Source organism: Fundulus heteroclitus, chromosome 4 (genome assembly GCF_011125445.2).
Source record: "Fundulus heteroclitus isolate FHET01 chromosome 4, MU-UCD_Fhet_4.1, whole genome shotgun sequence".
Classification (NCBI taxonomy): Eukaryota; Metazoa; Chordata; class Actinopteri; order Cyprinodontiformes; family Fundulidae; genus Fundulus; species Fundulus heteroclitus.
The window spans coordinates 17,565,742-17,695,334 of record NC_046364.1 but is presented as its reverse complement, the minus strand read 5'-3'; the positions used below and the strand labels follow the sequence as shown (position 1 = coordinate 17,695,334).

The 129,593-nt window shown below is 39.3% G+C and overlaps 3 protein-coding genes across 7 annotated transcripts in view; 2 read left to right on the top strand and 1 right to left on the bottom strand.

The window, feature by feature from the left end:
• The first annotated feature begins 24,935 nt into the window (after positions 1-24,935).
• coro2ba (coronin, actin binding protein, 2Ba) lies at positions 24,936-73,399 on the top strand. 2 transcript variants are annotated; one of them, XM_012850848.3, is made up of 12 exons: positions 24,936-25,315; positions 53,857-54,057; positions 61,658-61,774; positions 63,139-63,288; positions 63,368-63,532; positions 64,403-64,519; positions 64,616-64,720; positions 65,860-65,956; positions 66,225-66,337; positions 67,805-67,895; positions 71,907-72,046; positions 72,281-73,399. In XM_012850848.3, exons 1-12 carry the CDS (start codon positions 25,301-25,303, stop codon positions 72,413-72,415), a joined length of 1,446 nt encoding a protein of 481 aa, XP_012706302.2. In that variant the 5' UTR covers positions 24,936-25,300; the 3' UTR covers positions 72,416-73,399. The 2 variants fall into 2 exon arrangements, with proteins under 2 accessions (XP_012706302.2, XP_012706303.2); XM_012850849.3 differs by lacking the exon at positions 24,936-25,315 and adding an exon at positions 49,195-49,346.
• A 2,545-nt stretch (positions 73,400-75,944) lies between these two features.
• anp32a (acidic (leucine-rich) nuclear phosphoprotein 32 family, member A) lies at positions 75,945-84,792 on the bottom strand. 4 transcript variants are annotated; one of them, XM_036136197.1, is made up of 8 exons: positions 84,586-84,792; positions 82,092-82,241; positions 81,885-82,007; positions 78,543-78,741; positions 78,286-78,395; positions 78,127-78,181; positions 77,368-77,379; positions 75,945-76,472 (listed from the first exon to the last, which is right to left on the bottom strand). In XM_036136197.1, the coding sequence occupies exons 1-8, from the start codon at positions 84,637-84,639 to the stop codon at positions 76,330-76,332; spliced, it is 846 nt and encodes a 281-aa protein (XP_035992090.1). In that variant the 5' UTR covers positions 84,640-84,792; the 3' UTR covers positions 75,945-76,329. The 4 variants fall into 4 exon arrangements, with proteins under 4 accessions (XP_035992090.1, XP_021165300.2, XP_035992089.1 ...); XM_021309625.2 differs by having other exon boundaries at positions 76,018-77,379; positions 84,586-84,790; XM_036136196.1 differs by lacking the exon at positions 84,586-84,792 and adding an exon at positions 83,982-84,304 and having other exon boundaries at positions 76,018-77,381; positions 78,138-78,181.
• A 42,004-nt stretch (positions 84,793-126,796) lies between these two features.
• The window catches only part of glceb (glucuronic acid epimerase b), a 59,829-nt gene continuing 57,032 nt past the window's right edge, over positions 126,797-129,593 (top strand). The window contains exon 1 of the mRNA XM_021309623.2: positions 126,797-126,978. The gene's annotated coding sequence lies outside the window, so the exon portion shown is untranslated. The remainder of the gene's footprint in view (positions 126,979-129,593) is intronic.

Here is a 129,593-nt window from a genome sequence, read left to right as displayed (position 1 = left end):
ATTGTTGTACCATTGTCAGCCTATGGTGAGCTGACCTACAGTCATATAACCGTTCTATTATAGCACTATCAAGCACGAGGGAGAGGACAGCACAAAACAATGTGATTAATTTGGTGATGATCTGTCTCTCATGACAACATGAGATATGTTGGTGAAGATTCTCATTCATCCAGGTTCTCACAATATCATGTTGTTTTTTTGGACAACATGAGATGGTCAGAACATAGATGGAGCTTTAAATTGAGAGCTTTCCCTTTTTCCTTTGCTCGTTTCTCTCCAAGAGAGACTGGAGCACTGCCCACATTGTGCCAAACTAAATCCAAATTTGATCTCTTGTTCCATCCTACCATCACTTGTGGAAAAAACCAAAGACATTTGTATCTCCTCTGCTCAAACCAAAAGACTGACCCAGTCTCTAAAAGTAATTTACATATTAATATGTCAGCCAAATTCTTAAAGCATGTATATAAAATCTAACATTTCTTCATTGATTCAATGTTTCATTCATTATATAAAACACTGTTGGCAACTGGACACAAGGAAGGTTTCAATCTGAACATTGGTGTAGAAATACGTCTTAAAAGCCTGTTTGCACTAAGTGATCAACTAAAATTAAGGCAAATATCAGTCCAACAGGGAGATTAACAAATATCTAAGTTTCATTTTCTGCAGTCCAGTTATAGAAAAACAATTTCTATGATTTAAACAGTCTTGAAAATGATACAAGCAATGAAAGCATGGCCATAAATTCACACAAAAAGTTAATGTTTGGAGAGAATGATGCTCTCTGAGCTCATATTGACAAATAACAAGCAGATCTTTTCAGTGGTATACATTTTACCCTTGGAATTGCAAATAACTTTAAGTCAATCTTTATGATAATCAGTCTCTGTGTAGGTGGATGGGGATATATTCTGCTCAGGATATCTCTCACAAAGATTTCTGGTGAAAGTACGGCCTGTCTGCGAGGACCAGTCCCTAGGAGGAAGAGCAGAAAAATAAGGCGTCGCTGTTCCTGCCCAGCAGTCCATTTCTAGCAGAATAATAAAACAGGTAACAAATACTGAATGAATAATGAATCGTTTGGTGCCTGATTGGTTGCTCTGAGATTTCAGAAACTGCTGATCTGCTGATGCTGTTTCACACACAGCAATATCTCCGATTTACTGTTTACCTGAGAAGAGGAAAAGACCCAATGAGCCGCTGTCAGGTGGACAACAGGTATTTTGACAAAATATTTTGACTGTTTTTTTTTTGTTTTTTTTGCCAGTGAAATAACTATCAAGACATACACCATATGTGTATACTGATTTGGTTCTGACATAGTTTGTGCAAATACGTTTTTGGAAGGCCTACAGCTAAAGTACATTTGCTACATGCATATTAACATTATTATTTCTGACATTTGCACTTTTTACCCCATTCAAAGACATGCAATTCCTACTGGAACCTGTATGGCCTGGTCATCCCTGCACAAAGAGGTCGAAACGAATATCCGTCAAGAGAAGGACATTCTAAGTTCATATGAGAAAAAAACATTTAAGCTGATACATCCTACTGCGATAGTCATTATGAGAGCAGGAGCTTCAGGTGGGAACTGGCCCTGCTGTTTCCATCTAATACACAGCACATGTCCTCTTCACCTTCATGAGATTACCATTCTCATTGCTATCTAGACAGGATCTTTGTCAGGGAGTCCATGATCTGTAGGACTGGCTTCTCACACTCTTGTCAAAACATCCTCCACCACAGGCAGCATGAAATCATACTCCGTAAACTCAAACTTACAAGGTCACAGTCTCCCTTATTGTGGCACCGGTTCAAGAAATTCCAAAATCAAACCAAATATTTGGAATAGATTTCCTGCCGTCGACTTTACCGCCTTGAATCATTTCACAAAGGGTCTGGGCTGAAGATTCGTTGAATTTTTCTGTCGGGTAAGTTCAAGCCTTACAGACGTAAAATGTAATGTCTTTCTTTCTGGAAATGACAAAAAATGAGTGAAAAACGTCTGACAGACGGAGAATTACCGCTGCAGTATTTTCATGGAAAAACATACAAAGATTTACCAGGCTATCTGAATTACAGTTCAGAGTGCAGTGAACTGTATCCAGAGCTCTTTGGTGCAGCACTCCAAAAATAATTACAATACGTTAAAGCTGTAGTGGATTTAATTACGTTTACTGCTTGTGGCATCTCCTATATTTGTTTATAGGACTTCTTAAATGGTTTGTCTTTGAAAGAATCTATAAATAATCTTTTCAGTTCTTTATATTAAGTGTCCATGGCTTTCTTCTTTTAACTGTATCTAGATGTGATAGTTTTGTAGGGATGGCTCTGTTAACTGAGCAGAAATCTGGCGTAGCACCTACAGTCTTACAGCACCAAGAAACTCTAATGTAGAAAATAATCAACTTTCATTTGGCAGGATGTGCACTTTTGCAGTGTGATATATGCACCTTTGTAGGTAAATTACTTCTGAGCAACTATACCTTCCAGTCAATTCGTATTTGTTTTTCCAGTGCTGACATTTGATAAAGAGTCAAGTTATGACGTGACTTATACAATAATTCATGCATAAGACATTGACAGATAAATATATGTAATATAAATAGAATACATAATCGGCCTACTTGATGTTTGCTCCTGGAAACAAAATACTAAAAACCTCAACAGCAGCACCGTAAAAGTTATTTGAAACAAGTTGAATTAGTGCACCAACTAAAAGTCAGAGCAAAGCAAAAAAGCAGATCCATAACATTTCTGAAGATGCAAAAAGTACAGAAACAAAAACAACAACAACAACAACAACAAAAATAATAAAAGATATACAAACAACTTTTACTCACCTAAATGCTGGCTGAAAATCCAGAGCAGGAGGCAGCAGTAGTACTCCATATGTTTACTGCTGCAGGCGTGGATGTGACGGTGTGTTTGAGTAATGACTGCTGTGAGGGTGTGCAGAAACCCAGTGGCAAGCACAGTTAAGATCCCTGTCTGATTGACTCAAGTCAAAGCCCAGCCTATATGAGGAGAAGGAGGTGGGGATTGTAGGAGGAGGAGGAGGAAGTCTGGTCTTCCACAGCAGGAGGAGTGCTCTGCCTTTAAAACATGTGTCCAGCTCAGTTTAACTTGCTGAATAGGGGAAAAAAATGTATATTTTAATGATATTTGTGTTTGGCTTTTTAGGGGGGGAGAGAATCTGTATTTCCATAAAGTAAACACAGCGGAACAACCAAAACAATGCTTTACCAATACAGTACGGCAAAAAATACTTTGAGGGTTCATTAAAGAGACAAGCATGTGCAAGACATTAGACATTACCGAGGTCACCAGAGTGGTAAATCTAAGAATACAGTGGATCAGTAGCACCACAGTTCTTTTTCCCATAACAAACCAATCCGCTTTCAGACTGGAGCTGAACACCAACATACAATCATCATGGCGCCTAACCACAAACTTACCAGTGTGTCAAAAGCAGAACAGAAATGTGGCATTTGTACATTACCTCATATCCCTGCAGCTCAGCCGTACGCTCCTGGGCGCAGAATCTATAATGATCCCATTTATGTAATAAGACGTAGTTTGTGTACATTAGCTCCCCTGAAATCAGTCTGTGGTGACCTGGAGGATCCCCCGTTCGCTGCTTAGCCACAGCATGTCACACAAATGGAGTTAGTTCTTCACGTTAGGCATTTTCACTTCGGTTAGAAAGTGAAGTCTTAATCACCTTTCTTGACATTTTGCTTTTTTACCTATATGTATGTATATTTTTCTTTCTTTGCACATACACTATAGTATTAATAGGCAGTCAAACGCTTAAATGACAGGCTGCTTCTAAAACTGCTTTTTAAATGTCAATGTTATTTTGTCCTCACCCAATAACTCCTAGTAAAAAGTAAGTGTAAATGTGCGGAATATAAGCTTTGCTGGTCCTGGCTCAACTATGGTGCTTTTATATTGACTGTAAACGTTTCTCATTAACTTTAACAGAATTACCTAAATACTAATGACAAAAATAGCACTATAGTTGTTCAATCATATCTCTACTGTAGGTGTTGATGGTCACACTTTTTAAAACCCAAGTTAGCTTTTTTCTGAGTGCACCAAATAGGAGAGGTGGGCAGGAGGCGAGACAGATTGTCTCCCTGACTTTTTAAGTCCCTGGAGAAACAGCTGAAATCAAAAGTGGAATATTGTTTGCACAGGCAAGACCGAAAGGTACGGAAACATGTGTTAATGTTTGTTGTTTTTCAAAAGAATCAAAGGTGTTAATAGGAATTTTTGTTAGCATGTAACACTCAGACAAGGAACCAATTATTCAATCCAGACACAGTGTTGCAGTGTCTACACGTATTGAGAAACAAAAATGTGGAGACAACAAAAAAGATGGGCAGAGTCCCAGGTGAAGCACATGCAGGCAGTCAGGCTCAGCGCAGGTGAAGCTGTTCCATTAATCAGCTGAGTGGAGCAGAGCAGAAGATGAAAAACAGCCAGCGGCACAAAAAACAACAGAAAAGAGGAAGGACACATGACATAAAGTGTATTTTTGTGTTACCTTAGACAGCCCTAGATGCAAAGTTTGTTCAACGTTCCCGTTATCAAGCCCTTTTCCATTCATCAACTCGACTTTGTTAAAGTATCACCTGTAGCGTACCTTTTTCACTACGGAGCTGCATGCTAGGTTCATGGAGGGAGGCACTACAGCAGAGAGTGGAGAGAGGTCCATCTTTTTCTGGAGCAAATGGTCTTGCTTTGTATTGCTTATATCTAGTAACGTGCTTTACACATTTTTATTTTAAATATGTCTTTATGATTACTAGAATTATAATAATGTTTCATGAGCCTGGTTATTTTTGTTTGCAGCCATGCAAACCCCTTCAATCAGCAATACAAAAATACAAAAGGAATAAAACTGACTGAAATACACTGAAATTTAACTTTTTTCAGTTTTATTAACCCACTGAGTTCTGAAAGATGCTCCTTCTGAGGCTGCAATCGCTGCCCCTGTTCTTTGTCATCACAAAACAACCACAGATCAAATAGAAAAAGAGCAAAGACTTGCTTTCATTAGGAGTGCTTAAAAGCTCATTGGGTTTATTCCTTCTTCACCACTTCTGCTCAGTCAAGTGCTGCCCCCCCCTTCATTTTACCTCAAATCAGGAAATTAAGTCCCCTGCCTACTGAGGAACTGTCTATGTGGATTATGTGTCTGCGTAGCACGTCTGATAAACATCTTGGAATGACTGCAAGGTGAGTGAAGGTACGTGATACTTCACGGTCAAACACTGAGGACAGGTCTGCGTGTGACCTTAAGGTATAGAAATATCAGCCTGACAGGAAAGTCGCGCTTCCTGCTGATTCTAAATCGTTTGACAGGAAAACAATCAAATATTGGTTACATCAAAAGTATGTCGTAGTTCTGTTTTGCTGGATACCAAGACAATACAAGAAAGGGATTTTTTAATAGGCAGCATTCCCTGCACTTCAAATGACATGGGCATAACATATTTTTCAAAATTGGAGGGGAAACCAAGAATTTATAGCGGTTTGGTAGTCATTACAACAAACAGGGTCTCCATAAACATTAAAACGTCCAAAAGCAAGAATTGCTCCCTTCAGCATTGTGGGTGCACTCTCACTGTTGAAGAATCTCCCACTGTCAGGCTGCAAGACAAATGAGGGATCTGAGAGGAACCTGCAATTAGGATTAAGCCATGATGCTCTGAGTAGGAGCAGTGTGCCAGACCTGTTTGCTGCCCAAGAGAGTGTTGAGCACTTCCTGTTCGCCACATAATGACTATGTAAACATTTTATTCACTTTCGTGAAGCAGGGATGGGGATTTGAATCAACACAGCCAAGCTAAGCAGGGTGTGAATACTTTAGTCTTGCCACAGCTTTATTCTTTCCCTCCTCTAAAGAAGGTTTTAAGCCGCACAAAGTCCCTCTGTGAATTCCAGCTTGAAATCAATACGGCACAGGAGCCGCACTTACTTCACCTTTTTCCGATTCCTCTTCAGCACAACTGCAAGTAATTACCTCAATCACCCCTGGATTACCAGTTTGACTGCGATATATGCCCGACTTCCCAGGCGAGAACTGACAAGTCACATGGGATCAGACATGAAGAATCAAAACTCTTGAGCCGTCAACTTTTCATGCTGGGGGAGTTCCTCCCGTTGGGACCTTGAATCTATCACTTATTACAACGCGGTCAGGTTTAAGACCTCCAAGATAGATTTCCCGGAGTTCTTGGCAAGTTGCTTTAAAATGCTCCTGTCTAAGACTAAATCTCTTCAGCATGATTTGAAAGAAAAAAAAAAAATCAAATGTGACATATGGTAAATTAAGATATTCCTGCTGTTTTAAAAAAAAAAGCTGATTTCGCATCTCTGAAAGCTTGAACAGAAGAGCTTTTGTGACGCTTTGGAAAATACAGATGAAAACCAGATATTTACATACATGGTTAAAGAAGACAATTAACCCTTCTTTTTCTTTCTTTTTTTTCGCACACCGTCTATTGAATGAGACTATGCTCTTTCATTATAGAAATACCATAATTATATCTACACACACACACACACACACACACACACACACACACACACACATATAATATAGATATATATAGATATATATATATATATATATATATATATATATATATATATATATATATATATATGCAATTTAATTATTCGATTTCATGAACATTTTCCACAATTATCTGCTGCATTTTGACCCATCAGGCAAGTAATGCCCATCTCCCAGCCTGGCTACTTGCAGCTCTTGTGACAAAACATTAATGCTTAAATCAGCATGTCTTGTGGCATGTTGTTTCCAAAGGGGAACAAAACTATATATATATATATATATATATATATATATATATATATATATATATATATATATATATATATATATATATATATATCATATATCATATATCATATATTTGCATATATTTACATATGTTTGCATGCATGTCTTTTTTTACTAGGACTGAAAAGCATAATTTACACCAAAAGATACCTTTGATGCAAAATCTGTCTCCTTCCAGAACAACATGATGGCTGGACAATCCCACAGTGTTTATGCTTTCCTTTAACTGTTTAAAGTCATGTATGTGGGCTCCACATTTAGCTATCTGTAAATTGTATCAAAGGATTCACGTGAAGCTCCACATTTCTCCTCCTGATATTGTGGCTGGTTTATTTTAATTTTCCCTTGATGTCACACAAAGAAGTAGAGGATTCAAGATCTTAAAACACATCCAGAGGTCTGCCACTAATTTACTTAAATGTTGGGAATTTACTTATCAGATGCTTACAAGGATATGACATCTCCCAAATAATTTAAATGTGTATTGTATGTAAACCTCTGACTTTGAAGAAAGTAAGGGAAAAAATCTCTTCTGTCATCTCCCCGGACATTTTTAGTAATTATTTTGTCTCTACTTTTACAAGAAATTAATCACATAACAAACAAGTCGGACGTGCGTGCAAATCAAACCACCTGTTACCACCCACGGCCTACGTTGGAAATTTTGTTTTTTTGGAACATAGAAGGCCGCGACATAATCCTAACTGCCTTAAAACAGGAAAAGCTTGGTGTGATTTAATGTCAGACGATGAGTACAGTTTGTGTGAATAGTTGGTTTCAGCTGTAAAACCTTTTCACTGAAACTCAAACTCATCCGTATTAGATCTGTAGCTCTTCATAACTGCATTCACTGAATTTTGAACACAAAACAAAGACAAAATGTCGATCCAAGGGGAAACATAAAACCGCTGTTACATATCTTCCTGTGGTTCTTTGGATGATGGCCTGCAAACAACGGTCTATTATTTTAAAATATACAATATAGACGTTAAAAAAAATGTCTTTGAAAAGGCTAACCCAAGTAATTAGCAAAGGCTTTGATTTTAAAGCCGCACATGTACAAAGACCTTTGCTGTGAATCAAGTATCTCTCTAAAATCTTTGTCTTTTTTTTCTCTTCGGTTCAAAGGGCAGACATTCCCAAACGAGCCGGGATGTGAAGTTAGCAGACAATGAGTGAGTGTTCACTTAGAACTGTGGACCTCCTGGGACTGAATGTCCAGATCCTCAGATCTGGGTGTGAAACCTCCTCCATCCTTGGAGAGCATATGCAATCCTACTGCCCATATCCTGTTGTCCAAACCGTCTCCTGTTCTTTCTGTTACTGAGACGTTTCCTGGTAATGGTCCTTCAGACATTTAGGACCACAAAGTGAGAGTTATTGCCCATGGAGATGAAACTTTCCGTTAATCACAGCCAAGTAAGGCAAGGGCAAGATGAAACAATGAGTGGGTTTTAGGTAATAGTACACTCACTAACAGTCCTCCAAGGAACTTTTTCAAACATGCTGCTGTTCCAAGAGCTTGTTGTTGATCTGAGTAATCTGCTGTGAGGACGGAGGGAGAAAGCGCAGCCCAGTTTCCGGCATGTACTCCTGGATAAACCATTAACCTGGAGAACGTGTTGGGGAGAGCTCCCTCCTGTCAAGCATTATGTGCTGGGGACTACAAGAACCTAACAAGATGTTGGAGGCTGACATTGCTAATCATTTTGTCTGTTTTGATACCCAGATGGCTTCCGGATTAGCTTTTTTTTTTTAAAAAAAAAGGTGATCTATTGTGCAATGTAAGACTTTTTACAATGCAAGTGTCGATCGTTGATTTCTTCCACAAGTAAACTGGACGTCAGCCTTACAAGAGCACCAACCTAATAATGGTCCTTTTATTATTTAAAAATAACTTAAATAACACGCATTCTGAAACTAAATGTCTCAAGGAATAAGAAATTACCGCTGTCCCCATCCTGACATGATGTCAGAATCGGTTTGTGTTGGACAAATAAAACAAAGTGAAAGACACAGTGTTCAGAGCTAATGCCTGGTGTGTGCTGGTGCTGATTCCTTTCACATAATCGTTCAAACAGCCTCGCTCAGGCTGGGGTCTGTAGGAAGTCTTTTCTGACATCTGCATGACAAGTTAACCGTGGCCAGGCTGCTCCATGAAGCATCTCTGCTGGTTGCTGTGCAGCATGATTCATTGCAAATATAGGTCAATGCATATGCAATTTTTTAAAAAGATGTAAACTCTTTTCTGTTGCCAAGTTAGACTACTAATGGTGTCAATAAGAATTATATTTCAAAAACGTATGATGTATGTAAAAAACAAACATGTACCAAAGCAATCTCTTTCTTCTCAGAAGAACTTGAGTGAATCCACTGATAGAAACATTTCCTTAAATTGTAAGCCTGATATATTTTCAGGGCTTAAAACTTAAAGTCAAGTGACCTTAACCTACTATAGCAGTCCCTGTTTCAGAAACGGGAAGCGGGAGCAGCGTTTAACACGAGCCCATCTGAATGAGGAGAACATTGTGCAGAGTGACAGAATGCAGACTGGAAGAAATTCTGTGGTTTTTTTGCCGGTTTGTAGAAAGCTTGTTCCTTTACAGAATGGAGACTGGTATGTGAATTAACTTCTGGTTTCATAGTTCACTCTGAAACGTCTCTAGCTGTGACTGAATGTTCTGTGCATATATGTTTCCTAGAATTATTCTTTTTAGCAAACCTTTATTGGTCTAAATTGGCACTGTGGTGGTTGGGTAATCAAACATAGCAAGAAAATCTTTTTGTATTTTTAAGCCCTCCTGTAGGCGTTTATGAAGGTAGAATTTAGTGTAATTAATCAGATTTACAATGGCTTGTAAAAGTATTCACATCTGGTTAATGTGTTCAAACATTTGCAGCATTATGACCACCAAACTTCAGAGTATTTCAGTAGGATTTTATGAGCTAGAAAAACAGCAGATCATTTTAAAGGGCAGGTAAAGGATACACGGTTTTAACAAATTTTTCCCAATGTACCAAACGATTGTTTGTTATATTGTCATATTTGGATGTTGTTTGTCGCAAAAGGAATTTAGTGAAGAAGGTCCAGAAAAAACATAGAAAAACACAAGAACAATAATAGTGATGATGATGAGCTGACCGGTTCTCTCTGAGATTTTTAGAGCTTGACATATCGTTTTATAATCTAATCCTGCTTTAAACTTCTCCACAACTTTATCCCTGATCTGTTTGGGTTTTATGCCTAAAAATTTTACAGTATGCATCATTTTTTCCCTCTTTACAATTCTGGACTTTTTTGTTGTGGTCTATCACAGAAAGTCCAATAAATGAACAGAAGGTTTCAGGGGTATGAACACTTTTGCACTTTAAACCAGCGATATCAGGTCCAGCATGAAGTGAAGAAGATTTTGTAACTGTTGGAATTTTTGCAATGTTAACTCTGAAATGCAGATATCGCAGGTATTCCCAGATAAATTACAGCGTTCTGGATTTGTGCCTCTGCATCTGGGCTATCTGGAGAATATGATCAAAAGCAGAATTTCTGCTGAGCAGAGCTCAGTCCTGAATAAATTGTTCCTGTCTTTTAGATAGGTCTGCTCATAACTTTGGGCAATAACACCATCTGTTCTGACCTCAATGTTGTTGTATAAAGTGATCTAAAAGAATGATTATTAAGAATTTGAACCAATCGTTGCCATTCAGTTAGATAATTATTTTAATGCTGAGGTTTTATTTCAAAATCCATTCAAAATATCAATTTGCTCTGGCTTATTTTCATGTTTCCTTTGATAAAAGGATGATGAGATCCCACTTTGCTTTAAAATTGGCTGTTTATTGGTATCAGTGCAATTTTAGTAGCACTAACAACAACTTGGAGTGCTTCCTTCAAGTTCAGAGCCAGTCTCTGGCTCAAGGAGAGGAATTCCAGGCTCCCTTGCCTTTACCAACGTGAAGCTTTTAAAGCTACATAATAAAAGCTTTTGTGACTGAACTAACCATAAGAGGTAGTATTGTCAACTTTGTAACAACAATAAAAATCTCTTGATAAGGAACTTTAAGATATGGCTCTGCTACAGATCATTAAAGGTTTAAGAGTGAAACATAATCAAGAATGACCACAAATTTCTTGACATCCTTTACAAGCAGTTTATATGATTTGGATTATTTTGTAAGTGATACAGCCTCATTAGTGACTGATTACGAATGGAAAAAATCACAATATATATAGTCAAAATGAACATATTAAAGGGCCTCATGCAGAGAATGAAAAAAGCAAATGCTTCTGTCTGACTTGAGTGAGTCATGCTAACTTTTCCAGATCCCTGGCAGAGCCGTGCACAGGTTTCGCTGTGCCAGTAGCAATAGTGGGTAACAGACTAATGTGGAAACTAAAGCCACACGCCACAAGATGGATGACAATGGAACGCCACAAAGCTCACACGTTCAGATTCAGAGCAAAGCCATGTCTGTCGGCATCCAGCTTAAGCAGAAAATCTCACCAGCTCATATAAAGTTACCTCCATAGATGGAATACGGCTCTATATGTTACTAAGGGTTTGGGACTTTTTTTTCCCCCACTCTGTTTTTTCATTGTGGATACAATATATTTCTAATGGACAGACAACCACCGACACGATCTCTATATCCTACAATCCTTTTTTTTTTGTAATGTGGTTGAAAAAATAATAATGACAATATCCAGTCAAGCAGGTCAAAGCTCGTAAAGAGAATAAGGTCTTGATGTTTCATTTTCATGGTTAAATATGTACATTTTCCTCCATCGTGTCTTCATCATGAGAGGGCACATACACACTCCATCTTCACGCACTTTTGCTTTATATTATATATATATATATATATATATATATATATATATATATATATATCCATCCATCCATTTTCTGACCCACTTAGTCCCTCATGGGGTTGCTGGTGCCTATCTCCAGCGTTCACTGGGCGAGAGGCGGGGTACATCCTGGACAGGTCACCAGTCTGTCGCAGGGCTATATATATATATATATATATATATATATATATATATATATATATATATATATATATATATATATATATATATATATATATATATATACATATATATATGTGTATAGATAGATAGATAGATAGATAGATAGATAGATAGATAGATAGATAGATAGATAGATAGATAGATAGATAGATAGATATAGATGTATGTGAACATTAACACGTTTTCCTGGGTTAGAGCTAATGGAAAAGCAAACCCTGTACAATTTTAAACTTGCAACTTAATTATTTGATTTCATGAACATTTTACAGAATTATCTGCTGCATTTTGACCCATCAGGCAAGTAATGCCCACCTCCCAGCCTGGCTACTTGCAGCTCTTGTGACAAAACATTAATGCTTAAATCAGCATGTCTTGTGGCATGTTGTTTCCAAAGGGGGACGAAACTGAGTGATAATATTTGTTGTTATTTTACACCCCAGTGGCTTCTGTTCTCTCCCACCAAAGCTAAAGCCGTCTCTGTTTATTATGGTTTCCAGTCTGGCAGTTCATTTAACCGGGGAATGACAGATTGAGTTTCTCTAACGATGTTTGTAATTTTGAAAGAACTGTTGGATTCGGCATGATAGACGTGCGTGCTATTAACAGACGGCAAGTAGGTTGAAGTTTCTGCTTTAGATTATGTGTCGAAGCATCGGTTTGGATGTGGATGCTTTGGGCCACCTCTGCTCCCAACCTGGGATCCTCAGGCAGCACTGAAAGGCTTGGTGTAGCTGTTACTGGTCTTGCTCAGAACCAAAGAGTATCTCACATCCATATGACACGTACTTTCAGTATATGCTTTCCCACTATAGTGGGTTCACATATAGGAGGAATTCAGACCACCTAGACTGGAAAAATGGTCTGAAATTTACAAGACCACAAACCGTCAGCGTGTTCAACCCCAGAACTCTCATTCTGGTGTTTGCATCATTCAGGAAAAACTGCTTAGGATTTATAATAAACTCGCTGCACTGTCAGACGTATACTATGTCTTGTATCTAGTGAAAGGCTTATTTAAAATGTAAATGAGGCAGAGTTTATCGGCTGGCTGCAGCTTAGGTCAGGGGAGGAGTCGGGTGTTAGAGGATGTTTCATATATAACCTAGGAGTTTTGAATTAGGGTGGCAGAATTAAATCAAACCCAAACAGAAAGCAAAGGGGGGAAATTGTCTAAACTCACCAAACAGCCTTTGAAACCCTAATAATATTGGTGTTAAAACCAGCCAAAATATATTTAGAGCCACCCATTGCCTTTGTGGATGAGTTTCAGCTCGTTGTCCAAAGAGAAAAAATAGGGAAGAATAAAACTTTGTCTTTTTCAATTGATAGTCAAGACTGTCAATTATTTTGAAGCTAACTGTTGTTGAACAAGAAAAGCAAAGTAGACATATAACCTACAATGATGCCAAGCTGTTTGTTAGATGCATGTTCCAAATGGTGAAACTTGCTTTTGAAAATATTACAATTTCTTTTTACAAATAGTGTCATTAGCTAGATAAGGTTTCGCTGTCCTTTAAAAAAACAAATTTTCTGTAGTTTTCTTTTGTATACATAATTATGTTTAATCAGAATAACAACCTGTCTAGGGTTAGTCAGACAGAGATACACAGCAAACGGGTTATTCAAGATAGTCTTTGTAATTTAAGGACCGGCTTCAAGAATAGCTGCTCACCTTCAGCTTAAAGAATAGCTGCTCACCTTACATAGTTAGCTTACTCAAATCTGCAGTCTGAGGAATAATAAAAATATTTATCTTTATCTTTCCACAATGCGTCGTCAGAGAAAGGAAGCTCGCTGTTAGAGAGCTGCAGCTTAGAGTGGCATGCAAAGATCACAAGTCTTATTTCTATGACAAGCTTTTTTGTCCCACATTTGTGAATGTGTGAGGTTTGCTAAATTTAGCTTTAACTGGAACAAAATGTGTTTTTTATGAGATGAAGCAGCATTAAACACTGAGTGGGGTCTAGCCTGAAACAAAAGGTGAATGAATGACTTAGGAGACACCAGTGGGATCATCACGCCTGCTGCTAAGCTCGGTGGAGGATCGGTCATGCTGTGGGTCTGTTTCTCTTCTGGAGTCCCTGTGGACAGTGTATAAATGCATGATATCATGAACGCTTTGAAATAACTTCTGAAGCATTTCAAATAACAATCTGGTGGCCTCTGAGAAAATGAAAGGCCAAATGTTTGGGCGTTAGGGCTTTTGGCAGAACGAAGGTCCAAAACATATGGTCAGCTCAGCACAGCCTTGTTTTGTCTGACATAAGTTAACCTTCTACCATGACTTTCTCAGTCCATGGATCTAAATCCTATTGAAAACCTTTGTGATGTTCTAAAAAAACAGAAGGACGAGGGCAGAGAACCAAGACAAATGGTCTGAAGAGTAACATTCAAAGATCCCTCCATCTCTATCCTCCTGCCCTCTGAAATGTTACAAAATACTCAGTTCTGCCCAATGGAGAGAAGGAGGTTATACAACATTTTCAGAGGAGGCTTCCTAATAAGAATAGCCCTGGTGATTTATTTTTAGACAATTTTTCTTAATGTGTACTTTTCCCCAATTTGAATAAAAATGTAAACTAAAGGTTGGATCTTTTAAAACTTTTCTGTGAAATTATACTACTGTAACATAACATTAATCTGCTTTAAGACTTTTTTATACATCTTTCCAATATTTGAGGAAAGCCATGTAGCATGTGATGAGCTCTAAAAAGCCTCACATGACCCAAAGTCTTAAAGGGGCCCAGTCACATATTTTGACCATAACAAGAAAAGACAAAAGCCATTTTATCTTCAAATAAAAAAACACAAGCCAAGCATTTGTCCTGGTAGTGCTTACTTAGTCCTTTTGAGGCTGAAATCATCAGCTGATATAAACATTGTTGTGCCATCTGTTGTGCCATTGCAGTACAAACCAGACCTACTGGCATTTCCTTTCACAGGTAAGAATAAACATATACTTATGATTGTATTTATTTATTATAACATCATTATATATCATTAAATATGTCTGTGGGCTCCAAATCTTCTACTTGTTTACTCATTGCGTGCAAGTACATCATCGTAATTCTGGTTACATGATCTTGATTTGGTAAATATAACTAAAACAATGTGTAAAGTAAAATAAATAAAGTGTAATAAGCCAACAGGATGCATCAATTTAACTGGGAAAATGTTGTATGCAAACAGAGAGAGCTACCGGCGCAGGAACTGGTAAAGTCATAATACGTGACAAGGCCCTTTTAACCCGTATGACAGACATATTTACACTACGGGTAAAATCAACATCAAATATTTGATGCAAATGTTTTTTAGAAGAAAGGCCACTGGAAAATTCCACAACACTGCTATACATTTAACACAAAGATTTGGCTTTGGTGGAGCTCCACCAAGCAGCAGGTGCTCAGGAATGACATGTTTAGCTGGAAATACCAGCAGAGACTTTTAAACTTTTTCAATGACCCCGACTGCTCGGTGATTTACCGTAAGAGGACGGCAGGGTTCCTGGAGGGCCGAAGCCATCCAGTTATTCTGAGAACGGTTCCTCTGCTAGTCACAGGTAAATATCCCTCCTTGTGTATGCCCACAGCTGGAAGCCCTACGTGCAATTACACGGTTTATGAGCTCCGAGTTCATTTTGTACCCTAAGACTTCTGGCCGCACATTTTTCTGCAGCTTCAATGCTCTTTCTGCGTGAAATCCCTGGTCACATTCTTTGAGGGTCCTGAGAGGCATTTCCTCATCAGTTATAGTTTATCGCCTCTGTCTGATCTGAGAAAGCCAACCAGCCGCTCGCACGTTTAGGCAATCGCATAAACTTTGTCTTAATTTGAGCAAAAAAAAAGAAATCCGAGGCTTTGGTGTGGTTTTACTCTCTGCCAGAGCTTCAAGTACTTGTTGACTAAACTTTTCACACAGATGTGACTTGGTAGGATCTCCCAGCTGTCACATGAGGAAACACGGTGCAGACAAGCATCGTGACAGAAGAACAATCATATTGCCAGCAGATGGTTTTAATCACCCCCCAACAACCTAACCCACACAACTGATGTTAAATAAAATGCTTGACGCTTGTAACAACAACCAAGTCTTCACATGACTTATTTTAAAGTCTATGGTATGGGCAGGAGCTTTTAAACGCAGGTATTATTTTTTTTTTTTTATTGTTTGCTCATAAATGACTTCCGGATAAAATACACAAATTCAAAGGTCCCACTGCTGGGATAAAGATTTTGATTATGTAACATCTGGGACCCTTCTCTGCCGTTTTCAGTATGATCTGAGGAAATTGCATCCAAACTGCTTCATGCGAGGGTGGATAAAGGGAAACGCTCGCATTGTACAACACAGTGTGACTTGTTCCATGTGGCAGAAACATGCCGGCGGTTGCAGGCGGCTGGCTCTCATCAGTCTCTGCATGCATACCAGCTCAATCAAAAACAATCAAGAAAGCTTGCATGCAGTCCGTCCCTTGAAGTCACAATACTAGTCTGGAATAACCAAAATTACACCACAAATAATTCTCCGGCAAGACACTTAAATGTATCATCAATGCCAAGTTTTAAGAGCATTCGAGTCATTAACCTGACTTTTTGACCCTCAGAAGGAGAGAAGCGTGATCCAAGGTTCTTTGTTTTCGCTCTGGTAGAACCGTGGAATAGATACAGACTTCAGCAGAGGGTTCAATAGCATTCCACGGCTTTTAAGATAAGCCATGGCCTGTTAGTCCTAAAGCTGCAAGTAAAGACTTCAGGCTGCCCAACAAGCTGTGTAAGCAATGATGAGAGCGTCTCTAATTGAAGAAAGAGCGTCTGACTTAGCGCTGGACTACAACTTAGCCCGTCTGTGTTTGCTACTTTGGACCACACAACCACATCAGCCCCACTTCTTGTTCTGTTGTTCCCTGTCGATCAAAATAAACGTTCAGCCTCTGTCTGTGGAGACAGGCAAATAAGTGCAGTTCATCTTTAGGCACCTGTACCAGGAAGGACAAATAACTGAACATATTTTGTTTTTTACTTGAAATAATGGCAATAAATAAATGCCTATTTTAAAAAAGTCACCATGAGAAAAGTATTATTTACACAGCAACTGGCTCATTTCTTATAGAGGATCTTAAGGAGCGTGTGTAGATTTTTAAATCGTTGCGTTACGAATTACATCCCCTCTGCTTTATGGAGGTGGCCATACACACACACACACACACACACATAGAGTCCCTATGAACGTGTCCTCCTCAGCACTTTTGTAACGGAGCAGAGCCCTGAGATTTAAAGAGTCAAGTCAGACGTTTGTGATGTGCCAACATCAAATCCCACATCTTGCCCTTGAAAAGAAACCAACAAGCCATGGAACGCATTTTAAACTCATTGGTGAGAACATTGATGACCAAAGAAATATTTATAGGGGCAACAAACCCCACCAGCTGTCGTATTCGATCAGTTACACGCATGATCCTTTGGGGATTATGAGTTTGCAACGTGCATTTTTAATGCTTGCTGGATTTTATGAGACCCAAACATATAGAGTTTCAGGATATTGTTTAAAAAAAAAAATCAATAAATAGGCAAAATGAGTTTTGAAGTTCCTGCTTCTGCTGAAGTCATTTAATGAGTGAGCATTTGTTTCATGATATGATAAAGTATATGGGGCAAAGGGTATCTCTTTTGATTGCCACATATTTGACGAGAAACTCTAAGCTGTTTCCAGCTACTTTTTCTTTCCAGGTTAGGTCTTTTGCAAAAGCCAGCTTAACTGCTACCACATGTTGGGCTTTTGTGCTGCTGTCATTGGGTTAATGTGAGTGTGCTGTTTTCCAGGCTGCGTGCGGTGAATGTGTGTCTGGGAGAGACAGATACACAGTGGCTAAGAGAGAGAGAGAGAGGAAAACGAAATAGACAAAGCAACTCCGTCATTTGACACTGGAAATATGAGTAAGAAGTCTTAATATAAAATCCTTTATTGCAGTAGCATGAACTAATTAACTAATTTACTGCCGTTAACTAACAGTAAACTTTTGATGTTATTTCAGGTACCTCGTCATCGTCCTGAATAACTTGGATGCTGCTTAAACTTTGTCAGTCACAGCTTTGTTACTGTTGTTTTAAACATTTTAATTGTTACTCTACCTAGAGATCTGGCCAGGTTTAGGCAAGAAGCTGTCCTCTAGCAAATTCCTGTCTGCTAAATATACAAACATTTACCTTACTTGAAAGGCCGCTTGTCTTTCCTTCTTGATTGTAAATAGTGGTTAAAAGAAATGGGTCTGTGTCACATATTTAAAACTCAGGGGAAACAGAAAGATGTGGCTTACCATTTAAAAATGGAAACGCTCTCTGAATGTAAATAAAACAGTATAATTAATATAAACAGTATAAGTATAATTTTTTTATACACAGTTTCATTCGTGTTTTTAGAAATATTGGGGATGCTTGTAACTGTGGCACTGGTGGGTGTGTGAAATTTTAAAAAAAGTTTCTAAATATGGAATTTGTTTGGCGTACCTCGCTGTTTAAATAATATCAAATTAAATGTAACATTTTTCAGATATTTTGATTGCACTTTTATGCTCCTGCAGTAGAAGATTTATTTATTTCAAGGCTTAAACAAAGTTTTACCAGGGGGGCCAACAGAGCAGTCTGCATAACTTGTTCCAGTTTTGTTTTGCTTTTGTTTTCCAAATGAGAGAAACACTGAGCTCTAAGCCCTGCTGTATGCCTCTAAACAATTATAAATCTAGATTTCTATAACTTTTCTGCAGGATTCCATAAAATGTCTTTGCAAAACTAAGTCAAGTCAAAGTAACTTCTCACACCCTGAGGTCTTAACAATTTGAATACAAATGATTTACATAACTTCTACACGCTGTTTTCTAATCAGTGTTTTGTCTCAATCTCTGTGAATACCTGTTAAAGTTTTTTTTAATACTCTTAATCGTATTTAACTAGTTCGGAAACAGAGAAAACCTTTAGAAATCCATGGTTAGACAGAATTTTTATATATGGATTGTTATTGTGTCGTTCCCTGAATGTGAATGCGGTCTGTAATGAAATCATTAACTGCTTCAGAAAAATAGTGATGTAGATACAACCTCAGTCGTTAGTAATAAAGTCTTAAGTAAAAGACTTTCAGAGTCAGTTAAAGAACTTCTATAAAAAAAATGTAATTCTTTTTTTCTTAGGTTGTCTAAAACAATGTAACTGTAACAATGCCCCAAGTCTAATTCTGATTGGCTTATCAGGCCCTGCTGACGTCTCCTTCCCCAGATGTGTGGGCTGTGGAGAAGCAAAGCAACATTTATAACCAGTCAGAATCTCTTGACACCATCAAGAACATTTTTCCCAACCAAGTCAGAACGATAACTGAGGGCTCGATTTTAATAAATGTTTTTGTTTGCATCTTATGCTACGTTATTCTACTCGTAAATTCTAGTTAGTACTTCATTTCCATTTGAAGTGCTGATCATTCTTAGTGTTTATTCAAAAGAAATCTTGATCCTTAGAAAATCTATAATTTTTCTTTTCGTTCTTTTACCTAATAATGATTGCTCAGTGGGGAGGTTAATAATGCATCCCTCAGATTGAAAGACTGTACTGCTATATTGCCTCTGACTGAAAAATATTTTAACATAGCTCAACCAAATTACATCCTGCAGGAGGGTTAAAACAATATGACAAGGTTATATTACATTATAATTACAGAAATTATTGTTTTAAAATACAGAAGTTTAAAAGTATCTGTTGTTGTCATGAATCATTGTCATGAACCAGTGGTGGAGAATGGCTCGGCCTGGATCCAGGAGGACTGTAAATTTGCCCCAATGGCCGGCAGGTGAAAAAAACAGAGAAAATAAGAGGCTCTAGGAAGGTGAAAACCTATAGGGAGAGTAGATTCATATGAAATCAAATCCAGTGGAAAGAGACTGAAAAAGAAGGCGAGATTTGCGCGATACATCCGTGTGCTGATTGAAGTAGCTGTGGAAATGTTTACTCATAGCTGTGGAAGGCTTTGCATAAAGACTAACTCTGGAGTTAAGGCTTCAACTGAATGCACCACAAAGATGTATTTGAACCATAATCACTCTCATTTACACTTTTTTCTCTGTGTGGACCTCTATGGGCATCTTTGCTAGTTAATTTTCAAATTTTCTTTTGGATCCTTTCCTCTACTTCTTTACGTTTTTTCCCCTGGAGGAAGTGTGTTTTTTTTTTCTTTGCAGACTATGAGTGGCTGGAACACTGATCTCTGCACCAGGGAAGCTGAAATTTGAACCCCCCACCACCCCCTATATTAAATGTTCCATGAGTGCAACAGTTTCTGTGAGGCTAAATCATGCATGCGGTTGCCTAATGTCAGGGGATTGGATGAAACTTGCCCATTCTGGTGGTTATACTGGTTAGAAAGCGCAGCATAAATTTTGTGGAAGTGCATAATCGCCCGACAATGCAAATCGTCATCTTCTTTCTCACAACTCATTTGTATCTCTCTCCCTCTGCTGTCAGCAGGCAAGCAAGGCAGATTTAGTTACACATCCACCAGTGCTATAGTACAAGTCATGTTTGAGGGAATATGCACAGACATGCAGTATCAACAGTGGATTGGATATTTTGTTTTGTGAAGCTCGGAAACAAGCTGCAACATATACTGGCTTATGCGGTATTTAAAGTGAAGCCAGTGAATGTAATGTAAGTAGTCAGTAAGTAGATATGTTTCTGACATGCTGGATGAGGCCCGTCTATTCAGATGTCCACGCTGTTCTCCTTAATGAACATGCAGATCCTCTGTCTGCACCGGTTGCCAGTGCTGAGGAAACTATGAAATGGTGGCAGCATGTTTGGGGTAATCATTAGGAGAATACCATCTGTGAGCTAGCGTGACTCTGTTGGATGTCCTGAGATCTATGCCCAGTTCAATAATCTGGGTGTTTCAAATAAAAACAGACTAAACAAAATTGTTAAGGCAGCAAATAATCGGTGTTGCCCAAGCTTTTCTGAATGAAATTTTTATTTGTCGTGCCATTCATTAAGCCAAGTTTATGTTACAGTTTCCAGACCACCCTCTCAATGTGGAGTTCCAGCTTCTCCCCTCTGGGCGAAGGTTTAGGATGAAAACCAACAGATGGAAGAACTCTTTTGTACCTACAGCAATCAGGACTCTGAGCTCCAGAAATTTTAGGATTTTTCCTTTTAAGATTTCTTCTAATGAAATTTTTATTCATTTGTATTTATGATGCTGCAGATCTGTATTGTGATATATATATATATATGTATATATATATATACATATATATATATATATATATATATATATATATATATATATATATATATATATATATATATATATATATATTTTTTTTTTTTTTTTTTTGGTATTAGTAGCAGTTCCTGTTCAGTTCCACTTTCAATTTTGGCTCCCTTCCAAATTTCTTGTCTTTTTGCCTTTTTCTCACACTTTTACATCCCTCCATCCATTGTGTGTCTATGCCCACTTGATCTTTTTGAGTTGCTGGGCGTCTGGTGCCTATTACAGGCACACACACAGATCATCAAACAAACTTTAAAACCAGAAAAACCTGATGTAATTCAAAATGAAGTTTTGAAGCCACACTTTTTGGTATGATTTTGTGTCACTAGAGCTTTTTTGTTACGTGTATAGAAAGAGAAACATGGGACACAAACAACAAAGGTCCTAAGGTCAGGAGTCGCTCCCCAGATGTATCAAGGACTTAGATTCCCCATATAAAGCTCAACACATCAAACCCTGACGTGTAGAAATAAAAAAAAAATGCAAATAAAGTTATTAACTTCGATCTGGAGAGGGTTGTTAAGCCATTTCCAAGGATTTGGGATTAAGGTGAACTACAGTGAGAGCTATGAATGGAGAAAATATGGATCAATGGGAAACCTTCCCAGTAATGCCCATATTACTACAAGAGGGCATCAATAACTCATTTAAGGGTTCACAAAATAAGCCGGAACAACATCTAAAGCGCCGCAGACCCTACTCAGCTCAGTTAAGGTCAGTGTTTACGATTAAACTATAAAAAAGGCCAAAACCACTTTTTGACCAAACCAGTGCAGAAGACAAAGGTCCACATCGTATTTTCTGAAAACCATCCCGAAAATCCTTGAGACTAAAAGGAAAATAAAAGGAATGACATGGCTGAGTATAACCTATATTTCATTCAGCTGTAAAACACATGATCAAATAGCAAATAATGGTATAGGAGAATAATTGATATAACCGCCCCTGTAGCTAAATAAGCATATATCAGTAATCATTATTATTATTATTATTATTATTATTATTAGTAGTAGTAGTAGTAGTAGTAGTAGTAGTAGTAGTAGTAGTAGTAGTAGTAGTAGTATAAAATGAATAGCCTGTTAAAAGACGTAAGGCTAATTAGATATTTCCAATAAAATATACTCTAAATGGAAACCCATGAAAACTATTTTAAACTTTATAGTGAGGTGTTAAATATTTTATGTGTTCCTAACTGTTGCACAACTTGAACATGGTTTAAGCGTAATTGTTATAAAAATATTCCTACTTGATATGAAAAGTCACGCTCAAGATAAAAATTAATTATTTTTTAATTCACTTTTATACAAATGTATATTTTCCTTTTTTTGTATTGATATTTGACATTCATTTTTGTATCTATTTTTTATTTATTTTTTTACATTGAAAGAGATCAACTTCCAAACAGCCACAAAACTAAACCACTAGATGGCAGCAAAGTCTTAAATATGGCCTGAATTTGATCCAAAACATACCGGATGGTCACAAACAGTAAGAAAGGAAATGAAAATCTAAATTTGAAACAGACAAAGTACAAATTGCTCAGCAAGTAAACAGTCATGCCAGAGCACAACTGGATGTATTACCGCTGTGCTTCGTTTTGAAAGCAGATGTATCCATTTATTTATTTTCTTTGAACAGTAGCTTTCATGTCATGGAACAAGTGAGACATGCTGCCTTCTGTAGCTGTGCAGGTCTGCAAGTTTTCCACCTCCTCCCTGCAGATGATGTATTTTCCTTCCACACCTTTTTACGTGGTGTGAACTGGAACTGTGGTGCTTTTCCAAGATCCCGAAGAATCAGGGAGAATTGTTTCACCACAATGGCACTTTAAATGGGTTCACAGCACATTTCTTAAAAGTTCATTTAAATGACTGGAAACGTCAAACGATCTGAGAGTTGAGATAAAGTAAGAAATTACTTTTTGTAAATTCTTTATTTCAGCTTAGAAAAAAGGTCAGTTTCTACCTCATTCTGCCTACATCATGTATATTTTCTCTAGATTGTCTTAAAGTCCCTCCGCCTTCATCCACAAATTGCACACAGACACAGGAAATTCTATTGTTCCCAACAGGAAATGCTGTGACTGGGGCCTCAAACGACAGCGAGAAGGAAGAAAGACATCACCAATGACAATTTAAGAGTATGCGATAGAACTAGAGAAGAAGAAAACATCCAATAGCTACTAACTGGAACGAGCACATGTCTCGTTATGTTGTTGAACTTGTTCTTTCAGCATTTAGACATTTACACACGCAGTCGTAAGAACTTTTATAGATTCACAAAAACAAAGCCAGTATTGTGGGCTGCAGGCACAATAAAGAGCTGTGGGAGGATGAGCCATGGAAACGGAGTAGGAATCTTGGCTTGTCTCTAGTGCCCTTTTTAAGACAGTATGATAAAGATGTGTTACACTGTGCGAGTAGGTGTTTGCGTTTTCTTTACAACTCTCATTTCTTATTAGACACATAAAACTCCTGTCCACAAAGGAACCTCGGGAGTAAAATTCACATTCTGTCTTAACAACGTAGTCGATATAAGCATTTGTTTAACGCTTATATCGGCTTGAGTTGTTGGAATAACAAGTCCAACAGGGAAACCCGGACATTCGTCTCATCAGCAACCATCTCCCTACATCTGGGGGATTGCAACACAGACCAGAATGAAGACAGAGCCTCTCTAAGGTCTCGATAAGCTGCCATCCTGCAAGTTTTAGATGCTCCAACACATCTGTATGAAATGAAACACTTGTTAGCAAGTGACTGAGGTTGAGGAAGTGATTCAAACATTTGATGCAGCTTTTTGAGCACCAATGCATCTGAATGTTGCAGGACAACAAGGACTGCTGTTGGAAATCCTACCAGAGGGTCTGGAGACCCCTGTTTCTGGGGTGCCTGTAACCTTCTCTAGTTGGGATGTGCTTTGAAACCTCAAAAAGGACACATGAAGCAGGAATCTGAAAGATACGTGATCTGCAAAGACAAGCATCAGTACATAGACGCACAGTTACATTTTTAGTTTGCCTTTCTTTGCCTCAGCTGTTTCTTTACCATGGCAGACAGAAAGACAGACAGATGAGGACCCAAACCATCTATGCCATCATCCGCTCCATTTAATCATCATTCCTTGAAAAAGAACCTAGATTGGCCAGGATTTGGCCAAAAACTAATCTCCAAAAAAAAAAAAAACAGAGGGACAGGTTTACCAATCTGTACTTGAGGACCATGATCTCAGACATAGATGTGCTGACCTTCAACCACGCTGCTAAACCTTCCATTTTACACTGAAGGTCATACATCAAAGTAAAAAGCAAATATGGGACCCAGAGTTTTCCAAACCAGACACCCTCCTCTCTGACCCTTGATGTCCCATCCATGAACACCCAAGGAGGACCCTCGACTAAATAAAATGCCCAGATGTGTTTGTTGACATGTATTACGGGTGTAACTTCCTCATTCTTAAGTGTGCTACTGCCTGATTCGGATGCAAAGGTGAAAAGGTGCTTTTTTTTTGGATCTTCTCCTTGCTTGTGACATCCGCTTACACCATTTGACATGCCTGAGTAGCAGACTGCGACACAGCATCCAATTCCCTCCCTCCTTCTCTGCTTCTGCAGTCTGCTCCCTCCGTCCCAGGCAGCCCCGCTCCCACCTCCTGCTGCAGCCCTTCCCCACTGCTCATCGATAAGCTGTATTAGGCCATCACTGAACATAACGCGAGCGGTGGAGCGCGAGGGAGCAGCAGGCAGGCAGACTTTGCGTGCATCATCTCTGTGTGGGTGTGTGTGTGCGAGTGAGCAGTTGGCGAGGGAGGAGGGGTGTATCCTAGCTGGGAGCTTTTCCCTCCTGTAGTAACCAGCCGCGCGCCGACTGCCAGCCATTACTTCACTGCAGCAGGAGTCATCAGCCCCTTCGCACTGAGGGAGGCAGACACACTAACCTGACTGTCCCCTCCTCTCTCTGCTCTCCCCTCTGCATATTCAGCAGAGCTGCCCTCCTCTCCTCCTCATCACTGTGCCACTCCTGCGGCACTGCTCTTTGCTTGAAGGGGACGTCGGCCTGCTCCTCACCCACTGATTCTGCATGACTGTCACAAAGGTAAGGAGACTTCAGGACCAGCGGGGAACTTCCGCGTTATGTTCGATCAATCGGATTTAGGGATGTGTTTTTTTTAGGTCCGTGCTTTTTTTTTTTTTTTTTTTTGCTGAAGATGACAGGGAGGATGTTTCCAAGTTGTTAAAGTTGGGCCAGGTTGCTGTTGCTGTGTTCATGATGCAATAGGTTTCGTTTTTAACATTCATTTAAATCTCAGGCTTGGCAAAGAAGAAAATAACTGGTGCTATTATGTAGATTTGAGTCCTGTTTATTTCTTTAGAAAAAAAAAACTAATAGTCAGATGATCTGTTTGCCAGCAGCTGCAGGAAGAAAGCATGTCCCTTTAACGTTTCGTTGCTCATGAAATATGACAAACTATTCAAACTTTATGGGACATGAAGTTAAATTATAGGGACTTACTTAGCATCTGGGGGTCCCATGAAGGTAAGCCTTTAAATTTCAACATAAACATCAGATTTTTTGTGAAACTTGAACGCAGAGGTTTAAATGAGTTATCAATGTGATTCATTTCATAAAGCATCCTCTGGGGATACGCGTAGTTAGTGCAGTGTCCACGCGAGTGGCAGTAAAAAATAAATGTGTTTGGGTGTGTGCGTGGTTATTAGCAGTCTGTCAGCGAGTGTGTTTGTGGTTGCAGTCTGTGCTTAATGTGTAGCAGCCAGATGAATCCTCTTAATCAATTACCAGAGAGGGAGAGATGAAGATGCACAGGGAGAGGAAACTGGCACACCTACTCCCGTGCAGAGACTTAACCTGGACCGAAATAGATGACCCAGTGCAGACGCGGGACAATGGCCTATTTAATGCACCGATGATAACAAACCTGCAATTTCCGCCCCAAAGATTTGTTAACCAAGAACGATGATGCCTGTATTTCAAGCTGGAATCTCTGACTCAAATTTAAAGACAGCTGTTTGCAAAGTTATGTTTTCCTGCCTGCATGAGAGATTGTGTGGGAGGCCTGTGTGCTGCTGTGTAGGTGGGCAATCTCCACTATGAGAACTGAAAGAGGAAAAGGTCAGGTGTTCATGGGCTGGAACGTAGCCATGACGTAAATCTCACGGTAGACAAGGCCAAAAGGCACTGAGGAGAATTTTAATGAATGCAGCCTTGCTCTTCTTCTATCTGGTCTGTTGGTTTCCTGGAAAAATGAGTATGGAAGCCAGGATCAAACAAAAAATAATAAATGAAAACGAAAGGTACAGTGGCAGATTTTACAGTGGCAGCTAAAAGAGGGTGTTTGTGTTTGTGGGAGAAGCGGTGAGAGACTCCAGTGAGCTGATTGTGTGGCTCTGCCTGCCAACAACAGAGAAGTCACCTTGGGAGGACCATGGGACATGAGCTGCTGTGCTGACGGGGCTAAACACGATCCGTCTCCTCAGCACAGAAGACACAGAGAGGAAGTTTTCAATGGGGGAAACGCATCTGCAACACAACAGACGTAGAGCTGCAGCATCCGGCCTGTGCTTTTGTCTTTGCATTAACCGTGAAGTGAGGCATTGTGCTTTTTAAACATACTGAGTCCCGACTGTCTCATTGTTGTGTCACTGTTATTATTGTGGGAGACTCAATGCTTGGGGTGGTGGCATATAGCTTTTAATTAAAAAATAGTTAAATTACAATGTATAGCAGCTAAAATTCTCGGTTCTTGACGGTCAGATCTGGGATACAGGCTAGTTTACACCCTTTCCATGTCAAACCTGTGTAGTTTTGCTACAAAAGCATCGCATGGCATTGCTTTACACCTGACTTTTCAAATAATGAACCATATGGGTGATTTGTATCGGCCATGCAACAATTCCTTCTCCCCAGAGGCACATTTTGTGCCCACTTTGACATTCAATTATTGAAAGTACTTTTTAATTATTATTTTATATTTTACTTAAACCCTGTTTGAAGATAATGGGGCTTTATGGCAGTAATAAATCATGCCTACCAGCAAGGGTCATCTCTCATGCTCCATCGGAGTCAAGTTGCCCAAACAGGGATCTTAACAAAAATAGATGGTTATACACACTTTACAGAAAAATGTCTGATTGTTATTTAATGGCATTTTTATGACCATATGTCTCCACATTTCAAGAAAATTCTTCACCACAAAGAAAACTAAACTGAGGCACAATGATTGAATTGAATCACAATGCATTGCAAATGTATCCTTATTGTAATTAATTTAATTAATTAATATTTTTTTCCCCAGTAGCTGCATATTTAATTTGTGTTCTATTTTTGTAAAAACCCAAAGCAGAAGGAGATTAACACCGTTTATTTACTCGTTTATTTATTGAAAATCATGTTGATGTTGCGACAGTAACTAACATTATCGCAAATCAGATGTTTTCCTGTTGTGAAGCAGCCGTAGCTTAAATACGGAGGTATGAAACAGTTGGCAGGTATGAAATGAAAGTAGGGAGGAGCCAAAATAGCAGCTGGCAGGAACAAAATGAAGATATGAATTACCAGGTTATGAAACAGCAGGTTTAGAAGGTTTTGACTCATTTGTTTCTAAAGTTGCAAAGATAATAAAGTGAGAGGCTTTATTTGTCATTAGTGAAACTGGATGAAACTTCCAAGAATCACAATAAAAACAGACCGATGACAAAAATAATCAATTATAAATGCCTTCAATGGATAAAATCTTGCCAGCTATTTTTATATATATGCTGTCACTAAAGACACCTTTACTAACACTTTTAGATTAGAAATACTATTATTTGACTATTAAATAAAGTCACAATAGAAAGAACAGCGACTGTAGTACATACATGGTTTTCTGTACTCTAAGTTATTAATTAGCTAACTGGCAAAAGTATCATGTTAAAACCATGTTGTGGCATCATAACTGTATAAATATATAACTGTTACTTAAGTAACAAACCCTTAATGAGTGGTAGAAATTAGCAGTAGTGGACTGCATTGGTTAATGGCATTCATGTGTAAGCTGACGGCTTCCTGCTAACCCAAAAATGCTTTTAAATGTTAAATGTGAAGGAAATCCATTTGGTTTCTTGTTAAACTTGGTAAACCAGCTGAGGGAAAAGCTGCTGTTTACTCACATGCTGACAGAGAATATAGGTCATCGTCACATCTTTACATCCATGACTGTTTGCTGCCAAACATGGCTCTGCTGATCAAGGTTTTATATAATCTACAACCAAACGATCCTTAGCTTTTTCAAACCTGACAGGTAACTCTTTTGGCAATAAGCAAGTATGAAAGGTTTATCATGTCTACTACCAAAAGTCACAGTCTAAAATAATCCCGGATGAAATGAACAGAGATGCTCTATGTGTGATTTATCCAGATGCTTGGACACTGTCATTTTTTTCCTTGTTTTCGGGTGAGTGAGATACAGAACAAATAAGAAAATAAGAGAATAAAACACCTGCCCCTAACTGAGCACGTTGTGACATATAACATATTCCTTTTTACATTTAGAATAATAGGCACAACCAGTGTTTTTGCATTTTGTATTAGTGAGCCCTTAGAGATCACACACTGTACGCAAAACCTTTAATATGCTTTTTAATTGCATCTTATCCTTAGGATTTTACTACGTCCGGACACAGAGCTGCATAGTGGTGCCGCTGTTAGCCTCGCCTTGCAAGGAATCAAAGCAAGTATGAATCCCGGGTGGGAGTTTCTCTGTGGACTTTGCATGTTGGTTTGTGCTTCCTCTGGCAAACACAGTGCAACATGCAGTGTAAACAGAATCAACCCTATTCACAACTGTAGTTAGGAACCCACGTCTAAAAAAGCCCACCATCCATGACAGTGAAACTGCCCCCCCCCCCCTTATTGTGTCCATGCTTAACCATTCTGCATTAAATCAATGTGCTTTGTAGTTTATAAGATAGAAATGGAAACGTGTCAGCAGGTTCAGACACAAATTATTATTTCATTAGTGGAAATCTGGTTAGTACAACATGCATTTATCAAGCTGTTACTAAATAATTTAAATGCTATCCCCCTTCTTCCTCAATCCCATGATGCATCACATAATTTTTGTTAACAACTTCTGGTGCAACATTTTTATGTATAAACGGTCTCTTGCAGAGCAAATACAGTACATTTAAAAAAAAACATTAGCCTAACCATTCCTTGCATCTTCCCTTGAATTTCTTCAAGGGAATGCCTTGAAGAAATTGACTCTGATTATGTGTACATAGGTAGAGAATGAGTCGACTGTGATATCAGGCTCTAATAAATTATTACCTATCGTGATACTCATTATTTATGAATTCTAAATCCTGATGTGATCTCAGCAGCTCCGCTAATACCTTTCAGAAGCCAACTTTTCTTCTCTGGTGCTCTGCCTAGTGCTAGCCCAAGCACAAAGGGGTTAAGGATTTTCCTCCTCCATGGGCTTTAAGTTTACAAGTTTGTATTCAGATTCTTCAGCCACGTTTGCCTTGTGGGTAATTTACAGATAATAATCCACTGATTAAAGGAAAAATCCAGGTTTCCTGTGGCTCCAGGTTACACACACACCAGCTGAAGCCACAGATTCAGCTTCATCGGATTAAAGGTGCCGTTGATGACAGCAGAACAAGTAGAGATGCCAGAACATTGTCCGTGAGAAGCTGGACCAAGTCTGTAGGTGTGTGTTTGTAACAACAGACAAAAAATAAATTTGTTAACTGTTGACCAGCTACTTAGAAAATACAGCAACTTGCCTTGTTGCAACTACCACTCATTCCAGAAGATGTGAACGACGCTCCAGCAGCACAACAACCAATGTATTATGTGTTTGCAGATGGGTACGCGAGCAAGAAGTTTGTGTGTTTGAAATCCCAAATTTGTCTTAACAGGCTCATGGCGGGAAGGTGGATAATAACTTCCAGTTTCAATAAACACTTTAAGAGGATTACAGACTGGATGAAATCAACTAAAGAAGAAAAGAGAGCATTCAGGGGCATTCAGTGAAATGATGAACTGATCTCTTTAGGAGATGGTCACTCTATGGTCACTCAGCCAGATGACCTCTAGTCAGAGACTCCGGGGTGAAAAACTAAAAAAGAGCTGAAGTCTGCTGGATATTCAGTGTAAATTTTAGAAGATTTTCCAAAAGTATCATAAAGGACGATAAAAACTGTTGGCCGTGAATACATAGCAGCACAGGCCTTTGGACAGCCTGGTAAATACCCTCTTGATAACAAAAGTTCCAGTTTGCAAGACAGCCTCTTAAAAGCTTCTTTGTTTTTGGTAGGACAACACAGGGAAAGCGGTGTAAAAGAGGCGGGAGGAAGGCAGGAGACAGAAGTGACATACAGTCGGTGGGAAAAAGAGCCTTTGCCACCATTTATGCTCTTTTAGACAGCAGTAAAAAGCCATTCCAGCACACACTAACAGTAGTCCGTGTGTTGATAACTGATGTTTGTTCTCACGAACACATAAATACGCATGTAACTGTCCTGCAAAGGCTTTACATCAAGCCTAATGGCGTGATTCCGATATAGTTCAAAGTAGCGTTCCAGCTGCGTTGAGTGTGTTTGCAATTATGCATCTGCAAACACCCCAGCAATGAAAGAGGGAGCCCCACGCTGCTCTGATGTCAGGCACACGTGTGGTTGTAAAGACGTCTGAAAGCCATTTTCAGGGTGTTTATGGTAAGGCATCTGCTCTTAACCGTACAGTAAACCCATCAAGACTCCCGTGGAATAAAACTAATCCCAGTCTGCCAGTTAAAAAAAAAAAATCTATCCTTTCCTTGCATCATGTTTAAGAAAATGCAACTTTCTCTCATTTTATTGCACTTTTACTTGTTTAAGTAAAACAGAGAGCTAAGATTTGCCACAGGAAAAAAACTGCCAGGACGTGCACACGTACTTAAACTGTCTGAATTCTTTACTCGGGGCACCTCGCCCACCATAAATCCTAATTGAGTCTGATTTAGACTATTGGCCATTTGTCAAGTCTGCTGTTTACCCGCACGCTCTCTCACACGCATTGGCACATGAAACTGCGAGCTAAATCGCTAACCTAGCAACCCAAAAACCTGCTTTTTCAGGGCCGAGAAAATTACACAATACTTAAGCTGATTAGGAACAGAAATTACAAAACTAAGCCTTTTCTCTATATTTGCTCCTAGCAGAACAGATGGAAGAATTACGCAAGGGACAGCAAATCGTATCTATGAAGAAACAAAGAGGGTTTTTTTTCTTTCTTTTTTAACAAAAGAAAAAGAGGAAAATTGTGAGAAAGCCACAGAAAAGCATTCACCACAGGAAGACATTCAGATCCAATGAGCTCATTGCCGGTCAGAAAGCTTCCTTACTACGCTCAGTGTGTGTCTTTGTTGCCGTGACTGTATGTAAAACTGTACTCTCTAAATCAGTGTGAAAAACCTGAAGCCCACTGGCAGGAGTGATGGGAAGCTCTTATTCCATTTTCTTACCGCATTAATCAATTCTTCATTAAAAAAAACAAATTAGCAAGACACAGGGTCACGGAGAACGGATCACAGTTTTTTTGCCAAAATATGACTTACATTTATTACGCAGCGTGCACAAGGAAAAGCTTTGTTGTGGCTTTTGTTGGATTGGAGTGTTACTTTTTTTGGATTCCCCCTAGGGGAAGTAATTCAAATAAAATAGGCCAGAATTATGTGAAATTATTTGCGAAGCTCCTCAGAGAAAATTAGGAGACGGAAGTGAATATCCGTTTCCAGCGTTCCCATCACCATTTCCCCTTCAGCTGAGATTAAGTGCACATCCCGTGTGTGCGCGTGCGTGTTTGCGTGTGCACTGCTGGTTGAGCGAGGATGCGTATCCTGCCGTTCGACTCGCAGACAAAAGCAACACGTGGATCAAGACGAAAATATTTTGCTGTCTGTGTGTTGTGATGATACCTATTCATGAAGGTAAATTTAGATAAAAAAAAACACAGATCATTTCGTATCTCACCTTTACCAGCCAGTAAAAAAGGGTTTTCCAGTTCCCCATTGCATCATCTTATCACTTTAATATTGTTACACTCCACATTGGATGTATTTGTTTGGGTGAAATTTAGATGTGGGTAATTTTTGTTCTCATTGCTTGCTTAAATATTTGTGCAGCAGCGACAAGAAACAGCTCTGACCGCGCATCACATCAAGACCTGTTTTGGATTGTATAATTGTAATTTTTACTGTTGCTGCTTTGCATGCAGTTTGTTTTCTGGTTCACCCCCATGGCCTGGGTAACTACTGAATGTACCTCTTTTTTGTTATAGTACTGTATAATAACAAAAAAAAACGCTATTCTACAACTGTACAACTTTTTGTCCTAGTAGACTTGGGGCAAATTGATACTGAGATTTGCTCGTGTTAAATCAGTTCAAACCTGAGCTTGAGCATTATTTAAATTCTGAAAACAGGAGAAATAAAACAGGCCTGCTTAAAAAAATGCCCTCATGGAGCAAAGAACGTCTCGAGGGTTAGGTTAGGGCTGGTGCAATTTGCTCATATTAAATAATGCACATTTAAGGAAAGGTCAAGGAAAGGTCCACCTTCCGGCATGTTTAAGCCACAGCAAGGGGCTTCACTCTCTCAAAGAAGAGAACTGCTTATGTTACCTAGAATACATGGAAAATGTACCGTCTGCTGAAAGCTGTTTGTATTTTGACGCAAGAGGATAAAAGCGTAAAATAGCCAACGGCTGTAGTCACAACTAGCTAGTCCATCTGACGTTACAGAAGGAAGAATTTATCCCCTATTCTTGTGCCGTCTGCCTCAAATCAATGTAAGGAATGTTAAAAAAAAATGATTTCACTGTTCGTTGTTTTTGCATAATTCCAGTAAATAATTTTTCATTCTTACACCAATGTACCCTCACACCGCAACACTTTGTAACCCAAGAAGACGTTCTATATGGAGACGATAACTTATCCGTGATTTTGATTTATTTAGTCTTGCAGTGGCTTATTATGACTTGCAGCTGTTGTAACAGGGTGCACTATCATAAGTTTTCCTTTCCTATACTATTATTTTAGTGCTGCTCCAAGATTCATAGAAGACAGCTGGCCCGATCACAGAGCATGGCAAATCACTTAAAAAAACACACGTGTGAGGTTTTGCAGGAATCAAACACTGACACGTTCCCTAGTTTGAGTTTTTTATCCTGAAAAATGATTTTTAGGGGTGTCCTTGTTTACAATAAAATGATCAGATAACTACTATAATTTAAGTTCAAATAATATATTTTAGAACCACTCTGTTCCCTTGATAGGTGTCCTGTGAATATATATATATATATATACATATATATATATATATATATATATATATATATATATATATATATATATATATATATATATAAAATCATACTAAGTACAGTATTCCCTTTTCTTAGATTTATTACTGCAGCTACTGCAAAGACCAAGGTGACCAACAATAGTGCCAGTGCAGTGACAACAACCAAGGTGCTTTATTGTCTCAGTGAGACAGCCTGCATGGAAAGCTTGGTGCAGTTTTGTATATCAGGCGTTCCAACCTGCATTCCCAAGCCAAACTGCTTACAATAGCTGGGATTTTTTTTATTTTTTTTTATTCTTATGCGATTTCAACTCACTTTTATTTGGCAGCATCGATACAGATGATTAATGTTTTCTAGTTCATCACTCGCAGATGGTATTGTGAACAGATATAACGCACTGGGATTATTTTTTTTTATATATATAGTGTAGGAGCATGATGCATGCAACGGTGGAAGGTGTATAAAACAAACGTATTCCTGGGTGCATTGTGAAGTCCAGTATGTATCCTGCGCTGGGAAGCTGAGAGAACATAGAGTCATTATTGGGGATTGGGGCAATGAGAGCCAGAACACATGGCGGATGAAACTGCCACCCACACAATCTCTCTAACACACAAAGACACTGATATCTGCAGCTGAGTTCATCAGGGTCAAGCTCAGCACTGTTGTTCCCTATGGGCCATGATCACAGTGTAAATATAGGTTTTAGTCTGTGTAGAATTGATTACCTCAGGCTTTGCATCTCTATCTCTCTCTTTGTGCTATCTTTTTTTTTTTTTTTTTTTTTTTTTTGCTCCAGGTCTTCTTATTCTTCTCCTTCTGCATGCTTGAAACACCAAACTCCTGGCTGTACTAAAGACACAGATTTACAGAAAGCTTTCAAATTTACCATGTTTTTCACAGTGGGTCTCAACTGACGGGGCAACGAGGAGATCCCGCTTACAAGGACGTAAGCCTCTTATGAAGATTAGAGTGAAAGTGTCAGAGCTTGACTGCAGATAAATCCTGCTTAGATGAGTTTTTGCCAGAGCAATCCATTTTATGGCCAAGACTTTATCAAGCTTCATTGACATTTTGTAGGGATCATGAATCCAGAGGTGAACATGGAAAAGCAATAATGGAGAAAGAAACTTTAGTTTGGTTTATTGGTCATTGAGATGTTTGTGATTTGCTGATGTGCCACATAGGAGGGAGGTAACAGCGCGTTCTTCCAACTACAGTGCTGTTGTCATATATTTGCTCTGGCTCTTTAGTGGTTAGCAGGGACTGAATGAAAAGACCAATATGTCCTTGCAGTACTTTAATTGGTGGGAATACGCTTGTTATTGAACATATTGATCACAGCAGACATGTGGTATCACAAACTCAAAACCAACTTCACATGCATGGGCTCAATGACAGATCACCTTTTTCTCAATGGCTGATGTTAAATCAAACTAAACCTTTTCTGTTTTAGATGAGCCTTTTTACCCAAATAGCACATCTTAGCTGTGGTTGCCAAGAACATTTTTGCATGCCACCATGTTAGAAAGGATTTAGACATCTTTAATGCTGTTTCACTAACCTTGAGGGCAAACCCAATGGGAAATGTGAGAATTTTTGTTTTTGTTTTTGTTTTTTTTGGTGTAGAAGTTTCCCCAAATGCACAGCGTGATCATTTTTAACATATATGTAAACACATTACAAACTTTTAGGATGAAGCATTTCATCCATTCGTTGTCTGTTACCACTGATCTCCACCAGCCGTCGGGTGAGAAGCTTGATAAACCCCGGAGAGGCACACCAGTATTTCATTTTTAGAAATTCTTCCTCTAGCTGCTTCCTTTACATCTTTTCATTGTAACTGAAAAATCAGAGCAGAAATTTCCATCGACCCCTTAAACTTGGAGCATCAATTATAATTTCCAGTTGACTGCATTTCAGCTGCTGCAGCCTCAGTATGTGTGAGTCAATTGGTCAAGCCATGGAAATAAAAATCAAAAAGACATTTGAAATGAACAGACATAAGACCAAGCTTTATTCTAGTCACACACACCTAAACTGAATTCTCTTTTGAATTTGATACATTTGCCAAGATTTCATATTGACACTTGAATTTAGCAGCAAAGCCTTTGTGCTGCACGCTGTGTCTCTGTGTCTGCAGTATCTTTCTGGCATTTTTTATATATTTACATTACCCAGTTTCTATTGATCTGGATGATTAAAAACTGCTGTAAAAGGTTTCAAAGTAATTAACACTAGTAAATGCTTTAGGCCTTTATATAAGTGCAGATGCTTCTACATTATCTGGTTTAAATCCTTGTGCAGTGCTTCGTATTTGCACTCTTCCTGTGCAACAGTTTTCTTTCCATCACTATACGTGATAGCCGTGTCCAGAGGTAACATGGGGTTCATGTCTTGCCTGAGGATACTTTTATGGCTGGAAAGAGTAAGAATCAAATCTTTAATCCACCAGCCCCTAGACAACCGTTTTAAAACAAAAATATTTCTTCAGAAGAGACATTTTTCATATCCTTGTTAGAAAGATAACTTACTGTTCTAACCCAGTTGTCTGACTGGTTAAAATTATCCCACGTTTGGTGATTTGGACTCTTTATGAAAGAATCGCATCCATGCATTCATTCCACTTGGGAAATTTGCTTTTAATATTGCGGAAGAGCTACAGTTGAAATATTCAATCCAAGTACAGATGGACCTGTGCAATTATTAATTTAAAAAAGCATTATCCCACGTATATTTACTTGAACATAGATAAAACCCATTTTAATTTTGCATTAATGTCTATAAAGTTTAATTTGGAGGATCAAATCTCTATGCTCAAAAGTTCTATAGGAATCAATCTCTTGAAGTATGATGTGCATTTTCCCTTTTTTGTTATTGCTTATGAGATGGATTCACCAGCTGAGAGCCAGTTATGTCTTTACTCCAGCTTTTACTTCCTTCACAGTGGGGATTCTGGTGTGTATGCCAAAGTGCTTTGTCATTTTCCAGGTAGATATTTTGCTGACAGATTTGAAGTAGAAAAACGAGAGAATCACACATTCCCATACACCATATTCATTTGAGCATTTTCACATTGTGGACTAGGAACTGTACTGGTAAAAAACAAACAAACATGCAGAACGTGTTTCAAGCAGCAAGTAACCAGCAAACACACTTTTTCATTCCAGTAAATGGAATGAGTTGTGACTTGTAACTACATCTTATTATAGACTGCATGCTTTTTCTTTCTAATATGTTGTCACTAGATTTGTGTGTCTCAGAAGCAACAGCCATAATGAAAAATGTAAGAAAACTTATTTTTTTATTTTTTTCTGGTTGGTTTGACAACTCAGCTGTCCACCTTGTTTAAAATAATACCACAGAAAAAATATGATGAAATGAGGATGGCACAGTTAATACAATGAGTCTGCAACTGGAAATTAGTTAATTCAGCTGGGACCAAATGGTGCCGATAGAGCCTCTGTTGTAGAGACATGGACTAAATTATATATCTGCTTCCACAGAGAATAAGGAAAATAGGTCTGAGTTTTACATCTGCCCTTTAAACTGGGGCACAAGTCTGTTGTTGCTCTATATAAATGGCAGAAATGCAATTGACAGATAAATGCAACAGACTGGTACTCTAAGCAAGAGTCATGAACAACTCTGCCCTGTTTTACGAGCTACATTGTCTTATGAAAGTTTTTTCCCCATTTTTTTATCTCTAAAAACAGCAGCTTTATTAATGATGGCAGGTTGTTGTCCTGCTGGAAGTTGAACTCCCATCCCGGTCTAAGTCTTTTGCAGTCTGTGGATTCCCCCTGTAATTAGCTCCATCCATCTTCCCATTAAGTGCTTTCCCTTCAATGCTGAAGAAAACCGTCCTCATATTATGATGTTCCCACCACGATACTATGGTGGACACCACAATACCTCAACAATACCTCAACAAATCATTGGCTCAATCCGAATACCCTTGTTGAGAACGGGCTCTTTAGCCAAAGTGGAAGTGCGTCAGCGGTCACCATGATAAGCGCTGTTCAAATAGTGCATTCAGTAAGGAAGGAGGTTGGAAAAAGAGCCTGTATGCTCTCTTCTGTGGCTAGTTTTGCCTAAGAATCCCGCGGTGTCCCTTACCAGCGCTAAGAAGCCTTAAGGCATCCCACAATCCTTTGCGTGACATAATATATAAGCACAGCCCACCTCACAGAAATTAATGAAAATGTCAGAAGAAAAGAGATGGCATTTTTTGTAGTTCAATTTCGGAAGGCTGTAGGGCCGGATTTGACTCGTATCATCCAAGTGCATTTCAGTCACGTAATGAGATCAGAGGTAAAGGATGTCCAAAATCGGCACAGCAGCCCGAAGCTCCTTTCTACCCCATGATAGAGTTCTTACTGTTGACCCCATGAAAGGTCCACGAACAGGAGCCAAGAGCAAGAGCTATTATTAAGGCTATTCAGATGGAGCCAGGCTTTCCCCATGGTGTGTTCAGGGTGAACTGCAGTTAGTTTTCAGCCACACAGCATTTGGACAAGCAAGTCTGACTTGGGTCTCATCTGATTAGAGCATCTTAGAAATAGATAAATATTTCCCTTTATAGTCCCACAGAGGGGAAATTTTGTCTCTGCGTTTAACCCATCCCTTAGGGAGCAGCGTGCTGTCAACACTGAGTGGCGGACGGCGCGTAATGTGTGGTCAAGGGTCTTGACCAAGGTAGACTTCTGGCTCTCTTTCAACAATAGCCACTTCTCGGATCAAAGTCCATGGATTTAAAGCCCCAGCCTTTTGTTTCCTAGGGTAAATGAAAGTCTGGGGCTTTTAAGATGCCGTGTTTCCCTTTGCTATGGGCCATTTCTTTAATTGGCCCAATGACGTACGGGGAAGCTGTGAGGAAAACTACAGTGCACCTCCGGTCCAGCAGGTGGCGGCAATATGACACCACAAGCCAAAGACAGACTGAGAAGCTGTATCCTACGACTCATCTGCAAAACAAGATGGAAGATGCACAACCGCTTTTGCTGACGGAGTTATACCTAATCAAGTGCTGTTTCTTAATCATTCAGTTCCATGCAAACAAAAAACATGCACTGGATCCATAAGCAGGAAAAGGTTAGTTCTAAATAGTCTGCATTATACATAGATTGTTACATTAAATTTTTTAGCAATCTGGCTAGATGTTGTAACACTATGATTTGGTACAATGGACCAAACACTGATTAACACATTTACCTTTCTTTTATTTTTATAATAATCAGGAAAACTTACATCTACAGCACAACAAAGGATTTTAATTGAAATGATTCTTAATGAGAATAATAACAACAAAAATAACAAAACAAAACAAAAAAATTATCAATATGCATGTACATGAGGGGCAGGACATGAAGAGAATCCCTGGGAGCTTTGACAAACTGCACTTAAATGTTTATCCCAGTGTTGTCAGATACAAGCGACCAGCTCCATGAAAACAAGCCCAAAAGAAGCACAATCAACCCAGCACACGACAGTGCTGTATTTCTACCCACCACAACTTAATTCGTTTTCAGTGGTGGGTGTTAGGGCGGGAGCATGTGTGTTCGCAGAGGGGCGGAGTCATGTTTCAGCTAGTTCACATGGCCTGTGCAGAGCAGCGCAAGTGGGTCTGTTTATAATTCTTGTCTAAAGTCGTTTTTTTAAGAGCCCAAATAAGCAACTTCACGTTCAGGAAGGAGCCCAAAAAATTTAAAAAACGCAACTCACTGAATTTACAAGTCACTTTAGAAAGAAACAAGTCCACAGTCGTTTAGAATAAGCGGACTTGGCAACAGTGGTATCTCCTGTAGGGCTTTCTGCATTAAAAAGGGAAAATAGAGAATAATAAACAGTTCAGACTCCACCACCTTAGGTTTACATAAAAAGTCTTAAGGAAATGTGCATCTTTTATGTACAAGGGAAATGAAAAGTTTCAGTTTGATCATTAGTACTCCATTAAAATATCGGCCTGACAGAACAGTAGCAAAAAGTTTATAATTAATTAACATGCCTAAAACATTTGGCACAAATGTTTACATGTGATATTCTGGTACTTGCAGTTATTCCAAACAAACTTACTAAATGCTTTATATTTTCTTTCGGCCACCACAAACGGATACAGTCTGCATGAAATCCCAGAATGCCTGGCCGCCTAAACTCTGCAGTAACGGGATTTTCCTACAACAGCTCCTCGGGTAGTTTGGCAACGAGACCAGCCTGTCAGCAGAGCTCTGCTGCTCAGACAACTCCAAAAGCAGATTGGTAATTGCCTCATAACTTTGATGAAGTTTGGAGGTGTTCTTTCTCACTTAAAAACATCTTAAATCTACTTTTTGTGACTTTTTGTGGTCTAAAATTGATCCATTTGTACACTTACCTCCTTACTGCAACTAACTCCTCGTAGCGGTGGTCTGTTTTGGCTTGCTGCACACAACCCCACCCCTTCAACAAAACCCCAGGCTTGTTGACAAGTACTACATAAGATCAAGACTTTTTACCCTTGAAACTAAAGCCTTGGGAGTCTGAAATTCCCTGTATAAATATATGTATCAAAAGGTGCGCTGGGCTTTTGAAAGCCCCAGGCTTTTCATATGCACTGGAAAAGAGGCGAATGTTTTGCCAGATATTCACAGTGCAAACTAATAGTTTGCAGATTCTTCCACCTGATCTGTGCATGGCAGCAGTTACTATGAGCCTCTTTGCTGTTTCTGTGATTTATGGTCTCATTTCCCAGTCTGTCAGTTTAGGAGGACAGCCATGTTTTGGTAGGTCTGCAGTTGCAGCAAACTCTGCTTTTAGACAATGGATTAAAATTGGGTTATGCAATTATCAAGACTTGGGATATTTTCTTCTAACCAGATCCTGCTTCAAACTTCTGCACACCTTGATTCCTGACCTGTCCAGAATTTTCCTTGATCTTCGTGATGCTGTTTGTTCACTAAAAATCTCTAACAAATACGCGAGGCCTTTACTTTACAGCTGTAATCATACTGACATTCAATTACACACAGGTAGACTTTATTTACCAATAAGTTGACTTCTGCAATTGGTTTGTCTTGGGTTTATTTAGAGTTATCACACTTTTCTGATTTTTGATCGTAGAAACTTTATAAAACATGAATAATTTCTCTTCCTCTGCACAATTATGCACTATTTTCTGTTGGACCTTCACATTACTCCTTTTTGTAAGGTGCTGTATAGTCAAGTTGTCTTATCTGTCTAATATACTGATGATAATGACTGTTTTTTTTCTCCATCATTTACAAACCTTAATCAGGGAAAAATAAGTAATATTGCACTTTTGGATTCTCGTCTTTTTGATTTGAGTCTTGACATATATAGTGTCTCTTTGAATTTCCACAACATAACTGGAGTTTTTGTTTTGCAGTAAAGCCAATGATTCTTTTCATTGGTGTTAAGGCAGTAACTCTCAGGAATGTGGCGCTGGAGATGGTTTGGCACTTTGCTGTCCTTTTTCATCTTCAACTCTCTTATCTTGTGAAGAGCCAAAGAGTTTGGGAAACCACAAGGGTCCTCAGTCCATCTGCTTACTGATACAGCTGAGAAAGTTCACCTGGCACACTGACATTCTACATTCTTGGACTTCAAAGCTTTGCGTCTCATCCAATTTGGACGAACAAGTCGCTTTTTCTCAAACTTGTGAAAGACTGAGGGATAAGCTTATTGCTTATTGTTTTTGGTTTTCCCATGTAGTAATGGTCCTGGGTCTGTTTTTTTAAGCGTGTTCTGCCACTGTCAGTCAGTTTAGGGGTTTTTATAGAAAATATTTGTTTGTTTGATACCAAAAACAACATGATTTCTGTTTTTAATCAAATGTCTTAACTGTCCTGTGGTATTACTCGGTAAAATATGCAATATTATGCGATATTATGCATGGATTGTTGTAAAACGCCCACAGTGGGCTCGAACTGGATATTTGGCATCAGTTGCACCTCACCATGACTGAGTCTTCTGGGTGATAGATGAGCTTTAGTGTCGTAAAGGAAATTTGTCTTGTGTACAGACTCTGGCTGCTGCATAGTCCAAACCATGGCTGTCACATTACATTCACGCATAAAAACACTACTATAAAAATTCCATTATAAGAAAAATAAATATATAAAAGAAGCATGTCACATTACATTTACAATAATAATAAAAAAAATTTACAAAAAACGCTTCTATAATAAATCCATTACAAGAAAAATGATAGCATGTCAGTTTAGTTTAGAACTGCGCTTGCACATTTCCAACCACTTCTGTAGGGAACCCAACTATCAAGGTCTTGTACGTCAGCTCAGGGTGTGGTTCCATAAGCCAACCCTAGTTTCTAAGATGATTCACATATGGCAAAAATTATCTAATCATTTTACTGGCTACAACATGAATGTGTTTTTTTTTCTGAATCTTCTCAGATCCCTTTACTTTAAGAGATATGACTAAATATATTTACGTCCCATCCAACACATCCAATGGACCACCAGAGAACAATGATTCATTATATGTTCCTGATTGTAGAAGTACAGAAAGAATTTTTTTTATTAGGGTTGTTGTTTTTGTGTCAAAATTACTGTAAATGGTACAGAGGTAATGCTCCTCTTGGATTCCTTACAACACTTTTCAGGTGTCTGACTTAAGGTTTATATTTTTCCTGCCTTGGCAAAAGGTATGGCCCTTTAAGAATGAGCTTACAGGTAGGGTCTGCAATTTTTCCGGAGGTTTCCTCAAGTCCCCTTTTGAATAACTGCACATGCGCAAGACTCTGGTCTTATTTCTTTTCACTGAGGCCCTCCTCTTCTTTTCCTAAACATGAATGTGGTTTGCTTCCTGCGACTCTCAGTCAGGTTGTGTCATAGTTTTTACTGATTTGACCCACATGCAGAACACACTCAGGAGACAGGGGAAAAGTTTAAGAAGTTTATTTGATTGGTTGAGTAATCAATTAGGAATCTGGAACCAGGAACACAGAACGGGTTTTCAATTGAGAGGTGATGGTAACCTGCAGGGAGGAATGAGTGGGGCCTGGGAGTCTGGTTCAGACGGAGAGAGGTGAATCCAATCTGAGTGAGGCTTATATGATGGATATGATGGAGAGTGAGCACGTTGGAGGGTGAGCAGGGTTCGATCACAGGTGAGTCCAAGGAAACAGGAGGCCACACCCTGCCAGCCAGGAGCTTCAACCCAAGCAAACAACTTGAATTGGTGTGAGATAACTCTGGAACCGGGAAGCGAACTGGAGCAGAATCCAGTATGGAGGGGTAACCACATTGGTTAACACTCAGGCGAAGAAGTGCTGGCAGCAGGCTCCTAAAATACTCCTCTCCTGATGAGGCTTGATGGGTAACACCAGCCGCTTCACTCAGCCACCATGCTCGCTGACACCATCTAGTGGAAGAATACTAAACTGCACCACCCAGAGGAGACAAAGTCTCCCAGACATAAACAGGTTCAAAGTATACGGTGAGAGCAGCGACGCTACAAGGAACGGCTAACACCGAAACTAGCAGCTAAGCTAGCTGGATGCATAAACACTAGAAGCGTGCATCAGCAGCCAGCAAGTGGAAACTAACAAGGAACGAGCACACACATTGGTGTTACATGAGCGCGTCAGAATGATTGGCATATGGGACAACCAAAAGAAAAAAGGTGATACCCCTGGAACTTGAGGGACAGAGGAGCGTGAGGGCAGGACCAAAACTCTGACCAGTCACTGCCCTTCAGTGCGAATGACTGAACATATACTGTGTTGACTACTGTCAGGATGGAAAGACCATTTCACCCAGTATAGTAAAAAGTGTTTCTAAACAGGATTACAAACTAGCTTTAAGTTACCCCATGAGACCTGGATGTCTTTAGAGATGTAAGCCGCTGGAAGCTTACGTTTACTTCACTTAAATGTCTCCAATATTATTTTTATTTCACCAAACCAAATCAATATGAGAGCAGCTAAGGGGGAAGGTTCTGATCTATTAACACATCCAATAACTGGTTTTCTATCTCATCTAACCACTTTAAATGTTTTCCCCCAATGTCTACTTTATTCATATTGCACTCTACAACAAGTTGCACCAAAATGCTGCACATTTTGAGCAGTAAATGTAGTAATAAAAGTTGTACAAACACAAAGACAGTGATATTGATCCAAATGGATAAAGACAAAAATGCACAGTAACAAAGACAATAATATTAAGATGTCAACCTCTGAAGCCTAAAAGTGGAGGTGTGTCTTTAAAGCAACTTTACAGACTATATTCAGCTCTAATAGAGCTCATTAAAAACCTTTTTTTTTCCAAATCATGTAGAAACATCACTGTTACCATCTCGTCATCCCAGCAAACAGATCACTGGTTGCACTCTTTACAACGGCAAGTGTTTCTGACCTCAGATCAGTATTTATGCATCACCCTGCACACTAGAGTTATTCACACATACAGTTTTCAGGGGAAAACAGAAATGACAGGTGCTCTTAGACTGCTCTGAGACACACTCACAGCAGAAAAGTCAAGCTCCCCCACCTACAGCTCTTCAATCTGCAGCGTCAGGAAGACACCTAATGACAGTTTTCCTCTATCCGCAATCCAATCACCAAATGCAATATCTGAAAAAGAAAAACTGTAATCAGAACCCAGCAACTGCTTATTCAGTCTTGAGCAGTTCCCGTTGTCTCATTTTAGCAATGGATCCATGTAATATGATCAAAGAACTCCTTCATGTGCTCACTGCCATCTTTTTTTCACACTCTGAACCAGTACTGAAGGGATTTCATGTTGGAGTTGATGGGATTTTTGAGCAGTAAATGAACCGTTTATCATGTTTTTTCCTTAAATTACTATTTTAACTTTATGTCTTTATATCTGCTTTGCTCAAACATGTTACTGTCACAAAAGCTATGACAATTATTTATGGGTTGCAGCAAATTTGTAAATGAAAGATGGTTATTTCAAACTATTGCATAATAAATTATAATAGATGAATGCAATCTTGGTGCAAAAATCTGAATGATTTTAAGGTCAGATTTAACCTTTTTAAAAGCTGGAGAAATTAATATCAATCTACCTCAGTTTTGGCAGCCGGAGTGTGCAAATGTGTATCTGCAGAGCAGCCAGGTGGTCTGACAGAGGGGGCTAATCTGTCTGCTAAGAGCGGCCTCTGCCAAGCCCCCCTCCCGCTCTCTGTCTGCCTTTTCCTTTTAAATATTTCATCAATCAACCATCCTGGCCCTCCTTCTCCTCTTTTCCATTCTTATCTCTAACCTGAAGTGGTTAGCTCTCTCTAGGTCAGCGTTTATCCGTCTTTGCCCTTTCTTCCTTGTGCCTCACAAATCCTCTTTCATGTTCCTGTCTTTCTTCTGGACATTTCCTTCACCCCGTGGCCATGACCCTCCCCTGGCCACTCTGAGTGTGGAGCCCAGCTTGCATCATTATGCTCCAAAAAGTTCAGAAGCTCCTCGGGGAAAAGAGGCAGCAAACACATGGGATATTATTAATTTAGACCATCTTCTGGTTTTTGGTTGACTGACCCTGTGATGACAGAAGACACAAGATGTGTCTCCAATTTGTCTTTAATAATATGCTATGCATTTCTGAGATGGATTCAGAAAACGACGAATACATCTACATGTAGAAATGTTATCGCTTTTATCCTATGGCAGCAGATGGATGGCTTCCAGGACACCCACTCTTCTGTACCTATGTATCCATCTACTTATAAGTGCTTTTCAGCCGTTTCTGTTTCCCATACTCTTTGCTTTGCAGCTGCTTAATGGGCCTGGCTTCATTCCTAAGAGCTGCTCTTAGTTCAGCTTCATGCAGCTATTGTCATCACTACAAAGCATCAGAACAGCATGAACATATACACCAAAAACCCACGTGAAACTGGCATCCAGAAATGTTATCAATACCTTATTAATTAACCGTGTTAATAAACGCATTTGTTTTTATCGTCTTGTCACTTTAACATGTTCTGATTAATCCAGTATTCAAAACTGGATATTTTCAAATAGCTCTAACCTGTCTTTCAAATGGATTGAATAACACGCAGGGTCAAATAAAAGATTAGCTTTCCAACATTCCTGAGAAGACCATCTGGAAAATTCCACAAAACACCAGATGGAGATATTCATTTGGTCCTGTTAGGTCAATTGTCTGACATATTCTTTTATGCATTGCTCTGTGTGTACTTTAGCACCTTTCACAAATTTGCCAACATGTAACTAAACTAAAGTATTGAATAAAACACTACCTTGACTGATTTTGATTTAGACTCACCCTAACGTAAAGGGACAATGTAGAACTCAAAGACAGGTCGCCATTTTAGTGCATTTACATCAAGATAAGAACCTTTAAGATCAAAATAAGAATAGTTATTAAAATGTAGAAGAGAAACATAACTCAACAACATGATTAAATATACTATAGTACACTACTTTAAACACTCATAAAAAACACATTATTAGCTGTGTTTCCATCCATGTTTTTATGCACATTTTGAAGTATTCTGTTAGAATAAACAGCAAATTTTCAAAATAACTTCCTCAATTTCACAAAAAAGTTTTTACGTTCGCTTGAGGTGGTTTTTGAGGAAAAACAGTTAATGCGCAAAACGTTAGATGGGCACACATTAGTCGAATAAGTTCTGACGTAACGAACATTTAGCCCACATGACTGATCAGCTGTTCTCACCGTCAGCGTTTTCCCGGATATTCCCATAACACACACAGGATTGCATTTCTTTTTCCAAGTCTCCAGACAGCAAGTATGATCGCCAGTATTAGTGTCATAAATGCTGGTCCTTGTTTGTGTTTTTGTTTTGCGCTGATAGGCTGATCCCTTTCCCTGTTCCACTCCCGTTTATCAGTATCACCTGCTGCTGCCTCATTATCATTAAGCTGCTGCACCTGGGGACTCCACCTACTTATACCTGCCTCACACAACCCCTCCCTGCCAAAATGTTTCATCTCTCTGCCTGCATAAGTTGTTCCTCAGAAGTCGATCCTGTGTTACTGCGCTTGTCCTGCCCTGACTTGACCAGCTTTCTGGTTGCTTGTGTGCACTGACTGCCTGCTTTGTTATTTCCCTGTGTGAATCCAATTCATCTGCTTTTATTCTGGTCACCTGTCTCCGCCACCATCATCATCTGATCAGGTTGCTTCAGCCATCATTACCCGTTCAGTCTGCCTTTGCCCTCATCAGCTTTTCTGTCATCATCATCTGTTCAGTCTGTCAAACGACCATCTTACAATAAATCCTTTAACATGCAAAATCTGGTCCAGACTGAATATTGGGTTTTCTAGCTCAGTTCCTCATTACAACCAGTTGACAAGACAGAACAATTACAACTACTTTTCCGATAGCAACGCATTCCTGAAATCCTCTCCTTTTTTTAGACGTGTGGTCCAGTGCTAGTTTGCAACCTCCACTTCCCGTTCACAGCCACATACAACGTCAACTTTTGATGCATTTGCGGTTTGCGTAACCTGGTTAATTTGCTCCAAACCAGTGTATGGAAACATGCCTAATTCACATTTTCTTTTTTGTGTAGAGCAAAACTGGCATGGCTCATGCTAGCAACCATCCGTTCCATATGGCATACCAGAAACACCGCAGCACATGTAAAAAAAAAAAGCAATACATAACCCTGAACATACTGTACAGCCAGAGGATTCAATTAATTAAAAAAAACTATATTTATGTCTTAAAATTATATACTTAGTTTATTTCTTATTATGAATAGAAACAATTAAGTACTGGGATTCTATGCTTTCTGTATTTTTATTTAGCTTATTCCTTTGTTTTGTTTTTATATTTCCATCTGCAATGGTTTTCTGTTCATGTACGGCACTTTGAATCGTCTTGTTACTGAAAAGTATAAATAAACTTGCCTTGCCTTAGAATGCTGTAGTGAAACTAAAGACTCATTTAAGGAAGTAATAGAAAACTAATGTTTAAACATGCTGCCAATGTGAGCTTGAGCTATTTTTTAAAGAGCAATGGGCAAATATTTAAGCCCCTGAAAGGGCAAATTCAGACTTCCCATGCAGAGACAAGATGTCAACTCTCCACATGGGAGCCTTTCATCACAAGTTAAAACTGTTGTTAATTGGTTTCTTTTAGTGTGTTTGGCCAATAATTTTAAACCTTGAAAAGAAACAATGAGGTCAGAAAATCAAGAAGTGGCTGTGCTGAAACTATATTTAAATATCTTGATATTTGCTGTAGTAATCTGTTTAATTAATCTTGTGTAGCTGAAGAAACCTCATCAGACATTACCATAGCAGTGCTGGAAAGATTGTAGCACTTTCAGCTGGGATACTTCCTGTTTGAGAAAATAATCACAGAGCTGACTTCACACTGAGGATAAATTAAGCCAAATGAGTCAATGGGATATCACTCCTTTTGTAAAATCTGCTCCTTGCAGCGATGGGAAGTCATTGAACTGACTGAGCGGTGTCAGATCCAGGGAAGAAGAACAAAGGACACAACTTGACACGCTGGCATGACAGGCCTTAACTGCGTCTGAGTGACGAGACATGAAGTCACCCTGCGGATTTCCCTTTTGTATCTGTTGAATGAGCGCTCAGATGGTTGGACTTCCTTATTTGGCACCGGCATTAAGAACATTTTTATCAGAAAACTTGGATCCTTTCAGCTGATTTGGTGCTGTGTGAATGGGCCTTTTGGGTTTCAGAATGAGTCAGTATGGCACCATTCACTGGGTACAGTCTGCTAACAAAGGGCATGCTTGACTGCTGCCAGTGTGGTTGGAAATGAGAGCCATAGAGCATATGGAAACTGATGCTGTAGAGTTATTAAAATCACTTGATGCTGGTTGTAAAAGTTAAATATGCTGTTTTACATTTTGTTTTTGTATGTTTGGGGAGGGTGGGTTACCAGAAAAAAATAGAACCAAACTGGTTTGGAAATCAGAATAAACATTTAAGAGCTTTAAGCTAACTAAGTCAAATATTCCAGCAGCAGCAACGTCTTGAGGCAACGCATAAAACACTCAATAAACACACCGCTCTCTGGAGTGCTCTGCCTTTAAGACATAACTACTGCAGAACTATATACCGCTGCAAAGAGACAACACATGGATGTAGGAACTCACCACACATGTGCAGCATGTGCATACACACCGAGGCAAAAACCTGCACGGCCAAACACGCAGACGATCATCATGGGATGCAGGGTTCACTACAACACCTGCCTCAGCATATCGACCTGACCGGGGGGCATTTTCAGAAGCTCGTTTGTGGTGAAAGAGGAGAGACTTTAAGCTCTGTGATGTAAAGAGCAGACAGTGATTCACACACCGCTGGCCCCGGTTTTTGGAGGGATCCAGTTTGGGATGTGCAAGTTATTTTTGCTTTATTTTTTGGAAAGAAGCAGACGAATGAAGGACTATTACTACAGAGCTGCAGCTGCTTGAGCTGGAGACTGAGGTGCAGTGGAGACAGAGAGAGAGATGCAGAGGGCTGACTGAGCAGCAGCACGAGAGAGAGAGAGAGAGAGAGAGAGAGAGAGAGAGCAGTGAGAGGAAGAAGGAGGGGGTGCTTGCCCTGCAGCTATCAGCAGTGGTAGGAGGAGAAGAGGGTGGGAAGAGTATATCGGAGAAGGGGGGAGAAAAACATGAGAGAGTATGAGGCAGACACAGGCCGTCTGCACACATTTGCAAGAGAAGGAAGGAAGGAAGATCCGAGCAGCCCATTAGAAAGGAGGGTGCATGTTTTTAGTCTGAGAAGGCTAAAGGGACTGAAGTGTCAGTCTCAGGACAAGGGGAAGGTAAGGTGGTCCTTTCAGAAACTTTAGATTTTTCCTTAGTTAGATGTGATGCCTGTCAAATATGAAGCATGTTTTCAAAGGAACCCCAACTGGGTGTGAAATCCAGCCTGTGGAGAAAAAGGGAGAACCGTCCACAGAGTTAAAAAGGCTTTAGGCTGAGCAAGAAGCTCACAAGCCAGAAGTCTTGTGATGAGATGGAGGCATCTTGATCTTGATGGTATTTTTTTTTTTGTGCGTGTGTGTTGCATGCCATTGCTCATGATCAGTTTTTTTGTGCTCCTGTGGTGAAAGTCCTCGTGAGCTAGGGAAGACACACTGAGACAGAACTGCTCTGTGTGCAAGTAGCTAGTGACCAATGAATGAGCATACTTGTAAACGAGCGCTCAAAGCAGGCGAGTCTGATCTGTCCGTCTCCTCCAACTGTCCCTCGGGCCACTTTCTGCTCTTCTTCTGTTCTTCATTAATTCTTTAACAAGCTGCCATTATGCTGCCCATACAGCCCTCGGTCCAGATCAGATACAATATGTCAGAACAGGACGAGGGTGAGATGTTTATGTGCTTGCAAGGCAAAAAGGAAAAGTTAATAACAATTTTAAAAGTCCTTCAACTTTATAAATGAAAACAAGAGCCACATTGGAGTTTCTGTATTTTCTAAATTTTAACATACTAAATACTAGAAATAAAACATCCCTAATTTCTGCAAATATTTATTTTCCAATAAGACAACTGTCTGGACTTTTATCAAGGTCTTTTTAGAGTTTTTTCGCTTTAGACTTTGGCTTCTTTTTTTACCTATTTTGTCTCCAGTCCATGTGTCTGGTCACACTACGTTAGCGTAAAAAGGGTAAACAGTATCGGAAAGTCTTTTAAGAAACAGGAGAAAAATCTTGCTAAAACCTGACAGTGAGCATGCAGATGCAGCATCCTTTTGCTGGCACGTTTTCAGCTGACAGCTCTTTGGGAAACATAATAATGGGGCTCATACTATTTTCTGTCTAACTCTTGGATTTGGACATTTTCTATAGATTCATCTACTAACATGGGATCAAACTGAGACGGTCTGCTGAAAAAAGTAACTGCCTTAACATCCAATCAGGATTATTTGTTATTTGTAGAAATGGGTTACATGGTTGAGTTTAAGAACGGTTTTGTGCCTGAAAGAGTCAAAGATCAAAGGCAAAGGGATGGTTCAGATTTTTGAAGTGGGGTTCTGTTAAGATGGTATAAGCAGTCATTATCTAATCCGCCGTAGATAACGCTCTTTGTGTCTTCACTTTGAAGAGTGAGAGATAAGTTCTTCAGCTAACAGCTACTTAGGTTGCAACCAAAAGCAAGGTGGGTTTTTCTCATATTTACTACAAAAAACTTCTGTTTCAAACATTTCACCACAGTTTATTTGTTATGCTGTTTCATAAAGCTTTACAGTGTTGTCTGTGCAGTATACTGTTATTGGCTGAGAAGCCATTTGCAAAAAGACCATTGTCCAAAGCTGTTTCACAAAAAGCTTAAAGCAAGGAGCTGATTCGGCATCTCCATATGATGTCTGAACAGACTGAGGCGACATGGGGTGGGTGGGGGGGGTGAAGCCAACATGACGCCGTTATGCATCTGAGCCACCAAGTGAGTTAATTACAGCTCTGCATTCACCAACTTATTTGAGACTTAGCTTGTTTCCCAGCTGAAGGCTGTGGTGAGAGACCAGTCGGCTGATGGATCTGAGGTTAAAAGGAGATGTTGCAGTGAAGTGTGCAGAGTAGAGCAGATAAACTGACTGCAGCCAAATGTACTTTCTTCAGTAGAGGTGACATTTGGAAATAGAACAAATTGATAAAGTGTCGACTGGTGGAGCGAGAAAGTCCCCACGGCAGAGAAGAGGCTGTTCTCTTACAGCAAGGAGGTCCTTGGGTAAAATCCGGGCAGCCTGGGATTAACACGCATACCCCTTCAGGGTGGAAGATGTCCGACACTCATTTAATGCCCAAGGATTTTAATTGTACCTGCTGAGTTCCACCTTACCCCTCACTTGTTTCTGTCTTGCCGTCTTGATTTTTGAACGCTTAAATTTTTCAAATCTTGATTGGTGATTTACGAATGATCAGAGGCGACTCAGAGAGGAGCTCATCTTTGCAGGTATATGATAGATCCATCCATCCATCCATCCATCCATCCATCCATCCATCCATCCATCCATCCATTTTCTGAACCGCTTAATCCCTCATGATAGATCTGTTTTGGAATTAAGATAAAAATATTTCCCTGTGAAGGATAATAGAAAGTACAGCATGTTTGCAATATCCAGTCAGGGCAAATACTGGAAGAAAAAGTAAAGAAGAAAAATTAACTGTATGAAGTAACTTTCACTTGAAAGGCTTCACATCTTTTTTTTTTTTGTCTTTTACAAATTTATTGTTCCTCAAAGTGAACAAAGACGGTTATCTACTACATGTGAAACACTGACTGCTCAAACCACTCAACGGATCCCCATGTCAAAAAGAATGAATTATACCGCAAAATAGAAAGAGGTTGAAAAAGAAAACAGAACTCCGAAAAGTTCTGAAAAGGATCAGGGAAGGTAACCATAAATGAGTAAAAAGTAATCAAAGTCTACAGAAAAAGCTGTGAAATTCCTTTAAAAAGCCTGGAGAATCACTGACCAAGATTATTTCCAACTTTAAAAAGTGAGTTTGGCTCCTCTGAAGCAAAGTGCAAATAAAAACAGGAATCACTCAAGACTTTAGCACCGTACAGCTTTATTTAGAATAACAAATCAATATTTGTGCGTAGCTGTCATTTCCAACTACTTTATCTTGCATTTATCCCACATATTTGACTTGTGTGGTCAGCTGGAGTCATTTTTTTTCTTGCTGCTCTGAGACAACAGCAGCATGGTTAAAGGATGTTTCTATTTGCATGCGTACAGCCCTCCCACCACCCCCGGTTAACCTCCTTATCTGTAGAACAATGCTGAATAGAGGATTGCCTGATGTCATCCGCCATTGCTGCTACTGATCTGACAAGAGCAATAAATCCTCTCGCCGCAGTTCCCTTGGCATTCCACTATAGCGTTGCTGGAAATGTACCAACAGACAACAAACTGGTTTAGAAAATTAATCAAAATGCCACAGAACGCACCAGCAACAATCCCAGTTTCTGAAGAGAAGGTTTGAAAGTTAGTGGGCATCGATGTCCTGCGGCTGAACCAGCTAATTCCAAACATCAAGAGCTCCACCGGTGCATTGATGTGGTAACAAATCCCAAAAAAAGTACCTCCTGAGTCAAATAAAACCAATTCTGTTGTTGTGAGCAAGTGGTAAACAATGGCTGCTTTTCTGTTCTACATGTTCCACATGAAGGCATACAACAAGACATAATGCAGTCCATTGTGCTTAATGCAACCGATAGGAGCTTCTTTTTTGTCTTGATTTCCTTGTTATTTATTTATCAGTCAGCGTAATTACTTTTCTTCTCCAGTACATTAAACAAGTATGCTAAACGTTGTCAAAGCAGTCTTTACCCTTCAAGAGTTTCACACCCATGAGAGGGTTGGACAATTTCCCAGCACTGCATGTTTGACTGCTATCATGTCTGCACAGATGGGCCAGGCCACCCTGTGCCAGTGAGTTTGGAGGATGGGAATGTGTCTGTAGAAATGGCAGATTCTATCTCTCTATAACTCATGAGTATATCAAGAGTGTCTTACTATGCACAGAACAAGTTTTAATGCAAGTTGCTTTGTATTTATGTATTTTTTTTTCTGTCTTTGAGTATTTAAAGTAACAAAAATAATCGACTTATTCAGTGAAGAAAAACTAAATTTCATGGAGTTTTTTGCAATCTAGAGCGTAACTCCAACCAACTTTTATATACATATAAAATTATGATAGACCAACGCAAAAAGTAGAGCATTATTGGGTCAGTAAGAAAATGTGATAATTGTTTTGTTTTTTTAAATTAGCACTTATTAAAACTCTGAGTATGTAGTGTGTTTGTTACTCAGCCTGTCTGAGTCCAAACTTTGTAGAACCAAGTTTTGCTGCAACAACACCCGCCGGTCTTTCTGGGTATGTTTCTACCAGCTTTGCACATCTAGAGGCTCACATTTTTGCTCATTCCTTTTTTGCACAACTGCTGATGCTCGGTCACGGTCAGATTACATAGAAAGCATTCGTGACCATCAATTTTCAATTCTTGTCACAGATTCTCAATTAGATTTAGAGCTCGACTTTGGGCTTTTCCAACACATGAATTTGCTCTAAAACATTGATAGCTTTGACTTTATTCAGTTCAATTAAATTAGGTTTATTGATTTTGCGCCAATTCACAACACACGTCATCTGAAGGCATTTTACAAATTGTCAGTTCAATCCAATCATAGAGACAGGTTGGTTAAAAAGGAAGAAAAAACAGCTTTTGTGACTCTATAAATCATTCCCAATGCTCATCAGCCTGTTCACAAATGCTATGAGGAAAACTGCAGCGTTCATTCTTGTCATTTCTTCTTCCCTTCTAGATGTCATGGCGTCCGACCTACCGAAGCTCCAAGTTTCGAAATGTTTACGGCAAAGTAGCCAACCGGGAGCACTGCTTTGACGGCATCCCCATCACCAAGAACGTCCATGACAACCACTTCTGTGCCGTCAACTCCAAGTTCCTGGGCGTCGTCACGGAAAGTGCCGGCGGCGGCTCTTTCATTGTAATTCCCCTGTCCCAGGTAACAAGCACACTTTTTAATTGTCTGCCGTTCCCACCAAAGGCTGGATGTTGTTTGGGTTGTCTTCTTTTTGACAAATATTAGATTGTCCCTCTTGTAGACCTCACTTTTTGTTATTTCATTAAATTAAATATGTCTTCAGCTATTTCATGGCCAACTCTTGGAGTGCAGAGTCATTCCCACAAACGAAGCAAAGACTGGATCCACTTTTGCAAACCGTTTCGGCTGCCCTAAGACTTGATGCCAGGCCGTGAAGCCTGTGTTTCAGCAGGGTTGTGTTGCCAGACAAACCACATAAAGGCATAGCTCTACTGCTCGTAAACTGAAGAGAAGGACCTTGTTGAACTGGGAACTTTTTTCCTTTAATAAGAAAACTGAAATGTGCAATTTTTTTAAGCTGCTGATTACAGAAGAACACACAATGACATTACACACTAGAGGAAAAAAAAATACACAATTGTGAATTAATGTCCTAACACTTACTGCTTGGTGTTGACATGGATTTCAGTACCAAAAATGCATAATAATCAGCTGGAGGAGCTTGATAAAGCAACGGGGATAGGTAGACTTGCTGGTGTCATCTTTCATGGTCCAATTCAGTTCACATTTCAATCAAGTGCTGGAGAAGCCCTTTGCTTCTTAACAGAGTTCAGAAAAGGTCTTATCAGGCAGAAGAAATTATGTCTTCTGTTTGCAGCTGACCTGTTGCCATTTTGGAACGTTTGGTATTTGGGCATCTTCAAAGTCCACGATTTTTGCATTCCTTTTTAGACCTGATGTTTCACTTTGCTGCTCCAAATCACCTAACCTTCCTACTATCACTATAACATGTCCTCTGTCAACAGAACCCCATATTCTGCTGTTATCATTCTCACAATGTCAAATCGGGAATGACGAGTTTCATCTTATAACCTAAAAGAAACCTGCTGCAAAACCGCAGTTAGTCTACCATGAAGCAATTAGGAGAAGCCACTCTTCATTTTGTCTGTCTGTCTGCTTGAGTCAGATCAAAATGGGCGAGGCTGCAGTGCAGAAAATAGTCTGAGGTCTCAAGTTAATCGAAACACCGTTGTCTTTGTTTACGAGACTCATTTTGTGTGAAGCTGTTAAATCTGAAGTGGCTTTGTGTACCACGCACTTGCCAGCATCTTGTTGACTCAAGAGACTCTGCTTCATACTGTCTAGACTCAGCTGTGACTCTGGGTTGACTGAGAAACAAACTGATGGGCCAGATAGATTATTGCTTAGGCTACTCGTTCTATAAATCTATCTTGTTTGGCCGAGTCATGAGAAGGAAATGGTTGTGAGTTCGCAAATGATTGGATAGTAAATGGCAAAAAGGAAATGTTAGATTTTTGGTGAAATTGTATCAAATTGGGTTAGACAGTAAAAGTATATATTATAAAATATCTAAATAATATGAGTCAAGAAGCTCAAAAGACAGCTATCGCAAACTATCACTGTTATTAAATATGTAAACCTTAAACTCAAAGTCTATAATCTGCCCTATTTTGCAGGCTTTCTTATCTTATTTGAGGAGATGATATTTTGGTTTGTTCAACAATCAGTTTTAAAAAATTTAATTTTCAGACCAGAGACCCTTGCATTGAGTGCCCTTAACATTTACTGGCATCCCTTTATAGATGTAATGCTTAAAATAAATGAATCTTTTATTAACTATTCAGATAAAGAGATGTTTAGAAAATCTAACCTTGAATTTACATAGTTTTATTAACAAGGGGAAAAGAAAATATCACTCCTATTATATATACACATTTGTAGAATTGTCTTTGTTTTATCAGATGAAGCTTGTTTGTCAGACTACAAGCACTTTTTATAAATCCCAAACTTTAAGCAGGCATTATACAAACATTTGAATAATCCCACATCTCTGTCTTACTGTAAAAATGCTTTTTTTATTAGCCTGATGTAATATTCAAATCTTAAAGTTGTGTTTTCATTACCTGAACATATGCGTTACACTTAGTGAATTGAATTGAAGAAATAAAGTAAATTTTCAATTATATTGTAATTTATGGAATTATCATGTGAAACAGAATTATTTTTTTTCTCTGGCCCTGGCTGCTTTATGAACTCTTTAAAACCTAGATAGATTTTTACACTCTGTCAGACGACTGAAACTTGGATCCCTCTGTCACCTACCCCAAAACAGAAGTGGTTCCCCATTAAAAAAAAAAAAAAAAAAATCTGCCTTTTTCCATGGTCAACTCAGTCTAACTCCTGGGGGGTGAGTTTAGGAGAAGAGAGCATGAGAAAGGGCCCAGGGCTCTGGACATTAGAGGAGGGAGTAAAGAGTCAAAGATCTCTCTCTGTCTGCTCCAACCTTGAGAAATGTTGCAGGGGAAGATAAAATGTTGTGCGACTTGCAAAGGGGGGTAATACTTTTGGCTTTTTTTTTAAACAAGACAAAAAACACTGAACAGTTACTTTATGTGGGGGTTTTTTCCACTAAAAAAAATATTGTTGCATTTTTCTATTTTGTGAATGTGAGATTATGCTACTACAATATAAGTTGAACTTTATACTTTTAAAGGCTTTTATGAATATTTTTTCTTTTTAAATGTTAATAATGTTGATATATTTAGATATATTCTGATCAAATTTAAAGGTGACGGCATATTTAGATTTAAATCAAAAGTCCTAATAAATGTCCCATTTATTTAGTTTTGCGTTTTTTTTGTTGTTCCTCGTTTCCAAAATACAGTTTTTGTTCTTCCACAGTTAGGCACTTCTTTGGCACCAGGTAATTAAGGCAATCTGAGCCGGGTTAGGTTCACGGTGAGGTTCAGTCCTGTCTGACATTTTCCAGTGGCAGTTGGCGAGACGGCCATATGTTCGCCCACAGTCAAAGCCATCGGAGGAGGAGGAACTGCTGCTGGCACCACCTGGAACACAGAGTGGTGCAGACAAAGACACACAAGGTCACAACGAAGACAAAGACAGACAGGGCTGTTAATGTAATGCTTTTACACCCGTTTAAAAAAGGTGCTCCATTTGGGCTTTTAATGTCCATTTCAAATTCTGAATAATTTAAATTTTCCTTCTAAGGACTATATCTATGGAAGTAGAAGGATTCCAGTAGAAAATTAAATATTTACAAGATTATCACAATGGGTGGACCAAGGCATACGTCCCCAAAATTGACTGGATTTGTTAATAATGATCTGCCTGTCGGTAAATGTGTGCGTCTGCAGGTGCGACTGGGTGAATGTGGCACTAGTGTAAAGCACTGAAAGTGGTCAAAATTACTAGAAAAGTGCAATCTAAATTCAGACTATTTATGCTAGTTATTATCCATAGTTTTATTTTCGACCAAAAAGCTAATGTATGGAAAAGTGAAGCCCATCACATCACGAACAGATCAAATATTCACAAAAAGGTTGATGTTGTACTAATTTTTTCTGGTTATTCAGTCCGTCTATAGCGCTGAGGTCAATGTAAACAAGGTTGTGTGCAGCAAAGTGAAACAGAGGACACGAGGGTCAAGACACTTGGCTGTCAGAGCAAAGTGGATCAGGCGTGTATGAAACGGCACCAGCAGCAAGAGCTATTAAAATCGAATCATGTCGAGCGGCAGAAAGCCGTATTATGTCAGTTGACATGACTCAGTGCATTTAGCTACAGCTGATTTAAATACAGCAGGGCGTAAGGGGAGCATGCAATCTTGTGAGTACAGTGTAATGTTGATCAGAGCACCTCGGCTAATAATGCCACTGTAGTCATTTTTTGCTGTTGAGCTGGATCTTCCGCAACAAATCACACTGAAGGTAATACCAATAAGAGAAGATGTGTTATTGCGATCCTCTTGTTTTGTACAGGGGAAACAAAATCCACCATAATGTGTTTTCTCAGCATTCATACTCCCAAACGTTACAATGTGCTTCATTGTATTGTATTCCCCGAGCAGCAGCGGTAATTCACATTAACAGAGATTTATTGGAAATTACAAATCTATTATAGATGGAAATTGGTTCATCACCAAGAGGGCTCATCTGTGACACAGCAGCCTCAGGAAATGAACTGAACTAGAAGCCTGACGTCTAACACAGGGCCGCGCGGTTTCCTGATCAGCAGTTAAATAAAATGTTGCCCCCCCCTTTCTTCCAAAGCAAACATAATAACAGAGCCAAAGACCCTGTGATACAGTTTGTCTGTAGGGTTCTTTTTTCTTTGCAGCTGATTACAGACATATGCTGAGGGTGTTTGGTGACACCTTTTTCCTCCCTTTGCAGAACGTTTCATTTTAAAGATTGTTTCACAAAGCAACCATCATTTTTAAAAGATTGGCTGATGTTTTACAAACCAACTGCATATTGTATGAAACTGTTTAAAATGTTCTCAACAAACTGAGATGAACATTATTTGTTTCAGAAATATTTTTAAGGAAAAAGCTATGGGACTCCTGCTTGCAGTTTCCCAGAAGCCCGTGGAGGGGGACACACATTATCCACTACTTTCTTTTGGTCCATCCCATTAAATCTCTCCCAAACACAGCATGTTACATAGAGTGACAACAATTCAAAGACGATGACTCCAAGGCACTGTATGTGACAGGAACAAAATAAATCACCTTATGTTATGGCTTTTAGTTTTAGTGAATTTCAGTGGCCTTCAAGTGGAGACCGTTTTGAGCCCTTCCTACAGTCCCCTCTGCCCTAAATCCACATTTAGGACACTATCTTCTCAAAAATCCTGATCACAACTCACAATGAACATAAACACTGAGCGTTGCAACAACCGGATAGGCAGATTAAAAGTCTCATTAAAAACGGGTAATTTGTCCAAGACATTTGATGTCTTAAAGAATTACCCAGTTGGGGGTTGGAGGTTAGCATCATTATTTGAAGAAAGTTGCCACATCCTGCTTTAAGGTGGATGCAGCAGGATTAAAAAAAAAAGACAGGAGAAAAGTGTTAGAGGGCTTTAGAGATTATTATTTTGCATTGAAAATGAGGGGAAACTCACAGGTATTTTACTACAATTTAGAACATTTTCCCAGATGAGAGATTCACAAAAACTGGCCCAAAAATGTTCAGACTCAGTACAGACACAATACATTCAATCACATGCAAGCAAAGCAAAACTTTTCATATTACATCTTGGTCAGAGTAGTTTTATAAATTTTAAGATAATTTTTTTTTCATATCTACATCTATTCGGGGGACGGGTGGCCTGGTGGACAGAGCAGTGCGCTGGCGTTCTGAGAAGACTCCACTAACCAGGTTTGATCCCTGCAGACTGCCACCATGGCTCCCTGAGCAATACCCATAGCCCCACATTGCTCCCTGGGTGCAAATCAGCGTAGCAGCCCACTGCTCCCTAAGAATCAAGAATCTTTACTGTCATTATGTGTTCCCATAATTAAGTTTTTGATGAGGCAGACACAGGCTCAGAATGCACATAAATTTCACACACAGACACAACAAGACGTAATCTTAGGGACGGGTTAAATGTAGAGACAAATTTCCCCTCCGTGGGACCATAATGGGAATTTTGTTTTATTGTAATTTTACTATATATTAGATTTACTATAAAATGTCCCTCTAGTTCTAAATATGGAATATTTCTTGATTAGTTCGACATTAATAGATTTTCCGTTAGGTCCCATACTAACAATGTTTCAAGGCTGTGGATAAAGCCTGTCTCTCATTAAACATTTGAAGAAAACGTAAATGTGTCACCAGAATCTTTTATTTACAGTAAACGCCAAATTATTAAATATACCAATTATGATATGAATAATGATTGTTTCTAATGTTTTACATTAATTGTTTGTTTTCCAGGAGGAACTGATCATAAAACAAACAACAAAATAATAATAATAAAAAAAAAACAGAATAGGATCCAAGTTTCAGTTTATTGAGGATTTTCTCCATTCCACACAGGGTTCACATTAAACAAAGAGGGTCAAATAGCTATAAATATACACCCCACTAATACTTGGACAAACGTTCCTTAGAAAGCCGTATCTGCCCCAAGCTTTCTGTAGCATTCAATGAGCCTTTTGGTGTAATACTGGTTGGATTTTTGACCCCATTTTTTGCAACATAGAGTTTTTTTTTGTTTGTTTTTTTACTGGTTGGTTTCCTGTCACAGATCCAGCTTCTAAAAGATATCTACAAATTTTCAGATTAATTGAAATTGAGGTTTTTGGAAATTCATTCCAGAAACCGCCGTCTAGCCGTCCTTATTATTCTCAAGCCATTTTTGAGATTTTGCTGGGGATTTTTGGCCCCTTGGAAAACCCAATTTTACCCAAGTTTGTTGATTTGAGGTGAGGTTTAAGATTTTGGAGGAAGTGCTCCATCTTTAATGTTCAATTCCAGCTGGCCCAATGCACACTGGGTCAGCGCCAGGCAGAATGACAGAGGCTTGATCGGGATCCAGGTAATCAGGGTAGTGCAGACCAATCTGGGCACTAGGCAAGGCTCATTGGTCACGGTGCCGAGATCAGGAGGTTGGTTGAAGACCAGCAAGGGCAAGGCAAAAGGTCATAATAAGGCAACCAAGAATAGAAGGAGTGCTGGACATCTACAGACAAAATCTTTCAATAATCTGGCAGTGTCTGGTTCTCTGTGGAGAGCTCATACGGTACAGAAGACAGGTGTACGACATGAGCGTGATTAGATGGAGACCGTAGACAGGTCCAGATCGTGAGAGGTACCTTTTAACAATTTTCCTGTACAACGAGTACTACTGTCATGTTTATAATCATTGGTCTTTCTTAGGTAAAATAAATTCTACAACCTCCAGCTTTTTGATTTTATTGTTTTTGTCTTTTCCTCATATTTTGATGCACAGATTTTTTTTTTTTTTAACAAAGATCCTTCCTCTTGTTGCAAACTGTTTACATGTTTGAGTATCATGGCAAAACACATTTTAAAACCTTTTCTGTATCTCCTGAACCGCCTGTCTTTGTTATCACTCAGCGTAACATTAAGCGTAGCGTTAGAACAACAGCGGTGACCTGCAGGGCTCTGTGAGGTCATCGCATGCATGCAAACATGCTGCATTTCACAGACGTATCACAGCATGCAGCTCCAACACAAATCCCTGGGGAAATAAAAAGCAGGTCAGTGGACGGAAGTGATATGAAACGTTCATAACAACATGATGGTTTCTGAAAGGTGCCTGTCATTGGGTGCTATGAGCCAGTGCCCCTCTGTGGACTTACCAGGTCATTGCAATAACAATAAAGTGCCTCTGTCCCACTTAACAACAAGGTCTGCTTTGTGTTCAAGGCGTATTGAGCAATATCTCTGAGTCATTTAATTTTCATTATGTGCTGTTTTATGTGTTTTCATCAGTGAAAGGATTTTTGTTAATATTATAACACAGTTTTTTTAAATCCCTGCTTATAAATTGTCTTGTTTACTTCTCTACTCTGACTTCTATCCTTTTTTTTTTTTTTTTAGCTGAACTCGATTTTTATGAACATTTATTACAGGGAACCTGAAAGACTTTGATATTGGCTCATACTTCTGATTTATTTCCCCCACATGCTGTTGGTTTTAGAACAGAGAGAGTGAATATTAACTCATCAGCATCTGCTGTTGGTTTTTTGTTTGCTTTTTTTCAGGCTGGCCGCCTGGACTCTCATTACCCGAAGGTGTGCGGCCATCAGGGCAACGTGCTGGATATCAAATGGAATCCCTTTTTTGAAAACATCATAGCTTCCTGCTCCGAGGACACCTCGGTTAGTGACCCACATCTATCATCTAAAATTGAATTTATGATTTTCCTTTTATCGGTGATATCATTTGTTGAATGCAGCCGGTGACAGGGTCGGGCCATGTAGGAGTAAAAAAAAAAAGAAAAAGTGCTCAAAACAAGCTTGTGTTTGGATCTTTGCTTCCCAGAGTTGTAGTTTAAAACGGCAAAAGACAGATCTGACTTTTGATCAAGCAAAAAGATTAGCAATGCAAACAAAATTTCGACCCTGATTAAAAAGGGAGGCAATCTTTAACTTTCTTTATACATTACAACCATAAAAAACCCGTTATTTTCCCCGTGCATCCTCATGTTACTCTTCATTCCTAAGCTCAGCAAAGCCGCGGTCACTCTGTGTTCGGTGTGGTACTTTCACTTGTTGAATCATAAATCTCATCTGATCCACGGCAGAGCCTCCAGCCCTTTTGGTAATCCGGTCTAATCCTAAAGCACAGGGCTACAATGATAGCTTGTGCCATTTTAATCAGAAGGATCTCCAGCCGTATGATTTTGATTCGGTTTGAGGTCACAGTTGCACTGCAGGTTTTGAACAGTGAGACATGACTTCTGACAGAAGGGCTACAGTCACCTGAAAATAGCAGAGACCAAAGTGCATGTGGATGTTTTTGTGTTTCATTTACTCTCATCGGCCACTTTATTTGGTTCATCTTGTTACTACATCCTTTCGACTTCAGAACAGCATGGCCTAGATTTAACAAGGAGCAAAAAAAAAAAAAACATCCTTTTGACATTTTTTGTCCAAATTGACATGACAGCATCGCAGTTACTGCAGATTTGCCGGCCCGTCCATCCCTGATGTGAATCCTCAGCTCTACCACATACATTATCTTGGTAGGAGCAGCCATCAGAAGATGGGTACACTGTGGTCATTAGGGGGCGGACAGGGTGAGCAACTATGCTGAGGTGAGCCGGGATGTTTAAATGATTTTCAGTGGGTACAAAGGGGACTAAAGTGTGCAAAGAAAATGTTCCCCACAACATCGAATCACCCCCAACTAGAGCTTTTTAGAAAGGCTGGGATGAATCCATGGTATTTGCGTTCTTTAGACCTAATTATAACCCAGGAATGGTTATTTGAGTTTCTGTTGCCTTTCTAGCATCTTGAACCAGCCTGTCCATTGTCCTCTGACACCCAACAGCAACAAGGCATTTTTTTTGTCCTCACAACCACTGCACACAGCTCATCTTGTCTTTTTTAGTCACTTAAATCCCCTTTCTTCCTCATGCTGATAACTGGTTTGAACTCCGGCATGCGGTTTCGGCCACATCTAGATGCCCAGATTTACCTCCTAAAGTGGCCAGTGACTGTATGTTCTGGAACCGTGGCAGGTTCGAGTATGGGAGATCCCAGAAGGCGGTCTGAGGCGCAACATGACGGAGGCGGTCCTGGAGCTGTACGGCCACAGCAGACGAGTGGGTCTGGTCGAGTGGCATCCAACCACCAGCGGCATCCTCTTCAGTGCTGGCTATGACTATAAGGTACATAAACGGTCACGTCTCGGATTAATGCCCCACTTCTCACGGACAACCCGAACAATAACTCGGTCTGATGTGTCAGATCCTGATTTGGAACTTGGAGACCGGGGAGCCGGTGAAAATGATCGACTGCCACACCGATGTCATCTTGAGCATGTCCTTCAACACAGACGGCAGCCTGCTGGCCACCAGCTGCAAAGACAAGAAGCTGCGAGTCATTGAGCCGCGCTCCGGGAGAGTCCTTCAGGTGACATCTTTATCACCATCGAACCGAATTAATTATCAGGACCGCTACTGTACTTGCTGCTGGTCCTGTTTTAGTCTTTTTCTTAAAGGATTATTTATTATCTTTGAACTATGTTTTTCATTTACATTAACTCTGCTGCCTGGCCCTGAGAAAATAAATACATCACTTGAGTCAGTTAAAGAAGTTACCACTAATTCACACATGTACGGTTTGACTGTGTGTCTAGTTGTGTGTTATAAAACAGAGCTGTCATTGCACCTTTGCCGCTCAAAATTAATTTTCGGTACGTTTTATTCCATTCGAGAAATCTGCTCCATCCTTCTTGAACATCATTAATTGAAGTCGCCTTGAACAGACCCGTTCTTTTACTGTACTATTAAATTGAGCTGCCTTAAAATGGCTTTTGTTGTCCATATACGGAGGCCTTAGTCCTCAACGGGGCTGACCAGGGTTCGATTTCCGGCCTGAGGTCCTTTGCCACATGTTTTCCCCGCTCTCTCAAACCCCCCTTCCCGTCAGTCTGAAAAACAAGCTACTAGTGGCAGAAAAAGAGTTAAAAAATGGCTTTTGATTAGACCCATGTGCCTCTTGCCTTCAGCATCAATCTGAGGGCATGAAATGAAGGCAAACAGAGACGGAAAAGGGGCCAAAAGGAATTATTAAAACTCCTCATTTTTGTTTTCTTGTATTTAATGCAGGAATAAATCATACTGTTTAGTAGATATAGTAGAAGATTTTTAATTGATTGCACAAATAACATTTGCAACCAGTTTTGTCAGATTTAAAGCTTTTTTAGTCTTAGTTTTTTTTCACAGCTGCATCTCATACTGAAGCGTCGCTCTGTCATTGTGTGTCCCTCCCTCCCTCCAGCAAGCCAGCTACAAGAACCACCGCGTAAACCGAGTGGTCTTCCTGGGGAACCTGAAGCGGCTGCTCACCACAGGGGTTTCTCGCTGGAACACCCGCCAGATTGCTCTCTGGGATCAGGTTAGGCAATGCCTTCCTGTACCTCCTATCCATAATATTTCAGTGGGAGGACTAAGCGGGCCGTTTAACTCTCTCTCTCTGTGTTGGTCTGTTCAGGAAGATTTGTCCATGCCTATTGTGGAGGAAGACATAGACGGCCTCTCAGGGATGTTGTTTCCCTTCTACGATGCTGACACACACATGCTGTACCTGGCAGGCAAGGTCTGAACCGCTACATATGTGCCACGTGATTAAAACAAACAGGAAACCACTTTGCTTCTTTAGTTTATGTAAGAACGCCTGCTGCAACCACAAGGAGAGACGGATGCAAAAGGAAACATACAAGCTGTGGTTTTTGGCCTGTTTTGCTAAAGACGAAAACCTGAAATCCCCTTTGTTTAACTTGACTGTCATCGGAGCAGCGTGCATTACAAAATTAGAACGGGAGCTTTATGTTTTGTCATAGGATCCCTGTTTTAATCAGTTATTAGAATGTAAATTCATTCACAGAACACAGCTGAGACCCGGTATTTGCACAAACTGTAATAAAAGACACATTATTGCTTCCACTATCTGACTTTAAACCTGACCTTTTTTGCTTGTTTCTATTTGCTAAAAGTCAGGGTGGTAAGAACAAGATTCTAAAATGCTGAGTTAAATAAAGGAAACTCTGGGTGTGACATTATGGAGAAATATTGTTCAAAACTCAGCAAATTATGGACCTTCATGAGCCTGGTCCCTTCTTGGGGGCAATTTTGAGAAATGCCATCAGCTTTATCTGTTCAAGTAAATATGTGCAAGATTTTGTAGCTCCGTTGCTCTCACCGCATAATTTGAACATGACTGATGGTCACAAGAAGTAAGCCGCGTACAAGTTATAAGAAGGCCTCAGTAGGAAGAAATAAGACCAGAGTGGATTTGGGAGATTTTATTCATGCGATCCCCCTGAGAAGCGGTCTTGTGTGTGTGCAGTTTTTCAAAAAGGGACAAGGGGAAACTTCTGGAAAAATCAATGACAACCTTTAACAAGGCCCTTATTTAATACCTTTTGTTGTTAGAACTATTATTATTTAGGTGCTTAAGCAAGCTGTTTTCATCCGTATCTGTATTTAACAGAGAGTCACATCAGACCATTTTCAAACTGATTTTAAATTTTAGATTACCATTTTGTTGCCCTAATGGTAAATTTGAAAAAAAGTAAAAAATAAAAAACACATTTATACTTTTCCCCTCTTTAGCACTATCTTTTAAACATTAGAAGTATGTCCTAAATGAAGAAATTTGAAAACTTAAAATATAGAAAATTGTAATACAACATATGCTTTTTTTTCTTGTTTTTTTGTTTTGTTTTTTTTGGACAGGGTGACGGCAACATTCGTTACTTTGAAATCACCACAGAGAAGCCATACATGCAGTATCTAATGGAGTTCCGCTCCCCAGCTCCACAGAAAGGATTAGGTAAGTGAGGGGATTGATCAGATAGTGATGGTTACTCTTGCCTAAGTAGAAAGAAAAATCCTATTTGTTAGCATTGTTAAAACATTGTAGAAGTGCAGGGACACATGAAAATGAGCTGCAAGAATAGCATTGTAATGGGCTCCATCAACATTTCCATTGATTTCATATTGCAGACGGGTTTGTGTATCCTGCTGCTGACTCTCTGGCTCGCCATGCTTTATGTTGTCAAACTAATCGTAATGCCATGGTCCTCTGTTCTCGTGTGCAGGTGTGATGCCAAAGCATGGCTTGGATGTGGCAGCCTGCGAGGTATTCCGCTTCTACAAACTAGTCACCCTCAAGGGTCTGATCGAACCCATTTCCATGATTGTGCCAAGAAGAGTAAGTGCTCTGTTTTTTCCCCTAATGTGATGTATAGTACCTTGCAGAATAATACATAATTACACCATTAGTAGACAGACTTCATCTGTGAGTACTTTAATCTAAATCAAAATAAGTACAGTGGATCTGTGAAAACCTCAAATGTTTGTTTGAGAACATTAGCTCAGCATCATGAGGACCAAGTAACGCAGCAGACATGTCAGGGATAAAGTTGTGTACATGTTTAAAGCAGGGGTAGGTTGTGAAACAACATCCCAAGATCTCAACATCTGACAGAGTGCTGCTTAAACCATCATCTGGAAATGGAGACGGCATGGCACAACTGCAAGCCCACCAAACTGACAAGCCTGGCTAGCTAGAGGAGCATTAATCAGAGAATATACTGATCCCTATGTTGGCTCCAGAAAAACTGCAGAGAGGTCTTCGGAGATGTCGTCTTCTGGTGAATCCAAACCATTTTTCCCAGGTGTAATGGCAAACTCAGTCAGTTCGCACAGCCTTTTCATCTTTTTCTCTTTCCATGAGACCTACCAGATCTATGGTACATTCACCATACATGGAAACACACATGCCAGCTTTACAGAGGGTGATACCAGGATGGTATCAAGTAAATTTCTTTTGCAGTTTCATCGTTAAAGATACAATTCCGGTTTGTCATCTTGTAAACAGCGGCGCAGTGGTACCAATGCTGCCCTGGACAGAATGTGGAAATTGGACATGTCTGGGCAAATGAGGACATCTGGTCACACCTAGCTTGTTGAAGACCTGAAAGAGCTGAAAGAGCCTATATACATCTTCCCCAGAGATCCAAGTAGGGGGGTCTGAAGAGAGGAGCATCGTTGGTGAATGTGGAGCTTTTGTGTCAGAGGGTGGCAGATCGGTGGAAGTCCAAGATTTTAGAGCTGAGAAGTAGCAATTTGTCCATTTTGTTTGCAAGCGAGCAAACATTAGCCGGATGGATTGAAGAAAAGGGGTGTGTGCCAAAGCTTCACAAGCGTACCTGTCTGTCTGTGTCTCCAGTAAATCCCACAGAGAGCCGCTGCGCCACCAACTAACATCTCAGTGAAGTTAGGATCTATGGAAAATTGAGAAAGAAATGTCTAGAGAGGACCATCTGGTGTTTCAGAGTTCCTTTCTCGTGAAAGTGATTACAGAATAGTGGCAGAGAGCAGAAATGTGTTGGAATGGCCCAGTCAAAATGGAAACCTAATTAACGTTCTTAAATTTCTTGCTTTTACTTAAAGAAATAACAGACCAGATATGTTAAAATAAGTATATAAAAGTAAAAAAAAATGGCAAAGTTATAACTGAAAAAAAAAACTTTTTAAAATGAGCTCCATTAAAACTTGATGTGGAACTGCAAAAACCCTTTTATCTACATATCCAAAGATGATATGCTGTATCAAATGTTTAGGAAATAGGTTAGGTGGATCAAACGATGAAGTATGTGAAAATGTGTGTTAACAGTCAGATACATACCAGGAAGACATCTACCCAATGACAGCTGGGACTGAACCTGCCTTGTCTGCCAGCGAGTGGCTGAGTGGGATTGATAGAGGTAAACAAAGCACTCAACACCTGCTTCACAACTTCTAATTACAAAAAATAAAATAAAAAAATACTCTCTCTGCAAATTATGAAACAGTGCTAAGGACAAGAGTTTACAGGATTTTATTTGAAGCTTATTTGTGGATAAATGTTAAAAAACCTCTTGAAAACCAAGTCTGTCTCTGTTTTGTAGTTTTTCCTTGGACTCACTGTATAACTTCCAACATTTTAAAACCTGAACCAAGCTCTGATGTGTGTTTCATGAAACCTCACTGTAAAATTACATCAGACAAGTAAGCTTTGAACCAGAAGTTACATTTACAAAGTATTCACTCTGATTTCATCACAGTTATGCTTTATGCTCCATCTGATCAGAACACAGTATGCATTTATGGAGCAGAATTAGTGTCTTGGAACTGGTTCATTTCCTAGATGGCTATGGTAAATTATGCTTGCAGGACTCCAACATGTGCAAAAGCTCCACCTCAAATCAGTTCGCTCAAAAAATAACAATTCTACACTAAACACACACACTGACATAAGTTATGCCCTGAGAGAAAGTGGAGGACTGCTGTTTTGGAAGTATTGAGACACTGCTGCAGTGATTACAAGCTCAGGTCAAATGGATAATGAATTTAGCAGTATATGGTTAACTTACCGTAAAGATCTTGTAGATTGGCACTGGATTGGAGGTGTAATCTGAGTTGATACAGACTATTGAAAATCAGTGCAAGATGTGGCTTTTGTGTATGGCATACTGCTGAAATATGTCATCACTAGTTGTGTATGTTCGCCAGCCCCTTTTAAATATTAGATTTATAGTGGAATGGTTAAAGATTCACAATTTACAAAGCCATTCAGAGACACCTCCGCTGCCTCACCGAATGTTGGTACCCTCGTTTCTGCTCCGTCCTCTGAGTGGTCACCCATAGGCGTCAGCATCGCAGGTGGAGAAGCAGGAGAGGCGGACTCCTTGTGAGGCTTCAAGTTTTTCTCACTTGCCTTGGCTATCCAAAGTTTTAGAAAAAAATATTTTACCCAAATACAACCATTTTAAAACATAATTATGTATTTTTAAAATTTTAAGTCTGGCCTTACTAAAAATATAAGATGAAATTGCTATTTCAGGCAGGTGTCCTGTTGTCCCAGTGCTGCAGGACCTCGCGGCAGCCTTTGATGCTGTTAATTATTCTGGTATTACTGGCTTAGCGCTTAAATGGTTTACATCCCATCTGGCAGATGGGTCTTTCACAGTTATGATTAATAACGTATCTTCCTTCAGTGCTCCTCTGTCACGTGGGGTGCCACATTGTTCCGTTCTCAGTCCCCCTCCTCCTTTTTCCCCTCTATCTGCTGCCACTCGAAAGGCCTATAACTTGGCATCACTTGTCTTTCCACTGTTATGCAGATGAGCTTCAGATTTACCTGTCTTTAAAACCAGGTCACATTCAACACTCCCTTTTTCATGATATATCTGCAGTAAAATTGTAGCTAAACCAAAATTTCCCATTTTTAAGCTAACAAAAGACCACAAACATTTTGTTTGATGAGAATGCCGCCACTGACATCAGTTTTTTTTTTAATATATATATAATTTTGTGACACTGTTAGAAATCTAGGGGGTATTTTAGACAAGGATTTTAAATTCAACAAACAAGTTGATTTAGTAGTTAAATCAAGCTTTTACCACCTTCATTTCTTAGCTAAAGTTAAGCCTCACTTAAACTGTGCTGCTCTTGAGAAGGCACGCTTTTATCAGCTCAAGAATAGAATACTGCAGTGCTTTTTATTACAGTGTCTCTCAGTTGTCCCTCAACAGACTTCATTTGGTCCAAAATGCTGCTGCATGTCTTTTAACCTCCAGCATATCACCCCATTATTGTCTCCCTCCAATGGCTGCCTGTCCAGTTGAGAATATATTTTAAACTCTAATTGTTTGTTTTTAAAGCTCTTAATGGTCTGGCCCAAACCTACATTTCTGATTGATTGAGTTTCTGCATGCATGGCAGATCCCTGAGGTCATCATCCCTGTTCTCTTTGAATGTCTTGAGAACTAAATGTAAACAGTGTGGTGAACTCTCGTGTACGGCACCCAGACCCTAGAACCAGCTCCCATTGGATCTCTGCTTAATCACTGACCTGGGCCCTTTTGAATCCAAACTTCAGATGTTCTTATTCATGAAGGCTTTTAATACTCCAAAGCATTCTTGTATCTGTTTTTGAATGATTTTTACAAGTTTATTTTGGCTGTCTGGTTGGCTGTTGTAAAGCGCTTTATAAATGAATAAATGAAAATGAACCCGGTCAACCAGGAAATCATTTGGCTAATTGGCTAGCCTCCGGAGAACCTCAGCATGAATTGGACAGTCAGTAGACACAGTAGACACATGTGTGGATGGATGATTCAAGTACTGTCCCATGGCAGACCTGGTGAAGACCAGTGTTTGTCCACATTTGGAGAATTGATCCTTTTCTCTCACTCCTCCAATGTATAAATAACGGTTACTTATCACATTGCAGAACTGGCTCAGAATAATGCTGAACATGAAATGACGCGACTTGCTATTAGTCCTTCCAGTTACAGTTTCACTCCACATGCAGCAACATCTGCCACGGTGTTACTGGTGGCCTTCTAATGGCACAGTGAATCAGTCTGGATACAACCCATCAGTAAGACTCATCCAGAGGTCCTCTTGGTTCCAGCATGAGGTTCCTGAGACATTTATACACCCTACCTATCAGGCATTAGCAAAATGTCCGCCTGAAAATCACTAAACTGCCTAGTAATGGTAATGCATCTACAAGGCATTTTCTGCCTCGCCGTTTTGAGTGACTGTAGGACGCTTCAGTAATTGCCTGATTCCTCTCTGGCGTTCAGTGAAGATTTAGCAGCTTCTTGCAAATTAAATCAACAACACACCCAACGCTAATTTGTATGTGGACCAAATTACATCCAAAAGTAAGACCAGTCATTGTGTTTTGCTGAACTGATTGTACCATAACACTGTACACTCACCGAGTGTACAGTGTTAATGCCAGTGTGTGAGCTGTAAGAGTCACTTTTTTACTTTGTCTCTGAGAGTTAAACCTTTCTTCTTGACTCTGACTAAGCATCATCCCCGTGAGGGATGGTCTCAGCAGAAGTCGATGCCTATTCAGCCAAAACCAAAAGCTGATTAAGCTTTTTTTCCAGTACTCATGTACAACATTTTGTTATATCAGCTATAAAATAAAATAAAGTGAAACATAAACTAGGAAAATGGTTCATAATGGCTCTTTAAAACAAATGATAAGAAAAAGACATTAGTAAAACGTAAAACTCTTGCAGTATGAATGAGATTTTCTATGTTGACTAGATTCATTAAACATTACAGAGGCCACATCTAGCTGAAAAGGAGTTTCCTATTAGAAAGGCAAAGCAAGTTTATTTCTATAGCCCCTATTAATACACAGGGTAAATCCATGTGCTTTACAGCACAAACAAAGTACCATTTAAAAAAAAATAATACATCATACATAAAAAAACACAAATGAAGCATAAAATGAAAGCATGATAAAATTATGAAGGCACAAGACAGTCTCATAAAAAAATGTTAAAATCGTAAAAAAAATGTAAGCAAATACAAGGCTAGAACATGATAGAAATGATAACTCAATCTTTGGCCTTTATGGTAAGCTGCAGTAAACAGTACTGTTTTTAGTTATCAATTAAAATTTCCAACTGTTTCTGCATATCTCCCGTATTCAGACTGTTTTGTTCCACAGATGAGGAACATAGAAACTAAATGCTACCTCGTCTTATTTAGTTCTGGTCCTGGGAACACAGAGGGAAAAGGTCTCTGATGACCTGAAGGGCTCATTACCAGCCAGCTAGTCTGAAATGTGTTTAGGTCCAAGTACACTGCAGCCCATCAGCAAGTCTCGACAGGGAACCAATGCAGAGATTTAATCACTAGAACGTATTGGACTGCCGTTGTAGATCTGTAACGAATTAAAGCCTCCCGATCTTTGTTTCCAACAGACCCGGTGCTGATGTCCCTGAAGGACGGTTACCACAGACCAAACCAGTTAGTTTTTAAAGCACCAGTGAAGGAGAAGAAGAGTGCGGTGGTCAATGGGATCGACCTGCTGGAGAACGTACCACCCAGGACAGAGAATGAGGTGCGTGGATCTGCATGAATGAATCCATCAGCCACAACGTCCGTACCACCTTTCTTTTCGTGAAGAGGATTTATTTTCTGCTTAAAAACAAAAAAGCTCTAAAAATGTTGGTTGCCGGAGGATCTTGAGATTTTGGGTGGTCTTTCGGTTGAGGGAGAAAACGTTGCTCTATGTTACTTCAACACAATTGGGTCTTTTGGTGACGTTTCTGTCGTTGTTTTTTTTTTTACATAGCTCCTACGGATGTTCTTTCGGCAGCAGGATGAGCTGCGGCGGCTAAAGGAGGAGCTGACCACGAAGGACGTGCGAATACGCCAGCTGGAGCTGGAGCTCAACAACCTGAAAAATGTTAGCCCCAAAGACGTTTGACCTCCAAACCTCACGGACTGGCAAAGATGCTTCCTTTGCGCCCAATTCTGACCTCCAACTAGCTTTTGAGCCCCACCATGTCCCGTTTATTAAAAACTAAAAATTCCCATTTTTGCTGCCCTGCATACAGTACAATATAAAAACTGTTGGATAATGTCTTACCCGATGCAACTATTGGATTCTTGTAGTAGTATTTATTATCATTACGTTGAGGAAGAGGCAGTTCAGGGATTTCCGGTTTAAAATGTGATTGATGATTGCGAAATAATCAGTACATTTTCTGGTATTTCCCGGAGTTTTTTTTTTTATTTTTATGAATATAGCTGTTTAATCAGTCAGTAGTGATATAGCATATTTTCAACCCCAGCACATAAGTATTAGTGTCACAGTCCCTGACCTTTTCTTCATGTGGAAATGCCTTGTTAACGATGCAAAAAAAGCCCCTTGACCTGTGCTGCATTTCTGACTATGAAACCCCTGCATTCTCATTATCTGTTGAAGCAAAAGTGGCTGATCGAAAAAAAAAAAAAAACTGCTTTTTGCAACGCAGAGCATCATCCGAGAATAAAAGAGGTGAAGTAGTTTTGCACCTGTCAGGTGGAGAAGACTTTTGCAGACATGGATCCTGTAGGGTTTCTTTTTTTTTTACTTCCAAAAAAAGCTGCTTATCCTGTAACTGTTTTCTTTCACCTGCCGGTGTTATCTATAAAAACATCTTTTCAACACTGACTCAAAGCTCCACAAATTCAGTAATTTCCCAAGAAGAGCAGCAGGTTTTTAACTCTTGCATTAAAAGAGTATGAAAGTAGCAGAGAACTGAGATTGTAGACGTGTGTAACAACTCACATATATCCTTGAGGTATTCTTCTCCTTAAGAAGCAATTTTAAAGATTTGGGGGCGATGTATATTTGCTTCTATTTATTTAACACATCTAGCCCTTTTAGCTAACAACTTGGCCACTTGTTAATCCCATTTTTATTTAATATTTTTTTGTGTAAAATGTGGCACAAATAATGACTGTGATGCTATCTAGATAATGCTGAATGTGTGTGACCGAACTGGTGCAAGGTTTTTGTGGAGTAGCACTCTAAATAGTTTCATTTCTTTGACTTTAACAACATGACGTCGTCAGAGGTATGCGGTTATAATCTATCCCTAAGACAGCAAACTGTAATAATAACCATACTTTTACATTTGAACTAATTATAAGGCTATAAGTGAGACGTGTTTGCTTTTAGTTGTGGTAGTTTTGCTGTAAAGACCAAAAGCCATCGCCTTCTGTCATCAAACTTTTGCTACACTGCAGTTTAAGTGCCTCTATTTAATGCTTATGAAAGCCCTGAAATTACACTTGATTAGCGCTATTTTAACAGCTGGGTTTTCTGTCCAGGCTAAATTGCATACATCCCTTTGTCGCCTTTGATTTCTGCTTCCTCCAAAACAAGGCAAAGAAAACAGAAGAATCAACTAGATGAAAGAAAAGAAAGTACAACAGGTAGGTTTGGGATCGAGAGCCACATGCTCATCACAGCCAGGATGAATCTCAGACATTAGAATATGGTGCATGTGTATCGTTTGCACGTATCTCAGAGGCTGCAACATGGCAGCGGTTAGAAGGGGAGACAGGACGTTCTGAGAAGGTAGCTGACTGGCATTTTTGGCTTTGTTCATCTTGTTGAATGCTATGAACGTGATTTTTTTTTTTTTAACAAATTAATTCAGTGTAAGCCTTCTCTTGGCATTACATTATACCTCAGATTTGTGCAAAAAGCTAATCCTTCTGAGCCCAAACTTGAGTTCTGATCGGGATTCATCTAAAATTTAAGAGAATAATTTACAGATTTTCTTTCAATTTGACATTAAATTTTAAGTGTTCAACAAACTGTACACAAAACAGGGAGTTGTCTTTGTGAGGAGTTTAGTCATAGGATCTTACAAACCGAACATAAAAATTATTTTGTTGTCACCGGGTTCTAAAAGGTTGTGTTGACACCCAAAATATTGCACATTGACCGCATTTAAAAATGAACCAAAAACACAAAAGGTTGTGTGTGGAAAAGTAAACCCTGTAATTCAAAAGCATGTAGACCCATTTTTTGTGTCTGACATAATCAGTTTTCATAATGCTGTGAGGAACTATTTTTGCCTTTTCCAGCTGTGGGGCAGCAACAATTGCTTTTCTGAGGCTGTTGCTGGACATTGGCATTGTGTTAACACACACACACACACACACACCAGTAAGCTGACAAGAACAGTCCTAAAATGCCTTCTTTTATAGAAGTGTTAACATGTCCTTTTATCAGATGGAGATGATGGCTACTGTTCCTATTAAATAAACGGTAGTGTAGAAACTGCAGTGTGTTTGTACACTTCATAAACTGGTGAAGACCATCTTGTTTTATTATGTCCTTGAAATTTTTTTTAGACCTGATTAAACAGTTCAATGCCGGTATAATGCAACATTTTTATTATGAAAAACTGAATTGCTTTAAAATATTATGGAAATAACAGAACATTTTGAAAGGTTGGGCAAGAATGAGACTGGCTCTTCAGTCAAAGCGGAAGTCGCCATTACCAGTGCTGTCTGAATAGTGCAGTCAGTCAGGAAGTAGGAAAAGGAGCCTGCATGCTCCCTCCTGTGGCTAGTTTTGCCTAGGAACCTCGCAAGGTCCCTTACTGGTACTAATAGGGCCCCTTCTTGCGTGACATGCCCCCTCACGGAAATAAACGAAAATGTCCAGAGAGAAAAGAGCAGCAGAAGAATGTAGGCCCGGATTTGACTCGCATCATCCGTGTGCGTTTCCATCACATAATGATGTCGGAGTTAAAGACTGTCCGAATTCGGCTCAGCCATCCGAAACTCCTTTCCTCCCCACACTAGAGTTCTTACTGTTGACTCTGTAAAAGGTCCAGGAACAGAAGCTAGAAGCTATTATAAAGGGTATTTGAATGGAGCCAATCTCTAAAGATGACTCAACTTTAGAGTTTAGCTTAATTTATCCTATACAGCAGAGAAATGATTACAAGTTTCAGCACTGAGGCTCCAACAACAAAACACGGGTGACGTTCCAAAAAAAAGAAGAGCCCTGAATCTTGACCACATCCTTTTCTAAACTCAGGCACACCCCTAAATGATGTGTCTCCTCACATGATATCTGAAGAAAGAATGCATCACCATGGAGAAATTATTTGTTTTACCTCATATGAATCCTCGTGTCTTAAGTGTCCAACTAAATGCCCACATCTAATCCACAGTACAAATGTTCCAAAAATCAATTCCACTTTATCAGTTGAACCAATTCTTACTTATAAACAGCCAAAATAAAAGCATTTAATGAACAAACAACAATTTGTACAGTTTATAGTAATATTTTTATTAGATAATATTTATTAAAAGCCCTCTGCTTCCCGAGACAATTTGTTTAATCTTTTAGGGAACACGATAGGAAACAAAGACTGGAAAGCTAATACGTTATCAACTTTTACCGTATTCTTTTAGACTCAAATTATTGTAAAGGCTAATTTCAGATTTTCTTGACTGAGTTAACTGCATCCACACTTGACTTTTGAGTGTTGCCGTATAAACGAAGAACAAACTTTAAAAGTTTATATAAAAAGGATTTATTGAAGTGAATGGGAGAGAAAAGAAACAACTTTGATGATGACAGTGGATTTATCAGAGAGGAAAATTTCTGAGGTAGGCCAATTTTCACCATTGCAATTACGAGAGCAAACAAAGTCCAAATCATTGACGGTGTTCCAATTTTTACACTTTGAAATGGCATTTAAATGCATTTACACTGCAATTGTAACCTCCAGTTCATACCAATTACTTCTCTACACTAGCAGGACCAGTTCAAAATGGTCACCTTCATGTACCAAAAAAAACAAAAAACAAAAAGAACAACATGGGCTAAACAATAAGTTCTGATGTCAAACATTGTCTTTTCATGGAAAGATTATGCATACAAAGTTCAAATCCAAGAAATTTCACACTGCGTATTTTATATAAAGCAGCATACATATTTAATATCTTATTACAATTCAAAGTTTCACCTCAGTTGTCTGATCAATGTCTGCCGTCGTCAAAGGGAATACAAAAAAATAGATTTGGTCATTATTTACAAGAACACGTAATTTCCGAACTATCAAAGCTGAGGGTTTAAGGAGGAGGAGCGGCTTTGACAAAGGCAGACATGTTGGTGCCAGAATTTGTTTCGTTTTTTTTTTTTTTCTTTTAAAAAAAGCCCTGCCTGGGTCACACCGAGCACGTTCAGACAAAAAGTTTCACACCAGGACAGCAGAGGGTATTGGCTTACTGGTGACACTGCAAATACATAACATCTTAAGAGGAAATAAAAAAAAAAAAAAAGAGAAAAAAAAATGACGATGCAAAACAGAACGTATAAGACGAGGAGAGGACACTCGTACATCAAATCCAGTAGTTGACTTTAAAATGTAAAAGACATGCACTCTTTTTTTTATTTTGTTTTTGAAGGGGAAGCCATTTAAAATGCATAAATTATCTCAAACTTGTCTTACATAAACAGTGAGAAAACAAAAAAACATTCTTAAAAAAAAAAAAAAAAAAGGTTTATCTCTGCTATTGTTTGATATTACAAAACGGGTGTCCACAAAGCAGGTAAAAGTGGACTGTAGAGACTGGAACATGGGATTATTAGAGGTTCGGGAAGTCCCCCTGTCAACCTGACTGGCCAATAATCAAGAAAAAAAAAAAAAAACACATCCAAAAAAACAAAACAAAAAAGGAAAGAAAAATAATAAAAACACACTCCTACTGCAAATTAACTGAGGGCAAAGATTTCTGGGTTTGTAGGGAAGTGACTGGGAGATACAAGTATAAAACAATTCACAATTTAGCTTACAACGGAGTCTCAGTCATCTTCATCCTCCTCCCCCTCCTCATCCAGCTCCCGTTTTCTCTTCTGACCTCGCTCTTCGTCTGCAAAGCAACCATCAAATTCTGAAAATCAGCTGGATTTCTCTTCAAATGGAGTGTAATTTCATATCATCGCTGGCTTTCAAATAACATGTGAAACATATAACACTACCTAACAAACCATTAACATTTTCTGAATACAGTGTATTAAGACCAAAAGCAGGGTCGGAGTAGCAATGTTGACAGATGAGCTGGGCGACGTGCAGCAAAACGTTGTCTTTGCTTTAAAATGAGACGGCGGGCCTACAGCGGCGCATTTTCTAGCAGTTACCGGCGCAACCATTATCCAGTCAGCACAGTGGCTGAGGGTCAACAGACACAGAGGAAGCCTTGTTGATGCATTACGGATCATTACCCGTCCTTTAGCATTTTGATAGGGGTCGCCTTTTGCATTTGCTGGGTGTTCCAGAACAGTATTTATCATTTTTTTCCTAATGTTGTAACCAAAAGATACATGAAGACAGCTGCAGACGTCTTGAGGGTTGCGGTTGTCCAAGACACAGCAAACCGAGCATTACCACAAATGAGCAACACTCATTGCTAACTGGTGGCACTTCTGACAGCCTTATAAATTCACTGATCAACGCAATAAACACATGACCTTTCAACGTGTGTACAGTTCACTGCATTTCCTGCACTGAGTCTGGGTATTTATCTTCTATCGGATCAAACAGTTGTGCAAAAACAAAATAGAAACTAATCCCAAAACGACTTTGTGGTGTACTTTTCTTCTTTTACATTGGTGCTCACCTTCATCGTCTTCATCGTCAACCTCTTTGTCATTCAAGTCTTCCTCTTCTTCCTCCTTCATTTAAAAGACAAGGACAGAAAAATGAGAGCGACTACGTCCAGCTATGTTGTTATTAAAAAACAAAACATAGAATAAAAATCCAGTTTAGTCTTGCCCACCTCCCCACTCAGATCCTCTTCCTCCTCTTCTTCATTCTCCTCTTCATCGTCATCTCCCTCTTCATCCTCCTCGTCTCCAGGTGGAGCGTCATCATCATACTCTTCCTCGTCTACATGTAGGTGAAAGCAGCAGGCGTTTACTCGTTACCGACATGTTCCAAAGTCAGAATTAGCCACTTAAGCAGTGCAAAAAAAATAAAATAAAATAAAAAAAAGAATCTATCCACTCGAGAGCTCTTATGAAGCTTTACACATACCGTCTTCATCTTCCTCTTCATCTTCTAAGCCCTCGGCGTAAACCTCGGCATCGGAGTCAGGAGCCTCTTTGTCGTCTTTGTCGTACCCATCCAGGTACGTGAGCTGCGGTAAGAGCTTGAACACGTTGTCTCTGTACTCGTTCAGATTTGTTACTTCACAGTTAAACAGATCAAGGCTTTTCAGAGACCCCAGTTCTTTCTGCCAAGAGAAAATAAAAGGTTCAACGAACATTTCAGCAAACCTCCTAGCTCATCATTACCCTTTTTTCCCTAAATTCCTCATCCTGCATAAAGCCCACTGCGAGGCTGGCAGCTGTTTTCTTCACAGATGTGTTTAACAGTGTGCCACTTCACCGTTTGCACACACAATTAAAAAATTAAGAACCCTTTTACAATTATTTAGTCTAAAGAATTTATAACGAACAGTACACCTCTGCACCTCCTCCACCTACTCACTGTCTGTCAACCAGCTGAACAATGTTTAAACCAGTGACGTGCAGTCAGGGGAGGCAAGTGAGGCCAGGCCTCACTTGTCATTATGGAAAGAAAGAAAATATATAATGATGATAATATAATATAAATTGTGATTCACTCAGTCATTTGTGATAAAAGTTCTTTTAATCTAATTTCCTCATTTATTATCATATTCTCTTTAAAATCTTAGACTTTTCGCTATTTTTCATTGTAAAACCTTGGTGACGCTGCATAGCGAAGCCGGTGAGGCCGCAGCGAGCTTGGCCTCCCCTGGGATTGCGCAATCCCATGTTAACTGCGCTGACTTCCATTCTGTGAATGCATCTTCCTGTCTCTAGATCATAAATTCAATTGTTCAAACTGTTATGAACTGATTTTCCACAATTTAATATATGTGGATTACGAATTGTGTCCCAAAACTGTAGAGTGACAGCAAGTTATGAATGTATTATTAGCGAGTTTTGCTAAACAAGTAAAGCACTAAAAAGATTAAACATACAGCTGGAACAGGACTGATGAAGGAAGGCTTTCCTCCCTGGCAGTGAGCTCCACTGAGACTGAGAGAGTTTTAAAACTGAAGAAAGACAAAAAGGACTTTTACCGGAAAGTAATCAATGTTTTTTGTGCAAAAATAGTGCCGCATGGACTTCATTTATAAGCAGAGGTAAGAAAGCAATAGTTATTCATGTTTTGTTTTTGTAATGACATGTGCGTAATGTGGGTTATATTTTTAGAATGTGTTACAAATGCAGAAATCCATCATAACTCATAAACTTACCAATCAAATGACAAATTATTTAGTTTTATTTTTTTCCTTCAAAGAATTAATATTTTTCCATGTCTCTAGGTGAATGGATTTGGCCCAATGAGTCTCCTTCAGCACTTTGCAATGAGTCTACTCTGTAGAGCGTATATATTTGTAAATCTGACTCCGTTGATGTCAGTGCCTCACCAGCTATGAACCCTACCGCACGTCACTGTTTTAAACTAACCATTTTTTACACTATAAAAATAAGCCATAACCTGTTTTCCTTTTATTATCTGATATTAAAGCTGAAGTAGGGAGTTTTGAGACAATTGTGGGCAATTTGAACAAGCCCACCTTACAGGTCCCTCCCCCTTGCTCTCTGTTGCCTTACAGCTCTTCCCTCTACAGCCCTCCCTCTCAGCCAGAGCCTGTCGTTCTGTTCCAATGTTTATCTGTTTTCTGAACAGTAAGAGATGTATTCCTGTAAAGCAGGTTGTTTTTCTGCACAGCTACTGCCCATTCCCCCGCAGCTGTGGGGGAGGAAGATGAGCAGCGTGTAAACAAGAGTGATTGACACTGCTGACAACCAATAAGAGCCAGACATTCCTCCTGACTCTGATTGGTTGTTTCTGTCCAGGAGCGGTGTATTTCTATTCATTTGTCCTCACTGTGCGATATTAAATCTTTCCATTTTTGGGATTATCCCTACAATTCTGTCAGGTCGTAGTGAATTTTAAAAGTCATGTATACAGAAGTTGCCTGCTAGAGGCTTTAAAGGTGACCGATTATGGTTCCTTTAAAAACATTTTGCTTATACAAGGCCAACGGCTATGCAAAACATTTTCACTACATTCTTTGGACAAAATCATTCTCAGATAATCAGATTTAACCTCCTCAGTTTCACCTATTTTGAGCTCCTTTAAGAATGAGCCGTTTTAGGGCTCAGTCAATTTTATGCAAATAAGCTGGAGCTGGTGCCCCCCAACCCCCCAGCCAACTCTGTGTTTATACCCGAACTTTGCATCCATTTTCATGTGTATAAACAGATGCACAAATGGTACAGCCGTACATCTCAGACATAGAAGCTGAAGAAATGAAGCCTTCTGCACAACCTGCAAAGATGCAGCAACAGTTTCTGAATGATAAGTATTATTATTAAAGGGCTGCCTTACAGGGAGTTCCAGATATGTTGAAAGCTACAATTCTGCAGTGTTAAACTATCCTGTCATACCTTCTTAACTGCTTAGAAACATATACCTGTGAGTTTTATGTTCTTATAAAGTGTTGGTTTGTGTAAGATACTTTTAGGGGGGATTTTGCTTGTTTTAGGTCAGAAGAATTGAGAAGAAAAAAAATTAACACGCTAATGGTGTCAGCGTCCCTATGAGATTTTCAATGCATATGAGCATAATGCTACGGTTAGTTGTCTGTGTAGACTGTCCTATCTTCAACTGCCTAGAAATCTCCCTGTGGGTGTTATGTTCCTACAAAGTGTTGGTTTATATAAGATACTTCTAGGAGGCCGTTTGGTTGTTTAAGGTCAGAAGACTTAAGAAAACAAAATAAGGCACTGATAGTGCTAGCATCCCTATATAAGTCTCAAATTAGCCTTGTGCTAACCGTTAGTCGTGTATATTTTCAGCTGTAGTTTAGTGTAATGCAATTTTTTGACATGTATTAAAAGGTAGAGCCAGGGATTTTTTACAAAAAAGTAAGTTAGAAACGCCCAAGTTCCTTTTTGAATGTGCATACGCAAAACCATCTTGCCTACTCTTCCGTTCCTTAAAGAGATCGTGTGAGAAAAAAAAAATCTCCCAAATAAACTCTGGTCTTATTTCTGTTATCTGAGGCCTTACTCTTCTTCTCATAAACTTGTCAAACAGTTCGCTTCTTGCGACTCTCAGCCATTTTCAAAGCATACAGTGAGAGCAGCGGAGCTACACCGTTTTACTATTCTGTCATTTAGCAAGTAGGGATTATTCCGACAGTGAGAAAAAAATAAATACTTATGTCTGGTTTTACAGATATGTCTGTTACTATGTTGGCCTAAAAGAAAACAATCAGATGTTACATATGGTAAGTACCATGAATGTGGATAAATATGTGTTAATATCACTGACCAATGGTTCTATTGTGCTGAGGTCTTTTATCTTGTTGCCGCTGAGGTTGAGATGCGTGAGGTTCGGACACTTATCCGCCAGAACTTCTAACCCTCCTGAGATCCGGTTATCGCTGAGTTCAAGCTGTTGACCAATCAAAACAATCAAAACACGCACAACTTTTACAGTCTGGTATTTTGCACTTGTTCCTTTCAGAAGGACACCCACCTTTTTCAGTTTCTTTAGCTTTGGCATGTGAGCAACTGTTGTCAGACCAACGTTGATTGTGCTTAGAAATTCTAGCTCCTCGAACTCGTCCGTTAGGCCCTCGATCTTGCCTTCGTTAGAGCGACAGTTGTCCAGCACCAGCTCTTTGACCTGCAGAATGGTACATTTAGTTTGCACTTGACATAAGACCAAAATGAATCATATATGAAGCTCAAACACAGGGGGCAAAATATTTCAAGTACTTGGTAATTACGACAGGACTAAGACAAAAATAAATGTACAGGGTTACATAGGTACGTATGTATGTAGGCGCATAGATATACGTGTGTGTGTGTGTGTGTGTGTGTGTGTGTATGTATATATATATATATATATATATATATATATATATATATATATATATATATATATATATATATATATATATATATATATATATATAGATATATATATATATAGATATATATATATAGATATATATAGATAGAGAGAGAGAGAGACCACTATGAATGTAAATATGACACCACATGCCCATTCCTATTTCCTTTTTTTGTATTTTTTTGATCCATTGTATATATGAAGATTCACTGTATATAACTGAATGCACCTTTCCTACTCTGCACCTTCTTGTATGAGCCGATGTGACGAGTGAATTTCTCCACTGTGAGATAAAAAAAAGACTATCTTATCTTATCCCTGACTTTACCTTTTAATGCAAGTATGGACAATTCCCTATGAAAATTTATTTTAATGTAATGATAGCGGTTAACAAAATTAACAAATCTTGGGATGCCTGGGTGCCGTGCATTATTTTTACATGGTACACTGCACACTCCACTAACAGTCAACAATAGATTAATTTTCTTTTTGTGTGTGTGTTTTTAAATTAGACTTATTTATACTTCTATCCCTGCTGCTGAGTTTTGGCAGACACAATTCAGCCCTTATTCAAATACTACAGAGCAACTGCAAAGCTCTGACATAAAGATGATAAAGTACCGTCATAGTCCTTGGAAGGAAAGATAAACAAGGGGTGTGGCCACATTCGACCGAGGACGAAATGAAAGTATTAAACAGTTTTTACACTTTCAAGTCCGCTTTATTTGACCTTCTCGGGGCAAAATGAGAGACCCGCGTTCACAAGTACGCTGATATCTGACATTTTATTTGGACCTTGAACGTGTCTCTGGCCATCAACAACATTCAGCGCGGTCGGAACAGATCTCGCCGCTCCAAATACCGCGATGTCTTGGTTATTCTATTATTACGTAAATAGTAATACATTTAGACCTCTTTTTTTTTCCTTAAGTGACAAACAGACCCCAAAAAATTCCGTCTGTGGGTATTTACTAAGCTGTTGGTTGAGCAAAAGCACACTGCGAGCGGGGCGTGTTTGGTCTCGGAGCGGCGCAGATGTACATTTTAGAGAGGAGAAAGGCAGCGGGAGCCGAGCAGACCTACGAGTCGTGCACAGGGTCATTCGTGAGTAGGAGGGGCCGCTAAAGCCGATTAGATATCAGCCAGGCAAACCTTTCATTGTTGCTTCACCTAAACCATAGTGGGTCGGGACTAACGACGAGTGTAGACCGCTAATAAGATGAAGGTATGATGAACCGCTCGTCGTTCGCGTCGAAGGGACGGGGTTTCGGTGCGTTTCGAGGTGCCTTTGTTTCTGGGTAAAATGGCGGCTTGTCCTAGTTCTGGAAAACTGGAGCAACAATAACAACGCGGCTGGAGAGCCTGTTTCCGAGTCGGTCGACCGGTTAGCCCTAAAATACATATTTAAAAAAGCCGCCCCCTCCCCTCTCTTTGTGGTTTACACCAGGGCGTGCTTGTGTATCGTCTCCCCCCCAGTGCTCGCCCTGCCTGGCGCTTGTTGACGGTCCGTACCGACAGCGAGTGGTCGCGGCCATCTGTCGGGGGCTTCTCCGGTGGAGGGCTCCACGCTTCGCAGGCTCCCACGGGGTGAGCCGCTCTGAATGCGCCCCACGCAGACATCGTTCTTCCCCCCCATTTCAGCTGGACGTCTTCAGCTTACACCCACCACGGGTCGCGGTGTTTTATGCATCGTTTGATTTCATGACTTCCACTAATGCGCATCCGCAACCCGCCAAGCGCACGACTTGAAAATGTTGGAGGAGGACGAGTTGACCGGCGAGACGCACACGGATAAACGCGGCGTGATAAACCGAGCGCGGCTCGCAGATGGAAAAGTTACAAACATGGCTCCTCGTTGCTTAGCGTGTTTATTGAGGAAAAAAAAAAAAAAGCTGTTCGGCGAAGGTTGGAGCGGCGCAGAAAGTTGGAGGCAGCCGAGCCGCCGAGTGTAAACACGAAGCCTAAACGCAACAATGTGAGCGCTCGGCTCCATCATCTTTTAACTTGGAGGAAACTTTGCATCCCCCTCCCAACGCCGAGACATCACACGAAATATTCTCCATTAGGCAAGCGTGAAACCATCACAGGGGAGGGGGAGATGCGAGACCCGACTTACATCTGACGGAGTGCGGTTCCGCAGCTCCAGGTGAATTCTCTTCTTCATGTCCATCCTGGATCGGCGCTCAGATGATACACACTTTTTTTAATAATTACTGCAAATGCAACTACCACCTCAGGAGCAAGCTGCTGCTGTTCATTCAAACTTGATCCGCTCGGTGGGCGGCAGCACGTTTCGGGATTGTCGTCACCGCCGTCCAATGGGAAGAGCCGATTAGGGAGGGAAGGGATTTACAGACGCGCGGCCCAATGAGGCCGCTCTTATACAACTGGGTGGGGTTTTGTTGTGAAGTTTGGTTGTTTGTTAACCAAAGTTCACATGGAAATAGATATTATTTTACTGTTGGGGGGGGCATCAGAACGTAACCATCACTAATAAGCCTGCAGACGTACGTGAACCTCACGTTTCTAAACAAACAATTCCCACAGTTTTTCTTAAGTGTAACTGGGAAATCATGCTTATTACAAATAAAGGCTTGACAACATCAGCTTGTGTGGTTATTCTTTATTATTATTATTTTATTTTAAATTCAATTATTGAAATAAGGATCTGCATTGAATGAAGAAAAAACAGCTTAATCAGAATAGCTTCATAAAAGTAGGAACATTAAAGACTGAATTTAAATTTAGTCCCAGTGTAAAGTGGATCTGGGTTTAAAGCGTTTTGTTCAAAGTCACAGAATTTGTTAGAATATTTTGTTTGCACTAAAAAAGTGACTCAATTTTGTTGCTGTTATTTATCTCTTCACTTCTAACTGGTTGAAATAAAATAAAAATTAAAATAAAGCCACGTTGATGTAGTATAGGATTACTCCAGCAGAGGGCAGCAGTGAACCAATTCTGTAAAGCCTGCCCTCTGCTGTCAGAGATCACAGGGTATTATTCAAAGCCTATCTCATCCTTCAACAGTGTGTATGCTCTCCAGGGAAATAGTTCAGGAGTTTTAAACATCACAATATCTTTAAACATCTGCTAAGCAGTTTTTTTTTTATCCTGAAGTCTTTCCATTCCCAAATACTTTTTATCTAAATTATTACCAGAGGTGGGTAGAATAGCCAGAAACTGCACTCAAGTAAGAGTAGCATTACTGTTTATTCAAGTATTACTCAAGAGTAAAAGTACTGAGTATGTAATCATAACATCTGATGATGTAATATTTTAAAATTATGTAATCGATCAGACAAAAAAGGTTATGTGCAACTTCTGGTATTTTAAAGACAAGAATTTTGAAATATATACAACGAATAACATAACATTAAAATAGCAAACCTCGTGTACAAATATGAAGTATCACTTTAACAAACTCTAGGTTTTTTTTTCTCTGGTGCATTTTTGGTCAAAACAAGTTTGTTCTTTGTTCATGAAGTTACTCGCAGTAGAGTAGAGTAGCCAGAAATTTTACTCAGGTAAGAGTAGCGATATTGGAGTCATAATATCACTCAAGTAAAAATAAAAAGTACAGTGCAGTAAATCTACTCCTAAAAGTACAGTTTGTTCAAAAAGTTACTCAAGTAAATGTAACTGAGTAAACGTAACTAGTTACTACCCACCTTTGATCATTACCCCAAACTGCACAACAAATCTGTCATGAGATTAATTTTACCACTTCAAATTTAATAATTTTTGCATTTTTTTTTAACATGCTGATTTACACATAGTTCCACTATTTTGGAAATGCTGCAATGTATTTATCATCGGGGAGAAACTATCTCCATTTAATATTTCAGGGATAAAGGAAAAGTAATCTTAAAGCCTTAGACTTAGTTTCCTACTGACCTAGAATGCTCTTGGGCATGAAACAACCTCCCATGAGGGTTTTGGGTCTGAATACGCGAAAGATAGAAGTCCTGGAGTCAAGAGGCAGGGCCGTATCTGTGACACGGTTGCCCTCAATGTCCGTCTGTGATAAATAATGTGCATGTCCATGATAAGCAGAACGAAGAGTAAGTGCCATTGGCAACAATATTGCTTTTTACAGCAGACTACATTATTTTGAGAAACCAGATGGTTCCTTAAAGCTATTCTCTCACTGCAAAGTACATCAGAACTCCCTGCTTCTCTTCTCTGTTGCTCTGGAAGTACTAAAGCAGCACTCGTCCATCCTGGAGCATTACACCTAATTTAAAGCACAAAACAGCACTTACATTAAATGTTACCATTAAGTGTTGTAAAAGTGAATTAATGCACACATTTGAACATTCATTCATTAGCTTTATATGTGATTGTGTTAAGTATAAGATATAATTCATAATTTTAATGAGAATAAAATGAACTCGTCTACAATATCCATCAATTTACTGTCTATACTTATGGTGCTGGTGCCTATCTCCAGCAGCCATTGGCCGAGGGGCGGTTACGCCCTGGAAAGTTTGCCACGCCAACACAGAGACACAACCATGCTTGCAAACAGTCATACCTAAGGACAATTAGGAATAACCAAACATGCAAACTCCATGTGTAAAGGCTCCAGTTGAACCTTGGACCTTCGTCTTGCAAGACAACATCACTAACACCTGCCGCCCCAAAACCAGATGACTCCAGCCAGGTGAAGAATGAAAAACAGATACACTAAAGGTGCTGCTTTTTAGAATATCATCCTAATGTTTGTGGAAAAGTGGAAATAAAACATAGATGAATTACACAAAGATATATCTCAGGCATTTATAAATTTTTATTATTGTGTATTCTCAGGACACTTTAATGAGATGAGATATGTATAATACAACCTACTGAAAAGTCTCTCCATGCACAGTAAAATGAGTGTTTGTGTTGTGTCAATTCAGCACTAGGGAGGAGGGGTGGATCATCCTGTGGCTCTGTTGAGATGGGGAACATAATAATAATAGTTATTAATAATAATGATCATGATGTTCCCAGAAGAATGTGAACGCCACCAAGTCCTGAGTCATGTCGACAGTGCAGTGTAGCATCTGGAGACCCTTCATGTGTGGGATCGCTTCTCCTGCAAGGGAGTAGGCTCACACAATTGTTCCTAAAAACACAACCAAAAATAAAGGATGGGATCATAACATCCTCCAAGAACTACCTTGCTCAATGATCCAGAAGTAACTTGGTGATCATCCATTTCGTTTTCCATCACAATGAAGCACTAAAACAAAAAGGAGACCTAAGTTTCTTTTAAGGTCTAGACATTGAGATTTTGGTTTCATGGTCAGAAAATTCCTTGGATCTTCAATCCATTGAGAATCTGTAGTCAATCCTGAAGAAGCAAGCAGACAGAAACTAAGCCAAGATGATCTTTAGAAAGTCACTGCATCCAAAACACCATCCACCAGCTTTCCTTACTGAATAGATCTGACCGGCCCCACAAGATATTCCCCTCACTACGATTAACAATTTTACCCGCTACATTCAGTTCTTTAGAATAGTAGATTAGACTGATCCTTTATGGTTTTACAGGGAGGAAATTCAGGTGTACCAGCAGCAAAGAGCAAATGTTCAACATAAGTAAAGAAAAATACTGTACATTAAAAATTGCATAACCAAGAAATTAAAAAATGTGCAACCGAGTACAGCAATTAAAAGAAATGTGCAAAACGTGTTTGTGTATTTATGCAGGAAAAACACCAATAGACTAAAAGAATGAAAATGACTGAAAAAACAGCAGAGATGACAAACACTCATTGAGTTTGTCAGAAGCAGTGACGGTTATAAAGTCTGACAGCTTCAGGGAAGAAGGGTCTGTGATAACAGAAAAGGAAATATTACATAATAATACACTAATATTCGTAAGAAAAACTAAAGGAAAAACTAGTTTCAAACATTTAAAAGCCACAACCTGTTTAAAATGGTCACCCAACAACAACAAAATTATGAATAAATATCTACCAGGTAGGAACCAGGTAGGAGAGTTTTCTCCCTGCACACAACCCTGGAACCTTAGAGCAGCAAAACAGGGTTCAGTTTGGTGTTTAGACATCCACACATATGTATGCAACAGGTAGCTAACGACACTGATAATTAAACAAATAAGGATTTTAACACTCCTCGTTCACTGTCTGATTATTTCAACACTTGGATTAGAACTACAGTATGAGAAAAGATCAATTAGAATATGTATTCTCTGGAGGTAATGACTGTCACAAACTAGATAGTGCAGGATGTGCCTTGCCTGGCCCAAATGTTAATCACTTGACAATATCTAATAAATAAATGTCAGTAAATAAATTGTACAGTGTTTTTCTCTGACTAACTTTTTTTTAAGTTAGTCAGTTTCCAATCAAATTCTATATTGTATTTGTTTTTCCAGAAACTTTAATAATATTCAAAGTTGGGTCCACTCTGCGTAATCTACGTCCATATACTGTGTGAAAGGTCAAGTGCACTTAGGGCGCCCCCTACTGGCCAAGGGACTCTAAGTCATATAATGAGGCTTTATGCCTTGGGCCTGTTTTGTTTCTTAATAAAGCCTTTGGCCTTTATAAAAGGCTCTTTATTGAACCTTCATTATCTCATAGAAGCCTCTGACAAGACGATCTAACCGCACTGAAGCAGTAAAGTTTGAGAAGGACAAATCCGTCGGTCCCATAACCTTTGGCCATTCACTATGATACGCAGGGAGGAAAAGTGTTCAGAAAACGCACAGTGAACAGGTTTTCAGAAGCCTTCTTCGATATAATTGTAATTAGTAGGGGTTTTTTTTTAGACTGGAACTGTCTGCCTTTGTTCTTTGCTTGTAAAAACATTGGAAGAAAATATCTCTCCATATCGTCTTTGATAAAAACAGATATGGACACGTTTTAAAGAAATTCCCATGCAGATTGAGCCCAGACATAGCAAATATAAATGTCAACACTGGCTTAAAGGGAGCCAGTCACGCAATAAGAGTTTAGGAATTTCTACGCCACTAGCTCACTCTAGTTGCATAAAAAGGTTTTCTGATTAAAATATTGCACCCTGGTGGATTAGTATATTTTATTTCTGGCTCAATAAACAAAGTGTTTTGTGTATGTTTACAATAATAAGCCCACATGACCACAGGTATGATATTGATTCTAGAATTGCGCCGCTCAGAGTGGCAGCATCTTGTAGTAGCTCTGTAACTTTGATTGAGATTTAATTTTCATCTGGGATAAATAAAGTATTTTTTAATTAAATTGAATTGTTCATGTGTGCAATGAGTAAACAAGGAGAAGCAATGGAGCCGAGCAAATCAGCAATACCCAGCGGAGGTGCGAAAAAGAGGTTAAGTTTCCCTAACCCTGTTGACAGACCCGGCTGCAGAAACAAATTAAAGGAGGGGCATTCCATTTTTTCAGGGGGGCACACTTTTTCAAAAAAGTGCTGAGAAATAAATTCTCAATAAAATCCCAAAATCTAAAAAACGAACAAACAAAAAGCAATAGTATAGTCCGTGTTGCCAAATTGGGCAGGTTTCCACCCAATTAGGCTGTGTAACTTAATCCAAGTAGAAATACAGCTGTCCTGTAAAGGATCTATAGACAAGATAACATTGGTCCAAAAACTTTGCTTTGATAGTGAGGAGAAAGTCAAATCTACTGTTGAAGGAAAGCCCAAATAAGCTCGTTTGCCAGAGGGTTGTTTCATTAAACCAGGATAGTGGATTCAGCCAGGGTTTTTCAGATATCCTGTCTGAATTAAGGCCTGATTCGGTATCACAACAGCAGTAGCACATAAATTACCACAGCAATTTAGTTAATCCTGGAGCCTTATCTGTTCAGTCAGTGGTCACACCCTACAGAGAACAATCTCTTTTGTCAGTGATTCTTCTTATATGTGTGTTTAGGCATTGTTTTTATCAGCTTGCATTAAATTTTGGACCGACCTACTTGTCTCTACCAATAACTCGTGTGAATAACATGTTTATAATTTACAATAGAACGCTGTTGCTGCAGTCGCTTCTTTTCCTCTCAAAGATCCACTGCCTAACAGCTGCTGCTGCCCATCCGTCCTTGCTGCCTGCCCGGTCTTTCGTCCCTTCAAACCAGCAGTGCACATGACTGTGCTGTGTGCTTTTTTTAACACTCTCATTGATTGTTCTGCCTTAAGTTCCGCCTTCCCTCTTCCTGATTGGCTGTTTTCTAGTGCGTGCACACGTGTGTGCGTGCGTGTGGGCTTGGAACACAAGATTTACATTTCATTCATACTAGGATACTGTGGTTACTACGATTAAAAAGCTAGTCCCAATTAAAAAACAAAATATTAGCTGAGTGCAGTTCTGTAAAGAAGCAGGAGAGAGTGCTTTGATTTGTGGAACTTGAGAAATGTAAGTAACCAACATTAGCATCTCAAAATAGCATTTAATTCTTCCTTTGAGGCAGTTCAGGTATAAATAGCAGGTGTTATTTCTTTTACATGATATACAGTATAAAAACACTATATGGCGCCTAAAGACCTGCTATTTTTTGTTTAGACCTTTGCTTAATTATAATGGCATTATTAGGGTTCCACATAATAGTGCTGTTTATTTGAATAGTTATACTTCTAGAATGAGGGTAAAGACAAATACAAACAGAGGAACACTGTTTACATTGGTTTTAGTGTACATAGATTTCCACCCTGTCCATTAGTAAATTAGTACAAACCAGGGGCGGAGCTAGACATTCTCATAATCAGGGGCTTAGCCCATGAAATATTTAATTATTACAAGGGTAATTTGGTACACAAAAAAGTAAGAAATTATTTAATATGTTGATGTGGTCACAAAATTAATTTAAAATAGGCCTTTACATATCTTAAAGTTTAATCTGCTATTCTTTAATAGTCGTACTAGTATAGTATATTAATATGTTCTCATTTCAATGATGAAATGGACAACCACTCATATTACAATTCAGTCTTGGTGTCACCAATCTTACTCAAAGTAGAGTATTGGGTCCTCCATGCTGCTTATGTAACATTTATTACACACGCAATCATTGTTGACAACTCAATATTGTTAAGAAAAGTATTATTTAAATTAAGGGTCAGATATACCTCTGCATATTTCTATGTCTTGAAAAGAAAATACAGGATACATCTACAGACAACAGAAATATTTTTCAATATATTTGCTCAATGGGGATGTTTTTACTGTCTCTCTCTGTCGCTGGTAAATTCAAATGTTGTGCACAGCCTTAATAAGCAATCTCACAGTCCCAAAGGGAAAAACCAGAAGGCCCGGTGGCTTAACTGTTAAAGGAAAGGGTGTTATTTGAACTGTTTAAGATGTTTTAAAGTCTATTTATTAAGATTTGAGCTTTAAGGCTTTATAATCACAGACCAGTTTGTTAGTATTTTTCAGACAACATGCATTAATTTTCGAAATATAAATGATCATATTCATGTATAAAACTCATGAATAAGGCTGAAATATACATTTTTATCATGAATAGGTAATTTTGTTTCAAATCCGGTCTCCTGCATTTATTTATTTCAATTTGTTTTAAATTCTATGCTTGTTTTTAAACGCAAACAATCATTGTATTAATTATTAATGGCACTATTAAAATCTGATAAGGAGAACAGTTCCCCAAAGCCTGCCTCCTGAAAAAGTTTCATCCCTCTACCGCTTTTCTTTCACGAGTTATGGAGGGCTCAGTGAAACAGCACCCTCTAGCGGCACAAAATGGGACATGTCGCTCGTTTGCCATACAAGCAGCCAGCTCCCAACACAGGTGCCTTCCTTTATAAATGTGTTTCAGTTCCTCAGTATTAACAGATGTTGCTCGTTTGGTTTAAAGTGTAGCGCATGCAGCTCATACATTGCAGCAGATAAATTTCATGGTCTTTTGAAGAAAGCCGCAGATGTCAATTTACCTGGATTCCTTTGACCTGGCTTGACATTCGCACCCATGAGCCTGGTTTGGCCTTTGTGAAATGGACAAAAATAAGGATCGACTAGGTCAAGCCTGGCTTTAACCCTTATTGTGGATTTCTAAATATTGTTTTAGTGAAACGACCCCCGTTTCAGGTTTACAGTGATCCTAAATGGCAAAAACACTTTGAAATCATCTTTTATGTTCTTTGTTTAATCTTTTTGGGTTTCAGTCTGGTTTTAAATATTTTTATACACAAAAAAATATAGGATGCCATATTTCTACAGTGTTCAAATTTCAAATAAAGAACCTGGAATCACAGACTGCAAGGATAGCTTTACTATGAACGGACCTGAAAAAAAGGATGGATTACCAGATGTATGTATGTATGTATGTCATAGGGTTATGATAAATAACCCCTTATTGTCCTACAAAGAAAACCACACAAACACAATTTTAGACTTTTCTGCAGAGAAGGAGGAAATGGCGCTGGACAGAGAATCATACTCCCTTTAATGTCTGTGCACTACTCCTGCCGGGACATTTCTCTCCTCTGCCTTTATCAGACTTCAGGGAAGGAACAGGAGGGGCCAGGAGTTACAGCATGGGGGTTGGCACACAAAGAGGGGTGCAGGTTTATTGGGGTTAGCAATCAGTCACCTGCGAGATGCACAGCTGGATAATGCAAGACATTCCTTATCTGGGAGAACCATTTGTTCTCCCCTGTCTAAAATTAAAACAACAGAACATTCCTGCAAGCCAGCTCTTGAAACAGACCAACTGCCTGTAACTTAATGAAAATAAAATTATTATATTTACATTTTTCTAACAGTATGTGTGTATATATATATATATATATATATATATATATATATATATATATATATATATATATATATATATATATATATATATATATATATATATATATATATATACACACACACACGCGTACACACACACTCAGTCAATAAATATCCCTATTTCTCTACACTCTGCTACTTTTCCACTAACTTCAAACCTAGAATATATCTAAATAAATATCCAGACAGGGTAGGAACCATGTAGACCTGGTCATCGCCATTCGTGACTAATTAAAAATGATTTAACAACCATTTTACTCAGGCCATAAGTCATACACCAAATTCAAACTTTACAAGATTCACAGATTCAGAATAAAACATGGAGGCTCTCGACTCGCTGCCCGCTCTTGAACTCCTCCCACCTCCTCATAGTCCTTCTCATAGCTCTCAACTCTCACGCATTGACCGTGTGACACACGCATTTCATCAATTGCACACGCTCACACGCATTACTTTGAAAGTCTCAATCTTACAATGAAAATCTCACTCTTGAAACGCACGCGTACGGACGCTTCGCGTCATGGCGGAACCAATTTGCGGTACAATGGTCCTTCTCCAAGGCGGCCATAACCTCCTGGGCCTCGGAGAACTCGCCCTCCTCCATGCCCTAGCCTACGTACACACGGCCAGGCGGCCTCCAGGAACCACCGTGGGAAGCTGGTAGTTGATGCCCACCTGGGGCCACACAACCAAAATAGAGGCTTCAAAACATTGGTCAGCCAACTTCAGAAGGAGCTGGATTATTTAGGATCCAAACAACATGGACAGCTCATGTTCACCAAGCACCAGAACCAGCTAACATCAGCCTCAGATATCCAGCAAGTCTGAAAAAATGCATTTACCCACCAATTTTCCGGATCCTTTCCAGAACCAGGTGTTGTGCAATTATACACTGTTAAAGTTATTTAATGTTTATTAAATAACTCTCTGTCTGTTAAGTATTGTCTGGTGATAATAAGCTCTTAAACTGATATTAGGACAATGGTTGAAAGGGATGAATTCGAGCACTAGCAGTCTTTTAACAGCAAATTCTGCACACACATAGAATAAAGGAGTGACAACTTTTATTCAAGTTCAAGAATTTAATAACAGAAATAAAATGAATATCCAGAGAACATCTATGTAATGCTGTTTATCTGAATTAACACAATATTTCGATTAACAAATCCTCTCTACTAGACTAGTGAAACTTAACTAAACTACAACATTTGGCATGTTTTCAATCCATTCACAATGTGAATCCTGAGTAAAAAAAAAACATTATTTGATGAAATAATATTTGGTTTAAGTTAAAGAACCAAAGTTCATCTTAAAGAAGATGATTTGGGGTTAAATTAGCTTAACTAATTCAGAACAACATTTGACATGTGTTTCAACCAATTCACAATGCAAATCCCAAGTTAACCAGAACATTATTTTGAGTAGCAGATGTTATTTCTTTTACATGATATACAAATTTTCTTTTACATGATATACAGATTTCAACTCCTTTTTCAGTCTCACTGAAGAAGGAGTTGAACGATGGTCACTCAGGATCTGACCGTCCGACTGGATCCCGTGTTCAAGGCAGTAGAGCTCCCAGCAGGCGTTCCCGATCTGAACGCCTGCCTGCCCTGACCACTGAGCTATATAATACACTGGAGTGCTGATTTTGCCGAAAAACTGAAGTCACTGGCCGCCATCTTGCTACTCCCTACTCTCACAGAATCCCACAGGATTTGGTTGCAACAACAAGCAGTTTTCTGGCTGTGTAAAAACGTTTCACAGGTAATTCTACAGTCAGTGAATGTACTAACACTATCAACTACTAGGAAATTAGGTGCTGAAATATTTTACATGTTATTCATATTAACTATATATATATGTATATATAAGTATGTGTATATGTATATATGTATATATATGTATACACATATGTAAATATATGTTTTTGTATATTGTTATTTATATATTTATAAATGTTAAACATATATATTTAAATGAATAAAATGCAAAATATTTCAGCACATGACTTTCTCAGTACTTGATAGTTTTAGAACATAACATAAAACTATATGGCATTTGACATTTTAAAAGTCTTAAGCCCTCCCTGAACATGAGAAAAATCCTCGTTTTTCGATGCTGTAGCGCACATATTCCCTAGTTACTGGGGGAAATAGGGAGTACCAATATGGCGGCTGGTGGCTTCAAAGCGACTCGTTCAAACAGACGGTGATTAGCACTCCAGTGTATAATATAGCTCAGTGGCCCTGACCAACATGGACGGAGATGCACTCACGCTGGAAAGGAACGAGGGAAAGTTGGTTTCTGAAGCGCCTTTCAGATGCAGAGTCAAACAGACAAAGCTAAATAAAATCTCAACCTTCAAGCCTGGTGAAACAAAAAAAAAAAAGCTTGCAAACGTTCAGTTAAATGTTTTAACTTTTAAGCCAGCTGCAAAGTGTACAAAAAAACTGTATAATACATTTATTTTCACCCAGTAATCGACTTGTAATACAAATAATGCGCCACAAGGGGGCGACATTCACCAGACGGTGGAGTTCCAATGTCAGATACATTTAATATTATTTAATAGTACTATATATATATATATATATATATATATATATATATATATATATATATATATATATATATATATATACAAATAGTTTGTGAAATGAGGACCGTTATGATAGCAAAGTTAAGTATGGCCTCCTCCCTTTTTTTCTTTCAACCTTCATTACAATCCTAAATTGAAGAGCACATCAACAACAGAATTTTCACAGTGTACGCTAGTCCTAATAAGATCTTCTCCCACCAGCTGCCTGCAGCTTTAACGGAAATTGAGAGCAAACATTGTTAAAGTCAAAATGTTTTCTTCTTCTGTAGTTTGAAAGAATTCAGAGACCTTGCCTTTAGGCACAAAGTTCAAGCACATGTGTTTAAACATGTGGGCAGCTAAAGCATCTGCTGGCCTGTCTAGACATAATTTAATTCAACCTGGAGAGACTCATACAGACAGAAGAAGCAATTAGAAAGATTTATTGACATAAATCAGAAAGTTGTTTGGAGCTCAGACCCAAGCAGACAACGTGGAAGCTGTGAATGTCTATGAGTTTGGATGTTCAGTTGAGGATTAGGATTAGGGAAGTCTCCCGCCGGGGTCTGAACACTGGGGGCAAAGCCCAGAGGAGATAAGGAAGCCAGGTGGAGTCTGCGAGCGCGGAATAGATGGGGTGGAGGTGGGTCGAAGCTCAGCTGAAGATCAGGAGAATCCATGGATGTAGAGCTTTATAAGCGAAGTCTTGCAGGATGATTGGCAGAAGAAGGATGAGGACTTGACGCTGATTGGCTGAATCATAGGCACATGACGAGACAAACAGGGGATGATGGAGCGCCTGGTGGTCTGCCAGTTTGAATTTGTGTCTAAACTTAATTTTACTCATTTAAAATTAATTAATTGGGACTCAGACACATGGCAGACACCAGCTTGACATGGTGTTGTCGGAAATAATGATTAACTGATGATCCCTCCGTTACATATTATATAAAAGGAAACTGTGTTTCCATCAACATTGTATTGAGAACCAGCGTAGACCAGACCCAACTCCTGCATCCAGCCCTGGTCTCCTCTGAATCTCCGGCCACCACCTCTCACACATTACTTTACCGGCTGCATAAGACATAACACACCTCATTAACCAGACATTTACAATCCCACACAGAAAATACCCAAACATCGACCTTGACGAACCAGAAGAGGATGAAGTCGATAGCAGGTCTTTCTCGTCTCCTCCCTGAGTGCAGCTACCCACATGTTTTAGAGGAGATATGCCTAAGGTGTTCTTAGAATCAAAGCTGTAATGTTTCCATTCACACATGGAGCGTATGACTTTACCTCAAAGAGCTAATAGCTAAAAATGTGGTATACATTAGATCATCAGCTGGAGGAAGGTGCATTTCTCAGGACCCTTGTCAGGTCTTTGCCGGACATCTGTCCTGTTTTCTAACAATGTTCTTTTCAACTATTGTTCATCTGAGTTATTTAGTTTTTAGCCTTTTTTAGGCCTTGACCACATTCTTCATTTGAAGCTGTCATCTTTAGGACTGATATTGGGTAAGTAAGCAGTTGGAATCAGACAAATTCTTGAAAAACCTTTAAAAATGGACCAAAAAGATTTATTGATCCATCAAAAACACTTTTGAAGATTCCATGACAAGTCAGACTCAGAAATAAAATGAGAAAGTATAGGCGGAACGTCTTCCACAGTGCAACAGTGGTCAACAGTGGTAGCCTGGTTTTTGGATTTGGTTTGCTTTCCATTAGTTTTGCTAAATTAATCTGTTTCAGCTTAATAAATGTTATTTTTTTCCCTCCCAATAATTTTACTTTTAGTTGGTTTCATTCACACTCGCCCCTGCCTTAAATGTGTTTTGACAAAGCAAAAGAAACAAAAGCAAAAGAAGTTACCAATAATTAAAACATTTGACTGAAGTTATAATAACGTATGTCCTAAAAACAAGAGCTCATCAATTTGAGCAGTGGATCCCTTTCATAGACCATAGACCTTTAGACATTTGGAGTTTTAATCAGTGTTAGCTTTTAGAACACTAGAGATTAAAAGAGCCTCTTCTGGTGCTGACCTGACTGATGCCTGAGAGTCCTCCACCTCTGCAAAATGATCCTATTGATGTCCCAGACGTGTCTGGGTGTACTAGCTCTCTTTTTTTAAGAGGCTTGACAGTTCTCGTTGAAGTTACAGAAGAGAGCAGGGTTCTTGGTGGGTGGCGTGTTGAGAACATGCAACATCTGTGGTCAGATCTGTCTTCGGTAAAACGGTAATAGCGCCTTGTACCCGCAAAACTAACCGGCCAGATACGTGTGAGAACAACAAAAGCAAGAACAAAGTGAGCACTCAGGGCCAGCAGTGTCAGTGGGCATCCATTATTGATGTTAATTGATACTGGCAGTTTGAAGACACTACCTTGTAATGCAACACCCAATCGAGAACAGGAGGATGACAAACACGCAACCGGCGTCCGATATGAATGCTAAAGAGGTTTGCTTCTGTGACTCGTCCTTGTGACGCAAACCAGGAACAGAGCGGATGGTTAGGATTCTGTTTGACCGGAATTTGTATCGTTTCTGCCTCCGTATATATTGCTAGCGGAATTTGCTGTTTTTCCTTTATCGTTTTTTTTAATTTTTTTTATCAAAAGAAAAGATTAGGACAACTCAACACCTCTGTAGTTTTTAATCACATTTTATCACACGGTAAAGAAGGTGAATGAGATGCACAGAAAAAAAAAAGAAGGTCACATGCATCTTGATGATGGCATTGCACTCAACATCGTGCTGCAATTAAATTTTAATGAGGCCTCTCCATTCTGCACCGAAAGCAGTCAGATGTTGCCTTGCGCTCTCTCTGCTCTTCCTCAGCTTCCTCCTCTGCTCACAGCGTTCTGCAGAGCTTTCTTCCCTCTGTTGTGCATGTTTTAAACAAAGCGCATGAAAAATGAAATCCTACTGCTACACTACAGCTTCTTTAAACGTGCCTCGTTAGGCCTTTAGAGAGGAAGCTTGGGTTTCATCTGCTTTGAAAGGGGAGTGTTTAAATTACTTATCTGGAATATTTTACCTCCATTTTCTCTGAGTTAATCGGAAAAAACACCACTGTAAGTTTTTGATTTATGGTCTGATTTTACCCGTCATAATGATCAGACAGAACAAAGATGAAGTTTTGTAAAAGTGTTAAAAAAGGTTATAAACTGTTTAGAATCCCTTTTGGCAGCAATAAACTACTGCTCCTGTGAATGATCTTAAAGGCAAAGTGAGCAATTTTTGAAGTGGGGCTCTGGGCGAGGTTATGAATAATTACCACAGTGAAAATCTCCTTTACCTTAGTCCGGATAAAATACAAATTTGAACTTTTAACACAAACTTGATAGGTATTTCAAATTGTAAGGTAAATGCAAAAGACCATCATGTAATAGTTGTTTGAAGGTTCATAAAATAGTGTTCCCATGAACTGCTTGCACATTTTTGAGACTTTCTTTGTTTTAACGAGAACAGATTGTGCTTTTTAATTCTTCCTCTTCACAATAAAAACATTTAGTTGTGGTCTATATAAAATGAAACTCCAACACTTTGGTCTGAATTCCTTGTTATTTTACCCCCACGTTTTTGTCCCTAATTTCAGGTGCATCTGAGAGCAACTCTTTTTGGTGCTGCCTCCTTAAATCTAAAGGAGGCACTTCACACCCCACCTCCCTCCTGGCCACAGACCCTGATCAGCCATTTTTGTAGGCTGCTATAGATCATTGCGACTTGTAGCTTCAGCATCCTTCAGTTTGAACTACAATATTCGCTCTGAGAAATAAAAATGGTTGGATTTGTGAAATTAGCAAGCCGGAAGTCTGATCTTGCTTAGTAGTTCTGCAGAAAATACTGGGATGAAATTGTTCAAAAAATATAATAAAAAAACAGAGAAAACTGAAGGGCTTGAAAAATATAACCCAAAAAGAATATAAAGATGTCTATGAAGCTCCTGGAAAGATTAATTCAAAGTTTCTGCATTTGTAGAGACTAGAAGTACACAACTAAATGCATTTAAGCGTTTAAAAAGTGGATCTAAGTCACCGTTAAAATGTCAGAAATACACTTGATCCCCCTCTGTTTAGCTGTCATCTCACAAGAAGGGTCCAACTTATTTTCTTTATCTCTGCTGTGCCAAAATAAATCATATACTCCAGGTACAGATATATAACTACTCACACCGTCTTTGCAGAACTTTTTCTTTAAAAGCACAAATATTTGTCTTGTTGGGGTCCTGTAAGACCCTTGCGAAATAGGTAAGCAAAGGTTTCTTTGGGTCTCAGGAGAGGGATCCAAGTGTGAATAGGAAAAGAAGAGTTCAGGAACTGATAGTGATGATGAAGAAGAGGAAATTGATTCTCACTGTTTGTGGAGATGATTAAGATCCACGAGGAAGGTGAGTACACCCACAGAGGCTGAGGTTGGCAGATTGTGGTGAGTGTTGTGGGTTTGTAATGATCCTGTGTTTGTTTTCCACAGGGAGATGATGATGGCGGCGGAGCGTTGGAGGGTGGACAAGAAGGGGAGAACTGTATAAAAGAGTTCTGGTGGTGGATCCAGAGGAGTAGCCAGAGCAGAAGACAGGGGAGGAGCCAGGGGAGCGGTGAGGAGATTATTGGAGGGAGTTTTAGAACGTGTTCTTCCTAGAACTCTGTGGAACAGGAAGACAGAGGTCCTGGACAGAACCAAGCAGTAGAGATAAAGATATCTACAAGGGGTGACACAAGGAAGTAAGCAAAAGGAAACAAGATCATAAGCAAAGATGGGAGACCTCATTACCAAACTGTGAGTGGGAACAATTTGGCATCTGCCGCAGGGGAACCCGCTCTTCTTAAGTTCCTCCAGATCGGCCTTGACGGGCTGCAGCTGTGTGAGTCTCCACTGGTCACACCCTGCAATGCAAGAGGTGAAGCAAACACACATACACACATGGCCTGCACCCAGCCCTGTGGCTATGAAAACATTCCTTTGGATTTTCTTTTCTTTTTTTTTTTCCTTCAGAAGAGTTTAGGAGTACGAAAATGACTTTGAAATCTCTGGAATTTAAAACTTCTTTTTAATCTGCGTCAGCAGGTCATTGCAACAGGTGTATTATTGCCATTTAGGTATTTACTTATTTTGTTAATTTCTCTTTGTTTATTATTGTTATTAGGGCCTAGCCATATCCTAAACTAAACCCAAAGTTCATTACTTTGGCTTTAGTTTCTTACTTATTTCTTGTGTTCTTCCCTGTGTGTAAATTTTGTTGTTATCTTGTGTTAGTGTTAGATTTTTTCTCTTTTTTGATTTGAAGATCCTTTTGTGTCTAGTTCAGGTCCCTGTGTATGGTTGGAACACCCACGACAGATAACAATGACTGAACTACACACAGAGACCCAAAGAGACTGGTGAAAACTCGTAATCCCAGAATGCACATCATCACCCTGTTTTCCACGACAGCTCCCAGGAAGGAGGGGTTTAACAGCTGGAAGCCCCATAATGTCATGGAGCAGGGATGTTAAACACCAGTCCTTTAGGCCGGTGTCCTGTAACTTTTTAATTTTTCCCTTTTTGATGTTTCCCTTTTTGATTCAACACACCTGAATCAAATGGTTGACTTCGCTCCTCATTTTGCGGCCAAGTTATCCAGAGTCCTGCTAATGTCCTGATTATTTGACTCTGGTGTGTTGGATCAGGGCAGTGCTTCTTAATTATTTTCTGTTACGCCCCCCTAGCAAGAAGAAAACTGTTCGCGCCCCCCACTCCCCACCGTGACTATCCATCCCTGCATAACATTTTATCCTTATTAACATTAAAGAAAAAAAGAAAGACATATGGTCAAACTTACAAAGAATAACTTTATTAAATCGTATTTTAAGAAATTAAAAATAAATAAATCCTTGTTTAAACTGTAAACATGTTTGACCAACTAATTGCACCATTGCAAAATTAAATCAGATCAATAAATATTTAATAATTATAATAACTAATAAACTACAAAAACTAAAAAAAATTTTACTAATATATATTCAGTTCAGCAACATTAACTCAGGAGCACAATATATAAAACACTTGAACCTACAAAACCAAAATGAATTAAACAATTTGTGCTCATTTTTTCTTTCTTTTTTTTAACAAAATGAGGAGGCAGTATCAGCTCCTCTGCTATGGTGTGGGGCTTTTTGCACTGCGCAGTTTGGTACACCACCTTATATAATGCTAACAGCGCTCGGTGGTTTACTGAAGTAGCCTTCACAAAGCGGGATGACTCTTGGCAATATTCAGCACGTTTTCGCTGAAAAAACTCTAGCGGCTTATTGGTGTGATTGGGGTGTAACGTATTTAGGTGACGCGCTAATTTATTTGGCTTCATGCTGTCCGCTGCGAGCATTTTTAGACACCAAACACAGCGGTCTTTCCTCTTCTCCAACCGTCACTGTGAAGCCAAGCGCTAAATGCGCTTCGTCGTATTTCCTCGTCTTAGCTTTCGGGTGACTTTCTTTTGTCTCATTATCTTTGTCTCTCTCTGCTTTCCTTTTCATCCCTGTTAAAAACTTTTTCATGTTGGGGGTTGTTATGTTGAATAACGGAGGCTGTAGACAGAACGCAGACGGAGCTTTCTGTTGACTCAACACTGGTAACCAAGGTAAACCTGTTGTCTTGTAAGTCGTAAAATGTTGCACTGTCGCAAACGTGACAAAAGTAACAATGAGAGCGCCACTGCCCCTACTGTAGTGGATGCGCAATTACACTTTATACTAGTACGGCCAAAAAAAAAAAAAAAAAAAGCCTGTTCCCCAGGGTCACACGCGCCCCCCCAGGTATTGCACCGCGCCCCCCCTAGGGGGCGCGCCCCACCATTTGAGAAGCACTGGATCAGGGACACATATAAAGGTCGCACGACACTGACCCTCAACGACTGGAGTTTGATACCCCTTGCATAAAGCTACATAAAGCTTCTTCCTATTTGCCCGCAAATCTCCACTGGCTGCGTCGAGAAAGGACACGCATGTGAACATCTGGATCTTGCCAGCCAAGTGAAGACTGCACCTTCGAAGAAAAACCTTGGATCCAAAGTAAAGTACATTCTGCTCTCTGTGTATCCGGTAACCGTACCGCAACCAAAAATAAGACTAGCCGCCTGAAATTGGTTGTCTGAACTCCTGCATGAAAGTATCTTGACCGTACATTCCACAAGAAGAGGAGGATTCTCTGATTGCATCGACAAAGTGGTTTCCCCTCCACTGCCCTAAGAGAAGAAAGAACTGAACCCACAGTTCTTAGTGCTGAACGACCATACCAGTAATGTGCAGCTGCCCAATCCAGCTTCTAGACCACCAGCAGTGACCACTGGCCCATCAGAAGTGCTCCACTGTTCATCACTACGGGTATGAGGTTGTGTCTGGCCAGAGAGAGAATGTTAGTTTATGATAAAACTATTTTAACATTGTTTGTTTTGCTTTGTTTTGATGCTTAAACTAGGGGGCATAGTTTGGTTAGGAAAACAGAGGACATTCAACCCAGTCTTGAAAAACTTTCGTGATACTCTGTTTAAATAAAACTGATCATTTTGAGGAACTCAAAGTATCCCTTCTCTGTGTGGTTAGAAAGAATAGCTGAATAACAAACAGGTTTACTTTTCATGAGTCTACCAAAACAAAAGTAATTTTAAAATCTCTGGAATTAAACAAGGAAAGAAATAATGACTCTTCTGTTTCAGAAAATTAAGTTTGAGTCTTAATGGGGCTTTCAGGTAGCCTCGTGAGACCATCCTGATCTCGCGAGCTTTCAAGGTTTCACTCGCAGATCAGTCTGGCTACTCTCCGTTAAAGAAAATTTGGAGCCGTTCACCAAACGAACGTCCAATCAGCGTTGGCTTTGAGGCGGGTTGAGGTGTGACGCAACGAGAAGCGCGACAGTTCAGTCTAGAGAACATGGCGGCTTCAGCCGATGAAACTAGCGTTAGCGTGGCTATCGAGCAAGTTTTATCGGAATTACAGAGTATTTATTTGCTGAGCTAACGAGCCTTTACCTGCAGCAGCAAGAGTAGCTTGGCTTGTGGTTGTGTTTTCGTCGTCGCTCTGTTACGAGCGACGACGAATCTGATTGGTTTATTTGGCCCGTCTATCACCAACATAGGCCAATCAGCTAACCAGTATTTTCGCCCCTTCCCAAAATTACTTCAACGGAAGGTTTCCAGATGGATATGCAAAGCAAATCTATCTGGCGGCTTCAGGTTAGCTTTCAGGGGTCGCCACAGGACAAATATCAATTATTCTAAGAAAATAACTACCGTATTCTGTACTATTCTATGTAATAGTTAAAAATAGCGCGCTCATCAAGGACTTTTATTTAATAAACAAAAATGTGTATACTCCAATCTTAAGTTGTCCTTCATTGTAATTTTGTTTCTTCATCCTCCTTGTCGTCTGCCCATACAGGTTTTCCTCTAAGGCTGATCTTAGCAGTTTTTTGGTTGCTTAACAACGAAGCGTGAAAGTTTGCAAGAAGCGCTTTGAAATGCATTTCACATGCAGAGTCCCCTTTGGTGACTCTACAGGAAGCTAGTTTTTATCCTTGGTCCACTCCCTCACTCAACATTTGTGTTTGTGAGGGAGGTGCAAAGACAAACTGTCCGATCTTCAGTAATTCTGAGTAACATGTTCTGCTTCTGGCTATCTAAAAATATCTGGTCCATGTCTGGTTCATCCTAACCATTTCTGTGGTGTAATAACAAGCTTAGTTGCACAGCCCTTTTGTCTCTCTCTGTGTCCATGTGACGGCCGAGATCTGTGGCTCCTTCGTCATACAGAGATCCACAAATGCCAGCTTTACCCACGGTGCACTCTGCTGCTCCGCTCATCCATTTGTGAGCAGAGAGGAATCACCAACAAGGCAGCAGCTTGGGGATGACGTCCCACGAATGAATTTAAGTAAAAAGGTTAAAAAAAAGGAAAACCGGGCTGTGTCGTTAATTTATGAATCAACCCCAGACAGAACGTGAAAAGTGGAAAATGTCCAGGTAAACCATACGTTTGGTCACCTTATTTGTACAGTCCAGAGAAGGCTGAGAGAGAGTCAGAGCAGAAACAATTGGTGATTTAATTTTTTTTTATCGATGACAGGTTTGAGCCCTGATAGTCCGTTAACATAAGCTTGTTATGCTTTCTTGGTTTTCCCTTCTTCTACTCTTACTAACCCGCATAAAATATGCCTGCATAGTCCTTATAAATGTGTTAAATTGTCTCCATTATCTCAGCTGCTAATGCTAAAGCTCTGCTAATGCTAAGACGATAGCCACCATTAGCTGTGTTGTGTTACTACATAGCTCAACTGTTCGCCCCGCGATTGATGGTGCGTTGTGTTTGCTATTGGAGAATGCCAGTGAGCAAATTCCCTCCTTCAAATATTGCTCTATACCTCACTAGGCAGGTATTCATAAAACAATCACTGACAGAGACTGAGAGCTTTTTAGCTATTATTTACTGATATTCAGGCGATGCTCTGACTTGGTCATTTTTTCTAAAATTACCAACTTTATCAAAGATTGCCATTGGCACTTAAATATTACATAGTTATTTACAGCCAAACCAAAGCTATTGTTGCACAACAGTATTTTCTGTGCTTAATAGTCTCTCTTCCTCAGTCTCCTTGCTTTCACTTTGCCATAGCTGTTCCTATTTCTCTCTGATTAAGCTCACCTCAGTCCGATGTCATTCCCCACCCTTGCTTCAGTATTTAAGCTCTGGTTTTTCCTTGTTGCTTGCTGGATTTTTCCATTACGCTCAGGCCAGTTTCAATGTCTTGTTCTCTTCGTGCCATGACTGTAAGTCCTTTATAATCATCATTAAAAACTTTGTGCTTTACCTCTCTGCCTCTGGTTTACTTGCGTTTGGGTCCAACAAAAAACAAACCATAAGCAGACTGACCTAAGGGTGAACTTGCTACTCTTGAGAAAATTGGCAGCTTTCTGTAATTATATTTTTCCTACCTTTGTGTATTCAGAGGTCAAATAATCTTTAGTGTCTAAATGATGAATTTCAAATGTTTGTAAAATAAAAAAAAATTTCTGAACAAGTGGATAGGCACAGTAATTGCTCTTCTAAGTTTTGCGTACTGATAAAAGCTCACCTGAAAGATGCTCCTGACCCATCGTTTGACTGTGATTCAAAGATCCCAGATATGAATGTTTTATTTATTTAACTGCTAAACAGTCAGAAACGCAGTGTTTTGTCCTCTTATTAGCTGATTTTTCTTTCTCTTTGATTATAGGAGCAAATGATGTCCACCTATATATCACAGTCGAAACATCAAAGCAATCTCTAAAAATACGGGAAAAAACAGAAAATCCCTTAACCAAGCTTTATGTCTACATTCACTTACCCGTTTTTTTTTTCAGTTTTTTTTCTCAAGGGAACCACTTAATCCTTTCATACAACAGCTTCTTGGTCTTAAAAGTTATGCATTTAGCTGAGTTGATTTATGTGAGAACAAAGGGAAGAGCTGTAAATGTACGCATAAGTTGGTTATAAAATCTTTCCAAGACTTCCATCTTTTTTGGGCTTTTCAAAGCCTTACCTTCATTTACATAATTTCCATTGTGCCACAAGAAGTTGTTTCAACTTCATAAATCTGCTCCAAGCTGTGCTCATTAGTCTCCTTGATTTTATTTTACGAAAGGATTTTTCTTGCTTCGTTTTACAAGAAAAACTGGTTGTATCTTGTAAGACGACTGTTGACAAAGCTAGAATGGCTTGAAGCCCTCACGCCACCACACAGTCAAAAAAAGTTGACGACAAAATATTGGCTCTTCTGAAGTGTCTCTCCTTCATTTGCTTAGTACCTGTGTATAGGTTTGCCCTCCTGGCCCACTCTGTGTGCCCCTTTATGTCACACCTGTGGGGTTTGCTTTTACAAGGCGCTCATTTCCAAAGCAATGCAGTCTGTTTCTTCATGGAAACAAAAATTAAAATGCTTTGCTACAAAAATTGCTTCTGCTTCTTAAAATATTCATTTGAAAACACCACTTTTAAAATTGCAACATTAAAGTTATTCAAAATACCAGAAGAAAAAAAAACTACTCTTTCATCTTATGATAGATGGTATTAGACATTACATCAGTTTGCAAATTTACAATATTGGTTATTTCAGTATTAAAAATGGCTAAATTCCTACACCTCCATCTGCAGTGGAGATATATGATATGGGTGATAAGCATCTCTACCCAGACTGCCTCTGCTGAGGGGCCAAACAAGCTTTAAAATGTTACCAGTCAGCTGTGTCCTAATGACTTTGATTGGACGTGCCAATTTGTATGTGCAATTAATGGGAAACAGTGAGATTCACATATTGTAAGATTTATTGACTCAACCATTAGTATCCTGCTCCACATCCATGAAAAGCGAGTTGCTTGGACATGTCAGACAAGCACACACCTTTGTTCATGCAATTATGGTTTCAGTCCAACCACAGCATTCAATTCAGAGATGTGCAGTTTCCACAGCCTTGTTTGGGGTAGTTGAGTGGTGTGTTGTGGCCAATCTAATCAAAAAGGGGAAAAATGAAAATAACAGAAAACAAAGAAGAAATATATTTCTCACTGGGGAATCAATGCATGTTCTCTTTCCTTGTGGTTTCTGTGAGATGCTTTTCCCAAAGGAGGAAAAGGAGCAGATCTCCCCATATTGTGTTTCCTATTATCTGTTTTGTTTCTTCTTCATGTAATCTGACTTGCAGCTTTCTTTAGCTGCTGTGTGTTCAGCGCCACCCTTTGAATGAGAGTATTGTTGTTGCACACGTGAGCAAGTCCTAGCGGACCCTAATGGACAGATACAAATTAAGAAACATGCATTGAACAGGGTTGGTGGTTGATTTGACAGCAGAATGGACTGGGAAGTGTAAATTAGGACAGACACCATGTGTTACTGATGAGGCTTAACTTGGTATTTGTTTCATAGCTTATGATTTTTGGTTCTCGTGCCGTTTCTGTGTTTTTTTAAGGAGTCTGAACTGCATCTCTAGTTAAAAATTCAGACTGATCAATAGATCTGACTGAACAATATTTCAATATATTGTAATTTTTAGGGTTTGTTAAGTGTAATATGATGGTACTGGTATTATTTTGATAGCAGAGACGTGTTTCCCTTTCCGTGATGAATACATTGACGTAACATGTGAGTGAAAGGAGCCAGGATTGAGTTCATGAATAAATATGGTAACAACTGCCTAAAGAGAATTCAGAGTCTGGTGCTTATAATCAAACCCACACAAGGAGAGCTGTGCAGTTTCAACCTACTCTTAGGTTTCTGTTAACTTGCATATTAAAACGTGTTTTGGAGCAGAATGAGCTACGTCTGGGGAGTGGGTGTGTATCTAATTGTGTGTGGTGCAGTGGAAAGAGGGTCTTGCCCTGAGCTCCAACCATGCAAAAACTGGCACTGTCCACCTGCTATGAAAAATGTCAATGTGCTTGGTGCAACAACAAACTCACAGAGGGCACGGACCACCGGCTCATGAAGGAAAGACCACAGCAGAAAAAAGGTGCTATAATTAAACGTAAGATCCGGCTGACATTTTTATGCCTTGTCATCCTTCCTCCATTCTGATGGTTGTGACAATATGCTGCCAAACGTCACAAAGTATGCCTTTATTCCAAAAATGCTTTTAGAGGGGAAGGAATGTGTAGATAGGAGCTCTGGATTTTCAGGGAGAAAACAGCAACCGTCTTTCTCATCTTCATTGGCTTACATTGTAAACAGTATATATATAGTTTTTTTTTTTTACTATTATTAACATGTTTATTGTTAAAACCTGGCAGGTTGATCATATTTATGTTTTATTTGTATGACTTCTTTTAAATTACAGATTGATCTCAAATGACGGAGTAAAACTTGACTGCGATTAAATGCACTGGTATCCCCATGTGGATACCATATGCCAGTCTGTATATTAAATGATTTTATTTATTTAACAACTCTGGACAGTAATGTGTTTTTTTTCTTACACAGTCTGAAGTAATGGTGTATATAATAATGTTTTTGTCTTGATATTGTCTTTTGTTTTTGTTATTGTACTGTATTGTGTTGTTGAGGGTGCTTCTGCCTCCTAAGGGAGTAGAGATGGAAATTAGCACTGGTTAGCACTGCTTATGACCTTGTGTTCATTCATATGCCTTGTCCCTTTATAAATACAAAACACAAATGTTTAATTGACAGTGGTTGAAGATGACAACTTGCCAGCAAGTATGTGTCATTTCACTAAGTGCCTAATCTCCCCTCTCCTCACGTCTGTCATCACATCCTCTGAATCCGTCCCCGGTGGCAGGAACAAATATCCTGGAGGAAGATGTCAGAAGGAGAATCCCAGATGTGTTTTTTTTTTTATTAGAATAAGATACTTAGTGTCACTAATGGAAAACGGCCTATACAATTAGCAGTGATATTAATCAGGTTATTGAACGTAGGTGTAATATTGAGAAACAGAGAGCAGGTCTGGAGAAGTAGACAAGGGGAGAAAAAAAATTTCCCAACTAATTTCAATGACCCAGGTCTTTAGAAAGTGAACAGAATGATTGCAGCTTGAAGTCATATGTGCCTACTGCACTCAGTTTCCCCTCGAAAAAACACGACCAGTGTTTTCTAAAAATAGAACAGAAATCATAGAAATAAATGTACAGGTGAACCTAAACATCTGAAATGCACGCAGGTTGTATTGCACGTCTACAGAGGTTTTAGTGCCACAAGGGTTTATTTTTATAGACTGTCTAAAGATATAGCTAGAGCAAATAATATGTAAGCTGGTTTTTATTTGGCCCGGTGACATGATTTATGGGCTATGATGGGTCGCCAATGATGGGTTTGGACTGTTGCCTTGAGGGTTACCCATCCCCGGCGTCTTGTGGCGGTCTTGGCCCAAATTTTATCATACAACTTAGACACTTTAGTTTATATAATTTTCATGACACACACATAGGGCCTGGCTAGGTGCGGCCTTTGTGGCAGGGGTGTGCCATTTTGGGCATGACCATATTGTCTGGGCACCTACATGTTCACAGTGTGGGCTCTGGTTGGCTAAAATAATTTCTTAACTATACCCCTCTTTCCCTTTAGGAGAGCAAAAATAAATATAAAACTTCCCTTACCCTAGACCATTAAGTTATGTTTTCCTCTTTTTTTAGCAGTAAATGTGACTTAACATTCTTTAATAAATGGGTCGCTTCTTAAACTCCAGTGAGCCAACATGCACACAGTTCCAGCCAGCCAGGTTTAGTACTCACAAGACCTTGAAGAAGGAGCAAAAAAAGTTGCAGGTCTGTCCAGATAGTTTTTTTCCATCCTCAGTCCAAACTTCAACTATAGTTATATAATATAACTATTATATATATTCCAGGTCAATAGGCCTACCTGTGAATATCAGTCCAAACCTATGCTGGTTTATGATAAGCTCTCATACTTTCATTCTTTTTTTCAAGCCCTCTTCACTGCCTCTGCATAACTTATCTTATTGATTGTTTTAACTTGTTGAATTTCTACCACACCTCTGGCTTCATTTTCAGGTGGCAGCTATGTGCTAGAATCTTCAATTCTAGAAGCAAAGCATAATCCTTCTTATTCAGAACGCAAACAACGTAGGTGGTGCATACCACCACCTACTATACATGAGTGTGTAACTGTAGCCTTCACCTACTTTATTCTATGTATTAGTTTTGTACTTTGTAAAAATAAGAACAAGTCACGGTTTTCCTTCCTTTCCCCTTCTGTGGTTCTTGATGGTTTCATATGTCAAGTGTGTGTATGTATGGAGGGAATTTTGTCTTTTTACTTTTCAATCTAACAAAAAGTAATTTCAATTAAAATGTGTGATCAAAACAAAAGATATTTGCAATCAAAATGAATATAAAGAGTTAAAACAATATTTTATCAAAATAGATTTATGTGATCAAAACAAATTTCCGTCAATATATATATGTTTATACACATACTAGAAAAATGTATTCTATTAATCCTTTTTATGTCAAGTTCTATGTTTGCTCTATAGGTTAATTTACAATGTGCTTATTAAGTTAAACATTTATTTAATCTTTTCAAATTCTTGCCTAAATCCTCTTTCATGATTATATTTCAGACATACCAATATAACTTCTACTTGTAAGTACTTATAAGTTCTACTTGTTTCATCCTCCCCATAGTGGTCACAACTCCCTGTAGCACACTTTTGTATTTTAAAAACTATAATGAAGCATGGTTATAATCATGCCCAGTATGCTCAAATCTTTCCTCTGTTTCCTGTCTTTTTAATCCCATGAAACCATCTTCCTGTTCTTCCACATCTGATCTTTTCTGCAATTCTTTCTTCAGTATGGAAGCTGAGAGCGGACGTGTGCCTCCCATTCTTCTTGACGATGGTTTTCTCGAGATAACAAGTTAATTTTCTCGTTTTCTAAAGATAACAAAGACCGTTTTCCTGTGATGATGGGATGATTTATCTCAAGAAAACAAATTTTGTCAGTCAGCTGTCTCCTTAAATGACAAGGGCTGATATGAAAGTTATCTGTACAAGACAGACAAATTGCAATTTCAGCCAGTGTTAGACCTAAGTAAAAGAAGTAAAATCTGATGCATTGATCAATGCCGGGTTCTCCACGATCTGACATTTTCCGCTTGAACCTGTTCTGATAAGGCTCTATATATACTGAGAAACTGAAGATGAGCATTAAAGAAAGAAAGAAAAACGCTATCCGTTATCTAGTGATAATCGTGTCATTATCTCGAGAAAACAGTTATCTCGAGAAAACAGTTATTGTTTTCTCGAGATAGGGTAATGGTTAGCCTAACCCTAGCCCTAACCCAGATTTCACGGGGGGTCCAGTGCCCTCCGGCCTCCCTCTAGCTCCGCCCCTTCCTCTAGGGGACTCTGGTTCACTTTCTGTTTTTTATTCCTGCACTGACGTGAATACATCAACTACTGCATTAAAGATCAGCCTGTGGCAGCAGCAGGCCATGTCTGTTTGAGAGTAAAACTTGTTCTAATTTATTCCTGAAGTGAGACAGCAAAAAGAATCACTGCACATTACAGGCAGTTTAAAAAGAAGTTGTCCTCTCTGACTCTTGGCTGCCTCATAAAACCAGATCATGACAGGTTTCCCTGAAAATGTGGACGATACAGCGAACGCACCCTCTGAGAAATGCTCAGGGCTCAGATTTGTCAGAGCGTGCTTTAGCTCGGTGATGGATTGCAAGTGAAAGAGCTGAGTTTTCGTTTGGCTATCGGGAGGAGCTGCCAGCTTCAGCACTTCTATAAGCTCTTAAAAAATGAGCTGCTTTATGGTAATCGCTGCAAAAGTGTTAGGGTGATAAATAACAGAAGTGAAATGTTGCAAGTGTTTTGATCATAGCTGGTAATTACTCTATGTGTGTACTGGCTTGTGTAACAGCTGAATCACATAGCTGTTAAGTGAGTTGTGGCTGTAGTAATATGTATGACTGATGATTTTACAATTGTGTCTTGGGGAGACATAATTATAGATCATTTTAAATTTTGATAATTGGCGTCCCTTGATTCAACTCGAATGGCAAAGACCACATGCAGAACAGTCATTTTCACAGCAAGTTGTTTTATTTTTACTGATTTAAAGGGAGATAAGCGGGAGCAGATTTTGCTCACAAAGAGACAAAACTAACAATGTTCCTGGTTTGTCTTTGTTTGAAAAGGTATTCTTAAACTTTCTCATTGGTTTTATTTCACTTTTCTCCTGCATGCGGAGAAAAGAGCTGAGTGAAAAATCTATTAAACCATTAACCTGTTGACCATGCTCTGATTTGCCGTCTCTGTGCAATCCTCTTTTAAAGAGCAGGAACATTTCAAGTTAAACAGCTTTGGACTGCTTCAATTTATTTTTGTTAGTGTTAATTAGTGACGAGCTAATCCGTCATCCAGACATTGGAATCGGATAACTTTCCTTTTGAACGCTCTAATCAGTGCAACAACCTTTCTTTGTCCCTAGACTTCATATTTAATGCATAAACTGGGATAATCCCTTTATTCCATTTATTTTTCTTTCTTGGATTCAAACCTAAATCTCCTTAAGGCCTAAAGCTATTTTTTTTATTAATTTTTTTTTACTTCTTCATGTATAAACATTTTCCAAAAATGTGTGAAAACTGGAATCAGGAGGTATTCTGGTATTTCTGGATGTTGTCTTCTTTTGTTATTTATCTAGTGGATAAATCCTTTAATATTTGCTTATCTTTCCTTTGGATTGAGTTGGGTTTCATCTCTTCTGCTCTGCTTTTGCTCTCCATCTTCCTCTCTTTCTCAGCTTTTCCTTCATTTCTCTCACCTTTGCTCCCTAATCATCTGATTGACTCCTCCTGATTCTCATGCTTTCTCTCTCACTCTCCTCCTAGTATTTAAGATGTTGCTGGCCCCTCCTGTTTTTCCACCGCTGGTTTGTTCCCTGCCTGTTATCCATGCTGTGAGTTCTCTTTTCTTCCATAAATATCCACTTCACCTTTACAGCTGTCTGCATTTGCATCCTCACTCTGCAAAAACCTGACAGCCTCAGGGGAAAACCTTGAGGAAACGCCCAGGAATAATAGTTTCCTCCTGTTGATGTCCATGCTGGACTTCCCATCTGGACGCAGTTCTGACAGAAGGTGACAAAATCATGTTTAATCTGCACTTGGAGTTATTAACAGTTTTGACCACAGCCTCTCAAAGGACTTGAATCTGGGTAGTTTCCCCACCATCTGTCCAATCTGACATGTTTTGCGAGGTTTGAACCACTTTCCTGTTGCGCTTGTCTTGTTACATGCTGAGCCCATCATTGTAGAAAATACACTAATCATCACCAAATTGTTCCTGGATTCATAAAAGTCGCTCTTGATCCCAACTTCAAACAATAACTGTCCAAATGTCCCAAACGATAAGGAAGAAGACTTTTCAGGGAAAGGGCCTGTGCTCCGATCTTCTGCTGCCCGTCCCTCAGCTTTCTGCGGCATGTTTTGCAGTCTGACTTGGCTCAAAGTCGCTGTCCAGACGACTTTACCACACTGTGTGCAGATGCGCTCACATCCACCTGCTGCACATATCCAGGGGCAGATAGACCTGTATCTTATTACAAATCTGCAGTACCTGTTTAATCCAATCATGTCGATATGGACATGATTGGATTAAACAACGTCTGTAAAGAATGTTTCAGAATCAAAACGGTTCAGAAAGCAAGAGAGGGTCCAGTCCAGTATGTGCAAGGTATAGCCTACCTGGTAAGGTGGTGGGGATGCTTTGTCCCTGCAGTGCTTTTGTTTTTTTGGTTAAATAGGAAGTCAATTTTAGCCGCTCTATTAACTGCCTCAAAACAAGACAACATAAATCTTTTTCTGACCCTGGTACAGCACATAAAAAGGAGAAACAAAAGAAGCATCGCTCCTGGCGTACTCTGTCTGGACGCTAAGATCGATCAAAAGTCAGACAGACTCACCTTCATGTAGAATCCTAATCGACAGTGACTCAGGGAATTTGAAGAGAGCTTACAGTAAAGAGCTGCTGCTTTATGCTGAAGAGTTTAGTGATGAGGCGTTTTTCACACACAGCTTATTGTGCCATATTCTTAATTTTACCATATTTGTCACACTCTCTGGGTGTTTGGGGTTTTCTTTTGGGTTTATGTTTTCAGCATTTCCTTGTTTCTTATGATCCTTATGTCTTGTCTTATTCAGTTCCTTTCCCTGTGCAATTTGTTTTAAAGGTATTGTCTTATTGATAAGTTTCTTTGATTTTCTTAGTTTATTATTGTGTTCTGTTGTTGTAACATTAGGATTAATTTCTCTTACATCTCTGTAAGATTTTTCCTTTTTGTTGAATGCTTCATGTGTGTCTCTGGTCAGCTTCGTTCACATGAAGTAGTCCCCCTTCCTCAGCCTCTCTGCGCTCCTTTTGCCCAGTTCCTCCTGATTAACTCACCTGCATCCATTTTCTGAATATCCAGTCTCACAAAACACAGACACTGACAATATTGTGAATATTTAAAGTAGAATAAAACAGTTTTGCACTAAATTATTTTGTTACAGTATTAGATATTTCTTCAAAAACAATCTCACTTCATCCTTCTTGGATTGAGGAGCCAAGTGAACGATCTTTAGTTGTGGTTGCTTTGAGACGGTATGGGCACGCTTTGCCAGGAGTTACACATACTAGATTCATTTTGAGAAAAACAGGAGTTTCTTATCAGTAAATGTTCAATGGGTTGACCTTTTTTGTCTAGACACTCTTGATGCAATTCTGAACTAATTGCTTATTCTTGGAATTAAGACATTATTACAGTTTCTATGGTAGATATTACTTTTACTCTCCTTTTCTTTTAGTAATTTGTGTTTTGTTAACGCAAAGCTACCATCAAGTTAAAATGTGCAAAAATATTGATTGGTTCTTGTTTTGACCACAAAACTGTTTTTAAGAAGCTTCTGGTTTGGTTTAAGTTTATCTTGATGCTGTTCTCATTTTCTATTCTGATGCTTGTTATGAGTTCCTGTAATGCTGTCCTATTCAACAAATTAGCATATTATAAAATAAATGAATTCATTTTAGTAACTCGATTCAATATTTGGGGTTACATCCGTAGGCTGATGTTTTCACACCTATACTTCTGTTAATTATTATGATTTTCTATTAACAGCCAAATAAACACGATATTTAAGATTAGAATATTACATTAGACCAATAATAATAAAAATTTACTAACACAGAAATGTGGGTTTGATAAAAAGTATTTTTACTACCACCCTAAAGGTTATTTTCAAGAGACACTTTTAATCTGACAAACAAGGTTCACCGGAAAACATATTCTAATTTAATTAATTATTTTAGTTTTTTCTACCCATAGTTCAACTTGACCCAGAGAACAGAGCTCAGAAAAGGTTTTTGAAATCTGTGGGATTTGGCAGCTGCAATACAAAGGCAAGGGGAACTATTAGCTTTACACATTAAAAAGGATCTCTCTGCATTTTACTCATTTAGACGTAAAACAAGTATGTTCAGAAACAGGACTGGTGTGGTATGGTGTGTGCCACTGGTTTAATACAAACACAAACTACCAAAAAAAGCTAATAAATTGGTTTGCACTGCAGGATAAATGAGAAACCTCCCAAAGCTAAATTCTGACTTTTCTGGGGTTGATCCAGTTTATGTTTCCAGACTTAGAAGCACAAACCCCGCCTCCAAGTGTAACCAGAAAGCAGCAAGAAAAAAACATAAGTAAACTCTTAACCGATTCCACACCCACAGAATTCAAGCAGTTTTGGATATTTCATGGAAAAAAAACCAAAGCATGGCTGCTTCAGACGCCGTCTCCTCTTCCCCCTCTTTTTTTGGAGTTATATTGTTGAACTGACATCTCCGTCTGATAGCTGTGATGCAATTCTGCTGCAAACACAAATCATACAGCATCCTGCTTTACACATGACTTGACTCACTATTAGCAGGTCAATAACATTGTGCTTGCACAGTTTGGCATGTTGCAGATCTTTATGACATCTGAAATTGCACAATGTGTGCTGGATATCTCAGGATGGTGTCTCCTGTTTTATTTGGTTAGTGGATTATGCTTTCAGCCACATTTATCTCAGGCCCCGTTTGCAGCTAGGCCTAGCAGACGTATGGCATGAGGTTCCCTGGTCCGATTAGCAAGGCGCCATACATCCTGTGGTGTCTTGTCTGAAACGTATTGTCGTATTCTTTCTGTTAGCAACTTAACTTTTCTGCTCTTGCAGATGGTAAATATAAATCAGTGTTGTTAGCATTCAGATTGCTCTCTGTGGTTTTCTGCTGTTGTACCATTTCCAACTAATGAACTTGCTTCTCTTGTGTCCGATAAGAAATGAGTAGTGGCAACACCCTTGGGCTGAAATGCACATTGCTGGGAAGATGCGGCTGTATTACTGTGAAGTTTATTTTTGAATCCCTCTATCAGCTCCTCTTCTTGATCAATCTCTGTCCGCGCAGAGCTCCCCGTCTGTTTATTTCTCTTTCTTGTGCCCGAGGTTAAAATCAGATGCACGCAGCATCACATTGAGGTGGCACGTCTACCCTGCTTTCCCACAAGTAAAAATGAAAAACAGTTTTAGAATACAAATAACCACAGATCAAATAAGCGGCAGAGGTTTGAGGACCTTATCTCAGTCAGTCAGTCAGTTTGGAGTTGGCACGGTTAACAAAAGCCCAGAGATCCTCCCAGACAGCCCCCTGGCTACAGGGCGCACAGGTATGTCTCTCACGCACACATCACATTAAGGTTTGCCTCAAATCATTTTTTCTTATTTTGATAGCATCTGCAAAAAGAAAACATACTTTCCATCTATTTTTTAGAATATATTTTCTCCTCTTTGCTGCTGAAATGATTGAGGAATTCATGTGACTTGTGAAGTTTGTGCAGCATTTTTCAGGTTGACTTTTACGACAGGAAGGTAAATCGACTGATCCCATATTTTTCTGTAGCGGTTTCCCTGAACTGATTTCTGGTAAGAGAAGCAAAGCACTGGTGTTTTAAGCTTGGAGAGTAAGCCTTTCAAATATGAAGTTATTAAAGACTTGTGAGTAATGAAATCACAAAACAATCCAGCTTCACAGACTTTTTTTTATTGAGCATTGTTTTTTTTTTCTCGCTTCATCGGCTTTCGACATATTTCACAGTATTTGGGCCGATGAACCTTAATGGCTAACCTTTTGGGTAAGTCCAACAATTATTTCCTCAGTTTGAGCAAGTGTTTATAACTCTGTCTCATTGCTTGCTATTTTTACATCGACATCTTTTGGTAGCACTGTTGCCTTGCAGCATGAAGGTCCTGGGTTCAAATTCTGCCCTAGGGTCTTTCTGCATGGAGTTTGCATGTTTTCCATTTGCATGCTGGGGTTCTCTCTGGGTACCCTGGCTTCCTCCCACAGTCCAAAAAAACATGACTATTAGATGACTTTTTTTCTCCAACTTGTCCTTAGGCGAGTGTGTGTGTGTGCATGTGCGTGTGTGTGGCGTGTGTCTCTGTGTTGCCCTGTGATGGACTGGTGACCCGTCCAGGCTGTACCCCTCTGGCACCAACCATCTTTGCAGCGGAGAAATCAATAAATGTTTAGCCACTCCAAGGCAGTAACTGAATTTCAATGATTTAAAAATATCATCTTAAGGAATTAACTTGGATCAGTCTCTTTACTCTAAATTAAATTTTCCATCAAACCCTCTTGTCCCATTATTCCAATAGCATCTTCATTTTAAATTCATGTTAAAACTAAAACATCGCCAATAAACAACTGCAAATCAAATTAGCTCCCGCAACTCAACATTTTCTGGCACAGCCTAATAATCTCTTTTGCAGATTTATTTCTCGACGTGCGGCGAGTGTTGCTCTTCTCTGCACAGTGCTGTTATAAACTGGAAAGATAAGACCGAACTGTTTCTAATTAGGCTGTACGTTACTCGGTGAAAATGGACCACTGCAGTCAGTTTTCATGCGATTATTTAAGATATAAAAACACCCTGAGCTTGTGTGGGCCTTTGACATAGCAATAACGGCAGACTTATGGTGGAAAAACAAATCAAATAGCTGATACTGCAGCTTTAAGAATCTTCCTGCTCAAACAAAATCCAGCAGCACCTCATTTTGGGTCATATTGGTTTGGTCTACTGGATGTATTTTGACAACTATTAGAGCTTTAACTCATCCAAACTCAAGCTTTTAAAACATTTGCAACACACTCTTCATTAAAATGTTTCAGTCTGGTTTAAAACTCTTTATAGTTCTGGACCAGGGTGGTTGGGCTAACTAATTTGTTTTTTTTGCTATCTGCCTCTCAGCCTGTTCGGACGCTTTTTTCTCTGCTCTCTGCTTGCTTGCATTTTCCTGCCTTTTACTTTTTATCTCCTTTTTATCTCCTAACCTAAACCACAGAAAGTTGGATTTAGTTTTTATTTATTTATTTTCTTTTTATTTTCTTTTACTTATTTTTTGATTTGGATTTTGAAAAGATGCCTTCCTTCAACACAATGGACTTTGACAAGCTTTTACAGAAGATAGCTGTTATGGAACTGAAAATCTGTCGACTTGAAGTGAATTATGATGTAAACGCCGCGAATGGAAATGATACGACCCTGCCCGTGATTCCGAGCGGTGACCACCAGCCCAGCGACTCAGCGAACAAACAGTTCCCTGAGGAAAATGAGAATCCCTGGACCACTCTGGGTGCAAGACCAAAGGACCAACGAACCCCACGCCTAGACAAAGAAAACTGGCCGAGACTACAGAGAGATGTCCCAGGACAAGTAAAACAACAGCGGGCTGTTCCCACAACAAATGATAGGAGTAAACCTGCTGGAAATGCTGGAATTCCTTTACGAAACAGATTCGCTCCGCTCCAAAATGTGACCCAGGAGGACAAAAACCAGAGGTATGTCAACGATTTTCGTTCTAAGACATCAGAGAAAAGACATGCCACAGGGCCAAGGACCCTGATATTATGCAATGGTTCTGTAAGGGGGATTAAACATTTCTGTAACAAGAAAAATACAGAGGTGTTGATTTATAACGATGGGAACTGTGGCCTGGTGTCTGATTTAACAGACATCCTTCAGACAGACCTTCCAAGGATCTTGAGAAAACGTCCGACCTTGGAAAACCTCATAATACAAGCTGAAGCCCTGAAGGACGTCAACCGGATAAGAAAATCAGAAGTATTAAAAGAGGATTACATTCGTTTGTTGAAACTTGTTGATGGCCTGAATGTCAAGGTTCTTCTTAGCGGGCCTCACCCACCCGCTAACTGCGGAGACGAGATTTTTTCCAGAATTCTGATGCTAAACAAATGGCTAGAAAAAACATGCAAAGAAACAACTGTAACCTTCATAGACAACTTTAACATATTTTGGGAAAGAAGACATCTGTTCAACAGAGATCGTTTCTCTCTAAATAGGTCAGGTGCAAAATGGCTGATTTCAAACATCTTCTATTCTGTGAACCATGCGTCATCAGCTTTGTCCCAAAACAAGGAACATCCAGTGCCAAAACAAAAGATAAGCCCAGTGCAGCCCGAACAAGCCAAGATAAAGATGGCCAGAAAGATGACACAGAATGAGGCGTTGTCAGAGCTACAGGACGATTCATCCCAGATCTCAGCAGGACAACGAAAGGACCAAGAACCTCCATCTTCACAAACACCGGTCCAGACTGGACCCGCCTCCCCTTCTTCTCCACAAAGCCCAGAAGTTCCTTTTCTGGAATTTTCTCATAACATGAACAAAGTATTTAAGATTGGCCTACAGATGACATCCTCTCCACATAGCCATTCTGCTGTGAATAAACCAGGATTCTCCAAAGGCCTCAGAGCCTCAGATCCTTCTCCTCCACGTATCACAGAACACTCTGGTACTGAGGAACTCCAAATTACTTCGCTGTGATACAGATTGGGCCCTGGCCACACGTTTATCAGACATGAGAGTTCCCAGCATCAGCCGGGGCCTTTCGCCGGAGATTATGGAATATCTGTGATAATACGTGGCAGAAATAAGAAAAACAAAAGGATAAACAGGAACAAATACTTAAAAATCATAAACTGTCAGATGCAACCTGTCACAGAGACATCATCAACCACTAAGTCATATAAACTGGGTTTATTAAATATTAGATCTCTGTCAGGAAAATCCCTTTTAATTAATGACTTCATTATTGACAATGATCTTGATGTAATGTTTTTAACAGAAACATGGCTGCATGAATTTAGTGAAGCAGCTATACTGATGGAGTCGACTCCTCCAAACTACAATTTTCTTTGTGAAAGCAGACAGCAAAGGAAAGGTGGAGGAGTAGCAACATTGTTTAATGATTCACTAAAGTGTAAAAAGGTGTTTTTAGGAAAATTTGACTCTTTTGAACATTTGGCTCTCCAGGTAAAGAGCCCGGTACGAACTATGTTTCTGAATGTGTACAGGCCTCCTAAGTCCACATCAAACTTTTTTAATGATTTTAGTGACCTGCTGTCTGTGATATGTGTTGATTATGACTGTTTAATTATTGTTGGAGACTTCAACTTTCACGTTGACAACCCTGAAGACAGAAGTGCAAAAGAACTGTGTGACACACTTAGAAACTTTGGTTTAAGTCAACACGTTAAACAGCCAACACACAAACAGGGACATATTTTAGACTTGATCATCACTAAAGGTCTAAAGATTTCACAGGTCAATGTAACTGATGTTGCCTTATCCGATCACTTTTCTGTTACCTTTGAAAGCATAATTACCAGCGACTCATTTAGCCAAAGGGACATCGTAAGAAAACGCACCTTTAAGGACAATGCCGCGGAAACTTTTATTCAAGCTTACTCTGCTACTCCAACCTTGGGCTGCAACTCAGCTGATGAGCTAGTAGATAACTTTCAGTCTAAAGTCTCAGACATCATTAACTGCATTACTCCAGTCAAAGTGAAGTTTTTTTCCGGGAAGAAAAAATCTCCTTGGAGAAATGCTCCATCAGTTAGAAGTGAAAAGAGGGAATGTCGAAAAGCTGAACGCAGGTGGAGAAAGAATAGACTCCTAGTTCACTACGACATCTATAAAGAGAGACTTTACAGATATAACTTACAACTGAAAAATGCAAGAGAATCTTTCTTCTCTGAGATCATCAAGAAAAACATTAATAATGCTCGTGTCTTATTTTCCACAGTTGACAGGCTAACAAATCCTCCTGTGTCCGTGACTTCCGAACTCCACTCCACCAGGGCCTGCAACGAATTTGCTAACTTCTTTACTGAAAAAATCCTAAAAATTAGAGGATCACTTTGTACTACCATATCAACACCAGAACCAATGCTTTATTCAGCTGGAACTATTTCTGACAAAATGTCCCATTTCAGCGAAATAAACCACAAAAGCTTAGAGCAGATCATTCAGCAGCTAAGTTCCTCCTCCTGCTGCCTTGATGTTCTACCCACAGCTTTCTTTAAAAAAGTTTTTCCTGGCATAGCGTCTGATTTGACTCAGATAATAAACGCGTCCCTTCTGTCAGGTGTTTTCCCCAAGTCCCTAAAAACAGCAATTATCAAACCACTGCTGAAAAAGAACAATTTAGACAAACTTCTACTCCAGAACTACAGGCCCATCTCAAACCTCCCCTTTATCAGTAAAATTATTGAAAAAGCTGTATTTCAACAATTAAACACCTTCTTAACTACGACCAGCCGCTTTGACGTATTCCAGTCAGGTTTCCGCGCTCACCACAGTACAGAGACCGCCCTTATCAAGGTGTTTAATGACATCCATATAAATACAGACTGTGGAAGAACCACCGTGCTGGTACTATTGGACCTTAGTGCAGCATTTGATACTGTTGATCACTCCATTCTGTTAGAGCGCCTGGAGAACTGGGTCGGCCTCTCTGCTACAGCTCTCCACTGGTTTAAATCCTACTTAAAGGACAGGGACTTTTTTGTATCAGTAGGTAACTTTACATCGAAGATTACAAAAATCACATGTGGGGTTCCCCAAGGGTCCATCCTGGGTCCCCTCCTCTTCAATATCTACATGCTCCCTCTAGCCCAGATAATAAAAAATAACAACATCAGCTACCATAACTATGCAGACGACACACAGCTCTACATCACCATGTCACCAGGTGACTATGAACCAATTCAAGCACTGAGTAAATGCCTAGAAGAAATCAATGCATGGATGTGTCAAAATTTTCTTCAGTTGAACAAAAACAAAACAGAAGTAATAATATTTGGACCAATAGAGGAGAGATCAAAAGTTAGGTCACAGCTTCAGTCGCTTCAGCTAAAAACCACTGATCAGGCCCGAAATCTGGGAGTAGTGATGGACTCAGACCTGAACCTCCAAAAGCATCTAAAGACAATTACAAGGTCAGCTTTCTACCACCTGAAGAACATTTCTAGGATTAAAGGACTGATGTCTCAGCAGGATCTGGAAAAACTAATCCATGCGTTTATTTTTAGTAGAATTGATTACTGCAACGGTGTTTTTACAGGTCTGCCTAAAAAGTGGATCAGACAGCTGCAGCTGATCCAGAACGCTGCTGCCCGCGTCCTCACTAAGACTAAGAAAGTAGAGCACATAACACCAGTTCTAAAGTCCTTACACTGGCTCCCTGTATCTCAGAGAATAGACTTTAAAATACTTCTGTTAGTCTATAAATCTCTAAATGGCTTAGCACCTAAATACATCACAGACTTGTTATCAGCGTATAAACCCTCCAGACCACTCAGGTCTTCTGGCTCCAGCCTACTCTGCATACCTAGAACCAGAACTAAACAAGGAGAAGCAGCATTTAGTTCCTATGCTCCACTTATCTGGAACAAACTTCCAGAAAACTGTAAAAGTGCAGAAAGCCTGAGTTCCTTTAAATCGAGATTAAAAACACATTTGTTTAGAATTGCCTTTGAATGTTCAAGTTAAAATGTTTTACTGTTTTCAAATGTTCTTTTTTGTTTCTACACTATCCCTACTTGCTTTTATTCTGTTTTATTTTCCAATATTTTAATCATGTAAAGCACTTTGCATTGTCTCTGTACTGAATTGTGCTATATAAATAAATTTGCCTTGCCTTGCCTTGCCTTCTCTGATGGTTTTTAAAGCATTTTTGTCAATGGCTGCAGGTTTAAAATGTGTTTTATAAATAACTTTACTCACTTTACCCTATTATATCCGCCATTATTTAAAATGGACTGGGTTGCACTCAGTCAAGTCAAAAGCAGAACTCTAACAAATGGTTGTAATGAAAGATGGGGGCTTAGTCAGCGGTTAGCATGGTCCGTGGTTAGAAGAGATAAGAGCAGGTCAAGGAAGACTTCAGTTAGTTTGATGGCAAGTTACCTTTTTTCTTCATATGGCGAAAATGTGCTGAGTTTGTTGCAAGAGAAGGCCAGAAAATTGAAGAGAGACTCAGCAGAGATGTGGCAGGAGATCCAGGCATATGAGACTCAGAGAAATCAGAACCTGAGTGACAAAATCTGGACCAAAGGAGGAGGTTTGCGCTTAATTACTGCAACTACAGACAATCTGTCTAGGGGATGCCCTTAGACTTGATGAGTGGTTGAGCTGCAGTGGGAGACTGCAGTGCAGGAAGCTGGCTCTGCCCTCAGAAGACGATCAGCAGGACCAGCAGAATCACAGGGGAGAGAGGCGAAGGAAGGGAAAAGAGATCATGATGATATCAGCCTCCTGATACCTGAGGGTTTTCCCAAAAGAAAAAAAAACTGTAATGATCAACTAAAGCCTTTCTGAAATGTCAGTAATATATAAAATAGTTCACTTTGAAATGTGATATACTCAGAATAAAGAAAATCCCGAGGCCAGAGGCTCACCTTTCATCTCGGTTCAAAGGTAAAAGCATGGATATGAGGGAGTTACAAACGGCTGCCACGGTCATGGCAATCTCTTCAAATTTCAGTCGGTGTCACAAAAAAACCCAATGCCATTGCAAGATGAAAAATGCAAAATGCAAAGAAGTAAGGAATAATAGCAGGATGAAAGCTATGTCCAGTCTACTGAATAGATCATGTTCAATGACAGGTGACATTTTTGACTCCGTGGTGCTGCTAAGGACAGGCTGTGATAAAATTTGTAAAAAAGGTTATGGCTAGATTCTAACAGTTTGTTTTATCAGTGTAAATGATAAACATCTTTAAAAGATTTAAAGCATTTAGTATAGCAATGTCTGGTATCATCTTTTTTTGCCCTCTGCTCTCTTGACCCCAATGTCCTCTCGTGTTATTATATAAGTTAGCATTTTGTAGGACTTGCCAAACTAAGCACAAAGGTGAAATTCTCATCTTTTAACTCCCAAAGAAAATGTGCCCTCGTGTTTGCTCATGCAAGAAATATTGGAATAAAAAATAAAAGCCTTAAATTACACTTTATGTAACTCTCTTGAGCATTTTCTGCAGTGTTTCTTCATTGCAGTGTAAAATACTGCAGTACAGTCTGGTTTAATCATTTATTATTTTCTGTGTTTTGTGGTTATTTTTTCAGGGCTGAGGGGAGGATAAAGAACAAGAACAACTCAGCGAATAACAAATAACATCCTAGGCCATTCTTTAAAACCTCAACAGTAATAAGAATGTCCTTTTTGATGCCTGGGGTTGTTCCTTACAGATCCAATGTATTAAAAAGATAAAAAGAAATGTACAGCTGAAACAATGAAAACTAAATTAAAGAAACGATAAACGAGAGCAAGAATGTAATCTAGAAAAAGACAAAAGTAAAATGTGAGGAAACAAAGAGAAAAGGAAGGGAGAATAAATCCTCCAATGAAAGATATGTTTTGCATTCTGATGGAATCAATGCCATACATCATCTACCCTGCAAGAAAAGCCTTAGAAGTCGGGAATAATATGTTATTTTTATACTATACTTTTAAAACCATGGTAGTTTTGAAGCACAGAGGTCAATGTAAGGGTTGTCAAGAAGACAACAACTCTAGTGATAAAATATAAGCAACTGTGCTGAGGCTGAACACATTTATATATTATGGGTCCATAATAACCTCTGCCATAAGATTCACACGTGTAAGTATGTTAATTCATTGAATCATGTCTTACTTTTTCACTTGCCGCACATTTTAAATGTGTTTAAAGCTCTGAGTACAAGGTTTACTCACATAAAAACATTTTCCAGTTGGAGGAGGGTTTTTTTGTGTGAAAAAATGTATTACTTTTGTGATAGGGGTTGCTTTGTGAAACTGATGGGGAGATTTATTGTTTGTTTCTTTGATAAACTAATCAAATAATGCATTTTCATTTTGCTAAATGTTAGAAACACACGGCAATTGATGTGAAGATATTTTTGCTCTAGAAAAATAAGGAAAACCTGGAATTAATTTCCAAACTTGGCGCAGAGACGTCTGCAGATATTTTTATTTTGACAGATTCAAATATTAGTCCTAATTTGTTTCTCCCATTGGTGACATATATATGGTTTAGGACATCACTTACACTTTTCTTACATTAAATTTAAAGTCCAGTGGTTTAAAAAGGATTTTTTACTTTAAAATATTATTTCAATGTACCGTGTGATTTTCTTTTGATTTTATATCTGATTTCAGAATAACATAACCTTTCATAAAATATAATTGCTGAAAACTGTAAATTAACAATTTACATTAATTTGCATTAATTTATAGCAGGCCAAAACGTCCATGTTCACTTATTTCATTAACTGACACCAGCTTTTAATTGTTTAATTCCACTTATTTTGTAACAATGTAATTTTATGAAATTCCTATTAAATATTAGCAGTTTTTAGTAAACTGATATTTTTTTTAGTAAACTGATATTTTTTGTTTGTTTGTTTGTTTGTTTGTTTTGCTCCTGGTGGGGCAGTACAACAGAGCAATGGTTGACTCACAACATGAGATTCCTTGGTTCAAATCCCACTCAGAAAGGGAACTTCCCGTTTAATCTTTGGATGCTCTCTGTAGTTTTTTCCACCTCCAATCAATGTGTGTGCATGTGTGTTTGAGCGAATGCTTGTTTGTTTGTTTAATATAAATAGTTTAATCTCTGTGTTGATGGATTGCTGGCCTATTCAAGGTGTAGTCAAGACAGAATACATTGTTTTCTAGGACAAAAAAATCTTAATTATAAAAATTGAAATTGTATTAAACCGTTTTTAGTTTGTAAAATCAAAATGTAAGGTATGGTCTTACAGCAATAGTGCTATCTGCTTGGAGCTTAGAGGGTAACACATTAGCTGATGGAAAAAAGTGATGTGATTTGACCTGAAAAATATTTTTCTTATAAGACTGTTCTTCCGGTTAATTGAAGACATGATAAATGGCGTTCTGTGGGTCTGAAATGTTTTGCGATACGAACCAAATTATACACATTTGGGCTGAAGAAGAAGCGTTGCAATCAAGTGAGATAATGGCTTGCCATACTTCCAGCTATCTAATTTGATTGGTCGACAGAATTCACCCAAGCTCTCGTTCCATATCGCGAGACTGAACAGTCTTCCCGGTGAGAGGCAGTCCTTTACTGTTTTCAGTCGCTGTTGTGGCTGCGAAGAAGAGCGGTCGGATTGTGTGTTTGATTCACGCCGCGGCTCAGCCGGACCGCTTGAAATTGACCCACTAACCGAAGCAGCCCCCAGGGGCACCCCGTGAAGAAACTCCACGTCTGTGCCGGCGCATTTAATCCTGCAGGTAAGATTGCTGTCGTTATGCCCCGTTGGCTCCTTTCCCCTCTTCTCCTTCAGACACTCGTGTCTGCAGTTTAACATCCTCAAAAGCAACATTTAATTTGCCTCCTGCTTCTTCTATTTATTTATTTTATTTATCTCCGCTTCGTTGTTTCTCAAACCTTCGAGTTGCTCAGGTTGAGCAGTTTCACTTCAAACTCTGCGTCTTAAATCACTCAGCGTGGCTTTCAGGGACCCGGAGCTGGGGGGGAGGAGGAGGAGGAGGAGGAGGAAGAGGAGGATGGATGCAGGAACTTCAAAGCTCTCTGTAGACTCCGTCTCTGGGATGAATTCCCCCCGTTAGCTTGTATGCTAACGACACATCTGCTTAGATTAAAGCAGCCTGACTGCCTCGGCTCTAGCTAGCTGGCTGGGTCGCCTGGCAGCTCCACAGTAATATCAGTGTCTCGGTGTTGTTGTGTTTGCAGGCGGCGATGGGGCGGCAGCTTAACTTTTAACTCCCCCGGTTAGCTAGCGATCCGTGGTCTGCTGGCAGCTTTCTGTAGGTTAACAGGTCGCCAGGGAGGTTTTTCCACCTGCAAAGCAATGCAACAACACGTAGCGACTTTGGCTGGTGTTGCTCCTCGGTATCTCATCCACACACACCCCCATCCACAGCACAGTCCAGCCGCTCACCGCTTATTTCCCATAGAGAAAATAAATCTGTGCAAATATCTATTTAAGAGGACCTTATAAATACAGATTGCGCAGATTTTTTTTTTAAACCTGATCTGTTTATTTCTAGTCCCCGCATGTCTTTTAGCGCCTTTCAAGCCAAACTTTACAGAAGAGATTTGTCATCTCTGCGCACCTCATGGTGTTTGGGTTGCAGTGGGATCATAAAGACCAACTGTTTTCCCCATAGAGCGAGGGTTTTTCCAACTTCGTGTTCAAAGGTCTAAATCTAGTTTCTAAATAAGGTCAAAGGTCTGGAGAAAATACCGATCGGCATGTCCCTATTTATAATATGGCTTTACAAAAAAAGCACTTTATGGGATAAAATTATGACCATAAACTGCTCAGTTTTGTTTGTTTTTTCTTCATAAAAGGTCATAAGCAATCAAAATTTATAAGGCTTTTCAATCTAACAAAAGTGACGTAAATAGAGTGAACCTAATGGAGCTCAGGAAACACTGTTAAAATCAATACAAACTGGGTGGATAACTTTACGGATACTCGGACAGAAACAACGCAAAGTAAAACTAAAACTGGTTCATGCAAAATGTCCCCAATTTTATCACAACTCTTTCTTTTTTTTTGTTTTTATTTATTTTAAGAATTCATTTTTTTTATTATACACATTCCTTAACTCCCCAAAAAGTATTTTTAATGACTCCAATTTCATAGAAAAATGCCAGTGTTTTGGGTAAAAACAGCCTACCTGCCAATCATCTATAATTATTTTTGTAAACATCAAAGCAGCGCATACATTTCAAATCAAAGTAAACAAAAATACGTGCATACATGCATTTAATGCATACGGGCATTTTCTGTTTGCCGATGTGCTGGGCTGTGTTCCTTTGGTTTGAAGCGAGTTGATAATTCTGCTATTAACGTGTTTGCCCTGCGATTCCAAATAATTGTTATGTGTAAAACTTACTTTAGTTATCCTGCTGTTTCATAAACCACTTTTTTTGCTTTGAGTTAAGTAATTATTAATGAGTAGTGATGTAGCAGCATGCTATGCTGTGTTCACGTCTCTCCCACATGGCTGTACACGAAAAGCAAGGTGTTGCCCGAGGTCCAGGTTCACTTACTGCAGTTTGGATCAGAGTCTTTGAGAACCTCCTCTGTGCCGACTTTGATTTTACCCTCACCGTGTGAGTATCTTCTCTCTGGGCACTTCAGCTTTTTTCTGCTGTCAATAAACGTGTTAGGACTGATCTCTCTAAATTTCTCTTGGCTATGAACATGTTCATTTTGTTTGTCCTGCTTTTCTTTTCTTTGCGTTGCCCTGTGATGGACTGGCGACCTGTCAACGGTGTAAACACCCCTTAACCACTGACAGCTGGAAACGGGCACCAGGCACTCCATGACCCAGCCAGGTCTGTGTGGGTGTAGAAAATAGACGAAAATAAATCTTTTATATTTAGGCCAAAATAACACTTTTTTTATAGGGATGCACCGATATGAAAATTTGGGTTGATATTAATATTGCTGTTATGTCCGAAAACCGTTATTTACCGATGTATGTATGTGTGTAAATCTACACACTAGGGCTGCAACAATGAATCAATAAAATTAATAAAAATCGACAATTAAAAGCGTTGGCGGCGAATTTCATCATCGATTCATTGTGTCGCGCGATTAACGCGTCACTCGCCATGCTGCTGACTCGTTTACCGCCCCTGCAGACGGCTGTCAATGCTGACAGTTCTACGAATGACGACACAGCACACGGGTCGAATTAAGTCCTCAAAATATAGGGAGCACGTCGTGCTTCACATTACCAAAAAATAAGTAACGCGAGATTTGACGTGGCACGAGAGCACCACAGTGATGACACAGGCGCTGAAACAACATGGATTCATTGAAGATGTTGAGCTCAACAGCAGGTAAGTCATGTACCCCGTTTACACT

What these genes read in the sequence shown, in the direction of transcription:
- coro2ba (XM_012850848.3), top strand. An exon ending in GTGCTGGCTATGACTATAAG is followed by an intron (nt 63,289 to 63,367) that starts GTACATAAACGG and finishes CTGATGTGTCAG; the next exon opens with ATCCTGATTTGGAACTTGGA. An exon ending in CCATGATTGTGCCAAGAAGA is followed by an intron (nt 66,338 to 67,804) that starts GTAAGTGCTCTG and finishes GTGTGTTAACAG; the next exon opens with TCAGATACATACCAGGAAGA.
- anp32a (XM_036136197.1), bottom strand. Translation starts at nt 84,639, where the DNA reads ATGGACATGAAGAAGAGAATTCACCTGGAGCTGCGGAACCGCACTCCG. An exon ending in AGCTAAAGAAACTGAAAAAG is followed by an intron (nt 82,008 to 82,091) that starts GTGGGTGTCCTT and finishes ATTGGTCAACAG; the next exon opens with CTTGAACTCAGCGATAACCG. An exon ending in TCAGCACAATAGAACCATTG is followed by an intron (nt 78,742 to 81,884) that starts GTCAGTGATATT and finishes TTCTCTTGGCAG; the next exon opens with AAAGAACTGGGGTCTCTGAA.